This window comes from Chelonoidis abingdonii, chromosome 5, assembly GCF_003597395.2.
Source record: "Chelonoidis abingdonii isolate Lonesome George chromosome 5, CheloAbing_2.0, whole genome shotgun sequence".
Taxonomy (NCBI): domain Eukaryota; kingdom Metazoa; phylum Chordata; order Testudines; family Testudinidae; genus Chelonoidis; species Chelonoidis abingdonii.
In genome coordinates this window covers 46,921,988-47,066,166 of record NC_133773.1, presented here as the reverse complement: position 1 = coordinate 47,066,166, position 144,179 = coordinate 46,921,988, and the positions used below count along the sequence as shown (strand labels likewise).

The 144,179-nt window shown below is 41.8% G+C and overlaps 2 protein-coding genes across 7 annotated transcripts in view; one reads left to right on the top strand and one right to left on the bottom strand.

The window, feature by feature from the left end:
• SCLT1 (sodium channel and clathrin linker 1) overlaps positions 1-21,639 on the top strand; it is a 109,157-nt gene extending 87,518 nt beyond the window's left edge. For 3 of the 4 annotated variants that reach the window (XM_032776478.2, XM_075066275.1, XM_032776483.2), the window contains 3 exons: positions 9,201-9,279; positions 16,304-16,399; positions 21,122-21,639. In XM_032776478.2, coding sequence (XP_032632369.1) covers positions 9,201-9,279; positions 16,304-16,399; positions 21,122-21,184 — 238 coding nt within the window. In that variant the 3' untranslated portion in view covers positions 21,185-21,639. Of the gene's footprint in view, positions 1-9,200; positions 9,280-16,303; positions 16,400-16,576; positions 16,676-21,121 lie in introns of those variants that run through there. The other variant, XM_032776479.2, reaches the window with a different exon arrangement.
• Positions 21,640-28,382: 6,743 nt separating this feature from the next.
• JADE1 (jade family PHD finger 1) lies at positions 28,383-98,788 on the bottom strand. 3 transcript variants are annotated; one of them, XM_032776473.2, is made up of 12 exons: positions 98,567-98,788; positions 86,296-86,373; positions 70,383-70,465; positions 70,191-70,265; positions 66,752-66,909; positions 60,279-60,466; positions 55,079-55,290; positions 53,071-53,238; positions 51,864-51,980; positions 41,002-41,532; positions 34,937-35,054; positions 28,383-32,183 (listed from the first exon to the last, which is right to left on the bottom strand). In XM_032776473.2, the coding sequence occupies exons 2-12, from the start codon at positions 86,345-86,347 to the stop codon at positions 31,288-31,290; spliced, it is 2,598 nt and encodes an 865-aa protein (XP_032632364.1). In that variant the 5' UTR covers positions 86,348-86,373; positions 98,567-98,788; the 3' UTR covers positions 28,383-31,287. The 3 variants fall into 3 exon arrangements, with proteins under 3 accessions (XP_032632364.1, XP_032632365.1, XP_032632366.1); XM_032776474.2 differs by lacking the exon at positions 98,567-98,788 and adding an exon at positions 95,717-95,938; XM_032776475.2 differs by lacking the exon at positions 70,191-70,265 and having other exon boundaries at positions 98,567-98,780.
• Between the last annotated feature and the right edge of the window lie 45,391 nt (positions 98,789-144,179).

The window sequence follows — 144,179 nt, the reverse complement described above, 5'->3', positions numbered from 1 at the left end:
CTTATTTTCCAAAAAAAATTGTTTTATCAGTATGTGTGTAGTTTAATATTAGCTGTATTTAAATACAGACACAGCCCATACAGTTAGTAATAGTTCATGCATAAGTAGCTTCCATAAGATACCCACTCAATGATGATGTACATCCCAAGCTTCTGCATCCAACCATCTTCTGACTTCTCTCCTCTCCTCCTCAGGTTATTTCTGTTTCTGCCTCAGTAGCTATTGTTGTCTTCTCTTTCTAGACCCTATTCCTAAAAAAAAAAAAAAAAAAAAAATAAAGAAACTAGGAGATATGAGGAGAAGGCTGGGAGAGACTTCTAATATCTCCATGTCTGGCTTCAGTACACAGGAGCAGGAAAATCAGCTAAATTAAGACATAATACGGGATGATGGAACAACACAAGCTAGAAAATTGGGTTGAGGTATTAGAGGAACAATTGAAATAATTGTGCATGAATCCAAGGAGTCTGGGCAATAAAATGGAGGAACCGGAATTACTTTTGCAGGAGGTCAAACCAGATATATAGGGATTACATAAAAATAGTGGAATAGCACCCATGACTGGAATAGTAGAAATGAAAGGTATTTTCTGTTTAGGAGAGATAAGAATAAAGGTAAAGGTGGTAGGGTAGTGCTGTACATCAACAAAGTGATAAACTGTAAAGAAGTAAAAAGTGATAGCATGGACAAAACAGAATCTGTTTGGGTCAAAAATCTCTTTGGTGAAGGACTGTAAAAGAGGTTCTGTAACGCTAATTTTAAGGATCTGCCATAGACCCTAGCGCCAGATTCAGGTATGGATAGTGGTCTCTCTCATATTAGAGTGATAAATACTACTGAGTATTGTCATAATCAGGGGACTTTATCTTCCTGGGTATAGATTATATATTCTAATGCTGCTAATACTGGTAGAGCCTACTTATTCCTAGATGTGAAAGATGACAGTTTTCTTCAACAAATCATCCTGAACCAAAAAGAGGTGATGACCATTTTTGTCTTGGTAAGTACTGAGGACATCAAAGAAGATCTGATTATAGGAAATAACCTTGGATCAAGTGATCATGAGTTGATTACATGATTTCAGTGAAATAGCAGGATAATCAAAACCAGAGAATCAACTCAGTTTTGATTTCAAAAGGGCAGACTTTGTGAAATTTAAGGGAATTGCTGCAGTTAAAGTCAGATAGATCAAAGAGCTCAAGGATTTAAATCCCAAGGAAAAAGGAAAAAAAACTTGTAGAGAAAGCTTCCAGACCCAGATGGATGAACAGCTACCTCAAAAAGCTTATTAGGAGTAAGCAAAGAAAACTACATTGTGGAGGTTAGAAAATGTAAGAATGACGTAAAGTTACTAAAAGTCAAACTGAATTAGCTCTTGCCAAGGAAATTAAAATAAATAATAAGAGATGTTTTACAGTGTTGTAGTCATGTTGGTCCCAGGTTATTAGAGAGACAAGATGGCTGAAGTAACAGCTTTTATTGGACCAACTTCTGTTGGTGAAAGAGACAAGTTTTTGAGCTACATACTTTGGGCTGCTATGCAGTGTGGATGGTAAGGAAATTAAAGATAATCTAGGTATGGCCCAAAAATAAATGAATACTTTGCCCCAGTTTTAAGTAACAATTGTGATATTGAATGTGTGTATAAAGACGGTATGGCTGATAGAAATCAGTGTCTAGAAATGGAAATTACTACATATGAGGTGGAAGAAAAACTTAGAGTTTTAATGAGCGCAAATCAGGGAGAACCAGATAATTTGTATCCAGAATACTGAAAGAACTGGGCAAGAGATTGCTAGTCTGGTACGTATTGGGTTTCTGGGAACTAGGCGGGTGGAAGCCCACCCAATGCTAAAGGATCCCCCCCAGCCTAAGAGGAGGATCTACTGGACCTCAAAAACCCAACTGATTTCGGAAGACAACTAATAAAAGAACAGGAACAGGAGTGCGGTCAGAGGGTCATAAGAAAGGAGCCTGGCGGGGACACCGAGCAGAGAACCCCAGACAGCACCCACTGCTCCTCGAAGGCATCAAGGGAACCAGTAGACGCCGTCCAGAGGAACTCTGCGAGGATGTGTGAACGGACAGAGGATCAGAAACAAGCCACATTGGCCAACCTCCTCTCCCTGGTTGTGTAGATGGCCATTTTAGCCAGGGCAAGGAGGAGGTTGACCAGGAAGTCCCGCGACTTTGTGGGACCATGGATAGGGAGTGTATAAAGGAGGTGGTGAGGGGAAAAGTGCAGCCAGAAACGTAACAGTATATTGGTGAGGAGCCGGTATAGAGGCTGCAACCTGGCACACTCTAAGTAAACGTGCACCAGGGACTCCCTCACAGCGCAGAAGGGGCAGGTCTAGGGCAATGGTAAACTGTGCCAAACACCCCCTAGTGCTCACAGCCCTATGAAGGAGCTGCCAGCAGAAATCCCCGGCGGGCCCTGGGTCCAGGGTAGAGTATAGGCTGGCCCACCGGGGCTCCTCACCCTCAAGAGGTGGCAAGAGGTCCCGCCACTTTGTGTCAGGGCAGAACACAAGGGTGAGGAAGTGAAAGGTGTGGCGCACGAGCGTGTAGAGATGTTTCCTTGGCGCGGTTTGGAAGCGAACCGGCTGCAGATTGTGCAGCCGGCTTGTGGAGAAGGGGTGGGGGGAGCCGGTCGGGTCCATGAGGCAGGGGCCCAATGAAAAGATCCGCAGGGCCCGGGGTGGAGGGTGGGTGGGGCGTACCCTCGAGCAGGACCTGGTCAAGGTAGGCCCAAGCAGCAGGCGGCAAAGTGGCCTTCACCTCCTGTATTATGTATCAGAGGGGTAGCCGTGTTAGTCTGGATCTGTAAAAGCAGCAGAGAATCCTGTGGCACCTTATAGACTAACAGACGTTTTGGAGCGGTAGTGGGTGACATACCATTCGTCAGACACAAGTAGTGGAAATGTTCAGGGGGTAGGTATATATATGCCTAGCAGGCAAGCTAGAGACTAACGAGGTAGTTCATCAGGAGATGGGGCCCTGGTCTAGCAGTTAGAGATGTGAAAACCAAGGGAGGAGAAACTGGTTTCTGTAATTTGCAAGCCATTCCACAGTCTTTGTTTAGTCCAGGAGCTGATGGTGTCAAATTTGGCAAATGAACTCAGACTCAGGCAGTTTTCTCCTTCTGAAGCTGCGTCCTGAAGTTTTTTTTGCTGCAGGGATGCCACCTTAGGGTCTGCTATGAGTGTGGCAGGGAGGTTGAAGTAGCTCTTCCTACAGGTTTTTGTATATTGCGCATTCCCTGATATGTCGTTTAGTGTCCATTTAATTTTTACGTAGTGACTGTCCATTTGGCCGACTGTACATAGCAGAGGGTGCATGCTGCATATGATGGCGTATACTTAACATTGGTGGACGTGCAGAGTGAATGAATACCAGTGATGGCTCGTGGCTGATCTGTTAGGTGTCCTGCGATGGCTCGCGGTGGTGGTAGACATATGTGGGCAAGTTGGCATCGAGTTGGTTTGCATGGATTGGTTCCTGAGGTGAGTTACTATGGTACGCCGTGTGGCTCAAAGTTCTGGTGAGAATACGTTTCAGGTTGGGCAGGGTTTGTCTGTTGGGGGCAAGATTGGCCTGCCACCCAGACCTGTTGAAGTTGGGATCCGTTGTCAGGATGGGTTGTAGATCCCTGATGATGCGTTGAGGGGTTTTTAGCTGGGGCTGTATGTGATGGCCAAGTGGAGTCTGTTGGTTTCTTTTTGGTTGTCTTGCTAGTAAGCAGGCTTTGGTACACGCTGGCTCTGTTGATCTGTTCCTAATTTCCTCGAGCGCGGGTAATTGTAGTTTGAACTAAGTGCGAACGCAATCATCAACAGCCTCAGAAACCACACACTGAAATCATCACAAGAGCTGATAAAGAAGGTGCAGTTTGTCATCATGAACAGGTCTGACTACCAAAAGGAAGGCCGCCAGACAACTCTCCAATACCAATTCTACATCCAACTTCCCCTCAGAATCACACGAGGAATACAATAAAGGAACTGCACCATCGTACTCGAACTTCCCCTACACTAACACCGATGGAACAATCAGCTCCTAGAGCCGCCCCCGACAGGGTTATTCTATCACGCCACAAATTCCACCAACGCCGGCAAATCCTGCGGACGCCCATCATCTCGGGCATTGGCATACTCCACTGAAGGACTGTCTGATATGTGACTCTCTTTCTCTATCTCAACTAGTCCACGCACTTGGAAGGATTTCAGCTATCTCCGTGACATACTCTGAATCTTTCTTGAGCGAAACTAACAGGCATTGGTCACCATCTCCCAGAAAACACCATCGCCCCAGATGTAGAGGCTCTGTACACAAACATCCCACACAAACACAGTGGATATAACACAGCTGTAGGAACAGTATCGCCTGATGATCCACAGCACAGATGGCTGCTGAGCTCTGTTTTACTCCCGACTGGACAATTAACGAAGAATCACAACTATTTCAAGTTTGGATAGACAATATATATCGCCAGATCAGGCTCGCTAACCTAGAGGCCGGCGCTGGCCCGAATAACGGCCATTTTAACTGCTGACCTGTTACAATGAGAGCTTCTCAGTTCTTGTCACGATCAGTGCCTTCGCTCTAACCTACGCTACACTTGATGGAACCAATCTTCATCATTTGGACCATGGAAGGAGACTCGGTGGAAAGAAAGAATTCCACACACATTTCAAATACGTCCACCCCACCATCAACCCAGCCTGAGACCAATCTACACAGGAGGTATTTCTAGACACCAAGTGAAATAAGTGATGGTCACATTAACACACCCTATATTCGAAACCTCGACCGCACGTTGATGGCCTATTATCTCAGCTCATCCCAGCACATCAACGATCCATTTCTACAGCAAGCACTGAGTACAACCGCATCTGCACAACCCGTCAACAGAGACCAACACCTACAAAATCTCGCACCAAGCATTCGTCAAACTACAAATACCGACAGGAAATTAGGAACAGATCAACAAGCCAGACGTAGACCAGAAGCCCCTACTACAAGGAAAACCCAAGAAAGAAAACACCAAGGACTCCACTGCCATAATATGATCAGCCCCAGCTAAAACCCTGCCACGCATCATCAGGGGATCTATACTAACACCTCCTGCACAACGATCCCAAACTTTCCACAGGTCTTGGTGCAGCCAATCCATTGCCACAGACAACCCGCCAACCTGAAGCGTATTTCACCAGCAACTGCACACCGACCATAAGTAACTCTACTCAGGAACCAATCCATGCAACAAACCTGCGAGACAACTCCTGCCCACATCATACATGCGACGCAATCGGCAGGACCCTAACCAGATCAAGCCACACTATCGTACTGTTTCATTCACCTGGCAACCGTCCACACAATGTAATAATACGCCATCATAATTGCCAAGCAATGCCCTCGCTAGTACATCGCCAAACTTGGACAGTCACTCGGAAAAGGATAAATGGGACACAAGAATTTCAAAGATATCAGGAATGGCAATATAACAAAAACCTGTAGGAGAGCACTTCAACCTCGCTCGGCCATACTATAAGCAGACCTTAAGGTGGCCATCCTGCAGCAAAAAAACTCAGGACCAGACTTCAAAGAGAAAACAAAATTGCTGAGCTTCAGGTTCATTTGCCAAATTTGCACCATCAGCTCGGACTAAACAAAGACTGACTTGGAATGGCTTGCCAATTACAGAACCAGGTTTCTCCTCCCTTGGTTTCACACTCTACTGCTAGAACGGCCCATCCTCCTGATTGAACCTAACCTCGTTATCTCTAGCTTGCTTGTAACATATATATACTACCCACTGAAAATTTCCACTACTGCGTGAACGAAGTGACGAAGTGGGTATTCACCCACGAAAGCTCACGCTCCAAAACGTCTGTTAGTCTATAAGGTGCCACAGGATTCTCTGCTGCTCCTGTATTATGCGTCGGGGAGTACAAAGCCTTGAGAGCCCCATGTGCCGAGCGAGCATCCCCGGTCGTAGTCCAGGAGGTCTCCGACCCTGATGACTTCCGCCAAGACCACCCTCTGGCACACCGCGAGGGACTCTGCCATCTGCATACGGAGCTGGGGATTGTGTAGCAGGGTCTCTGCGAGGAGATCTGGCCCCTCCGTGGCCGCGACGGACCTGGTCACAGAGAATAGCTTCCAGATCCGGAGGAGGTCCTGGTAGAAGACCGGCAGCCCGGAGAGGTCTTGTGGAAGACCCCTCAGATCGAGATAAAGGAGCTGCCAGTCATATCGGAGCCCTCGGAAGCGGCGCAGGAAGGCGTGCGCCAGTACTCTCCATGCTGGACTACCCGCACCGTAAAGAAGCCGCTGCAGGGCCTGGAGGCGAAAGACATGGGTAGCAAGGATTTTTAATTAAACTATCTATTCGGTGTTATAGTACCATATAATTTAAGAATAGCTAAACATCATGCTTATATTAGCAAGTGGTAAAGAGTGATGCAGTCAATTACAGACTTGTTAGTCTGACCTCAGTTGTGTTCTTGGTTTTAGAACAATTCTGAAGGAAAGAATAATTAAATTCATACAGGTAAATGTTAAAGGGGATGTACTACAACATGGATTTACCAAACGTGGACCATGCTGGGCTAACCTGATTTTCTCCTTTGAGAAAATAACCGATTTTTAAGATAAGAGAAGTGCAGTAGATTTAATATATGTGAACTTCAGTAAAGCATTTGACATGAAATCATTAGTTAAATTAGAGAAAATGTGGATCAGTATGAACATTCTAAGGTAGATAAGGAGTTGGCTAAATGGGGGAAGGCTACCGACTGTGCTGAAAGATGTATTGTTAGACTAGAGGGAGGTTACTAGTGGAGTTCCTGAAGGATCCGTCTTGGGACCAAACTTGTTCAATATTTTTATTAATGACCTTGGCACAAAAAGTAGGTAGTGTGCTAATGAAATTTGCTGCTGACATAAAGTTGAGAGGCATCATCAATACAGAGGAGGATTGGAATATTGTACAGAAAAGATATGGAAGACTGAAGTGACAAAAATTGGATGAAATTCAATAGTACAAAGTGCAAGGTCATGCACTTAGAGTCTAATAATAAGAATTTCTGCTACAAGCTGGCAGCTTGTGATGGAGGAAGAGAGAGACCTCAGTGTGTGGACCGATCACAGGAAGACCATGAGCCATCAATGTTATGTGGCTGTGGGGGGAAAAGGGCAAATGTGATCCTAAGATGTATTAGAGGAGCCATTTCCAATAGTGATAATGATATATTAATGCCATTGTATAAGGCACTGATAAGATCTCATTTGGAACACTGTGTACAATTGTAGTCACCCTTGTTCAAGAAAGATGAATTTAAACTACAACAGCTGCAGAGAAAAGCTATTAGGCTCTCCATTCCCCTGATCATCCTATCTTATGGGAGGACACTGGAAGAGCTTGGCTTGTTTAGTCTAGCAAAAAGAAGGCTGAGGGAAGATATGATTGTTCTCTGTAAACACATTGGGATCACATATGTACCAGGTAAGGTGAAGAGCTATTTAAACTAAAGGACAATGCTGGCACAAGAACAAATGGATATAAACTGGACCATGAACAAATTCAGGCTGGAACTTAGAAGAAAGTTTGTAACCATCAGAAGGGTGAGATTCTGGAACAGACTCCCTAAAAAAGTTGTGGGGAGCTGTAAGAGGGAGCTGTACAAATTTGTGAATACAGTTGTGTGACAAGGCTGTTTGTGATGGTAGGTGCCAGGGCTCAACAGTGCTGGCACTCGCTTCCAATTTATGTCTTATGTTCCTGAAGCTCATGCTTCAGGGTTTCAGCCACTCACCATTGGGGGTCAGGAAGGTATTTCCCTCCCCCACCAATGTATTCTGGGAAGGGTTTTTTATATCTTTCCTCTGAAGCCTCAGAGATTTCCCTGGCTGGAGACAGGACATTGGGCAGAGGGGGCTAGGGCTCTGAAATGCACCAAGCATTCTCTCTCTCAGTTGCTTGGCTAGCTAGTTCTTATTCACATGCCCAGGATCTAACTGATCACCATATGTGGGGTTAGGGAGGAATTTTCTCTCAGGTCAGATGGGCAGTGATGTTGTGGGGAGGGAGGGAGTTGGCCTTCCTCTGCAGCACATTGGTGTGGGTCACTTGCCAGGATTCTGGGTATATTTCACTTAATTCCCTGCCATTAACCTCGAGCACTGGTGCATCTCAGTCCCTCCTATTCTCTGCCTGTGGCTCATAATATTCTAATCTTCTGTAGATCTCATTTACTTCAATTTCATCTTTTTAGTGTTCTAGTGCTGGGTGGTGGTGGTGGCCTGTGGTATACAGGTGGTCAGAGTAGATTATCTAGTGGTCCCTTCTGGCCTTAAACTCTATGATTCTTAGACAATCTTTTTGAGATCATTGAAGGCCCGTTATAATACAACAGAATGTGGGTTTTAGAAGCACTTTTCATACTGAACAAGCTGTTCCAAAATGCTCTGAAGTTTAACTTATAAACTAACTACTAATTACAGACAGGAGGAGAGGCTGTTTTCCAGCTGATTAGTTTCTGTTTGAAAGTTACGTTTCTCTCTCTTTTCTCCATTTGAGTGAATGGCTGTTGTCCTTTTCCTGTATCCTTTTCCACCTTACAATTTACATAATTCCTTCTACTCTTAAGTAATGTCTTACCTAAACACTTGTTGTTATAATATGCTACTGTACCTTTCTCTCTACAAGTTGTATTGCCATATCTCTGCCTACATTTTTCAAGATTAAAATGAGCAATTATATTTTATGTATTTTAGACTGTGCATCAGAGAAGTACTTCCCTGAATTGATCAATATGCTTGTTTTTTAGGTTAATCATATGACATTAATTTAGTTGACATTAGTTTATTAACATGTAAGCAGAGAACACTGCAAATAAAATTTGTATGTGTACTCAGTGTGTTTAATGCTACATTTGTATAATGTGAGTATTTATGTTGAAGACAACTCCAAGGGCTATTGGTCTTAACAAAAAATACGCCATGTCTTTGCCATCACCCTTTTTAAGAGAAGCTAGAGTTGGGATATTTTCCAACTGAGTTGTTGTGACCAATAGTCTAGTTAAAAATGGACTAAACCAGGAAAACTTCCTCAAGAAAGGATCTATTAAATGTTAGTTATTTGTTTAACAGATGCATTACTGTACATTAATCAGCTTCTTTGGTCTGATTGATAGAAGTGAGCTGAGTCGACAGAAACTTCATACACAAGAGCTGATTTCTCAGCTGGAAATGGCAAATGAAAAGATAGCTGAGGTAAGATAATGACCCTCATGGGAACCACATATTGTAGAATCTTACTGAACCTTATCCAGATGAGTTACATAGTTAGTTTATAAGTGCCTCTGAAGATTTTAGAATCTTTCTTAACTTTGCTCCCGAATCATAAAACATGAGAAGGAGAGATCCTCTTTCATGGTTACTAATATATAAATTGTGTTGTGATTCATAAAATATTATTTAAAGATCATTTAATCTTATTCATGCATGCCTTTTAAAGGTGGGCCCATTATATTCATTATGCAGTAGCATAGTAAAAAAAGGTAGTGTTCTTACCATACTATATGAGTGGTTGAGTTAACAGAATATCTGTAGGAATGAATAAACGAATGTCCCTTCCATTATACATTAAAAGTAAAGGAAGGTTTGTTTGAAGAGTATGCCTTATTAAATAATTAATGAACATTTTTGAACACCGATATGCCTTTGTCACACTTGTAGTACACCTGGGATAGCACTCTCTAAAACAGTGGTGGGCAATCTGCGGCCCATCAGGGTAATCCGCTGGCAGGCCACGAGATAGTTTGTTTACATTGACTGTCCACAGGCATGGCCACCTGCAGCTCCCAGTGGCCACAGTTTGCTGTTCCCAGTAAATGGGAGCTGCAGAATGTGGCAACCAGCACGTCCCTGCAACCCACGCCACTGTAGAGCACTTCTGGTGAAGACACCCTAAGCCGATAGGACAGAGCTCTCCCATCAGCTTAACGCTTGCCTCCATGAGAGGCAGTAGCTGTGTCCGTGGGAGAGCTTGTCCCACTGACACAGCACTGTCTACACCAGTGTTTAGGTTGGTACAACTTACATTACTATGAGTGGGGATTATTCATAGCCCTAAGTAATTTGTAGTGTAGACATACCCTTAGAGTATCTACTTACCCCGAAGTCTTCAAGTCTCACCCTCAGTTCTGTGCAAGTGCATTTAGCAATATTCAGCACTTTCCCTCCTTTGGTGAATAACCATATGATCTTCATTCATCCTGTCACAGCTAGACTTCTGAGAGTGCGTCTCAGATCCTTTTCACCATTGGTAAAGTTGGCACCTCAGTGGGACCTCAATTTTGTCCTGTCGTCATTCACTAAACCTCCCTTTGAGCCTCTAGTCACATGCTCAGTGGGCCATCTGTCTATGAAGGTGGCCTTTCAAATAGCTGTGACATCACCCAGAAGAGTCAATGAGCTGGGAGCGCTCATGGCAGACCTGCCATATGCGATCTTCTATAAGGAAAAGGTCTCGTTACTCCCTCAACCCAGATTCATCCCTAAAGTAGTTTCTGAATTTCATGAGAATCAGGTAATCCACTTACCAGTATTTTGTCTGAAATCACATGCCTTGGGGAAGAGAGAAGGTTCTCTGGATATGCAAAGTGTTTTGGCCTTTTATTACAAAGGACATTAGAAAGAAACCTAAACTATTTGTTTTCACAGAAGAGCAATCAAGGGGTCAAGCTATATTAGCACAGCTAACTGGATTTTGGGTGCGCGCGCACGCACACAATTTGAGGGCTCATTCCACCAGAGGGCAAATGATGTACCCATACTATGAGATATGTAGGTCAGTTACTTGGAGCTCTTTGCATATCTTCATGAAGCATTATGTTCTGGTCCCAGTCATCCAAGGATTCAGCTGTGTGGACAGCAGTACTACAGTCTGCTATCACTTTTGTGTCCTGGCCTCCACCTCCTGTTTGACTACTACTTGTTAATCTCTCACACGTGGAATATGCACTGGGACCATCACTCAAAGAAGATAAGAAGGTTACTTAACCTGTAACTGGAGATTCTTTGAGAAGTGTGGTTCCCATCTGTATTCCACTGCACTCCTTCCGTCCCCTTTGCTGTGAATTATTTGGACTGTGTTGAAAATGGGAAACTGGAGAGGAATCTGCCTGCATCACCTTTCATTCCCTCAGTTCAGAGTACACATGTGGACGAAAAGACACTACTTATTAAAAAAAAAAAAAAAATCCAGATTCAGGAACATGGTGCACATGCATACCCACTTATGAAATACAGATTGGGACCATCCATCTCCAAAGCACCTCCAGTTACAGGTAAGTAACCTCCATTTTATGCAGTCCCGCATCTCCCACATTTCTCATATGTATGAACTATACCCCTCCTGTCTGCAGTTTCTGGAGGCAGCTCAAAGCTGCATCACAACCTGTGCTAACCAGACACCCTTCTGCTTGCTGCCAGATCTTCTGTCTCCACATTAGTAGTTTTCCTCAGCCCCATCTTTTTCTTTTAGATTTGTTATTTTAGCGGTTTTCTGAGAAGCTAAAATATGTTTGTTTTCAAGCCTCCTGGCCTCCTCCTGGTAAGTCGTGGGGCAACAAAGGACTGCAAATATAAGACAAGACCCTTTCTAAAACAAAAAGAAGGGTTAGTGGGTTACAGATTGTTGTAATTAACCCATTAACGTCCCTTCCCCCTTTTTGTCCTATGACTCAAGAGGTGTTAATGGGCCACTCTTCCCTGAATGGTGCCTTAGAATGTGTGCTAACTACTTATGATAAACAACCTGTTCCATCTTGCATTTTTCTGTGATGCTCGGAATATCTTTCCCAGACCTGAAGAAGAGCTCTCTCTGGCTAGAAAATTTCTCTCTTACTAACAGAAGTCAGTCCAATAAAAAAATATTACCTCATCCACCTTGTCTGTCCATGACAGGATGTCAGTCATTGGCCTGCCAGAAACTTAATAATAAAACATATTTCCCTTTGAGCATTATTATGATATGTGTTTTCCCACTGGTGCCTCTTTTGAGGGCATCATAAGATCCAAATGAGGATGTTTCACCTTCAGAAAGTGTTGCAAGACCCCATAAACCATAAGAGCAATGAAACATTGTACAGCAATTTCAAAACCTCAGTTATAGCTGTTCAGACCAAAGGTTTTTCATCTATTTAATAGATAAGCCTACTTTGTGATAAACAAATGGTTCATCCTCTAGGGTATGATCCTTGACTGGAGTGAAATGTCTTGGGTCCTGTCTTGGTCAAACCTTTGATGTGGTTTGTGATGTGTAATGGCTTCTAACTTGGTAGCTACAAAGATGTCATGTTACATCTATGAATAGTCATCACTCATTCTAAATATATATTCTGTGCATCTAGATTTACCAGTGAGGATCTGTTAGGGAAAACATTGGAGAATTTAGTAGCTGAGACGGCAGAGAGATCTCTGTCCTCTGTCTCAAAGCCAGCACGGGAATCTGTTAGTTGCTACCAACGCCAAGGTTATCTAAGAAGAGACTGTTACTCTGGCAGGAAGAGAAACTCTGGAGCAGACGTTTCCAAGGAAACCTAAATGAATTTTCCTCCAAACCAACAAAGTCCTTAGCATGACAAAGCCTTTTCCTTATGATTCACCTCTGTACCCAGAGTCTTTAGTTAGCGGGTAGTCGTAATCACAGCAAGGCATAGCTCACAGGCCGTGCACCATGCAGTGCCACAATCCAGACACTGGACTGCCTCCAAGCGCATGGCTTTGCAATGACATGAGGAAAAGTTCTATGATTCTCTTGACAAATACAATTTACCTTGGAGTGGAGATAGACACTGTGGTGTCTAAGATCTACCCATCATTTAGACAGATTTCTGATGAGCCAGGATCTGGTATCCATGCTGGACAAATGCATGAGGCCAGCCATAGCTCAGTGTCTCTAGCTGCTGGGCATTCGGGTCCCATGCGTATGGGTCTCCACATGGGCAGGGTCACATTGTGTTTCCAGGCTGTCATAAACAGATAGCTAAGGGTTAATGTTTCTTTTACCTGTAAAGGGTTAACAAAGGGAACCAAACACCTGACAAGAGGACCAATCAGGAAACCGGATTTTTCAAACGCTCTAAAGGAGGAATTTGGTGGCGTTTCCCCTTGTCTTGGGTCTTTGTCTGTTTCGGTGCTCTCTCAGCTACTGAGAGGATCTATTTCCAGTCCTTCAATCTTCTGTTCCCAGTTGTAACTACAAAAGGTAGCAAAGTATAGTCTTTAAATTGTTTTGCTGTATTTGCATCTGTGTATTGAGCTGGTGGAGTCTTCATGTGTATTGCTATAAGTACTTTAATGTATTGTTTGATAAGGCTGTTTATCCCTTTTCTATTGTTTATTTATTTTCTATAAGTTGAAAACCCTGTATTTACCACTAGATTACAAGAACTGTTATTCTAGGTTTCTTTCTTATTTCTTTTTATTAAAAGTTTTGCTTTTTAAGACTGTTGATTTTTTGCTTCTAGTTGACCCACAGGACATGTGGAGAACAAAAGACAGGGGAGGGAAGAAACTACTCTCTATGTTTAACTCTCCTAGTGTCCAGGGCGGGGAAAAAGTAAGGGGGACAGAGAGCAGATCTTTTTCTGTTTCCTGCCTTTGGTTTGCCTCTTTTGGAAGAGAGGAAATGCTTCTTGGTATGTGACGTAAAGGTCATCAATAACTCTCACGGTTAGCCCAGAAGAAAATTCTGGTGGAGAGAGTGGGGGGAATGGTTGTATTTCCCTTGTTAGGAGACTTCAGGCATCTGGAGTCCTTGGGGTCCCACAGGGAAGTTTGGGACCCAAGTGTACCAGGCACTGATTCCTGGGTGGTGGCAGCCTATCAGATCTAAGCTGGTAATTAAGCTTAGAGGGTTCATGCTAGCTTCTCAGGTTATGAACGCTAAGGTTCAAATCTGAGTAGGAAGCTATGACGCAGGCCTCTTTTCTGAGAGTATGGAACCATTTTCTGGAGTGAATGTAAGACAGGGTAATGATTCCCAACCAGATGTTGGATTCCCTAAAATGATGGATGGTCCCAGAGAACATCTGCAGGAGTCTTTCAATTTGCCTTCCAGGCCTGCAGGTTCTCACAACAGATGCCAGTCTGAAGGGATCGGGAACACTTCTGGGACCCGGAAAAATGTAGGGTAGCTGGAGCCCGGCAAAAGGAATCTCATCATCAACTCTTGGACCTCACAGCTGACAAACTAACTTTACTGAGATTCCAGACGTACCTAGAGAGCAACCACATCCTGGTCTAGCCAGACAACCACAACTGCGTGCATAAGCAATGGAGACAATGGAACATGCAGACGTGACTTGCACTTCCTTAAAGGCCATACACACAAAAGAAGAACAGAACCTAAAGGCAGACTGGCTCAACAGACACAAAGTCAGCTGCTCAGGGTGATGCCTGAACCAGGAAGTCTTCACTCTGATCTCACAGACATTCGGTCTCCCCTCAGTCGACCTGTTTTGACAATCGCAAGAATTCAAACTAGCTAAAACTCTTCACCCGGGAAGCAAAACTCAGGTCTCACACATGGTCTCAAGGCCTGCTATACATATTCCCACCCTTCTCTCTCCTAGAAAAGATGAACCAAAACATAAGGCAAGAAGGATAACAGAACTCTGAACTGACCAAGGAGATACTGGTTCACTGATCTGATAACAACTGTTGCAGCTTCCAAAAAGACCTGATATCTTTTTTCCGCCTAGACCCAGATAATCATCAACTGACAGCCTGCTGTTGAAAGGGAAATGTTAACGACACTCAGCCTATCTTCCAAAATGATCCAGGCCTCTGCTATCATCCAGAACAGTTTCAACACTGAAAATCTACTCATGTGGACCAAGTTCAGTGTCTGATGCCAAGAGTGCAACAAATATGCAAATTCACAGGATCCTCAGGGTCCTTGGCAGAAGCTTCAGGTATCCAGATTGCTTAGGGCTGTCAGAACAGTCTTCCCTTAGTGGGTCCTACCACTGGTGTTGAAAGCCCTGACCACCCATCTCTTTGAGCTAGTGACTTCTTTCATTCTCTCCATGGCCACAGCACCTGACTGAGAAGCAGTGGCACACCTTAAATGTCAGACAAGCACTGAAACCTGACATCAAGTGTGTACAATCCATGAGGAGATCAGGCTTCCTATTCAGTTCCTTTCATCCCAAAGTGCCAAGGGTTTAGATTATCCAAACTATCCCATACTATCAGAGTATGCATCACTGAGGCATACAAGCCATCCAGTACACCTCTTCCAGAAGGAATCAAGGCATCTTCTACAAGATGCGTGGCAACCTTATGGGCCAAAAGAGTGTGTACTTCCACTGCAGAGCAACCCACATGATCATTGGCTAACACCTCTATCAAACACTATAAGGTGGACGTTCTGTCTCCATAGAGGCCTCCTTTGGCAGGAAGGTACTGCAGGTAGTGGTCCAGACATAACCTGGCTATTTGAGCAGTTCAGAAAAAGGGTCTTTCCTATTTCTTATGTTCACTTTTCTGACTGTTCTACTCCTGTTCTCTGCTTGCTACTTCCCATGTGTATCAGAATTGTGAGAGACGCTAGGCTGAAGAATGGAAAATTTCTTATACAGTAATTTCCTTTCTGATAGCAGCAGCATCTACCACAATTCTACCCATCCTGGTTACCTTCACAGTCAAGGGTCAGTATTTTATTTGGATAGGTACCACAGTGGCCTACCGTACATAAATAATTAGTTGGCACTGAAGTTATCGTTACTAAACATTGGTTGAGTGTTTTTCACAGCTTTGGAATGAATCATCTGGCACAAAGCAGAAGGGACTGTGGCTAGCACAGGTTGTACTGCAGCTTTGAACCTCCTCTGGAAACTGCAGATGTGGGGGAATAGCCCATACATACCAGAATTGTGATAGATGCTGTGAGCAGCAAGGAAATTATCAAGTAAGAAATTTTCCAATATTCCAGAAATGCCAACTTTTATGAGATGTCTAATGAAAATATTGACATTAATGTAACTTGATTTGAAGTCTACTTTGTTTAGAAAATTTGTGCAATCAAAAATGTAAAACAGGATTTGTGCTTTTATATAATGTTTATGAGCTGGAAATTATTCAGAATCACAAGCGTATATAATTTCCTGTCTTGTAGATGGTAAATAGTTCCAATATTTGGCATTGACCAAATTCCTTTTGCTCAGTTTTCTTACTGCAATATATATGAAACTTACAGTTGTAATAAGATCTTTCACTTATACAGAATGAAAAATTAATGATGGAGCATCAAGAAAAAGTCAACAGACTTCAAAGGCGACTACCGCAGGCAGAACAGAAAGCAGCTACAGCATCTCAACAGGTACAAAACTGTAATCAGAAAGGAACTTATTACAGCTGCATAAAAAGAGGTCTTTGAATGTTACAAGAAAAAAAATGTTATTTTGGAATCTCCCTAGGGTAGAGGTAATTGTTTATTTATTTATTTATTATACCGAGTAAAGTAGCATATCTAACTTCGCAAAATATGTCATTTCAGAACTAGAATATATTTAACCTTACTCCAAGCTTTCTTCTGATCCTTATGAGTGAGTGGAATACTTCACTTGGCCACATCAGTGAAAATCCAGTGCTTTCATGTAATATGTTTTTGGAAATAAATTAGATGTGAACTCTGTTTATGTGGTTCTCATCATATTAATGAAAGCATGTGAGTTTTTAGTAATCTTTTGCAACAAAGGAAGGAGCCCACTTATTAAGTCAGTGTAAAACTGAATCAAGACCAGAATGAGGGAATAAACTATAAAATTTAAATACCTATCACCACTGATTACACAGAACAGCTGATCCAGCCCCCTTGCAAATTGACCAGTAAGGCTGTATTCATTAGAAATAATAGCTTCATAGTAATAAAATGCAAATGTTGTGCTAGCTCCCACAGACTGGCACCTGTAGAATCTCATTTTGATTCAGAAGACAAATATGTCTTCATTTCATAGCTATAGAACTCTTTCTAGGCTTTTTTAGGCAGTGAAAGCTAGTTTAAGACAGAGACAGTTATGGGTCGGGAATTTCTAGGGCCCAACTAGATGACAGGTGTCTTAGCCTCATACTGGAAAGAGAGACAAGTTGGAATGGCAACGGAGGGGACATTTTTAATCGTGTTCTGTGTCTACTCAGTTCTGTCATATACCCTCCTACTTTTAGCTTACAATTTTCAGTCTCCCTCCACAAAAGTAAATAACTTAAAAAAGGAAACTGTGTTGCTATGTGAGGAGGAGAATGATTCTCTCTCAGACAGTTCATAATTTTGGGGAGAAAACATAAGAACAGCCACATTGGGTTAAGCCAATGGTCTGTGTAGCCCAGTATCCTTTCTCTGACAGTGACCACTGCCAGAAGCCTCAGAGTGAATGTACAGAACAGGGCAATTATTGAGTAATCTATTCCATCATCCAGTCCCAGCTTCTGTCAGTTGGAGGTTAAGGGATACATGGTCAGGGCATGGGGTAGTGTCCCTGACCATCTTGACTACTAGCCATTGATGGACTTATCTCTATGAACTTACCTAATTCCTTTTTAAACCCAATTATACTTTTAGTCTTTACAACATCCCATGGCAACAAGTTCAACAAGTGTTGTGTGAAGAAATATTTTCCTTTTTTTCTTTCAAACCTACTGCCTTTTAATATCATTGGGTGATCCCCTAGTTCTTGTGTTATGTGAAGGTATAAATAACACTTCCTTATTTACTTTCGCCATACCGATCATGATTTTTTAGATCTCTATCATATTCTCCCCCCTTAGTCATCTGTTTTCCAAGATGAACAGTCCCAGTCATTCTAATCTCTCCTCATATAGAAGCTGTTCCATACCCCTAATCTTTTTTTTCTCTTCTCTGTACTTTTACCCATACTAATTTATCTTTTTTGAGATGGGGCAGCCAGAACTGCATGAATGCAGTATTTAAGATATGGGGTGTACCATGGATTTATGTAGTGGCATAATATTTTCAGTCTTATTTATCTCTTTCCTAATGGTTCCTAACCTTGTTAGCTTTTTTGACTGCTGCTGCACGTTGAGCAGCTGTTTATAGAGAACTATCCACAATGACTCACAAGATCTTTGTCTTGAGTGGTAACAGCTAGTTTAGACCCTATAATTTTGTATGTATAGTTGGGATTATGTTTTCCAATATGCATTACTTCCCATTTATCAACATTGGATTTCATCTGCCATTTTGTTGCCAGGTTACCCAGTTTTGTGAGAACTCTTTGTAACTCTTCACAGTAAGCTTGGACATAACTATCTTGAGTAATTTTGTATCATCTGCAAATTTTGGCACCTCACTGTTCACTCCCTTTTCCACCTCATTTATGAATATGTTGAACAATACAGGTCCCAGTAACGATCTTTGAGGGGCCCTGTTATTTACTTCTCTCCATTGCGAAAACTGACCACTTATTCCTATACTTTCTTTTGTGTCTTTTACCCATTTACTGATCGATGAGAGGGCCTTCCCTCTTATCTTATAACTGCTTACTTTGCTTAAGAGCCTTTAGTGAGGGACCTCATCAAAGGCTTTCTGAAAGTCCAAGTATACTATAACAACTGGCTTACCCTTGTCCACATGATTATTGATCCCTCTCAAAGAGTTGTACTAGATTGGTGAGGCATGATTTCTTTTTACAAAAGCCTTGTTGACTCTTCCCCAACATATTTATCTATATGTCTGATGATTTGTTTTTTACATAGTTTCAACCCATTTGCCTGTTACTGAGGTTAGGCTTAGTGGCCTATAATTGCCAGGATCACCTCTGGAACTTTTTTAAAAATCAATGTTATATTAGCTATTAGCTATCATCCAGTCTTCTGGCAGAGAGGCTGATTTAAGTGATAGGTTACATACCATTGAAAGCTCATGCTCCAAAACGTCTGTTAGTCTATAAGGTGCCACAGGATTCTTTGCTGCTTATACCATTGTTAGTCATTTTGTAATTTCACATTTGAGTTCCTTTAGAACTCTTGGCAGAATACCATCTTGTCCTGGTGACTTATTACTGTTTAATTTATTAGCTTGTTCCAAAACCACCTCTACCAACAGACGCCTCAGTCTGGGTCAATGCCTCAGATTTGCCACCTACACATGAACCATTCTTTTTAGGTATCTCCCCTCTATCCTCTGCAACGAAGACTAATGTAAAAAATTCATTGTTTCTCCGCAACAGCCTCGTCATCCTTGACTGCTTCTTTAGCACTTCAATTGTCCAGTGATTGATTGGCAGACTTCCTTCTTCTGATGTACTTTAAAAAAAATTTGGCTATTAGTTTTTGTGTCTTTTGCTAGTTGCTTTTCAAATTCTTTCTTTGCCTGCCCTATTATATTTATACACTTGAATTGCCAGAGTTTATGCTCCTATTTTCCTCACCAGAATTTGACTTCCAATTTGTAAAAGATGATGTCTTTTTGTCTCTAACTGCATCTTTTACTCTGCTGTTTGGCCATGGTGGCTTCTTTTTTTTTTATCCACTTACTGTTTTTTGTGTGGTTTTTTATAATTTGGAGTATACATTTCGTTTGAGTCTCTATTATGGTGGTCTTAAATAGTCTCCATGCAGTTTTCAGGCATTTCACCCTTGTGACCGTTCCTTTTAACTTCTATTTAACTAGCATCCCCTTTTTTGTGTAATCCCCTTTTTGAAGTTAAATACTACTGTGGTGGGTTTCTTTGGCATTTTCCCCCTGCAAGGATGTTAATTTCAATTACATTATGGTCGCTATTACTGAGCATTTTAGCTACATTCACCTCTTGGACTAGATTCTATGCTCCACTTAAGACCAAATCAAGAATTGCCTCTGTCCTTGTTGGGTCCAGGACAAGTTGCTCCAAGAAGCAATCATGATACATTTTGGACATAAATTACAAAGTCAGGAGGGCAGTTTTACAGCTTAAGAATTTGATGTTTATCCAGCACCAGAATACCCTCCATACACACACCTGCCTTCCAGTAATAACATTAACTATGTTAGAATCACAAGGCAAAAATTACGGAGCTGTAAACAGTTAGCAGGAAAACTATCCTGCACATGGAACAGGTATACCATCCCTTCCTCATTAGCGTTGTGCTCTCAGATTGAACTGTTTACTACACTTCAGTAGTCTTGAATGTTACTTCCTCTAAGATTATCTGTAGTGCAACCCTCTGGAGTGCATTAGTGCTTATTAGTGGGAAAGCAGTGGATGGAAAATAGCTAGATTTGTTAGGTCCAAGGATATTAGGAGAACTGCCGTCTGACAGACAGGGGTAATAAGCAGAAATGAACAACATGGAAAATACATACAGTAGTTTTGCTTTTTTCACCTTTGCAGTAAGTGTCAGGAAGAAAGAAAACTCAAAGCTTGAAACTCAAACAGCCCCACTGCAAATTATGTCCTGAATACAAATGTTGCATATGTTTAATATGTCCTATCTACTCTGTTTCAACATTAAAGATCCCACATACCTTTTCTTAAGGTAGGAGTTTGGAGTAGGTGTTTGCCTGTGTAACTGTGACCCATATTTCATCTATCTACAATTGTGCAGTTTGCTATGTGCCACTTGTTCTCTTAGCTATTGCCCTCTACCACAAAGGTTTGCATTTCAGTGATGCAGTTTGTATAAAAAGTAGAATGTGTAGCAGTTTTGGAATGAAAGACACTATCTATAAAATATAGTATTTCTATTAAATAGCTAGTGATTGGTTTTTACTTAATAGTCTAATACCCATAAAAGACGGGTGCAACACTGAAAAATCACCACTAAAATGCAGTCCTTTAGACATACATTGCATTATTTTAAAATAATTTGAATTCTACATTTCATACATTTTATTTTAGTACAGCACAACCCCTATTACCCAATCCTCAGTCATTCAAAACTCCTTTGTATGTGAAACAGGGTCACAGCCATGGGTATATATTGAGAATTCTTTCAAGTAGGAAAATCTCAGTTATCTGTGTTTATTCCGTCTCCTCCATGGCATTTTGCTTATTGAGATTTCCATGGAAAAGTGAAACTATTGACTGTTTGTTTTTAATTGCAGCTCAGTGTGATTACTGTGCAGAGAAAAAAAGCTGCCTCCATGGTGGATCTGGAAAATATTTAAAAAATATACTTTGTTCATTGACACCACTTAAGAATTGGAAAATCTGTCAGAGGAACATGGTATTGGAGCATTAAAGCCTATAGCACATAGCTAGACTTGTGTAATTTGCACAAACATTTTCCATTCTATTTGCACAAGAGGGAATAAAAGCTGAATTGTGGCTCCTTTACAGTAAGTATAGTGAGAGTCTGCAAAATAATATAATGATTTCAAATGTAGAATGAAGCCTACCTTCATCAATGTAAAATTACACAAATGTACTGTGCATAGTATGGTGTTGCTGTTTGGTTTTTTTTTACTTCATGGCAATCATGACAAAGTAGTATTAAAGAAATATGCTGGCAGGTATAAACACCTTTACTCTATATGTACAAATGATTTGTTTAATTACATTTTGTATGACATTTTCTTACTATACAAGTGCAATGTAATAAATTATGTACTTTCTAAACAGATTGTGTGAATGGGAAAGAATGGACTGCATCCTCTTTGATGAATGAAACTGAGAAACTAGTTATGTCCTAAGTTTCAAATAGTGAGTGTGTGTGGTAATTTTGCACATGGCTGCCCTGCCTTTCACTGTTTTGAGTACACTATTTGTGGTTTTTTTCAGTTTGTTTCCTCTGTGGTGTCCATTGAAAAGAGTAAAATGTAGATACTAAACTGGTCTCTGGTACACTCAGGCTCTTCCCAATTGTACTCTTACTCTAATTGCTACTTCACAGTTGTGCCTTACCTCTGTGATCAGCTCCTTTCTCTGGGATGCACATGTATGGGAACCTGTGGCAACTGTTATTCCTAGCAGCACACTATACAACGGCCTAGGTGAAGTCATACAGAGGACTCTATAGTGATTATGCACTCCCTTGACTTTCAGATCAAAATATTCATTTTAATTCCAAAAAGTAAGAGTTCAAGGACTCTCCTGAGATTATATTTTGCCTTTTTCGCTTTGAGGATGGCAAATTCTATGCAATTATTATAAAAAGGGCATTTGAAGCAAAATTAGCATATTAGACTCTAAAAACTGTTTTCTCTTTAAGCATATATAACATTTGAAAATTCATCTGACAGACCTTGAAAGTCCATCATTGCCTGAAGTAAGTGATTTTAATTTCTTGTGTGTTTATTTGAAGGTTTTCACAATACTGTATATTTCCTCCTTCCTGGCAACATGCTTACAATATAAAGTACAATGCAACTTAAATTTATTTGGACTGATAATTCACCCATGGTTACCTGAAATTTTCCTTCCTTTGAATAAGATGCATAGATGTATCTTCAGCCGGTTTGCATCTTTAGGGGCAGAACCAGACAGTCAGTCACTGGCAGGTACGGGTCTCTCCTGCCCACGAAGAGTCTGTCAGTTAAGACAACTTCCATAGGCAAGGATAAATCTCCTCATTTAATTATCTAAGAAAAAAACTGTACTTAAGAAAGAATAACTACTGCTGTCTCCTACTACGGAGTATACTCTTAAACAATCACTTCCTCAGTTTGATGTATCCCAGTGCCAAGCCCGATTTATAACAGAACACTCTGCCAAGGGCAAGCTGGCTCTGTGAACCTGTTACTCAAAGTTGGTTTTCAAATAAGCATGGATCCACTTTCCTGTTTCTCCTTATACCTTGTAGCCACCACATACTCCAATTAATCTTTGTTCCCAGAAAACAGGCAGCATGCCAGAAACATCACTAAAAACCTAGACACTAAGCCAAAAGAGAGAGCGCATTTGAAAACCTGTGGTCTCTCACTCAGAGCACCTCACTTGCTGTCCGTCTCTTTGCATTTAAACAGGGAGCCTGAGCACCTCAGCTGATCTCATACAGAGCTAGTTTTTACTAAACATGCAAATTTTACAGTATCTGCTCTTAGTCTTTTAACATTTCTACTCTTGTCACATCACAGTGCTGCAATTCATATATTGAATTCCTAAAAGCCCATCTTCATAAAAGAGAAAAGCTGCCTGTTTTCTCATATTTTATTTCCTCTCTGATTTTATTGATACCATCAGCAATAGATGGAAGTATAATTGAAAGAATGTCCTAAAATCAAAGGAATAATTTATTTAATCAGGAACAAGCACTCTCTGGTTCTAGTAAATTAAAGATGGCTTATTGAAATGTTTACAGTTTCCACAGATGATGACCAATAAATCCAAGCTAGAGAATAACTCAGCACTATTTGAGCCATTTCTCATCAGAGCAATGGCTGGCATGGGTCAAGAAGGGGTGATTTCTAACACACACACTACAGGCTGTACATCATGAATCAGAGGTAAAATTGCCCCTTCTGTGCACATTTTGCGTGAGGTTGTGTACTGGTGATATATTGGAACTTGTAAAATAGCTTGTATTTAGGGAATATGCAGTTGAGGTATGAAGCTATAAAATAATAGATGCAACTAATACAAACCAAAAAAGGTCTGGGTTGATAGTGCTGTTCAAACTGCAAGTATCCCCAGCTTTCAGTTCAAAATGGTGTGTTGATTACAGATCTTTTATTACTGAAGGAAATTAACACATATATTGACATCATAATTATAGGCTGTACTGCCTTATAAAGCTTGTTGACAATTCCCTTTATAAGACCCTATTTTCAGTTGCTTTAGAACCCTGCTAAACTTCTTGGAAAAGTTCAGCCAAAACAATTCTGCCATTTCCAAAAACTGGGCCAGGGCAGAGTACATTTTGCTGCTATTAAGATTGTCAGGATTTGTTGTCTTTCAGAAGCTCTAGCACCCCCATGCAGGAAGTTGAAATTTAGGAGAGGGTAGCCTTTTTGTCCAAATTTGACCAAGACATAAGACTGAAAAAAACCTCAATTCATACATGCTCAGTCGAGACTTGCTAAAACAGTTCAATTTTCTGAAGCTTTCATCTTCCCTGAGCCTGATTTTCTCTGCAATTGAAATTTCTGGATGCCTTGGGCTGTGGTGGGTCCAGGCATTGGAGTTGAGAGCAGGCTCTAAATACACAGAATGGACCTGCTCTAGCGATTAAATGGTTGTGTTCTAGAGGATGCTGTTGAACAGTCAGAAGGTATATAGACTCAGACTTGTGGGGCTCTAAAATTGTAGTTAAACATTCAGGCTTGGGCTGGAGCCCAGAGCTGTGGGACCCTGCAAATGTCTGCATCACAATTTTACAGCCCCACAGCCTGAGCCCCAGCCAACTGTTTCCGGCCAGCCATGGCTGTTTAACTGCTATGGAGACATACCCTAATTGTGTGCCCCTTGTTTTCTGGATGCCTGACTGTAAAAAAATCAGACCTCAGGAGCTTGTTAGTGCTGAGCACTACAGTTGGTACTGAAGTCAATGGGAGCTTCTTCTTTGAACATATAAAGTGCTGTATAACAACACTAAGTACTCTGAAAAATGAGGTCTCATATTAGGTACCCAAAATTAATGGATCCTTTTTACCTTAATTTCTCTCTGCCTTAGTTCTCCATTTACGAAATGGAGATAATACCTTCATCTCACAGGGATGCTGTGAAAATAATAAATCATAGACTATCAGGGCTGGAAGGGACCTCAGGAGGTCATCTACTCCAACCCTCTGCTCAAAACAGGACCAATCCCCAACTAAATCATCCTAGCCAGGGCTTTGTCAAGCCTGATCTTAAAAATCTCTAAGGAAGGAGATTCCACCACCTCCCTAGTAACCCATTCCAGCGCTTCACCAGCCTCCTAGTGAAAAAGTTTTTCCTTACATCTAACCTAAACCTCCCCCACTGTAAGTTGAGACCATTACTCCTTGTTCTGTCATCTGGTACCACTGAGAACAGTCTAGATCCATCTTCTTTGGAGCCCCCTTTCAGGCAGTCGAAAGCATCAAATCCCCCGATTCTTCTCTTCTGCAGACTAAACAATCCCAGTTCCCTCAGCCTCTCCTCATAAGTCATGTGCTCCAGACCCCTAATCATTTTTGTTGCCTCCGCTGGACTCTTTCCAATTTTTCCACATCCTCCTTGTAGTGTGGGGCCCAAAACTGGACACAGTACTCCAGATGAGGCCTCACCAATGCCAAATAGAGGCGAATAATCAAGTCCTTCGATCTTCTTGCAGTGCTCCTACTTATACAGCCCAAAATGCCATTAGTCTTCTTGGCAACAAGGGTACACTGTTGACACATATCCAGCGTCTCGTCCACTGTAACCCCTAGGTTCTTTTCTGCAGAAGTGCTGCCTAGCCATTCGGTCCCTAGTCTGTAGCAGTGCATGGGATTCTTCCGTCCTAAGTGCAGGACTCTGCACTTATCCTTGTTAAATCTCATCCGATTTCTTTTGGCCCAATCCTCTAATTTGTCTAGGTCCCTCTGTATCCTATCCCTATCCTCCAGCATACCTGACACTAAAATGGGAGGAGTGGTATCTGCAAACTTGCTGAGGGTGCAGTCCACGCCATCCTCCAGATCATTAATGAAGATATTGAACAAAACCGGCCTCAGGACTGACCCTTGATACCGGCTGCCAACTAGACATGGAGCCATTGAGCACTACCCATTGAGCCCAACGATCTAGCCAGCTTTCTGTCCACCTTATAGTCCATTCATCCAGCCCATACTTCTTTAACTTGCCGACAAGAATACTGTGGGAGACCGTATCAAAAGCTTTGTTACAGTCAACATCCACTGCTTTCCCCTCATCCACAGAGCCAGTTAGCTCATCATAGAAGGCAATTAGGTTAGTCAGGCATGTATTCCTCAGTGTACGTGAAACACAGATACCGTTTGCAATGAGCACCATGGGAAGGCCCATGAGGAAATTAAGAGTTTGAATAGTGTGCAGTAAATAAGGCATGGGGACACACATTGAACAATGAATAGAATAAAATATTGAATAGCTGCTCATAAGTAAACACCATCCAGTCTGTGCACTGAATGAGGCACAGGTTCTGGGAGGGGGAAAATAGTATGTCACCCTGTAATTAAAGACTGATTCTTAATGAAATTACAGAAGGAGGGTGAATTAAGGTTATACAGGCAACCTGCTCTGGGGATTAAACAGTTGTGTTCTAGAGGAGGCTGTAGAACAGGGTTTCTCAAACAGGGGTCGCCGCTTGTGTAGGGAAAGCCCCTGGCAGGCCGGGCCAGTGTGTTTACCTGCCCCGTCTGCAGGCCCAGCCAATCGCGGCTCCTGCAATCCACGGCCATTGGATGGAGAACAATCAGGTATATAGTGAATTGGGCAGTGCATTGCAGGAAGAGAAAGGATAGTCTCATAGTTGTGTTGAAAGCTGCACTGGGGAACTTAAGTCCTATGCCTGCCTGTGCCATAGAATTCTTGCGTGGTGCTGGGCAAATCACTTAAACCAGACTTCACAGATGGTTACAAAGGGTGTGTCTACTCTGCAATTAAACACCCATGGCTGGCCTGTCTCAGCTGACTCAGACCTGTGGGGCTCTGAAATTGCACAGGCAACCTTAATTCTGGCATTTCTTAACCTCTGAATGCTTGACTTTGCAACCTTAATGTCCTTTTAACATCATTTTATATATAATAAAGAGCTAGTGCCACCTACTCTTTTTTAATGTCTTTTTGCAGACACTGAGCCAAATGAATATTTTGAAGTGCAGACCTAGTATCTCTAATATAGCAGCCCTCATCTCCATTAGAGTGCAAACAAGCGTTATTGTAACCATTAAGGTGGTACTATGAAACATTTCAGTTGGGGATGCAAAGTAAAGGTGAATGTGTAATTTTCTTTATCCTATGAACACGTCTTAAAATACAGCCTTTATTTATGTGACCACTTACTATCTCCCAAATAATGCAATAGAATAAAAATGAGTTTCCCTATAATCGTAGTCTGTTTTGTGAATCTTTGATTCCTGTAATGTTATCCAAATTGAAACCATTTTTTACAATGCATACACATAGGCAGGTAGAGTTAAGGTTGCACAGTATTAAACATCCACTCTGACTGGCCTTGTATAAGACAATGATGAAGTCCCTGAGCTTACAATCTACTAAGATTCAAATTTAATGTTGCCTTAATGTGTTAGGACATAAGGGTTTTCCTGCACATCCATCCTTGAAATTTTTTTGTTAAAGTGGTGCCTCACCTACAGCTCGGAGACTATGTAGTTCCTTTTAAACTGCTGCACTTGTTTAAACGATATAGACTGTTGTGGCATCATAAGGCCTTGTCTTACCCTTGGCTGGTGGGCAGTTACGATTGCAATGAATTACCTGTAACAAACCTGAAATGTGGAAGCCCATTTCAACATACAGTAAGTATAATGCTGTTGGGTTGCATAAATGATTTGGTGAACTTCCTCCTGTACCAGTAAGAGATTGTGGATATGTAACATTCCACATACAGAAACATTCAGAGGTACACTTGTAAAATATAAAGAACTAGGCCTCTTTCTGTTTATAACAAACCTACATTTCTGCATTCTGTCGATTTTCGGCTATTTTAACCAAGCTGCCAAACTTCTATTTGCTTTTCACTTTTTCCGTAAGACAAACTAAGATGATTAAAAGTTCACAGTGCAGTTTTGGACAGCAAGGATAACAAAGAGACTAAAAAAAAAGTACTTACTAGATTCTCTTCTAAGTTTTTACTTCTTCTGTAGGGCAGTATGTGAGCCCTGTAGGGCAGTATGTGAACCCTTTATTAACACTGCTGAACAAATAATCACAGGTAGTCCACTGATTTCAGTAAGATTACTTATTCAAGAAATTGTTCACCAATATGAATAAAGGAGGGGTCATACTCTGACCTTTAATGATTAAAATAATGTTTTACTACTGTTGGCACTCCAGAACCAATACAGGGAAGAATGAACTATTTCTTGGTTTTGTGTGCACCTCAGCTGCCTTCCAGTTTCAAAAACTTTGACTACTAATGCTACGCGTAAGAAAGAAAATATGGCAAGCACTAAGTAAGTATTACAGTCATATCACTCTAGACATATGTAATCGCGTTTTGTTAGTGGTAAGCTATATCTGTGACTAGGCACCAAACGTGACAATTGTTGGTCACAGTGGTCCCAAGTCCTGCAAACACATGATGCTTACCTTAAAGCACATGATGAGCTTACTGCAATAAGACAGCCTATATACTTAAAGTTAAGCATATGTGCATGATGTTTATTTTAACTTTGCTTAGATATCTTGGCAATGAATGTGGTATATAAACCTGAAAAGAATGGACAGAAGTGGAGATTTTAAAATTGAACACTGCCAGTCTACTGCAAAATGTACAGCATTTATTCACATACAGACAAAGGCACAATTCTACTAAATATTTTAACAAAAAAATACAGCTGTCTTCAACTAGATCTTTATAAATACGTCAGAAAAGGGGTAAAATAAATACAGGATTGGGCCAAGTAATATAAAATAGTCATCTCTACATATACTTTTTATCTCTGATTCTATCTGTTTCTCTTCATGCACCTTTTTTTTTTTAATTTTAGCTGAATGGACACCAAAGCTAGGCACATAGTGAAAAATCTTCTGTACAAGATTTTACAAATGTAATGACAATTTTTTTTCAAATTTTTAAAATAATTAAGACTTGCACACATGACACGAATAAACCCTTCATTTAGATTTGTGTGTGTTTATACCCTAACAAATGACATTCCAGGCAACTTTACAAAAGTTTAACTAGCCTACATTTTGACATAATACACCAATCATAATCAAAGAGATTGCTTGGTCAATCTGCACAAGGAAAGGTAAAGCTTAAAAAAAAAAAAAAATGAATGATTCCATACCAATAAAACACAAGGGGTGGGTTTGGGTTGTTACTGCTATACTTATGACTCCTCTGTTGGTGAGCGCTAAGCTTGGCATGAAACTAACTTTTACAGCTGGTCATACTGCAATTAGCTTGCCTTGTAGCTTATTTGTAATTAAAGGTTTGGGGAAAGCATTTTATTTGGTTCAGCATAACGTGGAACATTAGAAAGCTTATTAACCTAAATGTGTGGGGAGTAAAACAGATAAGGCAATATTTCTGCACAATGCTAGCATTCATAATAGTGCAAATGAATCAGGTACCTCTTTCAAACTGATGTGAGGTTAAATGTTTGCTTAGAATCAAATTTATTTTTTTTTCCTTTTATGGCTTGACAAACAATTCCCTATATCACAACCTCCTTACAGTAATAAACTTAGCCCTCATCTAGAAATGTTGCTAAAGTTAAAAGTGAAATCAACCGTACTTCCCTCTTCTCCCATAGCCAATAAAAAAATTATTTTTAATCAAATAAGAATTTTAATATTTTAAGTCATGTCAAGAATGAATCTCTGTGTGACTCAGATCCACCATTCCTCCTTTGTTATGTGCAACAAGTTAATCTGACCAGCAAAGTCATGAGATAAATCTGCTTTCTCAGGAGCAGCAAGGTTTAACAAAGTATCGTTTCAATACAAACATTTCCCCTTCCCAAGATTATTCCATTAAGTGTCAAAAGGTTATGTCTCAATTTAGTTTAAAAAGTAGAACTAATGATAGGGAAGCATTTGTTTGAAGTTTTTAATTATTTGATAACTTGCATAGCAAGATGGAATGTCAATAAGCCTATTTTGTGAACTGAATTCTCTGGAAGACTTAAAGTTAACAGCAAAGTTCTAATGTTTCTTTATTCTTTCCCTGCCCCAGTGAGAAGGGGTTAAATGTTAAAATGTATTATGTAACTGAATACTGATAGCAGTAGGTTGAGAGAAAGAAAAAGGGATTCTTCCATCTGCCCATATTTCTAAACTAATTTCTGCTTAAACTTTCTTTCAACTATTTTGTGCCTGCCTTACATTGATGCAGCATTCCAAACATTTCAGGCTCTTATAACTTCCATTGTTATGATACATGTGCACTCAATTCACTGCACAAACAAAACAGTCTCTCTATGTACTGTTAATGTTATTGCTGATAGCTTACTCACTAGTTATTGCCATTGGCAGTTATTTTAAAAAGTTATGTAATCAGACTGTGAGCTCCCTCTCTCATCAATTCTAGTCCAGAACAGAATGAAATCACTTTATCTTGGTCTGAATGTAAAGAGCTAATCACAACTTATTGCCTTTCCTTTTTATTCTATTTAAAAATATATATGTATGTGTGTATATATATATATATTTGTCCTTCTTTAAAGTAATGCTTTAGTGTCAGATGCTTGGATTTCCCAGTACATACCATTAGTGCATAAGTGGCTGGCGTTGGGAAATCATGCTGACTAGTGCCTTCAAGTTAGTCATACCCACTTGAATTGTCATCATATTCCTGGAGGGTAGGTGACTGGATAATGCTAAAGCTGCTCTGTGGATTGTTCCACAGAATGCAGTAGACCCTAAATTTGTCCCTTTGGATAGTGGACGAACTATCTTCTTTCCCCAGAACTGAAGAGCTTAGGACTATGGCTCTGTGCTCAGACTGGGTCTGTTCATGTTGTTACTATTGTATCACTAAGCAGCTGCAGCTCTAACCTGTCCCCTTCATTTTTCTCCAATAATTGTGGTTAAAACTGACTATCTGTTGGACGTATTTACATGTAAACTCTCTGGAGTTATGGAATATTTAGAGCTGCCATGTATACTGAACTCTAATACAACAAAAACATTCTGCAGGCAAATATGACTTAAAGACATGTCACAGTCCAAGGAAAGCGAGTATTTGTAATGGATTTAGTAATGCTGGATAGTTTGATAACCATATTTGATATAGAACACACTAGTTAAATTAACAGTTTGTGCTTTTGGGGAGAGGGAAAAAATTCTTGTCAGTGCTGTTTTGCTAAAGGGAGACAGATGCAACCTCCCCTACCCCCCACGTGTTTAATGAATTCTTTTAGTGTTCCACCAAAGATTCCATTGTAATAGTGATGTCATCTTATTTCCTCAAGAAAGTTGCAAATAAAAAAGGTTTAAACTTCTCACAGAAACAGATTATAAGGACTCAGGTACAAGGGCAAAATCATAGTCTTAAGTGTACGTAAAGGTTTATACAGCTCAGGGGTAACTGGTTATCTCTTTGTCAATCTGTAGGCATGTCTAAAACCCCCTCCTCACACCAATAAATAATACAGAGTGCGTTTGCAGGCAGTGCCTCTGTTGACCATGGTGCTTGAAGATGTGTCTTACTGTCCAGTCAGGAAGCAAGGATACTTCTTCTAATAATGTCTGTCCTCCTGTTGATCGTGCTGTTTGGACTAAGCCTTTGCTGTCTGCATTTTTTCTCAGTCACTTCAGTTTCTGAGTCACTCATTTCAGCATCAGGAGCATACCCATCATTCTCCCTGTCTGTCTTTAGTTTGCTTTTTGCCCTGTCTTTAGGCAAAACTCTGTCCATGCCCAAGTATGGATAGTTAGAGTTCTGGTGGCAGGTCTCCTCCTGGATCTCTCCCTGGTGTTGTCTCTCCCCCTTCTTTGGAATTCGGAATCCGCCCCAGTTTTTCACTGGGCTTGTGGGTGTAGTAGGCACTTTAACCGCAGGCCGGTTATAGTTTATTTTGATGAGGGATCCATTGCATTTAGGCACTATATCCCTCCGTGGGCCAGGTACTGACCTACCACCTGGATGGTTCGCAGACTTTTTGTTTTCTGATTGCCTTTGAGACACTTCTGTGGATGTCAGTGGCTTGTGGCTGTGCTTGGAAGGCTTTTCCTTCAGTTCTGCCTTGATTACCTCATAAGAGGAACGATTGTCTCTTCTTTTCCTGTGGTCTGGCATAACTATCCCATTTCTCTGTTGTGCTGATACAATGCGTGCTTCTGCAAAGGCCTTTTCAAAATTTAAAAAGCTACCTGGAGTCACACCTTCCCTTCGGCTGGGCTGCTTGAGCAGGGATTTTCTGTCACTTCCAGAGCTGTTCCTTACTCTGTCTCCCTTGTGTGATTTTTTCAATGTGTGTGTCAGAGAAGTGCCCATTTGCTTCCTGAAGAAAGCAGAATGCCACTTCAAATCCTCTATTTTGGGAGCATCAGGACCCAAAGGTGGACTGTTGAACAACACCATGTTTTCTGCTGAGGAGGAGGAAGGCACACCTAAACGCAACACAGAGAATTACTTCACAGTTCAGGCAAAGCAAATCACTTCCCTGATATAACAACTGCTGCTTTTTACCTCCTACATTTCCTCTTTTGGATTTTTCTTTCCTGCCTCCAACTTGTTTTAAATTATGCTGGAGCATGACCAGCATTTAATGGCTTTCATAACATCTGACACTGATCAGCCTTCAGTAACTCTTATTTACTGTAGTTCTAATTATATTTAGATGCAATTTCCATATCGCTATAGATATTATAGCTAATGTGTATCTCAGATTTTGGGGCCATTGTGATTGTCTAGTCTGATCTCCTGCATAACACATGAAGTCCAATAGCTGTGTTTGCACTAGAACACATCTTCTAGACAAATATCCAATCTTGATTAAACTCTTTGGAAAAAAGCATCTTCACTTAAATGGACAAAACTACCACATATGTCATCATGCATTATTCTACTAGCTGATTGTACAGCTGACTAAATCCTTAAGGATAATCTAGTTAACCTTTTCAATGTTGCATTTTCCTGCTGGAGAAGCAAATATTTTCAGTGAGCAGTAAATCGGTGGGAATGATTTTTTAACATCAGTTTACTGCCCCCATCAGAATTCATGCCTTTAAAACCACTGTCTCAGAGACTCATTCAGAAGGACTGTTAGTCAAAAACTGAATTGAGTCTCTCTCTATAAGTCACTTTTGGAGTAGTAGAAATGTGCCTTTCATTTGACAGGTCACAGCAACTTGCTTGGTTTTAAGCAGAATGTGCTGAAATGTAGACCTTCCAACTGATTTTAATAGAAAACAACAGATTCACAATGGTTCCAGCTGGGGTCCAAAAGATGAGTTCATCTTGATGGTGTTTTAGAAAGGGTTTAATCTGGGAAGGACAGAAAGTCAAATATTTGACAGGCAAATGAAGAGGGATGTGATTTTTCTCGTATTTATGCTTTTTTGTTGTTGTTGAAGAAGGAATACAAATACATTTGGAAAACACCATGACAAGCAGAGTTATAACGGTCCTTTCTTAATCTGAACTTGGCAATGCAGAAAATAATCCATAATATCCAAGGAAAAGCAACATTAAATCAAATGAAAATGTGTTTAAAGATGTTACAGAGTTATTGGTAAAAATCAGTTCTTAAAGGGACTCTGTCAACCTGAAGTTTAATCGATTTAAAAAACTGACTACAGCTACTGCTGGATCCATATTGCCAATATTTGTGGTTTTATCCACACACTTTCCTTCTGCTTTTAAAAATGTTCTCTCCCCTGTTGTTTGAGACTAGTATAAACAACATGAGAAAATACTAAAGCTACAAATGGAGTGGGGAGAAAAGTGAAGCTGACTCCACACAAAGTGTTGTCAAAAACACAAAGAAAACAAACTGGGACAAAAACATAGATCCAGGTTACAGAGATCTTATTTGTAGCTATAATCGGTCAAACATTTTCAGAGAAGTGTGATTTCCGCATAAACTATAACAGCATAAAGGTTCTGCACGCACCCAAGCCAATGGGCTTCAACCATGACCTGAAAAGAACACCTCTAGGAACAAGGGGAGTTCTTTCTTCACGCCCATTCAGTGCTGGGCCTTTCTGATGAGAGTGCCTGTCAGCTCTGGGGACACCCATCCACTATGAAATGGACTGAGACTACCAACCAGCTATTATTACTATTAAATGTTTTTAAGGCAGTAGCTCCTAAATGCCACAGCCAGGTTGGGCCTCGTGCTGGGTGCTAAACAAACATATAATAGGTGACAGTCCCTGCCCACAAAACTACCAGTATTAGGAAAAAATTGGTTATAGTAATTTAGGAAGGTTTTGAAGCAGTGAGCTAAAGCGCAAGTCTCTTCATCCCATTTCCAATCCCTTGAGCCACTCAGTCCCACAGAGTTGGCTGGTTAATTCAGGCCCACTTATCTATTTCTATGGCTTCTCATGTGACCATCTTTAATATGTTGTAGCTGAAAATTTAGAATATACTGGCTCTTGTTTGTTAGGGGTTTCTTCCTCCAACTTCCTGGTGCAAAGTGAACTAAATAAGACTATAAAGAAGAGTGAGCTTCAAAACAGTAAGTAGACCTTAGCCCAGGGGTCTCAAAGTCCTGGCCCATGAGCCATTTGCAGCCTGAGAACCTCCCCACTGTGACCCACAGAGGAGAGACCCATGCAGCCACGTGGCCGGCTCTGTCTGCTGCAGGCGCCGCCCCCCACAACTCCCATTGACTTGGGGGGGCGGGGGGGGGCCAAGATACCATCACTAGTTGCCAAGCAGAGTCAGCCATGGAGGCAGCATCATTAGTTGCCGGACAGAGTCAGCCATGAAGGCACCATCACTTTTTTCCCCACAATGAATATAAAAAAGTCAAAATACCGGACACGACTATCTGATGCACACATTGCTGCAGTCCTGAAGGTTTCAACTACTCAGTCACTGAGGCCAAACAGACAGAACTGAAGCACTGCCAGATGTCTGGCCAACACTAAAAACTCTCTGGCAGGCGAAGAACTGTATAACGTTGTATGACAGTTTTATTATTTCTAAGAAATTCAAAATAAAAAATACAATATAAACATTTTCTTTTCTGAACGCCATTTTCAGTGACATTATTGGCCCACTGGAAGGATTTGAGGACTGGCACTGGCCCTAAAGTAAATTTGAGTTTGAGACCCTTGCCTTAGTCAAACCATTCTGTTCCACTGCTTGCCATCCTCTGCTTGGATGTGAAAACAAAATCTGTGAAACATACCTGGAACTCTTTCTTGATCCATAAGTTTTGTGTAGAGATTGAATATCTGTTCCTGGACTTTGCAAACAGATCTCTTAATCTTCTCCCTTCGGGTCACCATGTAAGTCAGATTCCGAACCTAGAAAATGCAAATAATATTGTCACTGAGTTTCATGATAGTAAAGCTATAAACTGTACCAGGCTGGCCTGATCAGAATCCAGAACCCAGTTTGTCTTTTGCTCCTTAGCAAACCGGTTGTAGAGGCAATGTATCACTCTTAAGTGTCCTCCTCTACCATATCTGATGCTCAGAGAATTATTGAACGCTGGCTGCATAAAGAGAAGGTAGCCACAACATGAGGTCTTTGAAGTTGGAGATGGAAGTAAAAGGAGAAATGAGGGATCTTTGAGGACCACAACACATCTCTCTGCTATTAGATACATATACATACACACACTTTTTTAATTATGCTTAATAGCTTATAGGGTCAAAATCTGGGTTGTTGTAAGAGTGTCCTTCATGAACCTTCCATTTTAGTCTCATTTGGGTCAATTAATACATACAGTAGGGCTCCTATGTATGCCACTGTATGACAGACAGCATGACTATTGAAAGAACTGGAAGTGAAACCAAATTATTAATTGTTCACTAGGCACTGTATAGAACAGTTACTTACCCTACAGTAACTGATTCTTCAAGATGTTATGGTTAGTGTGGATCCCACTATAAGAGCACATGTACTTCATGCACATGACAGTGATTTTTTTTCCCCACTGTACTATCCATCAGGGCTGTGCATGCGCTCTGTACTTCCTTGTGTGTTTGTCCATGCACGAACATAAAATGAGGTTGCCTATGACCCGCCCTCATTTCCCTCACAATTCAAAGCCTGTGGTAGCTGGGGACTCAGAAAAGTGAGGATGGAGGACAGAGTGTAGGATCCACACTGACTACAACAGCTCAGAGAACCACAATTACAGTAGAGTAAATAGCTATTGTTCTTTGAGCTGTTGTAGTCAGTGTGAATCCCACTATAGATTACTGACAAGCAGTATCCTCCAAGGATGGTGTGAGTGAGGAACTTCAGCTGCGGTCAATCAGAGACTGTAGTACTGCTCTCCTGAACTTGGCATTCTGATTTGGCTGCCATGTCCAGTGCAATGTTTTACAAGACAGTAGATCACTCTATATAGCTGCCTAGCAGATCTGAGATTGAAGCAGATGATACAGCCTGTGACCTAGTGAAATTTTCACTGATTTTCGGAGGGAGACACTAACCAGCCATCTGACAGCAGGTGGAAATGCACTGTGATAGCCACTTAGTGAGTCTCTGTGATGAGATGGCTTGCCCCAGATATTGAGAGGGGGAGACAATCTAAAAGGCTTTGTCCTGTTGAGCTAACAGTGCAAGGCTTTGGAGACTTCCAAAGTATGCAGTTGCTTTTCTTAGTGTTGAGTGCAGTTTTGAGAAGATAATTGGTAAGGTGTTAGATTAATTCAGGCGGAATTCCAAGACCACTGAGGGGATGAAATTGAGGTGTAGTTTTCATCACCACTTTGTCCCCTTGGAAAGAAGTATAAGATGGCTGATGTAATGGCCACAGGACTGACTGATAGTAAGGTGGTATATTGAGCACTCAGACAGTGGTTCAAAAGGAAATCTTTGAAAGGGAGTCTTGACAAGTTGAGGCCTGTAGGATTAGCCCATATGTCTCTCAGCACTATCAACTGCAAATCTTAGAGGGGAAGGTTCCCTGCTCAATGACAGGGAGAATGTATGCTCCAGTGATGGTGAAGAGGAGTAGATTTCCTGTAGGGGCAGCACCAGTGTGTAAGGTGCTTTCAGTATCAGAATCTGTGTTGGTGCTAGTGTATGTCTTGGCATGGACCTGGTTCTGCCTGAGCTTCATCCCAAGTTGGGGGTCAATGTTAGTGCTGGCAGAATCTTTTGCATCACAGTCTGTTCATCATCATCCTTGATGCTGTAAGGAACTGAAAGACTTTCTCTGGTGGGTTTGCTGTATTTGTCCTTATCAGAGGACACTATGCTTCTTCTTGAGCTTCTGCCTGAGTGTTCAGAGCATTCCCTTTCAGTGCTCAACTTCTGAGATGGTGATACCAGCTTCCATATTAAAGCAGATAAGTTTTGGTGCCAATGTCAGTGCCAGGTTTTTTCTTGGCACTGTGTTCTCCACAGTGGTCTTAAGCATTGCTTGTCTACTGAATGGGGTAGATGATGATGGCTTGTCCAGTAATTAGATACTGGAGCTTTTCTCCCTTGGGTTTGATTAGATATTCCATGGACTGTTACAGAAGGTGGAGTTTCAGCCTTCCAGCTTGTGACTTTTGAGTCCTCACAGAGAAAGGAATAAACATATTGTCATGTGCTTGAAATGTATGATTTCTCCAGACAGAAGGCATGCCTATTGTATCTTTCCTTCGGGGGAATAGTCTATCACAGAATGGACAAGACTTGAAGCTCCCAGGTCTTGAGTCTGCCATTAGGGAAACCCTGGACAAAAGGGTCTGACCAGAGAAGTTCAGTCCAGAAAATTGGTGGTCAGTTCATGTTGGTCAAAACAGAAGATCAGATGTGGTTCTAATGATTCGCAGAAGGTTTTGCAGAAGTTTAGTCCGAGCTAAGTACTAGTGGATCAGACACTTGCTAGGTTTGATCTCATTGCCATGGACAGTAAAAGGGATCTGAGGGAGGCTGAAAGAGCATGAGGTGGCACACACGGCACCAAAAGACACTGGTAGTCAAAAGAAAATTTGATCACACATGCATGAGTGCCTACAGTGGGATCCACAGATACATATTTGAAGGTTTGTTTTCTAAAATATATATATATATATATATTTTTATTTCTGTGGTAGAGGGTTTTTTCTTGATTTTGTTGCTGATTCGGACAGTCACACAAAAACATCACAATGGAAAAACTCCCCATTAGGCTCTGGCCTAATTTTTAGGCCTGACATAGACCCAAACCCACATGACCCCGAACCTGAGTCTGCGCCATTGTCACCAAAGTGTGGGATTGGCTCTCCTCTTCCTGCCATGAGGTTGGCATGGTAGCAGCTGCATGCCCTGTGCCTGCTGTCCACCACCCCCTGCTGCAAAACAAGAGGCACATATTCCACAGTGCACAGCACAAAGAGATGGTTTCAGCCAGCAGAAGCAGGCATGTTACTGCCACTATGCTGATCCCACAGGAAGGTAAATGTGAGGCAAAGCAACACAATCTGAGCCCAAGAGGAGCTAGTAGTTTTCCTATCTCACCCAAGCTGGGCCCAACACTCGTAGTCAGGTCCCAGCAGGTTGCAGAGCTATATGCCCCATCATCACAGTTGAGTTATCTTTCTGTGGAACGCAAACTCCTCTGAGATTACACATTTAGTTGATGAAGTAGATATAGATTTCTCTCAGGCTTTTGACTCACTACAGCATGACATGCTGACTAAAAGGTTAACACTGAACAAACTCAATATGGCATGTTAAATAAATTAAAAACTGGCTAACTGATCTCAAAACGTAATTGTTAATGGGGAATCATCCATGAGTAGTTGTTTCTTGTAGGGTTCTACAGAGACAGGTTCTCGGCTCAGTGCTAATCATACTTTATCAATATCCTCCAAGAAAATTTAAAATCATGTTAATAGATTTTAAGACCAGAAAGGACTACTGTTAGTTCATGTAGTTTGCCCTCCTGTATAACAAAGGCCACAGAATTTCATCCAGTTACCCCTGTATTGAGTCCCATTTGCAGATGACAGAGAAACTGGCAGAGATGTAAATAATGATGAAGACAAGTCACCTATGTAGAGCTAGTTTGCTTGGTAAGCTGGGTGAGCAAGTTAAGCAAGGTCACACATCTAGAAACAAAGAGCACAGATCACATGTACAGTATGAGAGACCATATCCTGAAAAGTGCTAATTCTGAAAAGGACTTTGGAGTCAGACTAGAAGATAATCAACTGAACATGAGCTACCAATCCAAGCTGTGGTTAAAAGGACTAATGTAACCTTTGGATGTATAAACAGGAGTGTGAAGTTGGAGGCAAGAGGCGTTATTACTTGCGTGACCAGTGCTGGAATAATATGCCCAGACTTTTAAAAGAATATTGTAAATCTGGAGAGGATACAAAATATGACACAAGAATAACTTGCGGCATCTGGAGAACACACAGACTTAAGAAGTTCAACTTATTTAGCTCTTCAAAGAGAAGGTTAAGAGGAGACTTGAACACCTTTAAGTGCCTGTGGAGACAGAAGATTTCTGATACTACAAAATGCATAAGAGACATTGACTGGAAATTGAAGCTAGAAAAATTCTAACTGAAATAAGGTATAAATGTTTACTAAAAAGAGTAGCCTTGAAACAGTTTTATGAATGGATGGGATAGATTTCATCACCTGAACTCTTTAAATCAAGACTGGATGTCTTTCTAAAATGTATGCTCCAGTTCAACCACAAGGTTTTTTTGACCTGATAAAGGAACTGCTGGGTCAGGTTGTATGGCCTGTGTTATGCAGGAGGCCATACTATGTAAGAGGTGGGCAAACTACGGCCCGCGGGCCTGTTCTCTGCAGCCCCTGAGCTCCTGGCCCAGGAGGCTAGCCCTCGGCCCCTCCCCTACTGTTCCCCCTCCCTCGCAGACTCAGCTCACTGCGCCGCCGGCAGAAGGGGTAGTTGGATAGGGCAGGGGTCCTTGGGGGAGCAGTCAGGAAAGAGAGGGGAGGTTGGATGAGGTGGCAGGGAAGCAGTTAGGGGCGAGGAGGTCCAGGAGCAGTCAGGGAGCAGGTTGGGGGAGTGGATGGGGCAGGGGCTTGGGGGGGCTGTCAGGGAACGGGAGGGTTGATGAGGCAGGCGTCCTGGGGTCCATCAGGGGCAAGAAGCGGGGGGGGACTGGATGCAGGCGGGGGCTGGGCCATGCCTGCCTGTTTAGGGAGGCACAGCCTCCCCTAACCAGCCCTCCATACAATTTTTGAAACCCCATGTGGCCTTCAGGCCAAAAAGTTTGCCCACCCCTACTATATAATCATAATGGTCCCTTCTGGCCTTAAAAAAAAAAAAAACTCTCTCTTTGCCAGTTAATCTAAGAGCAAAGGTTCCATTTCAGATCCTGTTAAAGCAGATGTACTAAGGATAAAACACCAAGCTGATACCATTCAATTATACTTTTTTAACATTCAAAACCCAACCCAATGGCATGCCACTGTCTCCTCAAAATATTATGCACATACTTCTGGTGAAATGCTGACATCACATTGTTCTATTAGCAAAGTAAAAATAAGCCAGCTCCACATCAAAGACACAAGGAAATACTGTGATTTGGTGTTGTTTGTTTGAAAAAATGTGCATCAGCAGCTGGTGTCACCAAAGAAAGTATGACAAACTAACTACTTGTGATACTGAAAACATATTACCCAGAGGTGGCTGCAATAGAGCCCACAACGTCACCAAAACTGACGTTCGGTCTACAAAGCGTTACATCTAAGTAGCAGCTGGGAGCAAGCCTCCCAGCCCAAGCAGATAGACTTGTGAGGTAGTGTGCTAAAAAGAGCAGTGTGGATGTTGTGATACTAGTGGAGACAAGGGCTAGCCATCTGAGCTCAGACCCAGAGAGTCAGATGGGCTTGAAAGCCTGAGCTGACACCCAAGCCACAACATCCACGCTGCTATTTTTTAGCATGCTACATCAAGCTGAGCTAGTGAGAGTCTACCTACCTGTGCTCTGAGGCTCACTCCCAGCTATAGTGCAAACATGGAATTTTAGGATTAGAAGGGATTGCAAGGGTCATCTAGTCTAACATATCCAAAACTGTTCAGATTGAGACTGGGAACTAACTGCCAGGACCTGTCACCTCTGCAGGCTGACACACTCTGTTCAAAAGATAGCTGCAACTTTTTGTGCTCTATACAAATTCAATGCAATCTTCACAGCCCTGTGTTGGAACAAAATTTGGTTGCCCACATTCTATGGCAATAACCAAGGGAATATATTATCATTGATTTTAGGCTGTGAACTCAGCTAAGCAAACACAGCACTTTCGCCTCACAAGCATAAACTTGCATTGGTTTACCCTCTCCAAATCCTGCCGGAGGTGCGTGAAGAGCTGCAATCTCCTGAACAAAACATCCTGCTCCCGCTTGGCCAGATTGTCCTCTTCATCTTTCTTTGGGGTGATCAAGGGTTTGTTGAAATTGCCTTTCCTCTTGAGCTTCCAGTACTGGTACAGGAACTCCACCAGCTCTTCAGGCAGCCGCAGGGCCTTGGTCACTTCCAAGACATTGACAAACATATAGAACTCGTCTTCCAGCTGCTGGAGCTTCTGCTTGCGGACACTGACCCTGTGGGCCTCCTCCTGGTTTTGATCAAGGCTGTGGAAGGGCTCTATATGGGCACAAGGGGAGCTGTCCTGTGTCCCATTCTCATTCTCCTGGCTGGTGTTTTCACAGAGGTTTTCGTCATCCAGTTTTTTGGTGGAGCTGTGCTTGGGGCAGTATGACTTGAACTTGACCTCATCGTTCTCCGCCAGGATGGTCTTCATCTCCAAGCCACGGTCAAATGCACATGTGACATGAAAAGCTGTTCGGCAGTTTTTCACCGAGCACTGCAGAAAAAAATTTAAAAAACAAACGTTTTAAATAAAAAGTCTCACACTATGCACAAAATACCTGCACAGCCATGACTCCTTTGAGATCAATGCTTACACCAGTGCAACTGCGGTACAATACACCACAGTACTGGATTTTGCATCTAAGCTAAGTACTTTCTCACTATTAGGTTTGCAATTTAATGCTGTCAGGTCAAGCAACAATGTAGTGGTCTAGCAGACATGAGCGATTAACTTCTCCATAGGCTTATCATACAATTCAATATGAGCAACTCCACAAAAGGAGGTTTCTTATGGTCACTGGAGCCAGTCACTTAAAGCAATATCATGACAGGCAAAATGATCCCCTTTGTCTGTGCTAGCACTCCAGAGAGGAAATACTCTGTGGCTCCCAGGCAGTCTGATACTTCAATTAAAATCTCTCACGGCACCTGGAACTGGCCACTTTTGCAAATTAATGAGAAAATGAACAAGTGCTACTTAAAAAGCAAGAGCCGGGTGGGATTTTTTTCTTTTATCATCAATTTAGCGTGTGTCATCTCCCAAGCTCTCTCCTATCTCCCACTGAATGCAGCCACCAAGGAGCTAAACTGCTTTAACCACTTGATTTTAACTGTAACTAACTTTCTTTTGCAAAGTGAAAAATAAAGATTTTTAAAATCCCCCCTTGACTTGGACCCTTGCCCCCAACACAGAGAAATAAAAGTGGAAAGGACTGTCACAGACTAACTATGACAGGACTAAACTATACTTAACTCAAGTGATCTAACCTTAAAGAGAAATACACTGCAGCAGGATATTTATACAGTGCTTTGTAACAAAGCCAAGTATCTGTCTCCTCTGGGTTTTCCTCCTCAGGTTGACTCAGCAGCCAGATGTCAGATAAATGTATACTACAGAGTTTAAACTGCAGAGGTTTCAGATAAATGTTCTTTAATAAAATCAATACTTAGAAGGGATAGGAAAAATGGTGAAACCCTCTTTGCCCTTTCGCCTCCTCCAAATAAATGCTTTGTGGACAAACAGAGCAACAGCAGCACAGTTGGATATTAAACAACATAAAAGAAGTGCTTTTTGCAGCAAATTCCATGCTACTATGATTTCTTAATAATTTGCTTGTATCAAAAGTAAAGTTCTGTTGAGTAGAGAGGAAAGCTTGTCTCATCTGAAGGAAATCTGAACTGGGAAGAAAATGCAGTCTTGCTTTTCCCAGCTTGCAGCAACTGCTTTCTGCGCATCCCTATGCACACATCAAGCAGCTTGCTTTTTAAATTACTGTGAACAGCTCATAATATAAAACATATCTGGAGAAACTGCCTCTTCTCCCTCCACTCATTCAGTTGATTATTACCTTTTTTATTACACACTTCATAAATTCTGTGTTTTTCCTGCTATCTACAAGTTTCACAGCACAAATTTTAAGTTTTTGTAGGCCATGAGAATACTCTCGCATTCATGTTTCTTGTATCACAAAGCCCCCCTAATACTCTTTGATGATATCACAGAAAAATGGAACCAAAAGTATTTCTCCAAATGATTTTTTAAATGTGTGACTGTCTTAAGTGGCAACTATAAAGCATACATATCATCCCATTCTGTTATTTAAGAAGACAGAGGTTTTCAGAGCAAGAACATAAAAAAACCACACCAAAAAAAAAAAATCTGTATTCAGTATGAAACTGCAGAGTTACCTCAAACAAGTATTGGGGGACAAAATAATCTGATCTCTCCATTATGTACAAGTTTCCAAGAGGTAGAGGACAGGACTGTTTTATTTATTAAACTACAGTGGACAGATTAACTTTCTTTACTTTGTATGTATATTATTTCATACCTTAATTGAAGTGGAAACAGCAAACAAGGCTTCTGACAAACAGATTGAAAGGTTTCACTGGAACGTCTGCTGAACTACTATTTTATAAATCTTCCCAGTATATGCCATCAATGGCTCAACGACAGAAGAACAAGGGAGAGAGTGGGATGATCCAGTGATCTCAACTCAAAACTCTGAGCTTTACTTTTCATTTTCAAAGCACTTTGCTATGTACTTTTTTTTTTTTTATTACTAGATAGCACAACTCTGCCTACAATTAGGTCATCTAGTCTTACTTTCCCCAGCAAAAGCAGGACACTACACACTCTAAAATGCATTCAAACACACCTGTGGTCATTCTCACAGTGATACCAATAGAACTAAGATTCAGATCTAAGCAATATGTAATGTAGATCTCTACATATTCTAACACTACTGTCAGAGGTATCACCCCTTAACATAACATCTACATATTGTCTTGTATCCTGAAGGATCCCAAAGTGCTTTATAAATTTCACAAGCAGATGTAATCTATACACAAAGAACCTTTTCACTCACTTCTGAAATGCAGATAACTGTGCGGCAGATCGATCCTGTTTATCATCATAGTGCAACACCACAGAACATTTTACAATAAGTGAAGAATCCATATCCCATTGAAATTTTAAAGAGAAATGAATTAGAAAATATATGACCCATATTGGAATTTTGCCAAAAATGCGAATTCGTGATAGGAAGCAGGATATTGGTGTTCTTGCTTTAGTGCTGGATACACAGCAAAAGATTAATTCTTTACTGTACACAGAGAGAGTTATTTCCTTGAACTTGCTGGGCCTGATTCTCCCATTGCCTTGCACCTTGTGCAGTCATTTACACCTGTGCTAAGTGAGAATAAACATCAAAATGTTAGTATTTGACAGCTACGTTACAGATGTGTAAATGATTCTGTAAGGTGCAAGGCAATGGGAAAATCAGGGCCAGAAGCTTTGATTCTAGAGAATACAAAATATCTACAAAGTCAGCCACCCCCTAAACCTGCTAGATTTGTGGCTGTTCACCACCAGCTGAAGAAGGGCCTTGTATTTCCTCTGCTTGTGGCTCATGGTTCATTTGCATTTTGTAGCAGATTCTAAGCATACAAACTGCTCCTTTCCTACGTATTCTGGAGCTCAATGGCAGAAATTCTCATAACTGAACTAAAAAGACCAACAAATGAGAAAAGAGGGTTACTCACCTTTGTAACTGTTGTTCTTTGAGATGTGTTGCTCATATCCATTCCAGTTAGGTGTGTGCGCACCGCGTGCACGTTCGTCGGAGAAACTTTTACCCTAGCAACACTCGGCGGGTCGGCTGGGCACCCCCTGGAGTGGCGCCGCATATATACCCCAGCCGACCCACCCAGCCACCCTCAGTGTCCTTCTTGCCGGCTACTCCGACAGTGGGGAAGAGGGTGGGTTGTGAGACATGGTATGAAGCAACACAATTCGGAAGAACAACAGTTACAAAGGTAGGTGGTAACCGTCTTTTCTTCTTCGAGTGATTGCTCAATCCCAGTCCAGTTAGGTGATTTTCTCAAGCCTTACCTAGGCGGAGGATGTTCGAGTGAGATGTGAGTCGTAGTTTGGAGCACCGCTCCACCAAAGGCGTGCATCAATCTCTAGATTGCGGAGCCAACAGCATTAGTAGTGCGGAGGGCGTAAGGTGGTGGATCCGTGATCGAACCAGGGTCGCAGCAACGGCATATCCTCTTGTGGGCACGTGCGCCAGGAAGGCTGGCTGAGGAAGCTTGAGCTCGGTAGAAGTCCGTGAACATGGATACATGTCGCCAGGTCACAGCACGTGCGAATGCTGTGCTGTCACCTCCAAGAGGAAATCCTCGGAGAGACGGCAGGCCTTTCATGCGCTCCGCAACCGCCACATAACAATTGAGGAGATTGCGAAGGGCTTTGGTTTATCAAATAGAAAAGCAAGCAGCTTCTACCACATCTAAGGTGTGTAGGTTCTGCTGCCGCCGAGAAAGATGTGGGGCTTTGAAAGAGACTGCGGGAGGATAGGATTCCTGGCTGGTATGGAATGGCAGACACTCTTAGGGAGGAACGCCTATGATGTAGTTCGCTCTGCAACCTGTCCTTAGGAAGACAGTATTCGGAGTGGTGTTGTTTTAGGGGGTTTGTGAGTGGTTTTGCGTTAAATAAAAGAATAACTAAGGCGTGTGTTATTGTTTTTTATTATTTTTGGAGGGGTTTTAATATAGCTAAACATGAAGTGGATCTAAAGTAGAGGGGATCTAAAAAATAAATCTATAGTAAAGCATGTTGTTTAAATTATATAGCGAATGGTAGTGAGGGCATTGTAAGAGAGACGTGTAGGTCTTAAAAAAAATGTGGGGAAAAGTAAAAAATAATAACTAGATTATGTGAGTTTTAATCGGGTAACGAGTGTTAGTTTGTTATAAACTAAGAATAGATAAGTGTCAGATAGGGGGGTCACCGGTGAGGGCTGCTGAGCTCAGAAGAACCCCTGGGGCGAGGTATGGCCACCAGGAAGGACTGCTTCCCATGACAGATACACGGAATGAGGCAAGTCCCGAAGTGCTGAAAGGGCGGTTGCATCAGCCTGCTTAGGACACTGAGGCCAGTGGGGGCAGGGCGACGTCGGGAGGAGTAGATGCGCTCCGAGGCCCTTATGAAGCCGAGAGACACTGGGTGAGAAAAAGACAGAATGACACCGTCGCCTGGTGGAAAGTGATAGTAGCGGCGAGGTGAACCTTCAAGGGAGGATGTCGCCCGAGCCCTGCTGCTAAGGTCCAGAGTAGCTAAAGACCGTGGCAATCGAGGCCTCTTAAGGGTGGTATATGCCTGAGTCTGCACCAGCATGCGAAGGGCTTCACGTAGCCAAATACATGGAAGCGGGTGAAGCTTCCTGGCTACTGAGGAGAATATGCTGTAAACCGAGCGGACACACAACTCCCGCACGTTTAGCCATGCAGGAGCCACGCCGTGGAAAGGTGGGGCGACGCAGGTTGGATGGGAAGCCTGCTGGGTCGCTTGTGAGCAGGCTGGGAAGAGAGAAGGGAACCGGCAGTGGCCACCCCGACCGCAAGGTGGGCACCAGGGCTGCTGGGCCACACAGGCGCGATCAAGAATCAGATGCGCTTTGTCCTGCGATGCTTCGAGCAGGACCTGTGGTACAGAAGGAAGATTACGGAGGAAGTGTCAGGTACAGTAGGCGGTGTCCAGGCAGGAGGAACGCGTCCGTGATCGATCACGGGGAGAGACCTGTGGAAGTGTAGCAGGGAACTCCTGGCACTTCCTGTTTTCTGTATGCGGGGAGGCGAATCAGTGTCGTAAAGAGGGGAACCCCCACTCGGAAGAATGATTGTAATGATGTTCGTGCCTATATATTGACCCACTGTGGCGAGGAGGATCCGGCTCAAGGCTTGATCCGCCAGGGCTTGTTGCGGACTCCCGGGAGAAAGGCACGCCACGGTTCGCACCTGTGGGTTCACACAAAAGTCCCAGACGTAACCTGGTGGGCTACACAGAAGTCCCAGAGTCGAATGGCCTCCTGACATAGGGGAGACGAGCGGGTCCCCCCCGTCTGTTGATGTAGTACATGGCCGTTGTGTTGTCCGTAAACACAGAAACACAACGGCCACGAAGAACTCGCTGGAATGCCTGACAGGCTAGGCGGACGGCTCTTAACTCCCGGACGTTTATATGGAGCGTGAACTCCTGGGCGGACCAAAGGCCCTGGGTCCGCAGGCGACCTAGATGGGCCCCCCAACCGAGGGATGACGCGTCCGTCGTCAAGGTCAGCGACGGCTGCTGGAGTTGAAACGGCATCCCCGCGCATACCAGGGATGGATTCAGCCACCAATCGAGGGAGCGGAGGGGGCTCAGAGGAACCGTGACCAGGACGTCCATAGGGTCCCTGCTCGGGCGGAAGACCAAATGGAGCCACGTTTGAAAGGGCCGCATGCGGAGCCTGGCGTACTTGGTGACATAAGTGCATGCGGCCATGTGCCCCAGCAGGCCCAGGCAGGTGCGAGCCGAGATGAGTGGAGAGGCCTGCAGGCCCCGGATGATCGAGACGATCGCTTGGAAGTGGGCCTGGGGCAAGTAAGCCCTGGCGAGCGTGGAGTCCAGGCTTGCTCCTATGAAGTCCAGCCTTTGAGTAGGGACCAGTGTGGATTTCTCCATGTTGAGGAGCGGACCCAACTGGGAGAAGAGGGTCGTGATTACGCTGACGTGCTGATGGACCTGAGTCGGAGAGTTTCCTTTGATGAGCCAGTCGTCCAGATACGGAAACACATGTATCTGCTGCCTGCGGAGGTGTGCGGCGACGACTGCCATGCACTTTGTAAACATCCTTGGGGCCGTGGAGAGGCCAAAGGGGAGGACTGCGAACTGGAAGTGCCGGTGGTTGATCGTAAACCGAATGTACTTTCTGTGCGGTGGAAAGATGGCAATATGGAAGTACGCGTCCTTCATGTCGAGGGCGGCGTACCAGTCTCCAGGATCCAAAGACGGGATAATAGTTCCCAGGGAGACCATGTGGAACTTCAACTTGAGCTGCCACTTGTTGAGCCCTCGCAGGTCTAGAACAGGCTGGAAGCCTCCCTTGGACTTGGGAATTAGAAAATAGTGGGAGTAAAACCCCTTTCCTCTCTCGGCTATCGGGATCTCCTCTACGGCTCCTGCGGCGAGGAGAGACTGCACCTCTTGCAAGAGGATTTGCTCGTGAGAGGGGTCCCTGAAGAGGGACCGCGATGGGAGGCAGGAAGGCGGGGATGAAGCAAATTGGAGGTGGTATCCTTGCTTCACCGTGCGCAGCACCCAAAGGTCCGAGGTAAGCTGGGACCATGCCTGGAGGAAGTGGGAAAGGCGGTCGGAGAAGGGGGGAGAAGGATCCTGTTTTGAGGCTGGTACGCCGTCCCTGGGCGCACCTTCAAAAGTTGGCCTTAGGCCCTGGTGGAGCCTTAGAGGGCCCTTGGCTCTGCTCCCCTTGGGGGCCGGATTGGCGCCTCCACGCACCCCACCCGCGCCTCCTACTGAGGTCCTGCCTGTTCCGTGGTGGAAAATACAGGCGGCGGGGTTGGGGCCTAAAGGGCCTATGCTGGGTCACGGGGGTATGCATGCCCAACGACCTCATGATGACCCTATTGTCCTTCAGGGTCTGCAACCGAGGATCAGTTTTCTCTGAGAACAAACCCTTGCTCTCAAAGGGTAAGTCCTGAATAGTGTATTGAAGCTCCGGAGGTAGGTTAGAGACCTGGAGCCAGGAGATACGCCTCATGGTGATGCCAGAGGCCAAAGTCCTGGCAGCCGAGTCGGCTGCATCCAGGGAGGCCTGAAGAGAGGTCCTGGCCACTTTTTTGCCTTCCTCTATGAACGCCGTAAATTCTTGGCGTGAGTCAGGGGGTAGCAGCTCTGTGAACCTACCCACCTCCGCCCAGGTGTTATAATTATATCGGTTCAACAGAGCCTGCTGGTTGGCCACCCGGAGCTGTAGGGGCACCCGCCGAATGCTACTTTGCGCCCCAGGAGGTCCATTCGCCTAGCCTCCTTAGACTTCGGGCAGGCGCCTGCTGGCCATGGCGCTCCCTCTCGTTGACCGACTGGACAACTAATGGAGGGAGAGGGGGGATTCATAACAGGGTACCATGTACTCCTCTCGACTCCCTTCGCCGTCGGTGGAATGGAGGCTGGAGACTGCCAGAGAGTGTCGGCAGTGGCCTGGATGGTTTTAATGAACGGCAGTGCCACCTGGGTCGGGGCATCTGCGGCCAGGATGCTCACAACAGGATCCTCGACCTCCGGGACTTCCTCCACCGGGAGGTTGATATTAAGAGCCACCCTTCGAAGGAGTCCTGATGGGCCCTAAGGTCTATCAGCGGAGGCCCTGAAGAAGAGGTCCCCGCCACAGCCTCATCCGGGGAAGAGGAGGAAGATACCCCGGGAATGAGGGGGTCCTGGATAGCCCCATGCTCCTGGGGTGGTTCCTACTCCAGCTGACCCGGAGAGTCCAGGGGAAGTGGGACGTGCTCCTCCGATTCTTCCGTGGGAGGGCGGGAGATGGTGGCCTCTGGTGCCCGATGTTCTGAGGTAGCAGAGTGGGCCTGGACTAGGGGAGCACCCTGGGCTTGATGGTACGCGCAGGGTGTCCAAAAGGACCACTGTTGAGGCCTGGCGTCCTGAGGACGTGTGTCCTGAAAGACCCCCGTGGGCACCTCCATGTCCCGGTCCCAGTCGTAGTAGCTGTCTGCCTGCGAGGAGACGGACGTCTGCCTGGACGGCCACGGAGGAGCAGAAAACCCCGGCACTGAAGTGCCAACTGATCTTGCACCCCGGGACCATGGAGACCGGTGCCGGTACGCAGAGCGATACCGAGAGCGAGACCGGGACCTGCAACCAGCCCAGTGCCGGGAGGTCAACCGGGATCTCGAGCCCCTATGGCGAGATCTGCTCCGGGAGGAACGGTGTCCGTGATGGTGCCGGGAGCTGGAGCGGTACCATGAGTAGCGGGATGGGGAGCGAGAGACCGAGCGGCGCCTTGAGATCGACCAGTGCCTAGAGGTTGATCGGCGCCGCGAGCTCGACCAGTGCCGTGGGGAGCGGCGCCGGGACTGGGAGCGGTGCCGGGAGCGGGAGCGACGTCTCAATCTGGAGCGCCCCCGGGATTGCGACCTTATGCGGTGCTGGTCCGCCACGCTGACAGACGACGGTCTGGCCAGGGACGGCTTGCCCATGGATGGTGGTACCCGCACCAGCGGTGCCAGGGGTAAGGGCGGTGCTGGCTCAGTCATGGCGATCAAGTCCCTCACCGCCGAGAATGTCTCCGGAGTCGACGGCAAAGTGAGCTCTACCACGGCGGGTGCCGGGGAGCTGCCAGGCGCCGGATTCGACGGCCCTCGCGGGGCTGGAGTCGACGGTGCCAGTTTAGGCAGTGCCACGGCAGGTGTTGGTGCCGGGCGGGCCGACTTGGGCGCTGTGTCTGGCTGCGACGCGGGTGTTGTCGAGCCTGAGGTTTCGCCGACTTCGACCTCGGGGAGAGGGAGCGGCGCAGAGTTGACTTTGGTGCTGGCTGCGGCCGGTGCCGGGAAGCCTTAGGCATACCGACGGTGCCCGGAACCGTAGGGGCAGTGTCGCTCACCTGCTGGCTCGTGCTCGGTGCCGAAGGTGAGGGTGCTAGCGCCGCTTCCATTAGGAGCTGCCTTAACCTAATGTCCCGCTCCTTTTTGGTCCGTGGCTTAAAAGCCTTGCAAATTGGGCACTTAGAGGACAAGTGCGATTCCCCGAGGCACTTCAGACAGGAGTCGTGGGGATCTCCTGTCGGCATCGGCCTATGGCAGGCCGCACATTGCTTGAAGCCCGGTGAGCCAGGCATGAGCTCCGGCACTGGGTGCGGGGCAGGGGTTACCCCCCAAGCCTCGCTGATTCACTTATAACTAACAACTACAACTGTAACTATAACTAATCTAACTAATTATATAAGAACAAACAACCAAAATTATGGTTAGAAAAACGAGAACTAGAACTACGAGTAGCTAGGGAAGGTGGAGGTCAGCTAAGCCGCACTCCACTGTTCCAACGACCGACACGGGCGGTAAGAAGGAACTGAGGGGTGGCCGGGTCGGCTGGGGTATATATGCGGCGCCACTCCAGGGGGCACCCAGCCGACCCGCCGAGAGTTGCTAGGGTAAAAGTTTCTCCGACGAACGTGCACACGGCGCGCACACACCTAACTGGAATGGATATGAGCAATCACTCGAAGAACAACATCTGATTATTTATCAAATCAAAAAGACTACGGTAGTATAACTCCTTCCTTACCAACAACAGCAGACATGACCAATTCACTTTAATCCCTGGTACACATATAGGCCAAAATGTTTAAAGTTGGGTGGTATTTAAAGTTAGGGGCCTAAATCCATACTTAGTCACCTGATTCACTGCCTTATCATGAAGAGTGCTGAGCATTCACATTCTGATTGACTTCAGTGTTAGCTGCAAGTGTTCACCATCTCTGAAAATCAAGCAGCTCATCAGAGGGAAGATGTTCAAGAGGAACTGGGAGTCTAACTTCTCTCTGAGCCTTTGACAATCATCTTGAACGTACATGCAAGTAAATTTTAGCACACTGTTTTTGGCATCCAAGTTTAAATATTTTGGCCACAGAAAATTACTCACTTTTGCAAAATAACAAGCAAATGAACAAGTGCTATTTAAAAAGCAAGGAGAATGCACCACAAAATGTATTTTGTTCATTTAATAAGTATAGTCATTCAGGTTTCATTATTTATATTTCGGTGTTCTGATAAACACACCTAAGTATATTTTGTAAAAGTTAGGAATCCTTAAACTATAATCTCCCTACATTACCTGCTATTAAAACTGCTGAGATGTGGGAAGAGACCAACATTTTTCTGTGCAAACTATGGGAAGGGAATCAGGGAGGTTCTATAGAATGCACATTTACATCTATAACAAACACACTCATGTTAGTTTATTACCTGTATGGATGCCCCAATCTTCTCATTGCAAAGGCTGCACACTAATGCCCATCTACTGCTGGGAATGTGAGAGACCTTGGTTATGGGCTCCATCTTTTCTGGGCTGCCAATACTCACCTAAGCATCAGAATGAAAAACATACAGTGAAAGATAAGCAGGAGTGGGAACCATGAACGTATTTAGGTGCCTAAACCCCAGACTTAGGCACCTAAGTCCCAGCTTTGGCTCCACTGCAATCCACAGAACTGCCCCTGAACCATGCAGCACCTAAACTCACTCAGCACCCAAGTTTTACAGGGTAAGAGTTCCCTGTATTTATGCCTCTGAGCATGCAGAGTGCTGCCTTGCTCTAGGCGTCTGGATGCCTATCTCACGCCGAAGCCACAAAGTGATCCACGAACCAGAGGAAGAGAGGCATTTGCATGTAGGGCTCAATCCAGTAAGCATGCTTAGCATACACTCCTCTGATCAGCATCTCCCACTGGCTAGCTTAGGTGTCTTCCCACCTAGCATGTTGGCTTCTGTGGATCCCCATTCATTGTAAAGGGAGACTAGGCACCTATGGTCACGCTTTGTGGATCACATTGTAATACTTATGTCCCTTTGTAGGTCCCACCCCGAGCATGAGGAATCTGTTTCATTGCTTGGTAATGTGCCAATTTAATATGTTCCAAGTTTTTCAGTTACAAAGAGAAAAAAATCTAGTTTCAAAACCACTTCTTCCCTGTTAAAAATGAAACAGCTCTGATGCAAATCCCATCAATTTAAGTGATTTTAAAGGATGAATATTCTGAATGCCAGAACTCTCAAGAATTACCACTGTTTATCCAAATACTCGCTTACCCAGATTCTGAGTTTCCATCTACAAACAGTGCTTACTTTGTGTTCTCACTAAATTAGCTTTCCCAGCAGTTGTCTTTTTTTTAGACCTATGAGCCATTTGTATTGTAGTTCACTGAGCTAATGTAATTACCTTTTTCTTATAGATCATGTATTATCCTGTCAGACTCTATGTCCTCTATGATTAATTGAAAATGAATGTTTCCCTGTTTTTATGTTTTTATTTTTTTCCACTCCCTAACAACAAATGCTGCATGGATGTTAAAATCTGATGTTTGTTGCTATAATGGTTGTTATGAGCAGATTTGTCCTTTGCCAAGATTGCTTTGAATCTGAATATAGGTATATCAGTTGGATCAACACCCACCTCTGGAATCCAGAGTGCACAGCTAACATGGACCCACTTCGTCCCACTACGAGTTGGCTTCATAGCTCCACCTTTCTTGGGACACAATAAACACTTTGGCTGAACACCAAGCGCACAGGTCCGGCAAAGCCAACTGCCTTCTGGCACCTTTAAAATTCCATAACATGCCTGTACTCGTGTTTATAAAGGAGGGGAAGAAAAAGGAAACAACAACAGCATGTTCCTGTTAGTATTAACTGATTTACATTTAGCTTTTTGCTAACCTCAAAACCCTTTATGGGACTGCATGCTATATAATAATATTAGCTTACGTTTACGTAGCCAATGTTGTTCTGAAGGATCACAAGGTACTTTTACAAACGTAGCAACTCCATATACACCTTATACACAGATACTTTTCCCCACCACTGAAAGGGAGCCACCTCCAGCTGTTTAACAATGCAAACAACACTACACAACAGTTTAGGACAGGAAGTGAAAAATATATTAACCAACTTAAACAGAAAGGGAAATTTAGATAGCTGTGTGAGTGGTTAGATATCTGAGCTGGACGTTGGCCAGCACACTGGAGCTATTAAGTCCCATGAGATCTTTAAAGACCACAAATGATAGGACAATAGTTTTGCATCTCACCTGAAAAATGACATGATGACATGAAAGATGTCCCCAAGGCACAGTTCAATTCTTACTCATTGGGTAAAGTGACATCTATTGAATAATTAACATCATATCCTATAGTAGACTGGCAGTGTCTATGGAGACCTACAACCATACTATTGCCAGTTCTGACCCTTTCTACCTTGTAAGATTTGATGTGATCACAGTTCAAGACAGAATGGCTACAGATTTATCAATGTGCCAATTTTAAACTCTTAGACCATAGTGCCACACTCAAAGATACATTTCCCCACCGTACATGCAAATACATTTATGTAACTTTAGCCCGAGGAGCAAGAAAAAAAAATGTTCCTTGCTTATCAAACATCACAGCTGCCCCACTGCTTAATGACAAAGCAAACATTTTAAGGGATGGAGAGAAAGAAGACCCACAGCAAGGTCTCTTTCACAATGGAGCAGTCAAGGAAACAGATGTGTTACAAACATATCTGTTCCTTCTTCCATACAAAGAAAGGCTTGTTTAATTTCCACAGAAAGACATGTCATGCTGTCTTGTCCCCAGAATAATCTAGTTGTTCGGGCACTCCTCTAGCATGTGAGAGGTGCAGGTTCAAATCCCTGGTCTGCTTCATTCAGAGTCACCCCAACATAGAACAAACCAACTGTTAATAAGAAGCTTGATGACAAATTAAGTTTAAACTACTATAAATCCTCCCTGGTTTCCTACTGGTTGGATGGAGGTCATCATTTTTCAGACTTCCTCTTCCTTTCAGTCAAATTTATTGGTATTGCAAATATATTGCCAAAGAAGAGGACTTCGGTGCATCACGTGGCTTGTGTGTGGAAAGTGAGGGACCAAACCAAAAAATTGCAGACAAATCTGTAGAACAAAACCAACTGGACCAAATTCATTGGGAATGCAGATGGTAGTGTTAGTGTAAACTAGTGTAATGAACAAACTTAGTAGCAAAACGGGCATGATTATAGCAACAAAAGCAACCAGCTAGAGGGTACAAGATGCTGTTAGATAAAGCAACACCACCCCCATTTTAATCTTATATCTTCTTACAACCTACAATTGGTTGTTTTTTCCTGCTACACTCCCCCCTTTTGCCCTCTCAACATGTAATGTAGTAAATGTACACATTTACTAATGTATAATCTATATTTACATCACTTGTGAGCTTGTCCCATGGATCAATTTCACTACTGGTGTAACTCAGTTAAACTCAATGAGTTACACTAGAGAGGAATCTGGCCTGTTATGTTTAAACCTGTCTTTAACAGTAATAGTTCTGAGATATTTCTGTAACCACCCATCGCCTGCCTTTAGCACCAGCATATAAGCTTCCCAAAAGGCCACTCCCACCTCTACATCTGGATGCTATACCTGGTGTACACAGATATTGCATTTGTCACAGAACACCATTTCGTTGCCATCCTCCCCATCTGGGGACTGGCAAACATCGCAGACAACGTCCTCATCATACTCGATCCCCAGCCCTTCTTCAGTCTCAATAGCATGGTTCATACTGTCATAGCATCGCTGTTCAAATTCCTCCATGACTCTCTCCATCGTGTACTCATCCAGTTCAGGCATTCCTGGGAAATTAATCCAACACAATGGATTGTTTTTAAAATGGTAACATCATCTGGAGCCCCAGTTCCTTCCAGCAATGTATCAAAGGCTGAGCTTTTACTCCCAGGTTGAGCCATAAGCTGCAAATGGCACAATATGCCAGCCCACCTCCAGTGTAGAGGATTAATTTATGGCTGTAGGGTTGCCATGGCAAACATTAGAGAGTAAGTGTAGCGTAGTTATGGCAAAAATGTCAAAAACCCTAGATCTGTGTTGAAATAATGGACATTTACTCATTTCAATCAGTATTTGAAACCCTCAAAGTTTTCACAAGCAAGTCCCACCTCTCTGGGTTGTGTCTGTTGATCTCACTCTCCTTCCTTCTCATACAACACTATCTACAGTTGCTTGTTTCAACTTTGTGACCTCAATTGTTTTAGGAAAAGGTGACTCTTTTGAGAGTGATTCTAGGATCAAAGCACTCCTCAACTGAGCAACAAACTGTCCATCAAAATGATGATAATACAATCCAATGGAAAATCTATCAGGTACATTTTGATATGTTTCAATCAGCAACCCAGATAAGGCAATCATTTATTTGATGTAGTGCATTTTCACAGCACCTGGTACAATCAGGTCCTGATCTTGGCTAGGACTTTATTGTAGTACCTAGAAATAAATAAATATTCAAATATATGGGGAACCCAGCTGTACGAGATACAATATCTAATTGTGGGACTTACCCATTTTAATCACAGTGCTTGGAGGGTAGGGATAGGATACAGAGGGACCTAGACAAATTAGAGGATTGGGTCAAAAGAAAAATGATGAGGTTCAACAAGGACAACTGCAGAGTCCTGCACTTAGGACGGAAGAATCCCATGCACTGCTACAGACTAGGGACCGGATGGCTAGGCAGCAGTTCTGCAGAAAAGGACCTAGGGGTTTCAGTGGACGAGAAGCTGGATATGAGTCGACAGTGTGCCCTTGTTGCCAAGAAGACTAAGGGCATTTTGGGCTTTATAAGTAGGAGCATTGCCAGCAGACTGAGGGCCGTTCTGTACCATCTGCCGGGAATAACCGGGAGTCATTCCTATTTTTACCCAGGCGCCCCCGGCCGACCTCACCTGAGGCCAGCCAGGAGCACATGGGATGATGACAAGGATGGCTACCACTCCTACTGCACTGTACCGTCTGCCACCGGAGAGAGGGAGGGGAGAGGAGTAGCGCTTTCAGCCCAGCACCGTGTCTATGAGCAAGCATGCAGATAAGACATACAGAGACGTTGAAAGACAGAAGGTCAAGAAACGATGTTTCTTCCTTTCTTGTCACCGGGGGTAGGACAGAGAAGTAATTGACGAGATATACCCTGAAACCACCTCGAATCGTGTTTGACCCTAGGCATCGGAGGAGCTCAGCCCTCAAGAATACAAGCTTTATGGAGAACGCGGGGCGCGGTGGGTAATTAGTCCGTCTCAGTCCCCGCTCCTTCCTCTAGAGCGACAATTCACGATTCGCTGGCCTCGCGTACGATCGTTTGGCAACAACAACATGATGCTTGTGGACTCTGTATCATAGCCTGGAGATTTTTTTCAAATGCTTTGGCATTTCGTCTTCTGTAACGGAGCTCTGATAGAACAGATTTGTCTCCCCATACAGCGATCAGATCCAGTATCGCCCGTACGGTCTATGTTGGAGCTCATTTTGGATTTGGGACTACATCGCCACCTGTGCTGATCAGAGCTCCATGCTGGGCAAACAGGAAATGCAATTAAAAGTTCACGGGGCTTTTCCTATCTACCTGGCATCCAAGTTCAGATTGCTTTCCAGAGTAGTCACAGTGGTGCACTGTGGGATACCGCCTGGAGGCCAATACCGTTGATTTGCGGCCACACTAAACCTAATCCGATATGGTAATACTGATTTCAGCGCTACTCCTCTCGTCGGGGAGGAGTACAGAAACCAGTTTAAAGAGCCCTTTATATCGATATAAAGGGCCTCGTTGTGTGGACGGGTGCAGCGTTAAATTGGTTTAACGCTGCTAAAATCAGTATAAACACATAATGTAGACCAGGCCACAGTCACCTGTATGTCTGAAAAAGAAGTATTACTTCAAAGCAAGCTCTCTCCTCCACCAAGGCCAATTTTCCTCCGGCACTTCCAAGATGAGAGCCTTATGGAAGTTTGCAAAAGGGCACAGGCTTTGAAAAACAAAGATCCTTTGGTTTTAATCCTGCTCCCAATAATTACTGTTTACTATGCCATACTGAAGACAGAAAACTCTTGACATGTGTATTATAAGGGCAAATCCTCTCCTTCACTCTCAGAGCAACTAATTCACATGGGTTCTGAGGAATTCCACAGGAAGATGGAGAAGGAATCCCTTGCTCCCTCAAATCACAGAGCTAGAGAAGAAACTTTCTAATGAGTCTGCCAACTTAAAGGTACCTCCTTCATCATGGGGAAATGGTCTGGAGAATCTGCAGTGCAGTGAATACTCTGCTTTGCTCCAGCCCAGCCCTCACCCTTTTGGCCCCATGGCTGCAGGGCAGCTGAACAAGCAGCATACAAAATTCTGCCCTCCTGTAGTACTTCCACAGTGGAAGAGAACAGAATTTGTCCCTAATGGCAGAGAAGTATGATTCTGGAAAACGAGTGATGAGGGATTGAAAGCTGATGAGTTAGTACAGTAGGTAGTTTGAAAGTAGTTTACAACAGCAGTAAGTGCCAATCCAGTACCCTCTACCACCTTATAGATTTAGTTAGCTGGAATTTGCCTCACAATTGTACTTCACTGTAATTTAATGGCTATAAATTTAGAAATGATAATGAGAGTTTTTATCAAAAAGTTTAATATTTTTATATCTGGTCTTCTGGAAAAATAATACACATTTTAAACATCAAAAAGAGCACTGCAGAGTGTGTCAGGTCAACCTCTGGAATTCACTGCCACAGCAGATCAGGCAAATGCTACAGCTGGAGATTAATAAGTAATTACTCATTTTAATGACCATTAATAATATCTTTTGCTATGCATAATTTTATAAGAGTAATTCAAATGTCATGTTTCAGGCCTTGCATGCACTGCCTGCTGGGGCCAAGAAGGAATTTCTTCCCCACTTTTTACAGAATAACTACATGTGTAAAGGATTATAGCAAACAAACTACTGTGCACTGGCATATCATTCACAAAAATCTACCGCAAGAGCATGTTAAGCTAGTAAAACCTGTCAAATCATGGCTTTCCCTAGACTATATTGCTGTAGCTCACAGGAGATAACCTGAATTTCACCAGCATAAATCAACGCCACTAAAGTTACAATGGTATAACCAAGAGCTAAATCTGTCCCAGAATGTTTAAAGAAATCAGGAGAAGCTGGGAATAATGGGGCGCCAGGCTTCTAAAGACACAGTTCTCCCAACACAGGGAATTATTTTCTCCTAGCATCTGACATGGTCTCCCACAAGTAGGAATTTTCAGTTTACTCTGTTCTGAACTTTCTTCTCCCCTGCCTTCTGATCAGTTCATACAATGGAATGAGCCTGCAGAGGATTACTCTGTGGTCACTGTATCTGCCACTGGCTGCAGGGTAAACCCCATGCCTCCTTCCTCCTTCCCTACAGAGACACCCTATATCACTTTCATGTACATCTGTCCTGTAATTGGTGCTGTGCTAGCCTTCCCTCTGGTTCCCTTCAGGCTCAACAGCCCCCTTCTCTCCAGGAAGAGAAGGGGAAAGAGAGAGCTGAAGAGAATGAATGAGTATCTCAGACTGCTCACTTTTAGTGCTTGTTTAAATAAAGCTGAATATTTTAAAAGCAGCCAGAAGTGTAACCTAAGGCTGACATCATGTAGTGCACCTTGTGTATGTAAATACGCCTGACCTGAGATTTGGGTAAAAAAGCCTGAACATGAGACCAGGTCAGAGTTGGTAGTTTTGTTTGTTCTGTGTGGGTTTTCTTCAGGATAATTTCTTTTCAAGTTTATAACCAGATGACCCTGGCTTGCCAGGTGCTGTAACTGTTTAGTCAATGGTAAAGCCATAAAACTGTAACCATAACCCAAATTAGGGACTTGCCACAGCATGAAACTCAATAGGATTATCTGTGCTCACCAAAATATCCAAAACCCTTCTAGCTGGCACAATATATTCTCACGTATCTAGACATTTTGGTCAAAATTCTGCGTTGACTTACATCCTGTGTAATCCTAGTAAAATCCATAGTGTGCTCCCACTTTTGGAGCACACATCATAATAAAGAAGTGGTTTGTTCTCTTCCCTTCCCCCACACGCAATCTCTTCTTGGGGGGAACCCTCAGCCCCACCAGGACAAATCCCTTTTCCTGTTTGAAAAGCAGGGACACAGTAATAGAGTTTGGGACATTTTCAAAAGGAATCACTGAGCCAATTCTTTGCTGTCTCACTCCCCAAACAGTCTGGCTTCTGTTTTTAAACCTCCCAAACACTTCTGTCTGCTACTCTGCTTCTGTCCAAATAGAAAAAAATAACGAGCCATAGCTATAGAGGGGCTGAGAGTTTTCTCATTCCATTTTAGGAAAGGGAGGCATGGAAAAGCAAGCAAGCAAAAAAGGATGGATGGACAGATAGTCATATTATTTAAATTGTCTATTTTGATATTATCTCTAAGGAAGTAAACAACGGCAAAAAAAGGGTTATTTGAGGGAATTCTTGTGAGTGGGGAGGAAAGGGGCAAATTCTGATCTGGTGTAAACAAGCACAACTCTACTGACATTAATGAAGCTATGCATAGGGCTGATATTCTCCACAGATCTAGCCCATAGTAGCAATGCCGCCCTTCACTGAGGGCTTCTGGGGATAAGAGTTTAAAGGCTAGTGGTTTTTAAAAATAAGATCACAAATAAACTACATCCTAATTTACATGATTTACACCCCCTCTCTTCCTTTCCAGTTTTCTCACCCACAAACCCTGCACAAAACTGCCAGCCTACTTCAGCAGCGTGCATAATTTTACCAGAGGCTTCTCTCACCCATCTCTTTCAGTTCTTCGTTGGCCAGTTCTAACCATGCTGCATCCACATCATTGAGGTCATAGCGACACACACTGTCTGCCAAAGTTCGAATGTCAACATATCCCAGCTCAGGAGGCTCAGAACCTGAAGAAAGGATGTACTTCCTGGGTCTTGTAAATGTGACTGCTTTTGTCTCAGACACAACCCTGAAGAAATAGTAAATACAGATGTTACTTATACCAGGTTTTAAATCCCTTAGCACAGACTGGGAAATGCTTAATTCTGCTGTGTGATTAGTGCCTGGGAGTTAAATTGCACTTCCTTTTTCTACGCAATTAAAAATCCCCAGCAATCTTGTAGCATCAAAGTCCCACAGTGCTGCAGGAAGTAAGGATGGGTACATAAAACAGAGAAGGAGTCATTCAGATATCATTTTAAAGTGACCGGCAATACTACATAAAATAATTCACATTTTTTAAATCCCAGTTCATTAAAAGACTTACAGGTGGATCTAAGAGAAGAGAGATTACAAATCATCTCCAGCAAGAGGACATGGTACTTGCTACTTTTAAATGGAATTGTTACTGACATGCTTTAAAGCCACATAGGCCATACTGTTAACATGATGATAGGTACTATGTGCATGGGAATTAAATTTAAAATAATAGCTGTAAACCAACTTACTGAACACTACTCAATTAAATTCTATAGGATGGTTTAAAAATTCCATACACAGGCTAACATTCTCTATTAAATTATATTGTTTTTACAGTAATTTGTATAGATAGCTGTAATTTTCATTTCTGTGACGTCCTAAATACCTTTCCACAAGGAAATAATCATGACAATTCATAAAATTGTTTATAATCAGTCCCTCCATCACTTACCTGCTCAGATTTAAGTCCAGGCTCTCAGGGATTTGCATTCCCCCCTGCGAAATCACTAAAACTGGACTTAGCCAGACTTTAGAACAAAATCCATCCACTGTTTTTAAATTCAGCTGCAGCTGTCGTATGACCTTATATGGTTTAGTGGGGTCACCACAGTGGCAAGCCAAACCTAATTAAAGCATATTTTGGTTGCAACCACGTTCAAACTGTGCATAAGCACAGTTGTTAAAAGTTAATTGTAAGGAATTTGGAAACAGAGCAAAACACTTAAAACAGTGTAACTTGCTCTACATTTGAGTTGCCTGGATTTCTGTGACTATACAAATCCAGTAACTAAGAAAGAATGCATATGCAGTGCACAGGGGCAAAGGTGTATTCCAGTGCATAGGCTGGAATAGTAGCCATGGAGCAGCTGCGCTGCTAACACCTTGCCTTCAGGTAGCAGGTTCCATATGCCTTATCCACATCACTGTTCTCTGGAAGTTCACAAAGGAGATTCCACAGTCTCTCCTTTATTATTTAACTCTAAGCATTCTGAGATTTGATTTGTATGAAAGATGCTACAGAAAAAATAGAACTTATATCTGGATCAAGTTCAGGCAATGCACCCAACCTCCAGCTGAGTCCCCAGATCACGGCAGCCTTACTAGTGCTAGTGTGAGGGTTATTGCAGCCATGTTCCAGTGCCTCATGGTGTGGAGAATGAACTACTTCATGAGAGAGCTCCATGGGGGAAGTAGCATGTCCTTCACTGTACTGTGACCTAGCTGGCACATAGCGCATGTTCTCTCCTGTTCAACAAGAACCCTTGATCCACTATCCCTATAGCTATACAAATCCAGTTCTGGACACATTTATCTAGTCCAGCCTCCATCATGGTACCAAACCAGTTCTGGTACATCATAGGAATCTGAAGCAGAATTCATGGAGAAGTCATACACTGGATCTTGGGCTTTTCAGCAGGGGAGGTATCAGTCAGTATATGAATGGCCCCTGGTATCTTGAGCCAGTCCTGGCTGTACTATACTGAACTGCAATATTATATACTACACCTTACAGGGAAACTGTTTTAGCCTGACCACTGCTCTCCAAATCTTCTACACACTAAATCCCCTACTGTGGGGAAATTATAGCTATCTAGGCAGCATCCTGCCCATGCTGCCCAAAATAGTGCCATGCTTGGATAACATGGTGATGGCACAGCACAAGAACCAGAACTGAATGAACAGACTAGAACAGGTAGTTTGGCTTTCAACAGGTCATTCTCATAGGACCTGCAAAAGGCAATTTTTTTATCTTCATGATGTAGAGTAATAAAATAATAATTACTGTGTACACAAAAACATTTAATTGAGTAATCAGTATGAGCACATGCTAGCAGTGAGTTACCACATGGACATACTGCTGTAACCCTGGTTCTTTCTCACCCCATCCCATCCCTACTGTTTGTTACCCTAATTGGTTGCATCAGTGCAGTGACTCTGTCTCTTGGTTTCCTCCTACAAAGCACCTTGCTCACTTCTGAGCACCGTAATAACAAGAATAATTTCTCTGTGAAATGTATTTCCTCCTACTCCACATCAACTGCCAGTGAATGTCATTAGTTCACTTTACAGTCATGCTTCCCTCTTCCTAAAATTATGCCCAAAATCATTGCAGCATTTTGGTATTAACTATGGGATGGATTAATGAGCAATAATGACCATTTTGCTCCCTTCCTCTAACCCCAACCAACCCTAGTCTGTCCCCTACACACGTGAAAAGCAGCAGGAAGAGGGGAAAAAAAGATGCTTCCACAATCCTCATGACGAGCAGGGGTGGAGAGAATCAAATTACTCCACTCCTTCCTGTAAGAGGAAGAGGTGAGGGAAGGTAGGCAGGGCAGAGGGCTCTTTACACAGCGTTAGTATTTTCCACCTCTTGTGAGGTTATACAGTATTTTGATCTGAAAAATATGAAAACAGGGCATAGCAACACACAGCAGGGAAATCAAATTCTGTAGCAAAACATCACCTTCCCCACAGAAAGGAAAAGATGGGCAGAGGGGCTGGTACAATGAAACAGTGGATTTTTTAACTGACCCGTATCCCTTTCTCCTAGAAGCCCAGCTGTGCTTTAAGCAGTAACTGCCAAGTCTCACTTCCTATTATAAAAACTAAAGAGGGAGCTATCCACTATTTCCTATTTAGTTTTTATAACAGAAACTGAGCTGGGCCACAACTTGCTACTGAAAGGGAAGCCGGGCTCCTGGGAAGTAAGAAGAGTGAGAAACAACCCAAAGAGTCAGAAGAGCGGCAACTCAGATCAATGGCCCAGTATCCTGTCTCCAACGGTGGCCAGCATCAGATGTTAGTATAAAAACCCAGTGCATATAGACAATTATGCACTAACCTACCTAGGGGGAAAGTTTCTTCCTGACTCAGGCAGTTAGTGGTTAGTTCATGTCCTGAAACATAAGGGTTTACGACCCTTATAAAAACTGTATCCTATCTAAAGTAACTGTGGATATTCTTGTTGTTCATATAAATATCTACCGGTAAGTTCGCCAATTCTTTTACTATCAACTACTTTCCACAGTGGAAGGATACATTACATAAGCCCTCACAAAAAAAATTTTTTTTTTCTTTACAGTAAGCAGCCAGGCTCTAACTGCAATAAGCCCTTCATTAGTAAGCTATTGGTGCATTTTTTACATGGTTACAGACACGTGGCCTACAGCCTCATAGCACACCCAAGGCATGACAAACAGACTGCTAATGCACACTCCAATGTGAGTTATTACAATAGGCTAATGAAAGTGACCCGAGTAACTATAGGCCTGTTAGTTTGACATCTGTAGTATGCAAGGTCTTGGAAAAAATTTTGAAGGAGAAACCTAGTTGATGGCAATCATTGAGCGTCCAATGTTAATCTGGGGTCAAAATCTACACATGTTTCTACAGACAGGTATGATGTGCCATAACCTAACCTGACTCTCCTTCTTTTGAGAAGGTAACAGCTTTTTAGACAAGGAAAACACAGTGGATCTAGATTTACCTTGGCTTCAGTAAGGCATTGATAAGGTCCCTCATGGGGAATTATAGTTTACCAATTGGAAAGATGGGGATCAATATGAAATTGAAAGGTTAAGAATTGTTAAGGGGAGACACAAGGGTCGACTGGAAGGTGCAACTGTCAGGCTGGAAGGTAGATTACGAGTGAGTTCCTCAGGATCAGTTTTGGGACCATTTTATCATTTTTTATTACTGACGCTTGAACAACAAAATGGAATGTGCATAATACAAGTTGCGGATGACACAAAGCTGCGGAGGTATTGGCTAACACAGAGAAGGACGCGGAATCCTACAGGAAGATCTGGATGACTTTTAACTGGAGTCAGTAGTAACAGGATGAAATTTAATAGTGACAAAGTGCAAGGTCCATCGTATTGTAGGGATTAATAACAAGAATTTTAGGTTATAAATTGGGGGACAAATCCAGCTGGAAGTAACGGAAGGAGGAAAGAAGGACTTCAGAGTTATTGGTTTGATCACAGCATAATATGAGCCGCCAAGGGAAGATGTATATGGCCGTTAAAAAGCTATGCAGTTTTGATGTATCGAGCGACGACGGCCTATTTCCCAGCATTTCACTTCAACTCTCGATGCGACTAAGGAAAGGTGTTTAGTACCATATGTACTATAGTGTCATGTGAGACCTCATTGGTTTACTTGTGAGCCACGTTGGTTCTCCCATTTTGATTATAAAGAAGGCAATGAATTCAACTGCAACAGGTTTACAAGAGAGGGCTACTAGGATGATTAGCCGAGGATGGAAACTACCGTTAATGAATAGGTAGACTGTTAAAGAATGGAGGCTTGGGGCACTTGATTAGCCCTAACGCATGGAAAGGAGGTGAGAGGGGATATGATTGCTCTTACATAATCTATCAAAGGATAAATATCAGTAGGAGCCGGAAGAGGAATAGATTTATAAGCTTCAGAAGCTTATCAATTGTGGACCAGAACACATGGATATAAACTGGACACTAGGAAGGTTTAGGACTTGATAATATAGTATGAAGGTTTCTAACCATTAGGAGTGAGTTTGAACAGCTTCCAAGGGAGTAGTGGGGGCAGATTCTGGCTTTAACGACTAACAGCTTGATAAAGTTTATGAGAGGGCGATGGTATGATAGGGATATGCCTGAATTTATGGCCATAATTTGGCAATTGGATCTTTGATTTCGTCAACGGATATATGACTCCTGACGGTGGCTCTCGTGATGGCTATTGTGGATAGAGAATGGGATCTGTAACAGGGTTCTTGCACTCCGCAGAGTGCTGGCTGGTGAGTCCTTGCGGCCACATGCTCCAGGGTTTAATACCCCTTTATGCATCGTTCGCCATATTTGGGGTCAGGAAGGAATTTTCCTCCAGGGCAGATTGGCAGAGGCCCTGGAGGTTTTTTGCCTTCCTCTGCAGCATGGGGCACAGGTCATTTGCTGGAGGATTCTCTGCAGCTTGAGGTCTTCAAACCACAATTTGAGGACTTCACTAACTCAGACATAGGTTAGGGGTTTGTTACTGAAGTGGATGGGTGAGATTCTGTGGCCTGCATTGTGCAGGAGGTCAGACTAGATGATCATAATGGTCCTTCTGACCTTAAAGTCTATGAGTCTATGAACAGGTTTGCATAGCGTGCTACTCCAGAAGGCACATGTATCAACTCTGATTACTAAATAAATGTATATACATACATAGTCCATGACCAAAACTTCTGCAATTTTGAGTTTGGTTCAGAATGTATTCTCCTTAAAAAAAACAATGATCTGTGACAGTTCTTGCTTTTTCCCACCCCATTTTATCTTGTCGCAGAATTCAGCCAATTAAGCTATTGAACAGTGAAAGCTCTTCTGGGTAAAGATCATCTTTTTGTTGTGAGTGTGTACCAAGCCTAGCACAATGGCTCCCGTTCCATGATTGGGGCCTGTAGGCACTGCCACAATACAAACAACAACAAGAACAGTTACATGCATTAATGAATCATTATAACTGAGTACAATGAAGTTACCTTACAGAATAAAAATGTTTGCAACAGGTCCCTGCCCCAAGGAGCATACAGTCTCATTTGAAACAAGACACAACATGCAAGTGTAACAAAGAGAGGGAAGATTACGGTAATTACAGTAACAAATGTGAATGCTCACATTTATGTAGCTTAACTATGTACCCAACCTGATGGCTCTGAATAATTTGAAAGTTTTTTAATCTAGCTGCAATGTTGTACAGCAAGGTAATTTAAGTTACAAGTAAACAGAAAAAGGTTAGAAAACTTCATAAAACCAAAATTAAAACCAGCAATTTTCTCCAAGGTCTGTAATTTAAATTTGGCTCCTACATTCATATTCAGCTATCTAAAAAGAAGTGGCAAGATTTTCAGTAATGCTGAGCACCTGAAATGCCCACTGATTTCAATAGGAGGCAAAGGATTTGTCACAACCTCTGAAAATCAGGCCATTTCTAACTAGATGCTTAAATATTAATTTAGAGCCTAGGCATCCAGATGTATAACTGATGGCCTAAGCGTATATATGTTTATTTATATTTCTCCAAACTATACCTCGCTACTGGTTCAGGGATGGCCTCCGGGCTAACTGGCACCTGAACTCCCTTTTCCCATTCCTGCCTCCAGGGGTCTGCCAGCACATAGTACTCTTCAGGGTTCAGTTGGTAGGAGTCGGGTAGCTTCATGGCAGTGATCAAGTCCGTTCTGAACACCTGCAAAGAAACCAAGCAAGAGAAAGAACAGAGATACTGACATTTGATATTTACACTCTATGATTCACAGCTCCAGGGTAACCATGGAGCAGTGCATAACAAGGTCACTGTACCAACACAAAAGCCTATTACAGGACAGCCATTTAACTTCACATCAGGGGGCAGAGAGAAGGGGACACAGATATAACGGACATAAGGCTGACAGCTCTATGACTCCTAATGTTCACACTGTGAAAGAGGCATAAGCCTGAGTGGTGCCCCATGTCTGTAACTCCCTCTAAATTTAATGAGAATTGCAGGTGCTCAAAGCTTCTCACTATCACGCACCAAAACTGTAGCATTACCTATCGATAACAATGGACCCAATCCGGTTCCATCTGAGCACTGTACCAACATTCCCACTGACTTAAACAGGACCAGGACTGAGCCCTGTGCTTTTCAAGTTACGAGATCCCTGACTAATCCAAAAGAATTCTAAAAATTCTCTGTGGTAGAAAACAAGGTATGACTGTAACGTGACCAACTGCAATAGCAAATTCTAAGCAATGCAGCTTGTCTTGATTTTTTTTTAAAAAATTACCTTTAAGATCAACTAAAACAAGCTTCAGACTAGATCTCTTGGGGCATCTCCACATTCAGCACTAATGTTCGCTCACCTACCATCTGCACTATAACACATACAATTCCATTTTGCCTTTTTAAGGCATCAGCCTCTAAAACCTGCAGGATGTCTGGCGAGTTTGGGGTTATCAGCCATAAACAAGCAGGGATGCGGTCTTTAACAAGCCATAGAAGGAAATAAACATGGATTCACCCTTGTGAGGAGTATGCTGTGCTGCTGCTGTGGCAGCTCCATTCTGCCTACTTTGCCACTGTCTCTCAGTGAAGCAGAAACTGAAGGGTGATATCACAGGCATGAGAATAGCAAGACAGCACTTGCCTTCACATCTTCCAGCACTCCCTGCCCCCTTTGCCCCCAACCAAAACTGCTACGTAACAGTAATAACTAATTTTTCACCCTTTTCATCTCAATAGCGTTTTACATACATTAACTAATTAATGCCACATGCAAAGGAATGGATGTGCAACAGGTTTTAAAGCAAACAAGCAATGAAAACAAGAATGTAAGATTGTAAACCAAGCCCTTTGCCAAACAAAACAAGGGAATCAGCCCATCCAGCACCAGCCAGGAAAACCACAAGAAAAGTCCATATGCAAACTCATCAGTTTATGGCAGGTATAGTCAGCAAGACACATATCCAGCTTCATACTGTATAGTTATGAAGTTTCAGGCAGATTTTCAGGAAGGCAAGACATTGTTCCTAGATTCTCCAAACAGTGCTAATGATGCAAATTTACTTCACACTTGCTACTCTTGTGCTGAATCCCTAATCCAACTTCCATATTGGCTGTTTTGTGTTAGTATCTGACAACAGTTGTGTTTGGCTGTGGATAAAGCACAAATCTGTAAGGTATGTGCGTCCACTGTGGTTACACAAATCATAAGGCTGCCTTCCCTGGGGATAGTGGCTTCTTTCATATGCCATTAAAACACTTCAAATTACAGTAACTCATCTATGATTTTTTTACCTGTTTTAGGGAACTGATCATTAGTCTGATCATTAGGGGAAAAAAATCTCTACAGTGAAATACAGTATAAAAAGTCTAGCCACATGATACGCCCGAATGTTTTTTTCCCCACTCTCTCATTCTCTCTGTTATGCCCTGGATTTCAAACTGGGGAACATCCAAGCGTTATTTATTTTTATTTTTAAAACTGTTTACACCCAGTGATGACATTTTTTTAATTTCAGGTGCACGTCTGCATTTTTGTAAGAATAAATCCCACTACAATTAAGTATTAATTTGTAAGTTTCTCAAGAAAAGGATGAATATAGATAATGTAATACAATAAAATGTTTTTTTAAAAATCTAAACCATCAGTCCTGTGAGGCTGCAATCAAGAAATGAAACAGAATCCACAAAACAAACTCGCTCTCCCAGTAAACTAGCAGAGCCAGACATAGGATTTTGTACTTCTAGTGATTTGAGTAAAAAACAAGATATGAACATTTTTCAGTTTGATAGTTTGTGGCTAGTTATTTGGTTACCACACGAGAAGTTGTTAATGGAATACTTGACCATCAAGAAAATCCTTTCCAAGACTCTCTGCCTTGTGTCACTGTCCTTGCTGCTCTGCTAATTTCTGATGCAATCAATGTGCCTGGAGCCAAAAGAAGTTTACAAAATCATTATCGCTGAAGAACTGGCACATAGCACTTCAGAGATAGAGAGAGGGTGAAATCCTGGCCTTGCTGAAGTCAATGGGAGTTCTGCCAGTGACTTCAAATGAGGCAAGGATTTCACCCTGGGAGTTTAGTGAGTGTCACTTATCTGCTGGCACACTGGAATCAGCACAACATGCTGTCACAGACAGAGACAATACAAGAAATAAGAACAAACAGGAGCTTGGGGGAAGCAAAAGAAAGACCTCTCAGACTGGGAAGAAAGGCAAAGGGAGGGAAAAACAGAATATTGGAAGAGCCACAGGTTAGTATGTGTGCGTGAGGGGAGAAAGAAACAGCATAAAAATAGGACTGGGCCAAGAAAGACAAGATCAGGGTTTGAAAAGTTATCTCTGATCATTTACTTGATGGTCAAGTGGCTCTCTTGTTGTGTTTTTAATACATTGAACAGCGTACATAATTCCCCCATGAAAAACTGATTATCCCTAGGGAGAAGGAAGTACACTGTCATCATGAAATCTAGCTAAATATGCCTCTCCCCCAACATCAGCCACTGAAGCATTTAAAGTACTTTGACACAGTGAAAATGACTTAACCCAAGAAATTTCACCTTTTGAAGCAAATACCCTGTTTTCAGCCACAATGCAGTCTGAGGTCTAATGATTGTCTCAGACCAGTTCAGGCAAGGGCATCTGCAAACTTTTATGCAGTGGGTCATATGCATTTGGTGCCTACAAATGACCCACCCAAAAAGTTCAAATTGATTTACATTTTCTTCCTTGATTTGAATTCCTCAAAGCACTGCATATGAAGCTTAAGAGAGACAGATGTCTGGTTTGACAAGTCTGTTAACAAATAAAAACTATTAATTAAGGCCAAATAAAGGCTATGAAACGATTTAAAATAAACTTTTACTGTTCACCATAAATCAAGAACAAATAACCCAAACCACTAAAAGAAAGAAAGAAAGAAAGAGTTTCAGAGCTATGTTGGGCTGGTACCAAACTAGCCCAGTATTCATGGCTAAAAACTAACTTGGTGCTGGCAGTGACTGTGGTAGCAGCTGAACTCCCTGATCTCCTGGCCAGAGGAAAGGTTGCTGGGTGCCAGCTGAGATGGAGCAGAAAAGGAAAGAAAATATGTTAGGAAGAAATCTATTCTTTAACAAGGCATGTGTGTGTTTTACTAGACAGAGGTAGCAATATGCAAGTATAATTCCAGAAATACCTCAGAAGGTTTTCGGTCTTCATGTCTGGAGCATGAATTCCTCCGGTGTCGAGATCTGGAATGCTGGGACCAGGTGGACAAGCCTACGGTTTAAAAATGATCAACTGAAAAGAGTGCCTTCATCAGTCAGAAAAGGACTTTGCTCAAACTGTTCACACAAGTAGGACAGTTGACTTCAATGATACTACTTGAGTAAGTAGAGCAAGATTCAGCCTTTTATCACACACCTCAAAAAGACTGTTTCATAATGAACAAGCAGGGGAAAACTGCTGGCTCAGTCTAGCACTTCTGTGCTCACTTCCATGTAGTTTTTTTTATCCCGACAGCTATATTTATTGGCTTCACAAAAATGACACTTTTATAGGCATCATATTAGAAAACCTATGGCACAACAGTTCTTTATTTGAACAATACTGATCCAAACACAAATCACTTCCTTAGGATTAAAAACTAGCTGGGATGTCTGGGGATAGCCTGAGATGAAATCTTGAAAGCTAATGTACTGATGTCCCAGCACATCCATGCAGAACATACTCTGTCCCCACAATTTCTCTTAGGATGGAGTTCTTTTCAAGGTGGAACAGAAAGCCATTCCACACCCAGGAACTGTAAGACTATATGATGTCTGTCTGTCTTCTGGCATGAGGAGATTACTGAGCAGCGTCACGAGGTTTTTATATGTAGAATTCTTCAATCAATACACTCAGGACCAACTATTTCCCCTGGTCCCAGGATTCTTCAATACAGAGTGGATGCCTTTATCTGCTTTTAGGAAGATTATTCCATCTGAAGTCAAGGAGAGCAGGGAAAATGTATCCCACTAGAAATGCTATGACACCATATGACCAGCACAAAACCTGTGACCAAAACCTGTGACCAAACATGCTTATGGTGAGCCACTGCTGATCAATTTAATTTAATCAAATGACACTTTATTGGCATGGCAAGGTACACAAATGTTACTCAAGTCAAACTATATGACAACGGTGAAAGGAAGAGACAATAGATTAGCATGATAGTGGTTAACAAAGGAGGAAGGAGGACAGGAAAATGAAACACAGATGTTGACAGAAAGGATGTAATGGGGAGATCAGAGTGTCCACATAACCAGAGACAGCACTACAAAGATTCCACAGCTCTGAGCCTTAACCATTAACAAACAAACAAAGCGGGGTTGGCACAATGGCCTTAAGGTTAATACTCAGTTCTTTGCTGTCTCAGCCAGAAAGTGCTAGGAGCAACGTGTAGGCTTCAACTGCGGCCCATGAGAGCAGTATTGCCTCACATCACTCAACAGAAACCTGCAGTAGTATGCAAGTAATATGGCAATGAACGCAGAATAAGAACAGGTCTTCAATGCTCCCTCTACTGGGAACACAAAAAATTATTTTTCAATGTAAACTGACTTCACAGGACTGTCAATCGAAAGAGATAATACATAGTTGCTGGACAGAAGCATCCACTAAGCTATAATTTTACAACAACATTTGGCCTTCCACAGTCTTCAGGTAGTAACACATTTGTAAATCTGGTTTAAAAAATGCTCTGTTACAGAGTGGTAAACAATGGATGGTACATGGAAAGTTCACAGTGGCACAAGTTAAGTCAATGTGTGCAGCAACTGGATAGAAATCATATCCTTTGGATAATCCCATCAGAAAATAGTGATATAAAGGGACACATTCAATGTAAAAGCTAATAATTTTGAGGTCTGCAACTCTTTATATGCTCTCACTTGGGAGCATGGGCACAGCTTTGCACAGACATGGAACTGTAAACGCTGCTATTTATAATTTCCGGTCAAGAAAGCACAAGTGCATACACTCATACAGTGGAGCACCCACAAAGATATATACTTGAAGTTGTTGCAGGTACTTCACATGACCCTGAGTCCTCCTTGCCATTGTTGTTTAGTTTTGTCTTATAATCTCACTTTGATACAGTATAATGTTTTTCTCTTCTTTGTGCTGCATGAAAGATCCACACAAAATAGAGGAAAGTAACTAAGGGTGATTCATTTACATGAAGAAAGTCAACACAAGGTTTATGTACCACTTAAGTCTCCTTTAAAACCTAAAGTGGTGCACTGGTCTTCTGCTGGACCTTAGCACAGGGGAGAATTTCACTCTGACTGGCTATCCAAGGTAAACAGTGAAACCAACCATATAGAACTGACAAATGCACATAGCAAATGAATGGAAAAAAAACACATTAAACTATTTTTTTCTTTAGTCCCTTTCAGTTATAGTATTTAGATGTTATTGTTAAAAATATAAGTAAAAATAATCCAGAGAAGTATGCTTTTCCAATTGACTGTGCCCCTGTAAAGTACACAGCCACACACACTTTTGTACCTAGTTGTCCAGATCCTAATAATTTTTCCAATCTCAAAACATTAATGTCTGATCAACTACAGTAAGAGCTATTGAAATATTTGACTAATTAGGTTGTTGCAGCAGCAATCTAGCAGAATTGAGATTTCTAATCCATAGGTGGGTATGATTGCTTGTTTTGCTTCCATATTGGGGTTTTTTTTGTTGTTTTTTTTTGCATTCAGGGTACTGAATGACAAACTCCATTACCAAGATGATGTTTTATTCTGTAGCTTCTGCCAGTAACATGCTAATAACTCTGGAAGTTTGTTACAGTTGTTCACGAGTGATGCATGCATCTGGCAAAATCAGAACAGCAGCAATGTGATATACTTCTGAATTTTTAACTGTATGCTTTAATTCAACTCTAGTGATAAGTGTACTTCAATTGGCGATTGACAGTAACCAAGCATATGGCTTTTTCTAAACAAGCTACTAATGGATAGTTTTTTCAGATCGTGTGTGTGTCCGTGGGAAGCTACTGGAGGTGGGTAGCAAAAATAATTATTGGCATATCTTCTGTCTCTATTTGTTTCATTAATATCCTTTTGGTTAATTCAAAATATTTCTCAGCTCTGTTACTAGCAGATGCTACAAAACAAAACATCATCCTAAATGTAATTCTGTTAATCTCAATAGTGCAGAACATTACAGCTAGGTCATTGATCTGACCTTAGTGCTGCATGGAGACTCAAATCCTATCACCATTTCCTAAATCTTAATACTACTTCCTAAATTGCTCTGACATGCTTATGTTAATATAGAAACTTTACACTAGATTCCCCATTGTGGGAGGAATAATTCAAATTAGACCAGACCACTACAGAGTATTTGTGGTTGATAGTTTCTCCCAAAAATCTTATCACTTCCTAAAATGAAGGACAGTACAACGTTTCTTACATAATTCAAGAATGACTGTTTCCTCCCAACCCTACATTTAAGCTGATAAATATATAGTGTAACCTTTTAATAACAGGTACCAGTGGGGCTTCTGATTTTTTTTTCTGGCCAACAGAACAGGCTGTTTATAATACCATGCAATATATGTGGGGGAACTTCTGGCTGAATTAAGATTTTAATGACTATTAGGACAGGCAACTGTAATTAACAAGTGACCACTGGCATGCATTTCATTTTAATAGGGAAAAACATCGAATTAATGAATAAACAAACACATAATAAATAATTATTAAGCATGCAGTATAACAGATGCAAACATCAACAGATTTAGATAACATCATTTAGAAACACAAATGCAACAAATGAAAGGAGCAAAAGAAGTGACACAACAGGACTAGATATAACTATTCCCCATAATATGTGAAAGGAAAGATCTTATTCTACTCCTAATGAAATCAATGGCAAGATATCATTGGATTCAATGGAACAAGGATCAAGCCACAGCATTTCAACAAAGGAGGTTTGACTAGTTAAATCTGTCCATTCCTTCGGTAACCCAGTAACAATAATATTGAAATGACCAAAAAAACCACAAAAGAAGGAAGCATGAAAGGCAAATCACTGAAAGAAAAAATTCACAGGCAATTACAGATATTTCACTGATAAATTACCTGATTTTTATGTCCAATTACGTGTACTGAAGGACATTCCTGGATTACAGGAAAGTGGTTACCTGTCATTGCTAAAATAAAAGTTGTGGAGCAGGTCTAGAAACAATGTGGTGCTTGTGTATCATATGCACTGTACATAAACTTAAGAACAAATGAATCTGTATTTTAGAGAGATTCTTGGTATTTTTCAGACAAAACAAACCCTCACTATTTAAGTCACACAACTTCTATGTAACCAATGTATTTTTAAAAAATAGTCTTCTCCCACCAGTAATTCACACGTTTCCCCAGTTTCAGAGAAAAAAGCACAAGACAGTGACCGAGACTGGCAAGCCATCAAAGATCAAGACAATGTTTTACAGTTAAACCCCAGTCTTTGTAAAAAAAAAAAAATCAATCAACCAAATCGAGATATCAAAAGTCTGCACCATTGGCGGTTTTACTCATAAAGCATTCCTAACTAAACAATTTACCTTGGGGAAAATCTTTCCTGTATACTACATGAATTAATTCTATAACAGATGGAAGATTAATGACAAATGGTAACTCCATCACAGTCGTTGTACATGCCAAAATCCACGTTCTATAGTGAATATGAAATACACAGTTCCAACACACAGAGTGCAGCAGCCATTGGAGCGCATCAACCGGAGTATAGAAACCATGGAGAAGTAACGAAAATTGGAATCCTTCATCCTAACATCTCTTTCCTTCTACAAGTGGGCCAAATTGTTCTGTGGGCAGCTTGACCCTAAAATACATCTTCATAAGCCTGGTTTACAAGTTAATGGGAAATCTTTTTAACTAATGGAGGACCATGACATTTTATTATGGGCAGTGAGAGTATGGTCTGATCAAAGTACTGTATTTAACCTACAAATAAAATCACAGTGATACACTAAGTCTTCGGAACTAACAAAGCATTACCCAAAATACACACTCCAATCAGCATTAGAAAATCAGATATAAATATATGCTTTCGATTAACAGGCAATGCATGTATTCAAGCAGCTAACATTAACACCTTCTCGGAGTTAAGCATACAAATCATCCAGGTATTACTGGGAAGAGAGACCTCTAGGAAACTCCTTTTTTAAACCAAAATAAATTTCTCGTGGGTGTCAGAGTGGGTTCTATCAGTCTGTTTGGGCCTGATCCAACAACTCCCACTGATGTCAGTGCAAAAATCCCATTGATTTTAATGAGAGGCGAATCAGCCCCTTACTTCAAGTCTGCATTTTGTTTTCCCTCCATCAGATAACTTATTTAACTAGGCATAATTAAAAATAAATGGACAGTCTCTCGTTAAGAGAAGCAAGGCATTGGCAGACCACAGCACTGGAGAGACAAGGAATGAGGCTGATAGGAAGACATAAGTAGAGTAACTTTCCTATTTATCTTCAGAGACTACGTGCCTGACATTAGCCAAAGTCATATCTTTTTTTTCGCTTGTACACTGTTAATGAAATTACAAAATACAGTATTAGAAGAAAACTGTGATCAAGAAATTAGAGAAGAGACATATGTTTCACACTTGTGAAAAAAACAGAATTTTTAAAAGAAAAAGAAAAAATGATTGTCTCTAACTATATCACTTTGTGAAATGACCACTCAAAAATATGTTTTGATTTTAGAAAGCCCACTAAAACAGAGAAGTCCTTAGCGCTACCAAAACACATCCAAAATCCTAGCAAATTCTCCCCATCATCCAATATTCCACTCAGCATGAAGATATTCAGTTATACTGTATATCAGGAGTCGGCAACCTTTCAGAAGTGGTGTGCCGAGTCTTCATTTATTCACTCTAATTTAAGGTTTCGCGTGCCGGTAATACATTTTAACATTTTTAGAAGGTCTCTTTCTGTAAGTCTATAATATAACTAAACTATTGTTGTATGTAAAGTAAATAAGGTTTTTAAAATGTTTAATAAGCTTCATTTAAAATTAAATAAAATGCAGAGCCCCCCGGACCGGAGGCCAGGACCCGGGCAGTGTGAGTGCCACTGAAAATCAGCTTGCGTGCCACCTTTGGCACCCGTGCCATAGGTTGCCTACCCCTGCTGTATATAATGCATAACACTGTTGTAAAACCACCTGTAAGGCATCCAGCAGTGTCCCAGGAGAGCTAAAGGCTGCTACAACCTCTGAACACTTCAAAGCTTGAGAACACTGGGAGTCCGAACACACTTTTCCTACCATAAATACAACTCTGCTACATCACTAAACCAAGCAAAACATTTCTGACATGGATGCTTGCCTGGCTGCTGTTTTTGCTAAGCGCTGGCATTTCCAGCTGCCTACACTTTTTCCAGACTCGCTTTGAGGTAGAGTAGACACTGCTGCCAACACCACACTCTGTCAGAAAGATCTGCAGCCTGAGAAGTAAAAGGAAATGCTTAGTCTCCCTGTCTGCTGCCTGAGCTGACACTCTTCACAGTAAAGCCTTGTTTCGAGCATACCTCAACTGGCCAATGGTCAAACTACAGGATAAAGATCCAACATGAGGAGCACAAAGTAAACAGCAGAAAAGTTTCTGAGGCTAATTTCCCCATTCTACTTAGTAAAGACATAGCTGCACATGTATAAGTCCTCGTATCATTTCCTATATATAGGGCCCTACCAAATTCACAGCCATGAAAAATGCATCACGGACTCTGAAATCTGGTTTCTCCCCATGAAATCTTGTCTTTTATGTGTTTTTACCTTATACTGTACAGAGTTCAGAGGGGGAGACCAGCGTTTCTCAAATTGGGTGTCCTGACCCCATAGGAAGTAGCACGGGGTCACAAGGTTATTTTAGGAGGTTGAGGTATTGCTACCCTTACTTCTGTGCTGCCTTCAGAGCTGGGTGGCTAGAGAGCAGCGGCTGTTGGCTGGGCACCCAGCTCTGAAGGCAGTGCCCTCTCAGCAACTGCGCAGAAATAAGGGTGGCGATACCATACCATGCCATCCTTACTTCTGTGCTGCCACCTTCAGAGCTGGGTAGCCGGAGAGTGGCAGCACTGACTGAAGGCCCAACTTTACAGGCAGCAGCGCAGAAGTAAGGGTGGCAACACCATACCATGCCATCCTTTCTCGCCTCTGCCTTCAAAGCTGGGCTCCCAGCCAGCAGCCACCACTCTTCAGCTGCCCAACACCGCCGCAGGCAACAGCAGTGCAGAAGAGTAAGGGTAGAAACGCTGCAATCCCCCTATAATAACTTTGCAAATGCCCCCACGACTCCTTTTTGGGTCAGGACCCCTACAATTACAACACTGTGAAATTTCAGATTTAAATAGCTGAAATCATGAAATTTATGATTTTTAAAATCCTATGACCGTGAAATTGACCAAAATGGACCTTGACCATTATCTGTGCCAGGGAAGATAATGGAACAAGTTATTAAGGAAATCATCTGCAAACACTTGGAAGGTGGTAAGGTGACAGGGAACAGCCAGCATGGATTTGTAAAAAACAAATCGTGTCAAACCAATCTGATAGCTTTCTCTGATAGGATAACGAGTCTTGTGGATAAGGGAGAAGCAGTGGATGTGGTATACCTAGACTTTAGTAAGGCATTTGATACGGTCTTCCATGATATTATTATCGATTAATAGGCAAATAAATTGGTAGAGGGGTGACTAGGAGGTGGGTGTCATAACTGCGGATAACGGTACTCTAGAGGAGTTATTAATGGTTCCCAATCCTGTTGGAAAAGGATAAACAAGTGAGGTTCACAGGGTCGTTTTGGGGACAGCTCGTGTTCAATATCTGTCATCAAGACTAGATATGGCGCACAGAAAGTAGCTTATTAGTTGCAGATGAGATGCAAAGCTGGGACGGAGATGCAACTGCTTTGGAGGAGACTGGTCTATTCAGAAATATGACTGGACAAATTGGAAATGAGCTGAGGTAAAGAGGATAGTTTAAAAGACAAATGCAAAGTGATGCCACTGGAAGGAACATCAGTTTCACACATAAAAATGGGAAGAGACGTCTGGGAAGGAGTACGGCAGAAAGAGATCTAGGGTATAGTGGACCACAAACTAAAGATGAGTCGGCAACAGTGTGGATTGCCCGTTGCAAAAAAAGCAAACAATATGATGCATAACAGGTGTGGTGAACAAGACATGAGAAGCATTTCTCCGCTCTACTCGCGCGGCTAGGCCCCAGCTGAGTATGTGTCCAGTTCTGGGCACTGCATGGTCAGAAAGATGTGGAGAAACTGGAGAGGGTCCAGAGAAGAAGCAACAAGAAGATTAAAGGTCTTTGAGAACATGACCTACGAAGAGCTGAAATTGAGTTTGTTTAGTTTGAAAAGAGGAAGGAGAGAGGGGACATGAGCAGTTTTTCAGGTATCTTAAAAAGTGTCATGCAGGAGAAGAGAGAAACTTGTCACCTTAGCCTCTAGGAATAACAAGAAGCAATTGGCTTAACTGCAGCAAGGGAGGTTTATAGTCGGCATGAGGAAAAAGTTCCTGTCAGGTTGTTAAACACTGGAATAAACTGCCTAGGGAGGTTGTGGAATCTCCATCTCTGAAGATATTTAAGAGTAGGTTAGATAAATGTCTATCAGGGATGGTCTAGACAGTATATTCGGTCCTGCCATGAGGGCAGGGACTGGACTCGATGACCTCTCGAGGTCCCTTCCAGTCCTAGAATCTATGAATCTATTAATGAATTTGGTAGGGCCCTCTCTATCTATGACTACTAAAGAAGTTAATATTCAGTCCAGTGGTCTAATTAAAAAAAAAAAAGACTGAAAATGAACAATATAAAAGGTATTTTACATGCAGTTTGAAGACAAGTGCCTCATTTTTCTCATCTTTCATCACCATTTGACTTAGTTCTCTCCAGAAGCTACTTTGCAGACTTTATTGTCCCAGAAAACATAGATCATCTTCTGTACTGCAAGTCACCTAAGCCAAAACTTTCAACTTTGAGAGCCTAAAATCAAACATCTAAATCCATATTTAAACACTAAACTAAAAAGACCTCATTTTTGAGGTGATGATCATGGGACGTCAATGGAAGTTGTGCACAGTTCTGAACATCAGGCCTTGGATGTCTCTGATTGTGCCCTCAGAAATTAAGTTATCTGTAATTATGGGTCAACTTGGGACATTGTATCCAAACAGTTTGGTTAGGTATAAAATGGCTGTAAGCACACCTTTAGAGCTGGAAATCTCTTCACTTTGCCAAAGTAATAGGCCCCCCATATAGAGGGAAAGGATTCTCTGCATCTCAAACAAAATCCCCTTTTGTCATCTGACAACATATTTGTTTTGGTTCCTTTCCAGACAATTTACTACGATGACCAAATATCCATTAGTACTAGCCACATTCTTCAGATGGATTCTTCATAGGGAAGTTAGGATACACATTGACTCCTTATCGGAACCTATATTAAGTAAATCAGTATTGTTTATCTTGGATTCTACTATGTCCTGGTTACCTATAGGGATGACCAGGACTTTGATATTAGAGTGCAATTCTGATTACATTGCATTTCAGCTTGCGTCTCCAAGCAAAAGAACTTCTCATTGAGATCAGGTCTGGTGTTAATTAGGTATTAGCTCTAAATCCTTTGAATCTTTTCTGTTTCTACCTTGCGGCTTTAATGGCCTTTCTGCAATGACAACCTGTGCTGAACGTGCCTCTGATTTTGCTTCCACGTTAGATAGTGTATATCAGTGGTCCCCAACCTTTTTGTCTGGCGGGTGCCAGACAAAGGACCGTGGTGGCGGTTGAGCATCCGCCGAAATTCAGCAGCATTTCGGTGGCGACACCTCTCATTGACGTCGCTTGTCAGTGGCAAGCTGCATCATTGAGAGGTGTCGCCGCCAAAATTCAGCGGCATTTCAGCAGATGCTCGACCACCAGCTAGGACGCGGGCACATTTAGATGCCCCCGCGGGTGCCATGGCACCCACAGGCACCGCGTTGGGGACCGCTGGTGTGTATTGTAGAGTGCTCACCATTAACAGCTTCAGTATGTACATCTTCCACAGAGTTTCACATCTTATCTGAAGATGTATAGGGTAGGGAACATGCATTCTTAGAAGTGCCTAATATGTTTTTGGGCACTGTAACATAATAAACAGTAATCTGAAAGACTGCACCTTCAAGAGCATACTGCCTTTACGTAGTGTGCTTGGACATCAGCTCAGTACTATTGAGAAGGACAAGCACCATATAATGGATCAGCCATCACTATGGATACAACTTTGTCATGGTAAAAATAAATAAAATTCATGGCACAATCATGGCAAAAAATAGATAATTCACATGGTGGTCACTGCAACCGTGTAGACAATGCCGGTTAGTTCACTTTGGTGTAATATTCCTCTTTGAAACAGGACTAGAACAAATTAAATGAACAAACTGTTAATGTGCAGTAGCTGATCAAAATGAAGGAACTTTTAATGCACGGTAGCTGATCAAAGCAAATGAATAAACTGTTACTGTGGACCCTGCTGCTGCACATTAACAGTTTGTTAGTTCACTTTGATCTAGTCCTGTTTCAAAGAGGACTAGATCACAGAAAATTAATGAATTGTTAATGCACCACAACTGATCCAAGCAAACAGACTGTTAATGCGTGGCAGCAGGGTCCGTATAAATGGCAACATTCATGGTTTCATGGCAATGGTAACTGCCGTGACATAATTGTATCCTTAATCATCAATGTGAGTTTTCCTTACAAGACTCCTATTCAAATACTGAGCATACCCAATTTTGTTTAGGCTGTAAGATCTGACAAGATCACATAGTGATATGAATGCAAATACAGACGGTACTCAGACACTGAAAATCTGCAATTAAATTAACAATAAAACTTCAGAAACACAAGGTAGGTAAGGTAGTATCTTTCACTGGACCAACTTATTTTGGTGGAAGGGACAAGCTTTTGAGCTTCACAGAGGTTGGTTCAATAAGATGTGTTACCTCACCTACCTTGTCTCCTCATATCCTGCAACCAGCATGTCTATAACAACATTGCAAATAAAGTGTCAGAAATTACTGCAGTGGAATTACATCACAATAGGAAAGAACTAAAGTGAGCCCTGTGAGTATGAAATGAGGAATGGCACAAAATGAGATATGTGCATATGCAAGGTCACGTGTGCATTGTCAAAGATAATAGAATATTCAGATGTATACTGCTGAGAGGAGAAAGAACAGGAGGGGACCTGCGTTAACTTACTGTAGATAGCGTACGTTCACCATTTTAGCGCCGCACGTAGTGTAACTGTGTGAAATTGCTGTAAAGACACCACAGGGATCATACGGTTCAAGAGCAGTAATTGGACAGTTATTGATGGCATTTTATTTTTGTGCAACATAAACATTGATTAGAGAGGGGAGGCTGTTGCTTTTTATGTTTTGATGTGTGTTTTTTCATCGCAAGGATTATCAGATCATAATATGCCACTACAATTATTATTATTGTAATGATGTGCCAATTGAGATGAGGTTGATGGATTAGCAAATCCTCCAGAAGAAAAAGCATGAGAAAGGGGACTTGGGTTTGTGGAAATGTGTCTCAGCTTGTATTTGTATCCAGACCTTTTATATAGGTAGAGCCCTGCCAAATTCATGGTCCATTTTGGTCAATTTTATGGACATGGGATTTTTTAAATTGTAAATTTCATTATTTCAACTATTTAAATCTGAAATTTCACAGTGTTGTAATTGTAGGGGTCCTGACCCAAAAAGGAGTTGTGAGGGGGTTGAAAAGTTACTGTAGGGGGAGGGTTGCAGTACTGCTACCCTTACTTCTGTGCTGCTAATGTTGCTGGCGGCGGTGCTGGGTAGCTAAAGGGCAGCAGGATGGTGTGCTACTCTTACTTCTGCACTGCTGCACTCTCCGGCCACCCAGCTGTGAAGGCAGCAGCACAGAAGTAAGGATGGCGTAGTACAGCATTGCCACCCTTATTTCTACACTGCTGCTGGCAGGACACTGCCTTTAGAGCTGGGCGACCAGCCAACAACCGCTGCTTCCCAGCCACCCAGCTCTGAAGGCAGCGCAGAAGGGTGGCAATACCTCAACCCCCTAAAATAACCTTGCGGCCCTCCTACAATTCCCTTTTGGGTCAGGATGCCCAGTTTGAGAAACACTGGTCTCCCCCATGAAATCTGTATAGGGTAAAAGCACACAAAAGACCAGATTTCACAGCCCGTGATGTATTTTTGATGGCTGTGAATTTGGCAGGGCCCTAGTCATAGGGTTATAGTTTCCCTGTCACTCAAACAGTATCTGGTATTATGTTTCCCATTCTCTGAGAATGCGTTTATACAAAATCTGAACTCATCGCCTTGCTTTTATGTATTAAGCTAAACGCAAATAATCACACCATAGTCTGTTGATTTTTAAAATACAAAAAATATTAAAACACAAACGCTACCTTCACATTTAAGTCTGAATGAGTGGCAAATCTTGTTTTTCATTAATTATTATTGCCTTGTGAATATGTAGGCTTCTGGACTCAGGAAAATAGAGCACCTATTCCCTTTAAGGTAAAAGCTATTAGCATGGGCATTAGTGGACAAATTAGGGTCAGCACTAAGGGGTCATCAGTGGACAGGTTAGCCCCAAATTATAAACACTCGGGCTCAAACTGAAGCCAAGATGCCTGGCCACCCTTTCCCATTGTGTTGTCTCTTGAAAATCCCAAAACCAAAGGTTGAATAGTCTAACAGCTGGGGGCCCGATCCTATCCATTAACCCCAATGGGAATTTTGCCAATTAGTTCAGTGACAGCAATGGCAAACTCTAAAGCTGTAGTACTGCACCATGCAATGTGGCATGAGTGCATGAAGCTCACTGGAGGTCAAGAGGCACTAGTGACTCTGATGAGCAGCAGATGTTAGGCAAGAGGATTCCAACTAAGTGTTGATTAAAATTTTAATTTTTCAATTAGAAGACAGCTGTTTGAAGTGCTTAGAATAGATTTAATTGTCTTGTGCTTCTGGAGTCTTTGAGGAGAAAAATGATTTGTAAAAAGCTTGAAATCTTTCAACAAAAAAGTAGAAGCCAAAAGTCTGACAATTCTCTATCTAGTGCTTTATCACACAGGGAGGTTCTAGCTTTTCGTAAGTACTACTAGCGAAGCGGATCAAAGAGATTGCTGATAAAATAATTGTGTGTCTGACTCTGGAAATTAAGATAACAAAAATAGACATTAATAATTTGACCAATGAGGTCAAAGCCTGAGGAGAAGTGAAGCAGAGAGAGTAAGATCTCTTATCACGCTCACTGGCAAATTTACAACTTGGAGAACAAGACCTAAAACTATGATTCTTCAAACAATTACTACTGCTTGTGATTATATTATTATATTAATTAAGAGAGTAGCCAATGGGGAAACAGTGGATGCATCAGTGGCAGAATGTCAATCATTGTGCTTAGTATGTGGTCCTAGTAACTCACTAGATCCTCTATTCCATGGCTTTCTGGTGGGTGGAGCTATTTGCAAGAATGTGTTGGAAATTAACTAGGTCCAGAGTTGGACCATTATGGTTGCTTCTTGCCTGGAAACCAGGAAGATCCTGACTTCGCTTAGGAGATGGGTATATGTCCAGAATAAAAGGATGTTTCTTACAGACAGCCAGAAAATGAAGCCGAGCTGTGTGTGTATACATACAGAGATTACCTACGAAAAAACAAATGTGGAAGGTGCAATGAGCTGGTTTGGGGCCACTACATCAGAGGGGATGTCCTCATGGATGCTGAAGCCTCTTAGGATGATAAGCCAGAGATTTTATCATTATGTCACACATCATCTCAGATTTTATGGGAAATTCTTGATTTGAGGTCTACAGATTAGCATAATGCCTATGTTGGATTTGGGTCTCAAACTACAAAGTAATTTTAGACAATAGTAAAGAAAAGCTAGAGTGAAGCCGAGTGAAGCCAAGTGAAGCCTGGAAAGAAAGTGCAACAAAAGCAAGAGAGAAGAAGGAAGTGGTATATACTTGAAATAATATTTGGAGAAAATATTAATAAAATCTGACAGGTATTTATCAAAAATTTTAACAAATACATTTTGAACTATTTGACAAGACCTATTACTAAGTTATACTTTATCAATTTGTTAGTTAACACTGCGTAATAAATAGTACATTACTACTTTTTTCCTTTAAATCGCAGTAAGCATAAAAATACAGGTATTTTTTATCCTAGCTAGCTGTCTTAGACCTGTGATTAGCATGTATCAGACTCATTTTCTGAAAAATTAGTATAATAATTAGAAAAACACAACTTCACTTTTGAAGAGATGGATATTCCAATATATAAAGTAGTGATATAGTTAGATAAATAACAACAACAGATGAATGAACTTGTTCCACTGAATTTCAGACCCAGTCAACTGTCACAGTTTGAAACTTCAACTCAAAGATTATCTAGTTCCGGTTCTGCTTTAAAAAGTCCATGATACAAAGAGCAGAAAGGGGTCAGAGTAAACAGTAGATTAAGATGTAAGGTGAAAATGGCACAAATAATGATCAAAGTAAAATACAAGGAGACTGTAAAAAAGGGAATTCAGGGATGGACGGAGAGAGAAGAAAAATTCTAATGAAAATACACTGTATACAGAATTTTGAGGGTTACTCTCTATTCTCTATAGAAAGACATGTTTGCTTCTTTTTCAACTAATCTTTTTTGGAAGGATTTAAATTGTTTTAACATAATACCAAAACATTTTGTTCCCGAATCCAAAAATAGCTTAACAGATTTTTCAAAATCTCCAACTCCATGAGGTTCTCCCAGCTTTATTCAGGGGCAAAATCCCAAAAGTCCTTACTGTTTTTTTTAAACTACTCCTTAATCAGGCAAACTCCTTGTAAAGTCAGTTTTTCTTTTTTCCCCTTCCCCACTCCTTTTTTCAGACACTAATTTCCATAGCAGTTTGCCTATGTAAGGGTTAAGTTGTAGGTCCTGATATTAGGTCTACATAGGCAGATCCCCACTATTGTCAGTGAGATTCCACATGGGTGCAGGAGTCCACCTACACAGCTCCTGCTGCAGGATCAGGGCCTAAAAGCCTGATTCAAAGTCCACTGAAGTCAGTGGAAAGTCTCCCAACAACTTTCTGTCGGGTTTTGGTTTAAGCTTAATTAAAGACCTCAGGATCTGGCCTAATAACACTTTGCACATATATAGCGCCCTTTGTCCCAGACGACATGTACCCATGTAGACCAGATTAGAACCAAGATAATGCCTTTGACAACCATATAAATTACAAAACTGGAAAATACAAGTAACTTGTTTGACTTGCCCAAACAAGTATCTTAGCACAATTCCCACCCCACCACTATATCACAATTTCTTTTAAAATGAAATAATACCAATTCTCCATTATCTGAACAAGTGAGATATTTTAAGTAGCTCATATTAATTATGCCAAGAGACAGCCATACTACTGAACAAATCAAACTCTTTTTTTCCTGAATGTATGTCATCCACTAATGTTAATAACACCAAAATAAACATAGGAAACCTCTATAATTCATTAAAAAAAAGATTGTCACAAATAATTATTCTTATAAAAGTCTGAGGCAGAAGAATTTTATATAAGGAGAGTATGAAAACGTCAAAAAAATTACAACTTTAGAGCAAACTTCTGTCCCTCTATTAAAAGTTAAGCAAGTCAACAATGTCAATAACTGTTGATGTGCTAATTCTGTTCTTGTAATGATAAGCTGTATTGCTAGCACCACAAAGGACCTTTAAAAAAATTCTTTGTTTCACCTTATTATCAAACACTTTATAATGAACAGCAAGTCTTGGGGCATCCTGTTATATACAGCTCATCTATTCTGAAAATATTTTATTTTAGAACAGTTTCCTAATATTTGTGTTGTCCCTCAACTTTCTGTGACCCAGCTGCTATGCAAAATACCTCCGTTATGTAAAATATTACATTAAAATATGGTTTCAACAAACTCATAACCTAGTGCTCTCCAAGCACAACAAAGGAGCACTTACTGCCATTGTCATCAGAATCCTCACTGCTGCTAGGAAGCCGACTTCTTTTCATGATCTCCACGGGAAACAGCTGGTGGCCTGTAAAGCAATGAGACAGCACTTAACCCAAGATAACACACAACCAGCAAGTTGTGTTCCAGATGGCATTCCAGGATTTACAGCACACAAATGAAAACAAACAGCTTTAAATAGCATTTAAAATATAAATAGTAAACATCCAAATGATGAGTAATTAGACATATATCATATGGGCAGGTGAAAATGTGGTTTAAGGAGATGAGATAACAGTCCTGTGGTCACAGTCACCTCAAGAAGCAAAAGCATATTTTTTGTGTTTTCAGAAGTCTACAGTAGGTGAAGACCTACAATAAAAGTACTCACACTGGTTAGATTTTCCTCCACCCCACTGTGGCTGTAGATTAGCAATAAAAATATAGTAGTATTGCCTCTGTAAATATGTAGATTGGCTGATACATTTTTAAAGCAATTTTAGTCCTGGTGGAAGGTGCCAGCCTAACAGCACTGGAGAAGCAGGGAGCTGGGAGCAGCAATGCAGGCTTCCCCTCTCTAACCAGCTAATGTGCATCAACCATGCTCTAGAAGTCAGGTTCTCAAACTATGGTCCGCGGACCCAAGCTCCATTCTGGTGGTCCATGGATAGTTCCCTCTAAGGTGTGCGCCTGGGCAGTTGCACGTGAGAGAATGAAGGGCCACCCACCTAATTAATGGGGGCTCAGGCGTGGCTCCACTAATTAACTGTCTGGCCCCTGGAGATGATGCACATGTAAGGTGAGGTGGTAGCCTTGGGGGAAATAGGGAGTAGGTGGGAGGGGACAGTGGGGTGAGAAAAGGGGGTGGGGGGGAATTTGAGATGTGCAGGACTAGGGCAGCCAGAGAAAAAAGTGACTTTCCCCAGCTCCAGGACTGCAGCTGCAGGGGAGAGATGGCCCTCCTTCCCAGTCTCAGTTCCGTGGCTGCTGCGGTGGGGGAGAAACCCCCCTCCTCCTTCCCAGCCCCAGCTCAGGGATTGCTGCAGCAGGGGAGAGAGGGAGAGATCAGCCAAAGCGCTTTCTAATAGTTAGCTAATGGTACAAACAACATTTGGGAAGATCATTAAGTGTTCCGCCGAGACACTCTGCCATTTTCAAGTGGTCCGTGAAAAAAAATTTTGAGAACCACTGCTCTAGAAGAAACCACCTTTGTGATGACAGAACAGTTCCCTCCTCCCAAGCATGCTTTTATATTACCCTCTCTGGCCTAATGCCAAATGTTACGCTGGCTTCTTTGATGCAGCATGCCTGTTCTGTAGGAGCTAAACAGACCCCTCACTCCTTATAAAGAGGATGCTAGGAAGCTGTCAGATGGCAATGACTTTCAGTAACTATCAAGCTGAGCTGCCCTGAACCCACTGACTTAAGATACACAACCTTTCACCTCTAACACCAACACCCCAAGCAGAGGTGATATGTTCTAATGCTTTATGATGTGGAATAATTCTAAATTTAATTTTCTTTAAAGTCTTCAATAGCTGGTCAACATCGACATGTAAAAGTCCATAAAAATTGAAGTTAAAAAGCGGAAACAACATGACATGACAAGTGTAACAAAGCATGTTCACTATGAGTTAAAGTGACAAGTACTCTAGGGTGTACAACAAATTCCAAGAGTCTTCATTTGCCATGTATCAACTGCAGTGACAATGAGAATTGGGTGATGCATTAGCAGCAAAATGCCAATGCACACCTCCCAGGGGCAGATTCAGAAATCAGCTGCCTAAGGTTTCTGATTCTTACTTGGTGCAAAAAATCTAAACCTGGTATTCTCATATACATTGGGATTTCCTAAGAACCTTTCAGCAAAACAGCTCCATGCTGTAGGGGCCAGTGGAAGAAATAGCTTCAATACATAACGAGGTTGAGAGAGACAAATATGTCTCATTGCAGTAAAACTGCTGTTAGTACTTTCAACTTTTGTTAAGAACAGTCCCCACTTGAAAAGAGGGAAGTCTTGACCAAAACCTGCTGATAGTCCCAATAAAACCATACAAATACCTTCTCAAACAAAATGATTCATATACAGAAAGGTGTATGGGTTTTTTTGCTTAATTAACTCCCTTTTTATCATCATTGAAAGATCTTGAGTAATGAAAGCCACAATTATCTTTTACTTCTCCAGGGAACCTGGTACAATAATAAGGGTTGATGCACTGGAGGATTTTCCTCCTTTGTGACACTATGTAAAATCAATAAGATTGATTTATCTAACCCAAAATGACTTACTGTATCAGAAATTAGAGTGAATATGGCTGTCTTTGAGATGCATGGTGGTTTTATGCTGCAAATGTTTGTCCACTAAAAGTTAATATGAAACCAAATAGCTAATTTCATCGTGACTTTTCATAACTATTTCAGAGTGCAACATATATTCAGAGGATAATGTGTAATTGATTATTATTCTATCTTCCCCCATGTAATTTCAGAGGTGAAAGAATAATAATCAGTTACACAATCTCCCACAATTATATTATTAAACTCTTTCTGAATCAACAATTTTAGAATAAACTAGAACTTTACGCATTTAATAGACCAATACAAATATCAAGCTCAAAATACACGAGTCAGGCAGCAGCCACCAAGTCTGGATATGGATTTGAATTAAGTTGAAAGGTTTCAGATCCAGGATTTGGTATGACCCATTATAAAGAAAGTTCATTTGCAAAATTCAGATTCAAAACCCCTAAAAAGTCTTAGGAAACATACCCCAGATCTATGAGCTTCAGGACTAAGCCTACTCACGAGGATGAAATACACCTGTGCCCCAATTTACACCTCCTCCCAAGCCACAAACTCTACCTGCAATTTAAAGAAATATTAACAATACCAATGTAAAATTTTCTTACAGTGAACATATTTCCTATGATTCAAGTAAAGAGGGCACTGAGAGAAACAGTGAAAAAATAAAACACATATCTAAGCTGCATACTTATAGCCCTAGACATCCCTGTTGGCCCATCTCTGACGTTTCTGCATTAGGTCCACAATTATCATATACACAGAAATTGCAAATACCATTTTATGTACGTTGTGATGCTCAGGTGCCAATCAGAGCCGATTCCAAGCACGCACAGTACAACTACTATTTAGATTTCTTTCAGACAAGAGATGAGAATAATATTTCTGTCCAGCTTGGACTGAAATACTAGACAACCTCTGGCCAAGAGCAAGGAGACTAAACAAGAACTTTGTATAAGGTAGCAAATATAATTTCAGTCTTACAACCATTTTACTCCTGCTTTTCCCAAGTTCTTGCCTATTTATGAATGAGCATTTGGCCACAAAGTATTCAACCCCAGCACGATCCCAGCTATTGAAAAACCAAAGCAAAAATCTACTTGGCAGTAATGGAATAAAGTCAGTAATCACTCTACAATATACGTTCCCTGTAAGACAAATTTGTCCTCAGTTATGCGAGTGTAAATAGCAGGAATTCCAGGGATAATAAAGTTACGCCAGATTTAGATTGGTGTTAATAAGAATAGAATTTGACTCAGAATAGTTGAATATTATATTTAAATTGTTGGTGCAGTTTACCTTTACAGTAACATAGAAATCTCATTTATTAAACCTCCAAAACAAAGTAATTCAGATTATAGTTCACACTTTGTCCTTTTTTTTTGTGACCTGATACTGCATAAGTCTTAGAATATTGTTACACATCATGCATGATAAATAAGCACAAAGGCTTGATCCATATGTCAGTCTAGAACTTCAGAACTGTCCTAACTTTTGTATGTTTAAGTCAAACCTTCAGCATTCTTTTAACAATGTAGGTTGTGGCTTAATTTCCAGTGACATACTTTTAACATTAAAGATCAACCATCTTCCCTGGTAGTGAGACAGACCTACCAATATATAGTATGCCAATACCTGTCTACTAATGGCTTTATTAGAGCTGCCCGTTCACAAGTATGGTGTAGAAGGAAGTGGAGATTGGGGAGCTCTAAAAGCAAAGTTTTACTGGAGGCAGCCATGACCCTGCTGCTTGTGCTCCTAGATCACAACGGGTGTTGGGCCAAACAGTGTTGCTCTAAGTGCTGCACACAGCAGTGAGGGCATGTCTGGATGGGGTGGAGGTCATGACCCTATGATTCCCCACCACGTACAAACTGACTATCCACATCAGGGCAGCACTGGGAGCTGGATGGCAGACACTATACTTGCACAGGGTGCAACAAATGCTGCTGCTCTTTGCTCTTCCCCAGAGCCCAAGAGTCATTAATCCAGACCAAGACATACCACCACCTGTCACATCTCTGGACTACTAAAGTTGCTCTGTTCTTCCTCTTTCACTGCACTGGCTCTACAAATTTTAATTCACTAGTTATGTACACTGCTTTGAAGATGTAAAGTACTGGGCAAGTGCTGAATACTATTCAGACCATTTTAAAATGAATAATATTTAATAGTCTGGGAGGCGACTTCTGAGCCATTAGTGTACATGACATAGTGACAATCCCTATTTACAAAAATATTTGTAAAATATGATGCAAATAAATGACTAATTGGTAATCAAATATACACTGTCCTACTTCAGAATTATTTCATACTTCCAAACCTTTGTGGGTGTCTGGTAATAATATCCATCCCCAGTACACAACTGGCTAGGTGCAGTAACGACATGGAATTTCTGGCCTGCCTCTGAGTGATCCATTGCCAGAGGCAAAATACTGGATCTGAACCTACAGTGAGATACAGTATCGCAAATCCTTTGTTCTGGCCTTTGCTTTTCTTAGTGCTGTAAGAGGCTAATTTAGAAAAGGAAAGAAGGGACATAAAAATTAAACTAAAGGCCGATATCACATTATTTCTTGTTACACTTGTTCATCCACACAGAAATCAGTAGGATTGCACAGACATAGAACTGAGGGTAAAATCTGACCCCCGTTTTTTTTTCAAGGAGGCAATCTAGTTTCCTCAGAACGGAAGCCCAAACAATGTCACGTAAACAATGGCACAAAATGTACACCCACTCTAAATAGAATTTTTCATGCTTCAATTGCCTGGTAACAAAACTCTATGAATTTTTTCTTTTTTGGTTGTTGAATCTGACCTGAAGTTCTTTCTAAGTGATGGAGTTCTTTCTAAGTAGGTTGGAGAAGAAGGTGTCATTTAAAAGTGGCAAACTGCTATTATTTTAATGACTAAACAGAAAGATTTTTATAATAATTATACAAAAATTAAATGTGCATCCTCAGGTCAAAGCTTTTATATATCATAATTCCCACCAGAGAATTTTTTAATGATTTTATGAACCTCTGCGTAAACAGAGTTTATAAGTCAAACTCTGACAGACCATTAACTATAACAGCGTTAATGTGTGTCACTATAATAAACTACACTGAACAGCTGCAGAGATAGTAAGGAAACAAAGCAGAATTATGACGGATGTACATCCTGAACACAGACTCAAAAATTAGCTTTTCTTGAAAGTAACAGACTAATTGCAATGATACTGACTACACTAAGACCTAATTATCATCAGCACACAAGAGATCACTTCAAACACTTTTGTACAAATGGGAAGCAAAGAATAATCTAGTCTTAATCAACCGAATGGTGGATGAAGACATTAGTCTCCAATTACTATATCCCTTAAACAGCTTTTCTAATTCCCTTCACCAACAGATACCACCCAGAAAACATTGTGCTTTATATATTACAGACAGATATGTGAAAAGAGGTTTAAACCCAAATCAAAACTAATATCCCAATAAAATCCATGCTGATACATTAGAACTCATCTTGAACAAGTTTGAAATACTCTGCTATCCCACTTTTTCATGCACACAAGAAATATAACTTGAGCCAGCATTCTGTCTTTAAAGGGATATTGGGCATTTCTGCAGTACAAAGGCCACAGAGACATGATATGTAGAGAACAAGCCCTCACAAACTTGCATGCGAAATATGTGGGCCAAATATGTTTTCCATTTGAATCTGGAGTATTTCCACTAACGTCAGTAGAGCTATTCAAAATCTACACCCGGATAAATTAAAGCAGAATTTGGCTCTATCAGGTCAATTTCATTGCCTTACCACTTGTGTACTCATTTACACTGCAAAGTAAGTGCAATATGCTACCATTCTGGTTTTGGTAGCATTTTACGTTGCCTTTGCACTGGTGTAAATGACTACTCAGGGTATAGACGAATCAGAAATTGGACCCTACCTATTAATTTAATCCACCCCTCATTCATTAGAGTTACTGACTGCTTCAGTCTAGAGTGAGCTGTCAACTGGGCCAATTCTAGCAGGTAGCAGCAGTTTTAAGAGGTAGCACTGAGCATATGGAAAAAGCATTGGGCAGATGATTTTTTTAAATATCATATTTCTGTGATCTAGAAATGAAACAAGAGAAGCTAAAAGGGAAACCTGCAGCTATGAGGGAAAGTGTTTTTTATTATTTCATTGTAAATGTATGTATGAACCATAGCTTAAAAAAGGAAGTGGGAGAAATCTGCCTCTGTAGAGAGAATCCTGTCACTAAAATGCACACCCCTTACTGTCTGAACAGAATATTCCACTGAGTGTGAGAATCTCTAGAAACAGAATCGTACCACACACATTTTAGTGTAATATTTATTAAGGTCTTAGGGCTTGCAAGCATGTTTATTTAAAAGAGAATGATTACGTGCAAAAGAGTTGAACCAAATCACAATTAAATCTCTTTCTTTAGGAATGGGTGTGATGCTAATCATCTATTATTTAAAATAAAAGTTAAACTTGAAAATAAAAGGAAAAACAACTGTTGGAAAGTTGCTATTCGATTACCATAACTTCTAATGTAACAACGATCCAAAGGGCAGATATCTATGTTTAAAACTTTCATGTAGCTACATAAACTAGTCATGTGTGTCAAGGCATGGCCCATTATTATTTGATGAGTGATAGGTCTGAAAATTCACCATAGTCTCTGCTTGCTGGCATCAGATTCATTTTATTAGAATAAAAATCATTACTTAAAAGGAAAGGGCCTGCAGCGGAAAATTAATCATAGGTATGTTAATTTCCATAAGAAAGGCCATATGAGGTCAGACCAATGGTCCAGTATACTGTCTTCTGAGAGTGGCCAATGCCAGATGCTTCAGAGAGAATGAACAAAACTGGGCAATTATCAATTAATCCATCCTGTCGTCCAGGCCCAGCTTCTGGCAGTCGGAAAATAAGGAACACCCAGAGCATGGGACTGCATCCCCGACCATCTTGGCTAATAAGCATTGATGGGCCTATCCTCCATGAACTTATTTAATTCCTTTTTGAACCCCATTACAGTTTTGGCCTTTACGCCATCACTCGGCAATGAGTTCCACAGGTTGATAGTGCATTGTGTGAAGAAGTACTTTCTTATGTTTCCTGTGGCACCTTATAGACTAACAGACGTTTTGGAGCATGAGCTTTCGTGGGTGAATACCCACTTCGTCGGATGCATGGGTATTCACCCACGAAAGCTCATGCTCCAAAACGTCTGTTAGTCTATAAGGTGCCACAGGATTCTCTGCCACTTTTACAGATCCAGACTAACACGGCTACCCCTCTGATACTTTCTTATGTTTGTTTTACACTTGCAACCTATTTATGTCATCGGGTGACCACTGGTTTGTGTGTTATGTGAAGGGGTAAAGAACACTTTCTCCACACCATTCATATTCCTCCCTCAGTCATCTCTTTTCTAAGATGAACAGTCTCAGACCTTATTCATATCTCCTCGTATGAAAGCTGTTTCAATCCCCCTAACCATTTTTGTCGCTCTTCTCTGTATCTTTACCATTTCCAATAAACCTCTTTTGAGAAGGGGTGACCAGAACATCACACAGTAGTCAATGTGTGAGTGTACTATGGATTTATACAGTGGCATTACAATGTTTTCTGTTTTATCATCTACCCCTTTCCTAATGAGTCCTAACATTTTTGTGTGGTTTTGGCAGCTGCTGCACACTGATCGGATGTTTTCAGAAAGCTATCCATGACTCCAAGATCTTGAGTGTTACCATCCAATCATTTTGTATCTCTCATCGGAATTATTTTTTCCAGTGTCTATTACTTTGCATTTATCAACAGTGAATTTCATCTGCAATTTTACAAGAGACAAGGCAGGTGAGGTAAAAAATTTTATTGGACCTTCTGTTGGTGAGAGATACAAGCATTCAAGCTACTCAGAGCTGCATATAAATCTACCATTTTATTGCCCAGTCACCCAGTTTAGTGAAATCCCTTTGCAACTCTTCGCAGTTAGCTTTGAACTTAACTATCTTGAGTAATTTTGTATCATCTGCACATTTTGACACCTTGCTATTCATCCCCCTTTTTCCAAATCATTAATGAATATGTTTAACAGCACAGCTCCAAATACAAACCTTTGAGGGACCCCACTATTTACCTCTATCTATTGTGAAAACTGACTATTAATATTCCCACCCTTTTTTGTTTCCTAGTTTTTAAACCAGACACTGATCCATGAGAAGACCTTCCCTCTTATCCCATAACTACTTAGTTTGCATAAGAACCTTTGGCGCAATGGTGTGTGACCTTGTCAGTATTTCTAAAAGTCCAGGTACATCAACTGGCTCACCCTTGTCCACATAATGCTTGTTCATATCCTCAAAAATATCTAACAGATGAGAAATCATGCCTCATCATTTACAAAAGCCGTGCTGACTCCTAACCAATATACTGTGTTCATCGAAGTATCTCATAATTCTATTCTTTACTATAATTTCAACCAATTTGCCTGGTAAGGAAGTTAGGCTTACAGGACTGTAATTGCCAGGATCACTTCTGGAATCTTTAAAAAAAAAAAAAATCAACAATACACAAGCTGATTTAAGCAATTGGTTATGTCCCACAGTTAATAGCTCTGCAACTCCATATTCAAGTTCTTCAGAACTCTTGGGTGGATACTATCTGCTCTGGTGAGTTATTACTGGTTTATCAATTTGTTCCAAAACCTCCTATACTGACACCTTAGTTCCCAAGAACAGAGCTCTTGAAAGTTAAATAATTGTCAAAAAATCATTTAGTAACATTAATAATTTGCATATGTGATCAAAACAAATATTCACAGCTGGGATAGTGGACTGAAAATCTAGAACTGCCTTGGTTACAGGAAGGCTTCCTTATTTGGGAGGCTCATTTTAAGGCCATGTTTAAAGTCTGTTTTTCTGGTAATGAAGCAATTCTTCTGCATGTTTTCTTAAAACACCACCCTTTACTTTTGTCAGCGCTTTCTGGTTCAAATATAGGTTCCCACCCGGAGCGCCTAGCATGCTGGGGCGGCAGCTGCTAAGAGGTAGAGTCATGCTTCCTAAACCCACTCAGCTTTCCCGATCCACACAACACAGAGCTCATTTATCGCCAGCCAATACCGGTGCCCTGGGCTCGCAGCGCCGCCGTGGAGGCTGTTCGTACTGTGAGGTCCGGACGGAGGCATCAGACACAAACAAAGACCGGGAAGGGAGGTGGAAAAGCCGGGAAGAAAGTATTACAACCCACCCCCCGCCCAGCAGCGCTGCTGTCGCCGGACTAAACCCTTCTAGCGATGACAGCACCTTCGTGTACAGCAGGCAAAAATCCCATATCATCTGCAACTCCCCTGTTCGTTTCCATAAGAAACTGACCAGATCTCCCCCGCCTCCTCTTGTCTCTCTTCCTCTGCTCCTCCCCTCCGACCAGATGCACCAATCCGCTCAGCCTCAGCTGCAAATCAAACTTGATGCCTCCAGCTCACCTCCCTGTTTCCCAAATCCGTATCATTGCTACGGCCATGCAACCCTCCCCATCTCCACCCCCCGCTCTCCATGTTGCAATGTCTGGGGAGGGGGAGGTGGAGAACGGTTTAGACTACGATTGACTCGCAGCAGCACTGAGACTTGAGCTCGTTTTCTGTCGGTCTCTCCTCCCACTGCCAGACAGTTCTGGAAACTGTGTATCACCTCTTGTCGTAGGAAACCAGCCACCAGGCGGTGCAAACAAATACACACCACCCTCTACCACCACTCGCCCCAAAATAATAAAATCCGCACCATAAACTGCTAATGAATACCGAAGGGGAAAAAATCAAGATCCAAAGCTTGAAAATCTGCTAAATCTGAGCATGCAACGAACGGAGTCCAGGGATACGAGGAGTAGCAGCAGGGCGGCTTTGTCTAATTTCAGCAACTGGAATAATCGCCTGCGCTGCACTCTGGGGACGCCAAGGATGGCCCGTTAGATTGAAATGATGCGGTTATTTGAAAACACCATAACCTACATCCATTTTCCTTGTCAAGGCCTTGGTAAAGGAAGAGGGAGAGCTATTAAGAGCCAAAGTCTTCACTTACACGTGTAAAATCTTAGACATTTTGCACCACCTCTTGATTTCATTAGTATATCCTTATGACAACATATGCATTCCAATATCATCTGAGAAATTTAAGAGACTCATCGGCAAAGCCATTGCAATTCACTGTATTTATTATAATTATACTAATGATTATGAATTGTACTATTTATTGTAATGCATAATTGTCCCCATCACCGTACTACTGGGGAAATTAATGTGCCACCCCAATGATTAATAGGATCGGGGTTATTAAAGTGCCACCCCCACTACACGCAAATTGCACCCGTCTGAATGCGACTGCAGGGGGTAGTTGTGGGCCGAATCTAGTCCCCGATCTCTCCCTGAATGAACGAAAATGGCTTGCAGAAGTTTACATCAACCACCCGCACGTGTTTGCTTGTGCAGTGGAAACCCGCGTGGATTTGAACTCGCCAGCCCCCCGGCGGGAGTGGGGTGGTGGAACTGGGAAGGATCGCATTGAACGGAGAAGTTCAGCAGCCTCTTGGCCGCTCTCACAGCCGCCGTGCACCTGCTTGCAGTGGCCCTAACCCCCTTCCAGACCCAGCACAGAGGAGCCCGATGAGGCAAACCCCGCCCCCTTCCTGCCGGGGGAGGCTAGGGGGGTGTCGAATCGCTGCAGCAAACGAGACCGTTCCGACGGGATTGAATCGCGGGTCAGCATTCCAGCCTTGCCCGCAGCCATCATTTAGCAGCAGCAGCGCTGGGCACCAAGAGAATCTGCTGCCACCCAGCAGAGCCGGAGCAGCCAAACCACCACCCCCACCTCCTCCCTACTCAGACACACACACACACACACCCCTTCCCTCCATACACTCACACTCTCCCAACACGTGCACTCAAGGCTGTTACAACTTGCTCTCCACCAGGAGCTACTGTACACTCGGACTCGGCTGAAAATAAATAGATGTGGCAATATGCTAAATCCCTACACCTCCTCCATAAATGCCCATTAGTGCCTACAATCACAAGCGCAATAAGTTCACGACTAATGGCCAACGCTCTCCTGCTCCAAAAGGAAACTTCTGCCTAATTTCACCGGTCAACGGTTTTTATACTTTCCAAGCATTTTTTAAAAACTGCTGCAAGTAAAATCCAAACACGATTTGGGTGAATGTAATTGCAAAGCTGCCTGCACACAAACTAACACCCTCGCCGCCCTTGAATTGATGCAATGGATATTTTGGACATGTGGGTGACACAACGACAGATACTGGCCATGGCCACCTCTTCCCGTCTATATGTCTATATCTAAAAGGACCTGCGCTCTGCCATTGCCATCTGTCTACCAAGTTGATACAATGCTCTTTACTTTTCGACCAGGCTGATGCAGCATTAATTCAGGATACTCCCCTTTCCACTCTCATTTTAAAAAAAAACAAACCTACAGCAAAGTCAAATACATACAAAATAAAAAAACCTAAGTGCAGAAGTGTGTTAATTTAGCTGGTGCACCTTGAAAGCTGCAAGAGCTTTATTTGCCATTGCAAAGTCTGCAGCAAAATCAAAACCAGCTAGCGCAACACTCCCCACATCACATCGTTTCTCAAAGCTGCAAAATAATCATCTATTTTCCTCCTCCCACCGCTCCCCCCCACCCCCGGCAATGCACAAGTTGCTTGTGGGATAGTGAAGCTGCAACTCAACTGCCTCCCCTCGCTCCATATCAAGAAGCAAATCTTTTGGCGCCATATTAATGACGTACTATATTATTTCCACTAGGCAGCGACCTTCGGCATTAAATTGCTCTCTAGCTGCTTCTGGAGAACTCCAAAGCAAAGCAACAAAACCCCATCAAATATGGCTGTGCTGGGTGCTCCCCCGGCTCACTCTGCGGCGGCGGCGAGGAGGAGAGTCAGAATCTGGACACAGTTACCTGCTGCTGCTGCCGCGATGGTTGCCAGTGAGGTTGGAGTTTCTCTGCGCGAAAGGGTCTCTGCTGCCTCATGAGTTCAGACAAGCACTGGAGAGTGGGAGCAGATTGTGGGCTCCCTTCACACACACACACATACACTCACACACACACTGACTGACGTTTTTACTTGTTATGGAGGAAGGACTCTGTGAATCAAACTCATTTCTGGGTCACTGCTGCCACAGGGGGGAGCTACTTTAATCCCCTGCCAAAACTAGAAGGAGAGAGAGAGAGAGAGAGAACAGAGAGGGGGAAAACGGTGGAGAAGGGGAGAGACTACAACACTTAGGAACTGTCTGATTTAACTCTTCACAGCCCTCACTGGAGAGGTCGGGCTCCATTTACAATTGCAGGGAGGCGCCTTCATTTCTGAATGGATTTTACTGAAGTATCTCCCTCTTGTGATGAAGAATATTTTGCACTGAGACGTTTCCAGTCGAACTCACCCCTTCGTTGAAGTCTTACTCATTCAAAATTGTTACTCACTGCTTGAGAGCAGCCTTGTATTCCACTCCTACTGTCATATATATTAAAAACAATAGAAGATTTGCATCTGGAAATTATTTATACATGTTTGCACAAGGTATTGCTACTGTTATTTTTAATATGTACTAATGAACACTTTTTTCCAAATATCTCAAAATATTTCACAACTGTTAATTTATTAATGCCTCACACCATCCCAGCCCCATGGCCAGGGCTCTGTTTTTTTAAAGGGAAACTGAGGCACAGAGAGATTAAATAACTTGCCCAAGTTCATACAATAAGTAATAGTCACAGCAAGGATTAGAACTGACTTCTGATTCTCAGTTCCCCACTCTAACCCTTCTGCTTCTCAAACTTTGCCATAGGAGACAGGGAGAGAAGGGTGAAAATTAGGCCAAAATGAAGCTCAAATTTAGTTCTTTTAAAATACAATTTAGAAAAAATTTATTATGAATCAGTATCAAATTATTTGCCAAAGTTTTCATTATGAAAAGAGGGCATTTAAATGCAGAACTGAGAATAATTTTTAGTATAAAATGCTTTTCCTCAGTCCGATAATTCATTTTCCCTGGGAAAACAGTGGAATCTCTTCATTTACACAGAGGTCCTGGGTATAGCCAGGAAAGAATAATAATAGAGAGAACCGGTATTATAACAGGGATCAGCAACCTTTCAGAAGTGGTCTGCTGAGTCGTCATTTATTCACTCTAATTTAAGGTTTTGCGTGCCAGTACTACATTTTAGTGTTTAGAAGGTCTCTTTCTATAAGTCTATAATATATAACTAAACTATTGTTTTATGTAAAGTAAATAAGGTTTTTAAAATGTTTAAGAAGCTTCATTTAAAATTAAATTAAAATACAGAGCCTGAGTGCCACTGAAAATCAGCTCACATGCCGCCTTCGGCACGCGTGCCATAGGTTGCCTACTCCTGTGTTATAATCTCAAATATAGAAATAAAGCTGTCTGTGGAAAATAATTCCAAAGACAGTAAATACATAATTACACATTAATGCAGCTCCCCAGGCAGTACTTTTACCCTGTGTGCCAGAAAGTCACACCTTAGTTCAGCAAAGGAATTGCTATTCATCAACAATTTATCCAGGCACATCATACATCTACCCACCTATCCACCTGCAGAACTGGACTCATTGTTACACTTTCTGAAATATACAAAACAGAACTGCAAAAATATCCTCTTTTTTGTTAATTGTTTTCACTGTGAAAACAAAACAAAAAAAATAATTTTTTTATTTGTATATTTATTTCCTCCTCAGAAAAGCAGCATTCTTCAGGTTTGGGAGCCTAGAATGGGGCTCTCTTCCCCCAGCTTTTTATTTACATGTGGTGTTTACCTTTATTCACATACCATTGTAAAGCTATTATCTAATTGTATTATCCCAGGGCCTTAAGTCCCAATTCGGCCAACGTTTACTCAGGAGAATAATGTCATAACTGCACCAGTATTCCATTGATATAATTTAGGCTACCTGCATGCATAAAGTTACTCTCCTGAGTGTTTTCCAGGATCAGTGCCTGAAAATACTCATGTGGCACCCTCACACAAGGATGATTGCCTGTAGGAAATGTACTTTCCTGTTTGATAAACTCTTCCGCCATTACCACATCAACCACTCTCTCTGCCCCAAAACAAACACATAAACAGAAACCATACAACATAGCTTTTCATAACCCAATAAGAAAGAACTCATTAAGTTCACTAGGGACTTTGTTACTGCCAATCTATATTATATGAAAGGTGCTCAGATACTATGGTGATGGGCAGTAGTATAAAATCCTACAATTGATGAATCAATAGACAAACTATAACAACATTATTTTAAAATCATTTAATTCTATCATAACTTTCAGCCACCAGTTCCCATCTTCCTGACCTCTTTCAAAAAAGGAGTAGAAAATTTGACTTTGTGATAACTCTGAGCAAGTATTCTCCCTTCTGTTGATGAAGACTAGAACCATCCTGCCTCATTCTCCTTGCATTTCTGGTTGCTTTGTCCCGTCTTTCTTAGTTCATTGCCTTTTTATGTAAAACAAAAATATAACAATGAATGTCTAAATTCTGACTTGCATATTAGGAGTCATTAGCACTTACCTTGGTGTTGTACAAGGTCATATGTCTAGGAACAAAGAATGTAGGCAGTGCTCACAAGATCATGGACTATATCCTGGAAAGCAGTGACTGAAAAGAACTTAGAAGTCATTGTAGAAACCCAACTGAACATGAGCTCCCAGTATGATGCCGTGGCAAAAAGGATTAACACAATCCTTGGATATATAAACAGGGGAATAGTAAGTAGAAATATATGGCCTTGGTGAGACTGTACTAGTGTCCACACTTTAAGAAGTATGTTGAAAAATTAGAGAAAGAATTTTAAGAAGTTACAAGCATGACTTGTGGTGTGGAAAACACATTACAGTGATGGATTTAGGACTTGTCTATACACAAGCTGTACCACTTCAACTATCCCGGTGTAAAGGTGTTTTATAACCCAGTACAGCTATTCTCCTACAGGAAGGTAAATAAGCTATGCCAGTGTAAGCCACACTTGGGGTTGTACCAGTATAACTATTTTTGGTAAAAAAAAATAATTAAAAAAAAATCACACCCTAGCCAAAATAATTACGCTGCTACAAAATCTACTTATCAAAGAAAAGTTAAGAAGTGACAAAATAAGAGACAGATCTAATAGAGCCCTCTATTATCTTTTACCCCACTCTTGAGCAGTTCTCCAGGTTATTGGTAAAATCCTACTCCTACTGAAATCAATAGGAATGTTGTCATTGACTTCAATGGGAACAGGATTTCACCCTCTCTCTTTTATAGGACATATCCCCAATCAGGAGATTACTTAATATTTTGTTTTAATAAAATTTCTCAGGCACCACAACACTCAAGGCCTCTCTCTTCCTTCTGTGAAATAATAATGTATCATTACTATGATTTATTTCTATCCAAGTAATACCCAGAGAATACAGTTAGCATCGGGGCTCCATTTTGCTAGGCTCTTTACAAACAAGTAAGAAGACATGGCCCCTGCCCCCAAAGTGCACATCGAGTGTATTCAATACTTATTAAAATTGCATCTAAACTATTCAAATTTATGAGTATTTTATATAGTTGCTTCATTCATACCACATACTGAGGAAGAAATATGGCTTTCCACTATATCTCTGTTACAATTTTAAGGGGAGATGTAATGCTGCAGCAGCATCTGCTAAAACCTTTTCACTGTCTATTCCTCCTATTGTGTTTCATTCTTTATTTGATAACACCAGTTACTCCTTCTATGCTTGACATCCTTCATGTTAGTCCCTGCAGAAGTCTTGTCCTATGAAAGTGAAAGCAGAGCTAATGAACTTGAGTTCCCCTCACCACTGTTTAACTCAGTCACAGTACCACTTACAACTCTGATCTATCCTTTTGCTCTTTTAGCCCCAATTTATAAAAACCATTTCCCCCTTCCCATTCCTTTCTCACTAAGATTAGAAACCTGAAGGCAAGAACAAAATGCTGACCCAGAATCTGATCTTCAGGAGTAAGAATTCCAGCAGAGCTCTTGCATCTGCTGTGTAAGAGATGGGATATGTATAGGGTATATAGATAAGATATACAATTGGGCCAAAGCCTGTTTGCCTAACATGAACTTTCCTTTTGACTTCAATTCAACTACTATGTAAGCACGATGAATAAGATTTTGCCGTATATAGATATAAATATATTGTACTTATAAACTGTATATTGTTATATTTTAATACTTCTAAATATGGCAAAGCACATTTTCTCATCTGTTCTCTTGCCCTGCACCAAAAAAGAGAGCAGAGCTTCTTTACCGCCTCTCATGCAACTTCACAGATACTTCTGCAAATGGGTAGTAAATCTCCTGCTGCAGTATTTGTTTCCCTGGAGCCCATGGAAGAATTCTGGATGATTCAGCTAGAATTGTTCTGGATCTCCTTCAGCCATGTGGCTCCTTCACACACTTCTAAAATATGTATGGATCTTAAAGGCACCATCTAGCCATAATTCTGTCTAATCCTATCTATCTGTCTGGTTTCTTTTACTGAACACAGTGTGGTATCTGAACATCTCACAAAATTATAAAGAGTGCACATATGGTTTCCTCTCCTCCTCCATCCCTGTGTTTAGGAGCTCAATTTCAGGCGAGGTGTGGGATGTTGTCATGAGAAGACTGGATTGAAGAAGTGGGGTTTTGCATTTTGTTCTGCAGCTGAGGTCTTCTGAGAGTGAGTCCCAGATTCATGGGTCAATCTCAGAGAAAGCTCTTTCTGTTGCACTCAGGAGTCTCATTCTTGTGGTTAACAGTTCCTTTATTCTACTGGAATGTAGCTGTCATGGGAGCAGGGTGACCACCTGTCCCAAATTGGGCAGGACAGTCCTGAAATGCAGCATTCAAGTCCCCGTCGCAGGCTAAATGTCTCCAGAACAGCATTTTTCCCAGATTCCCTGGTGCGCCACTTGAGGCTCAGGGGCGGTGCCAGCCTCTTCCCAGTGGAGCAGGGCTGAAGTGGGTGCTTCGGGGGAGTGGGGACACACCCCAGCACCTTGCCCACAGCAGCTGGAGGATCTGGGACTTCCCACAGAGGCCTACGCTTCCTTGGCGGCTCTTATCACAGCCCATCTCCAGCTTCCAGCCTGGCCAAGGGGCAAGGCCTTGTGGGGAATGAGGAGCAGCAGGGGGCAGGGGATCAGGGGAAGAGGAGGGGCAAGAGATAGGGCCACAGGGGAGCCTCCTGCATGTGCCCCCACTTTTGCTTTTTGAAAAGGTGATCACCCTACATGGGAGGTCATTATCTCACAGCGCATGACAGAATAGAAGACTGAGGTAGTTTGCTCTCAGTGGCCTATACTGTGGAGCAGACACATGTATCATGACAGCCCTGTGAGGTAGGGATTATAATATTAATTTTATATACTGGTAAGCAGGATCATATAGAAGTGAAGTCACTTGCACAAGTCACACAGTAAATCGTACAATATCACGGCTGGAAGGGACCTGAGAAGGTCATTTAGTCCAACCTCCTGCTCAAAGCAGGACCAATCCCCAGATAGATTTTAGCCCCAGATTCTTAAGTGGCCCCCTAAAGGATTGAACTCATAACCCTAGGTTTAGCAGGCCAATGCTCAAACCACTGAGCTATTGGTAAAACCAGAAGTCATGCCTAGCAGTCCATAGCTCTAACCACTCAACTACACTCCCTGTCTTATGCTGTTATATACTACACAATATAATACAATTTATGCCTCTATGGCACCTTTCATGCAAACATCTTAAGCTGCTTTTACAAATAAAATTTAGTCTCTAAGGAAAATGGATATATATTCATCTTAATTTTAAGTTGACAGGGAAAAGGCTAGGCAAATATCCAAAGGTAATGAATTCCAAAATCTAGAATCACAGCTACTAAAAACACAAATTGTCAAATGATTTCAATTTAAAAGTAGGAGCTGACAGGAAACGAGCAGAACAAGAACCTCAAGGGAGCTACTAAGCAGGGAGTTAAATTGTAGGTCTCTGAGGTAGGCAGGATGAAATTGATGTGTGAGGTTCTTGTAGCCCATCCTACCTATGCTTGGGGCACTACCTTACTTGCCAGATGAAAGATTTGACTGGCAAGTAAGGTAGTGCCCCAAGCATAGGTAGGATGGGCTACAAGAACCTCACACAAATAAGAATTCTTCAGCCACAAGATTCAGTCCTAGTCAAAGTAAATACATGCTCCTATCTGGAAGCTCATAAAGCAACACATTAAGCTATCTAATCTAGCTTAACTTCAACTGCAGTATTAAACTGTGTTCATGCAGATGGCAATCTTGCAGTGAAAGATGTGTTACAACAAGATCAATATAATGGTTCAAAAGAATCTAAAGCCACTCTTCCAATTACAGATGACAGCAAAAATGGGTTATCATGATAACCTTGCTAAATATAGTACAGTAGTGGTACCAATCAGAGAGGAAGGAATCGAGTCAATAAAAATCCAGTGTTGAAGTCATTTAACTTTACAAGTCTATCAGTTTCAACTTGGGATGTTTAAGACTAAGAGTTAGAAAGATCAAACTGAAGAAGTAAGACTGGCTCCTAGGCTGCTCCAGCAATTTTGGGAATTTTTCTGGAAAGAGCAGAAATCTTGGAAGGAGCATCCCATGTTGTCCTTCTTTAAGTTCCACTTGGTGTTTTATAGAACTGTCCTTGAGCTAGTCCTACTTGTGATCTCTCCTTACAGCCTCTTCCAAATCCCATGATTCACTCAATGTTCAGTAAAGTTTAAGCTGAGCCAGATCAGGAAAAGTGATGTCTCCGACAGTGTCCAAAAGATCACAAGTCTTTCATTTTGAGTTAGAAAATTATAGGGAGTTCATGCTATTAAAGCTGAGTAAATAGAGAAAAGAACTTAAGTTAAGCAAGTGCTTCACGCAGGAGCTTCCAAAGTGTGGGGTTTCCCAATGGGGCTGAGTCCAGCTGTCCTTTCTGCACTTGGGCCAGCACTGCCCATGTCACAGAAAGGTGCAGAGGAAATAATCTGCATTAGCCAAATAGTACAGATGTGGTAAGAGTCCTGAGTATACAGACCCACAGCCAATTCTTACTGTGTGTTACCACAACTCCAGCAAGGATTGTGCATGACAGGTAAAGCCCATTCATGATACTAGTGATAACTAACACTTGAAACCAGATGATAATTGGAAAAAAGATACAGTACATAGCATCCCAGGGGAACAATTAGGCAGTAAATAGAGAGAAGGACAAAGGAGAAATTTCACTCCCAAAAGAAATACTCCCACTTCAGCTTGTATATCAGCAGCTATCAATACTCTAATCCTCTTGTGGGGCTGTTAATGATTTGTTAATAAAGGGGGGGAATCTGCCTGAATATTCAAAAGGTCCTCTCTTGCTCCCATAGAAAACAATAACAAATGCCTATTAATTTCAATAAGTCTACAGTTTAGCAGCTGTTCTAGATCAAATATTCATAAATTCCAGCTCCCCTTACCCAGATGCTAGGTAAATGGGGTCAGAAGAAGCTCTCTCTTTACAGAGGAGTAAGTGTTGGTGTATAAACAAAAAATAGCTGTCTGCTACACAATTATTTTCAGTTGTTGACTGTTTACACAAAGCAGAAATGGCTGAGGAAACAAATCTCGAGCTCCAAATAATGCAACAAGAACATTGGTTCATTCTAGAACATGCAAATTATCCAATTAAGACGTTTTAATCAGCCTCATAAAAAGTAAAAGGGTAATCAAACTGTCCTATGAACTTAAATCTTGCTATTTAGTAAGGCATTCAGAGGGTTATCATTTCAGCCAGGCCTCTACCTGGCCTGAACTCGTGCTCCCACAAAATCATGTTCATATACTTATGCCTACACTTTGCTAACAGTCCTAACACACACATGCACTCTTTAAGTAGTCTAACACCTGCACCTGTACAAATGTCTGATTAAAACAAACTGGCTCCAGTTTTGTGCGTGCAAGTTCTAACACTTGTGCTTAGGTGTTGGACTGTTTAAGACATAAGGACAAGTATCAACATATGTAATGTAGTCACCAATCCATTCCATTGCTTAATCTGGCCAGGACTAAGACCAAATACTGCAAAAATTTATGACCACATTTAACTCCAAGATTGGGACCTTACACAGCCCCTCTGTGGTAACACCTTGAAGCAGAAGTTGTCCTCTCAATCTGCAAGCCAGTGAGCCCAGGAACAACAAGTTGTGTGTGTGCCCAGCAGCTCAAGAATAAATCACCTCTGTGTTTGAAACACCTATTATCCTGTCTTTTCTCTTTTGTTGCAGATATTTGGTCCTGCAAAGTGCAGGCACAAGTATATGTGTGTGTAAAAGTTTGTACTAGCAGAAGTGAAATCCAAAGCATGAAAATTCAGCCCTCAAAAAAAGAAAAGTAAAATGCTATTAAAAAAGAAGCTTAATTAGACTGTGTAACTGAACACAACCATTTGATGTTACAATTCAGGTCAATGGTATTTTACTAACATTTTGCCAAGTCCTGAAGACCGTATTCAGTTCTTTCTCAGGCAAAAATCCAGTGTGACTGAGGTCTGAATGAGAATTTTAGGATTTGACCCAATGGTTGTATGTAATAACCAGAATAATTAGCCATATGTGTCAAATATGTGATGTTTTGTTGATGTTTGGAATAATACAGTATGTGTTTTTGAATGTTTTTTGTCCTTTATGAAGGAGAGAATACATATTTTTAAAAGAAAAGTGCTTAAGGATTTTCATGCAACAGCAACTAATAATGTCCACTTATATAGCACTTTTCATCTGAATATCTTAAATCAATTTACAGACATTAAGTAAGCAAGCCTCTCAATATCCTTGTCAGATTGGAGACCAGTATTCTACCCCTTTCACAAATGGAGAAATTGAGGCACCAATAGTAAGGGATTTAATAAGGCAAAGATGAAACCCCAGATACCTTAATTCCCAGTCTTAATCTCTAGCCACAAAATTGTATATCCTTTTCCTTCTATGCTATTAAAACAACAGCAACAACAAACTATGCATGCAGTTACCAAACTGTTGTTAACAATGTAATTCTGTACTGCATGTCTAAAATGGAATCTGTGTTGCAGGTTCAGGAAAATGAGAGCCTTTCATAAACCGATGGTCACCTGCACTCAAGCAGACCTTGGGATGGTTTCTTCAAATGTTTCACTTAAGACAGTATTATAGTGACAGTTTCAGAGGTGACATGGTCTTTGCATTTAAATCTATTCAAAGGAAGAAACTCAAACAGCTGCCTCGTAAATTCTCAGTGCAGGTGAAGGAAATGTTTAAGATGTAGATGGCCTTGGAGTCATTTAATACCATTCATAAAATTAATTCTGAAATTATATCACAAAAACATCAAACAAAGGAGCTGATTACTTATTAGAAGGTGCATCTTCTGTGCTGTTATTCCAAACCCAGGGCTTCAAAAGATACATTTAATAACGTACATAAGGAATATAAAGACTTGGAAATTAAATTGTTACTCTGGCTCCTGTGAACTTTGATTCAAGTAAGCAAAAAATGAAAAATCTGCTCTGCTTGTGCTGACAGATTTTGGCACTGGGTAAACATCTGTTTCTTCAGCTGAAATGCCTAAAGCCTCACAATTACAAAAGTATCTACCTTTTGCTTCCTATGGTGAACGTCTTTAAACCCTGGATATTTTCCTTCTGAAGTAGTTACATTTTCTGGGGTTTCTGAGGCAGGCCCTATTCTAAGTGTAGGAGATATTACAAGTGCCACAATAAAGGTGAGCACTGGTGTATGGTAATTGATTTTTAAATGTGCCAACTATATTGGTATTTAGTACCAGAGGGGTAGCTGTGTTAGTCTGGATCTGTAAAAAGCGACAGAGTCCTGTGGCACCTTATAGACTAACAGACATATTGGAGCATGAGCTTTCATGGGTGAATACCCACTTCGTCGGATGCATGTAGTGGAAAGTTATGCTCCAAAAGCTTATGCTCCAATACGTCTGTTAGTCTATAAGGTGCCACAGGACTCTTTGTCGCTTTATATTGGTATTTGTAACTCTCCTCAATGTCTCCAATGGGGAAATTTTGCTACTGCTTCAAAGAAATGCAAAGAGGAGGCCAGGAGTAGAACAAATTCTACAGTGAGGATGTGTGTCCTTCAGTAAATATCCAGGGACAGTTCAATGCTGCTATGCTTCTAAAATATTCAGCCCCACCAGAAGCAGCACCAGCAGGGAGCTAGGCATAAGTACAGAGTCTGCCAGCTCTTCCCCATTGGACTATACTCCAGCTTTCTCAGGGCAGTAGGCCCCAGTGGCTCTCATCCTGATCATACTCACTCCACCTGTAGAGGAGGAGCTTCCAGGAGGTGCTTTCAGGGCATCCTTTAAAAGCCCAGACCTCCCAGAAGGCATGCATGCATGCATGCACTACAACTAACAGGAGCATCAGCAGGTTGTTTTGAACCCAGTGTCGACTCTTCCTGGATTCTGGCATCTATACATAAATTATCCTGACTGAATGGCTATTCAGCCATTCCATGGCCCGAGGGGAAGTATTCTTCAACCCCACTTCCTGTACATCTCCTGAAGGTGTACCTTGAGCCAGCGATTTGGCTCTGTCTATATATAATTTAATTTTATTCCATACATTTCAAAGACCATGTATTTCAAAGTGCTTTACAAAGTAATACCGGTATTTTGAATTACTGTCTTGAAAAATACTGCAATTTGCTTGTGTTCAGCAATAGCTGACACACACACAGTCTTGACCACCAGGCATTAGATTGCCAGCAGGCATCCCTGATTTCGGCCATAGAAGTCAGCGGGAATTGAGGTCACCCAAACTTTTGCAGGAGGCAGTTAGCAACTTGCACAATGAGGCCCAGAAACCAAATTCGCAATTGCACACTTCCTAAGTCATTCTGTGTGAACAAATGTTGGTTTCTGGAGTATGCAGACAGATGCACCCAGAAATACTGTCCCACTAAAGAATCCCAATAACCAATCACATTAATTCCATAATGTGATCATTTAACTTGTCTGCTCTGCTACATAGCTAGTTAACATTTTAAATTCTTTTTATGGTTGTTGGAGACATGTTCGTATAAAGCATTTTACATTTTGTCTGGAAAGCTCGTGCAATTGTTCAAGGAAGAAAGCCATAAATCAATACTAAACAACAAATAATTGAAATAAACGCACTCCAGCTACAAAATGATGGTTAGGAAATGCACAAGCCTATTAAGAGAAATAATGGTTGTTTTCAAGGTAAAAGGCATCAATATGTGCCCTGTTTTTAAAGTTCCCTAGATTCAACTACACCTTGTAAGTGTCCATTAAAATAAAAACAGGGACCGAAATCCTATCCTTTTTGAAGTCAATGAGAATTTTGGCACTGATTCCAGCAGGGCCCAGATTTCACTCATTTTATAACCCAGAGCTAGTAACATACTGCTATTGCCCTTCAAATTACATGCTATTTGCATTTTTTAATAAGTAGATGTAACAGCTCCAACATATTGTACTCTCTCTCTCTTTAAATATCATAGACTACTTCAGCCTGAAAGAGCAAACAAGGAATGAGTAAAGCAGAGGGCTTAAAAAGATGTGTCATCTTTAGCATGTACAGCAGTAACAATTTAAATTATACTTTACAAAGTATATACTACACTACACCACACCAGTTATATTCTCATAACAGAAACTAAACTCACACTTATTTAACTTCTGTTCAAATTTAAGTCCATATCCTGCAGACATTGAAAGGAGCAAATTTACTTGTATGTATTTAGCAGACTGGGCTTTTATTCTACTGCCTCCTTTCCTGTATTGCTATCGATTAAAAGGTACCGCTGAGGCCCCAGTTTAGCATGGCACAGTCTTCAGCATATGTATCTCTTTCAGCACATATACTCTCATTGAGAAGCAGTTGAACAACATTTTTTTAAAAAACTTGTTTTAAAAACTATTAATGAAAAGACGGTCCCTTTTAACACTCTGGTTAGCGATGAAACTTTATTGTCCTGGTTGTGTATTGACTGGAGGTTGTTACACCTCACCCTGTTTAATCACTCAGAATATAGCTTTCATAAAAGCCTTTGTATAAACATATGTGTAAACTAATCATAAATGTGTTTTTTTATATTTTTCTATTACAATTAACCATGTATTTTCTATTCTTTTATCACAGAAAGACACTAGCAAAGTAAAAAAAAAAGTCAAAGTATGACAGAAAATAAAGAGGAGGACTGTCATCTTATGCAAACATCCTGGAATCAGCAGCCCAAGGTGCATTGCGTGGCAACACAAAAGAAGAAAAACAACCTTCTGCAAAGCAGTTCGTTTTTATGTATCAAGATAAATCATATGACCTTGTGATCTTGCCTTTGGGAAAGCAATAGGAACTGGCTTGAGTCTACCAGCAAGCCCTAAGAAGCCTAATTAGCAATAGCACCTTGATTTAAAAGCCTTTGCTTTTCATCCCATGTGTTTTAAATATTTACTTCCAAGTATGAATACAGGAGGAATGTTTGCCCTGGGATATTCTTTTTTCCTACACTAGATTGTATTTTTTGAAGGAATTTGTAAAAATGTTCCTTTACCTTTTTAGGAGGGGAAATTAAAGATGACTACAGAACACATTAGGCTAACACCTAAGCAGCTGAAACAACTCTGCATGCATGAGAAGAAAATGAAGAAAACATTTTGCAGTGAAATTCCTTGTATTGAATTACTAAAGAGTAACATAGCCTTCTACACCTAGCCTTTACAACAGTTTGAGTGCTAGCTGACTGGCAAGCTAGGATGCTAGAAGTTTCCTTGTCAAAACCACTAATTTATTTAATGAATTCCACTTATTGATTTTTCCCCTCATTATTCACCTAGCTCTGTAACACTCACTCACACTGGGAGAATAATTTGCAGGTACATACACATTTTCCAAATTTTTCCTGGTCGAATATTTATAAAGAATTTAGTTAATTTTCCCAGCTCTGAACTAGACCATTATAGATCACCATATTTACACGAAAAGCAAAGCCTTGCCATTTTGTGTACATCTCACCTTTTTAAAAGGGCAAAAATAAAGAACAGGGAAGAAACATGTTCAGTGCAACTTTGTGCTTCATTCCCTTTTCTGGGAACAGCACTGGCATTTCATGGAAGGATAAGCACAAGCCATTTCCAAGTCAATTCTTCACTTTTTATTTTTTAAACCCTGGTGAGTGGTGCCAATGTGTTTGACTTACATTTTCCCAGCATTCAGTCATTTTGCAGTGTTGCATATACAGGGATTATTTTGCTTTTGGATAGGGTTCAAAATATTGCAGGCATTAGTAGAAACAGATAATATATTTTCTTAAAGGTGAAATGTACAGGCATATTACCCTGTTTGACAGAGACAGCAAACCACAAGAATTTCCTCAGGAAGAAAATTTGCACAAGCAGCTAGTAAGGTTACTCATTTTTTCTTGACTTAAGTCACAGCACTGTTATCACTCTAGTACAGATGTCACTAATAACCCTTTTGCCTGTTCTTCAGAGAAATTGACTCTAAAATAGTTCGAGGAAAACCAGCTAGGAAGCTGCACAGCAATGCCTTCTCAGTCTTTAGGCCTAATTTTCAAAGTGGCCTCAACCCATTTAAATTTGCACTTAAGTTATGTATCAAAAATCCAGCCTTTACATGTGCAAATTGGGTAGCTGGACATCTAGCTACTCAAGCTGCAAACACAAAATTGGGGCACATACTGGCCCTGCATCTGCAAAATTCTTAGACATGTGTTTAACTGTTCTCAGGTGAATAGTCCCATGACCTTCAATGAGACCACTCATATAAGTAAAGTTATATGAGTGGTCCTGGAGCACCCACGGAAAAAAAATTAGCAGATGCAAAGCATCCTCTGGCAGCCAACTGCCCTTCTGCCCCATTTCCTCCAGCACCTCCTTCCTTCCAGTGGCCCCATTGATCAATTCCTCCTCCTCTCCCCCAGCTATTTCTGACTTTCTGCTTTTGCCAACAGCCATTAGTTTTCCACAGTGCTTAGCTTTCAGACGTGTCCATGATTTTGTTTTCTAAGGGTGACAATGCAGAGCTACACCTTTATCAGTGTTTTCACTGACTATTGTAAAAGTTATTTCTAAAGTCCCCATGGAGTTTTCTGCAGACGAAAGGATGTGAGTCATGTTTCCACAATACTATCTGAGAGGCCATGTTGCCACATGGGAAGAAACATTAATTTACTGGCTTTATTTCTAATTTTAGGCATTACTTTAGTGTTACTTTAACACTTTGATATTGTTTATAAGCTTAGAATTCTTCTTCTATAAGAATTCTTCACTTAATAAAGTCAGCCCAGAGTTTATCACAGTTGGAACCAGCATGTTCAGGTGCTGTCCCCACTCCCCAAGAGACACATTTTCAAAATTCACTTCTCTGGATTGCTGAATCCAGATTACAGCTTGGGTTTCTCCTCATCTCTCATTATTACCCAAATAGTAATCTGGCCAGAACAACAATGCTACTGCTCCTCTACTTACAGAAGTTGTCTGGGTATCTTTAACTACCACGGCTGGTCAGAGTCTGACATCTGGAAGCACTCTCAAATAGGAGAGTGCCTCATAACATATACTGGGCCACTGATTGAATACCAACTCATAAGGAAGAGCACTGTTTAGCAAATCACTAAACAACATTTCTGCAGAACCTGTGTTTTTCCTATGATGTTTTCCACCCAAGTAGTGATCATGCACAATCCTGATTAGTTTACAGAGATTAACAAGATCACAGTCTTAGGGAATATTGCTGTAGGCTTACCATTAAGGTTAAGATTTTTTCCCGGTTATTTTTAGGAAAAGTCATGGACAGGTCATGGGCAATAAACAAAATTCACGGAAACCCATGCCCTGTCCCTGACTTTTAACTAAAATAACTGTGACAAAATGGGGATGGATTAGTGTCCAGCATCTACCACTGCTGCAGCTCCGGGGCCCTCATCACCCGCAGCAGCTCAGAGCTATGGGGTCTGCGGCTAGGAACTCTGGGATCCACCCGTGGCAGCTGGAAGCTGCAGGGGGCCCATAGTGGCTGGGAGATCCAGCCTTGCCACACTGGGGCCGAAGCGGAAAAGGTCACAGAGGTCTCTGGAAGTCAGGGATTCCGTGACCTCCATAACATAATATTAGCCTTACTTATCATGAATGATACAAACAATGCTGGATGTAGTGTGGCATAGTAGTACCTGCAAGTGCTAAACCAGGAGAAAGAAATAAAACCCAGCTCCACTTGTAACTCTGAAAAGTAAACTATACTGAATACAAATGACATCCCAACAGCTGTGCAGTTGCTGCATTATGAAAACAACCATAAAGAGTGACATAAAATTCTTACAAAAAATGACACAGCTCACACAAGTAATAACAATTCCCTTCTGTGAATATTTAACTATGGCACAAGAGAAAGGCACTTTTTGCAAACAAAATTAATCTAGAAGAAAAGATTGGATGGTTTAAAGGATTGAAAATGGGCTCCTGATCTTTTAGCCTTCAGGTCACTGATGTGAATCTAGACCAGGTTGAGTGTGTCCTTATTCGGTGGACAAACAGAGGGTTTATATTTCCGAAGTCAATCTGCCACATTTTGGAAAAAAACTACACTCAATTTTGTTTTGTTTTTTTAAAGATACATCATGAAAAACAATCGTTTCAAATCCTCAAGACTATGAAACCTACTCTAGATTACCAGTAATGTAGTGCTAGGCAAGGTGAATACTCCCTTTTCTTTTGGAAGCCACAAGTCCTCATGTTCTATGCATGACTTACACAATTACACCAGATACACATTTATGTAACTCTACAAACGCCTTCAAAGAACACAAGGCTCTCTAATAAGAGCAATGAGAGGGCATCCCCAAAGAATTTCCCTGCAAAGTACAAATCTTTCCAAGACCAAATTATTCATTCTTGCTCTTGTGTATGGCTCATCAGAGAAAGCCTTTAATTTAATTGCAAAAGCACTTGCTGATCCAATCATAGATTTGAGAAACTTGGAAAAATAACGCACTGAGCTGCAATTCAGCAACTCAGGACACAGAATTGTTTTTTTATACTGATCTGAGAGGTGCACTTTAATTTCAGTTTCTTTACCATTTATAACTATATCCATGGTCATTTCCCTCCGGCATTTACAGTTCTCTTGGGAGTTTCTTCATTAATTAATGCTTCTTTAATTAATCATGCTCCTTTAATTAATGCTGCTTAGTATTTCAAGGGCTAAAACCCTTTTTACAAAAAGTTTATTGTATTCTTGCATCTATTCAGTAGTAGCTGTAATCAGGAACTCCCTATCTTTACTGTCATATGGGCATCTAAGATGCTTTAGTTGACCACTGTGGATAGGGACAAAACAGGTTAGAATAATCATGTTTTAGTCTAGGACAATGTCTACTCTAAAGAACAATTTTTAAACATTGCCCTAACGCAACAACTGAATTTAAACCTATAAAACTTTATGGAAAAGCAAGTATAGATTAGCCATATGGTTAGTGTCCCTCTCTCACGGCTTATTTAATTATGTCTTTTCAATTGAGCTGAATGAGACCACCAAGTCTCAAACTTCTGGGTTCTCCAGACACTGCCTGCATTTCATTCCATTCCATTCTGCATCTGATTTCATCTCCACCCATTCTTCTGCAGACTGGACTTCCTCCTTATCTCTTCTGATAGATTTCCTACAGCACAGTTGAAGGTCTTTAAAAAACAAAAACAAGGAAACCTGGGTTGGCCCATTTATCTGGAACACTTTCCCCACTCTTTTTGTACTATTGAGTCACTTCCCCTTTTTAACGGCCAAATTCTGACCTCTAGGTGGTTCATGTATGTCAATGACTTCATATGCAGGTAGAATATGGTTTAAATCTTTCCTTAAGACCTTCCACTTCTGTTTGATGCTCTCTGTAAAGCATTTTGTATTACCTGTATGAATTATACTACATGAAAATAGGCATTGTATTCAGATACAGTGAGGCAATATTTAGCAACATATAGTGAAGGTCACCAGAAAGTGTTATCTTCTCATGGTAAATTCAACACAAGGCCACAGTATCACTAGAATTATCTATTTTGCAGCCTAACGATATATTTACCGTGAGACCATTACACCTGTTGGCAATTCACGTATGGTTGTTTAAATTTTCTTTTTATGTTCAAAAACAATGAACTTTGTTCACTGGTTTTAAGATTTCAGGAGAACTGGATAAAAGTTTTATAAGCACATGGATCTCTCCTGGCTATGGAAGCACTGTATCTATTTCATACTGGGCATATAGTAAGTAACTGTCCTGCACAGATTTCAGCTACTATAACTAACTGTAATCCTGTGGCTTTGCCGTTACTGCCAAAAAAGGTAGGGGTGTTGTTTGTTTTTTTACAGTGAGATAACAAATGCATATTAGCTATTCTGTTGTAGTGGAGACAAGGCACTGCAGTTTTAGACTGGGTTGTTATTAGTGAATGCATAAGTGGTACAATAAAGGTGGAAGAAAAGTTTGAAATCCACTATAGAAAGTAGGGAGATAAAACAGAGATGTATAAAGCAATAATAAAAATGTCAAAGAGTATATCAAAAGAGCTTTGGTAGGTATCACATGTCTAAGCCATTCAACAGCCTCAGGGTCAGCAGTGTGCAGTTAGTAAAATCCTCCTGATAGACCATCACAAAATGAGCAGCCATTCAGTAGGTATGCAGCATCCTCAACCACATACCCATTATGCAGAGGCTGTTCCAGAGGCATGGTCATTTGCCTCACCACCCCACATCTGAAATGGTTGAGCTTGTACTAGACGTAGCTTGGCAACTCAAAACCAGGCAGTCTCTCATCAGGCTCAGTGACGTAGAAGAAATTATTTACAGACGGAGCAGCTTGTTCCCATTCTGCTCACCACGGTGAGGCAGTGTCTGCCATAGAGATGGTCATAGCATAGGCCTGACTGGTCTAGCCCAAGGTAAACTAAGTGAGGTCAAAGTGGGTATAAGGACTGGCCTAGCCTTCCTACCTCACAGTAAAAACTATAGGTGCCTTGACTCCACTAGGATTTTACAGCAGGATAGCTAATGTATGTTCATTATCCTGCACTAAAAACTCACCATTTTTAGTAGTGAAGACAAAGACTGCAACGTCAACGTGTTACAGCTGGTTTTTCTCATGCCATTCCCCTGCAAAGATCTCATGCCTACTGCCAAAGAGCCTGTTTTCCTTTGACAGAGACATTGTGTAATCTCTCTCTCCTGGGAAAATGTGCAGAATCAAATATAGGGTAACAAGAATGGGATGTCCTGATGCCAGTATCTGAATGTACAAATGTGCATATGGTGTAACTTCAGCCATACGTGAGGTCTTCTCCCTCAGCGCTCTTATGAACCGGACATACTAAATTGCACAAAAATGGACTGAAGAATGAAAATTATGATCTCTCTTCTGATTTGTGTCCCGTGTGTTTGTGTGTGTGTGTCTTCTCTCTTTTTATTCATGAGTTAAATCTCAAAATGTAGTAAACAAAGGAAACATTTTCCATCACAATTTTTTCTCCATATTTGCATTCTAAAATTAGAATGAAAGTATCAAGTATCATCTATTAGTCAAGGGTATAAAAACCATAAAGAGAAGGGAACTCTTTCAGGTCCCTTTGCCAGTTGTAAAATGGAGCTCCTTAAGTTTACTGACTAAATTGACCTCTGCTTGACTGAAACAAGTCTGTCATGCACCAGTGTAATGCTCACACTCAATGTAAACTGCAGCTAACATCAATGGCAGACAAGATCTGATAACTGATTAGGCCCAGAGCAAATCCACCTGGGCACTAGAAAAAAAATCATGCCATTTTAAAAGCAGATGCAAGTTCTTATTGTTTGCTTGTAAAGCAATAAAATGACTTGCTCTTTCCCAGTCTATCTCAACTGTTAAGAGTAAATACACTTACTGTAGACATGGCGTTTACAATAGAACTGTTTATTTTAGCACCTGCTTATTTTAGCGCATAAAAAGCTGGCCACATATTCAATTAGAATTATTTTCACACTGCTGGCCAGCCTTTGCTGGGGAAAAGTACTATTTGCCTGTTGTGAGAAATAATCACGGTAAATTAATTTCCACTGATTTTTCAAATCCCTGAATTTAGACAAATTTAAATTGCAAGAAATATCTCCGCCACTGGACTGCATCACAGCTCTTTGTACTAGTAGCTTGTGTAACAGAGACTGAAACTTATTTGCAAATAGGCATTTTGTTTTCTCACATATGGTATAAGATTAGAACCCAGCATATGTCTCTATAGTTATAAAAGCAATTGTTTTTACAGAACAGATACTGTATAAAGAATATTTATATTATTTTCAGTATGCATCTTCTTTTTGGTAAGGCTACAGGTCAAAACTTCAGTACCTAAAATTAGGCATCTAATATGGACATAAATGAGAGCTAGATGTCTTAGATTCAGTCCAAAGAAGAGAGAGATGATGATAGCTGGGGCTAACAACCAGAAGAAATTGCAAAAATATTACCACTCCCTCTCATTAAAGGGAATCGGGTAAGCAGAAGCCTGATTGGATTCCCACCTGCTACTTGGAGAACAGGCACCAGCAATGGGCAGATGAGCTTTCTCTCCATTTCTTGATAGCCAGGAGGTGCAACTGTTTCTTTCAGATGAGGAACTGGCAATTGTCATGCATGGCTTTGTTACCTCAGACAAGACTTCTACAATGTGCTCTGCATGAGGCTCAATCCTAAATCTATTAGCATTTCATTACCCAGAAACTGAAACTGTGGCAGAATTAGCTGCTCACTTGTCAGACGCATCATGAAATAAAATTATACCAGCTTAGTGTATTAGTGTATATGCCCTTAACATGAACATATTTCTCTCACATGTTATATATAGCAATGTATTAACTAATAGCGCCTTGCCTTTTGGGAGGATGTGATGATTGGTACACTCCCTCTCTTTCAGGCACTTCTGACTTTTAAATAACATTATTTAGTTATTATTTCACTCAAAGAGAACATCCTGTGGTCAAATAAAAGGATGCTTTTATCTTAATCATCACCCCCACATTTTAAAATACACAGATTTTCAACCTTCTATTCACCTGTTTCCAATTTTTTATGTATGAGAAAAACAGAAAAGTACTTTTACCAGATTTCAAAACACAGTTAAATTGGCAGACACGGTATATTGGCATCATAAGAGCATATTGTTGCTTGAGCCTGTGTGTAAGTTGCAAAAGTGCCCTACTGGAAGTGCATGGAATGAGGTCACTTTCCTTATTCCAATTTCTTCCCAATAAAACACACTTCTCAGTCATGATCAAACATGCCCAAGGATAGCGTACCGCTGGTCTGCAATTAATGTACATTTTCTAACCTTCTAGGTGAGCAATATTTTTATGGAAGTTTTCTTAAATAAAATGCAATTAAAAGAACAGGTCACTTCAGATGATCTTCACTCCTCCAAACTGGGTGTCTGCTTTTCAGCATGACTTGCACTTGGAAGACATTACATTTCTTTTTGGATAAGCAAAAAAAGGCTTTATTCTCAACACAACAGCATTTCTCTATTTGTGCCTCTCTGTGTGTAACACAGTAGCTTTGGTATAGAGCTTCCAATCAATTCCAAACTTTCAGGGAACATTCTAGCCATCAATGGGCAGAATCCTATTGATTTTGGTGGAAACTGGAAAATGAGAAGAGGGAAATGAGGGAGACATGGAGCTCTTTGCATCTAGTTTGCAGACCCAACAGCTCTTCAAACACATCTTTAATAGTCTATAGATCAAAGAATTGATTGATGGCAGCCATTAACATCTTCCAGCCTAATATGTCAGCTTTGAGCATCCTCCCAATACAGTTTTAAAATGTTGAATCCTGAATGACTTCCCTTCCAGACAGAAAGAAAGAATTTGGGGGAGGGGAAGAGGCAATGGAAACACAAACAGGTATGTCTACACTGCAGTGTAAGCCCAGACTCACACTTGAACCCAAACCCCCTTCCGACTACACACAAATCTCTCAGGCTCAGAACCACAGTCCTAGGACCGTATGGGGGTGGAGGGTTCGAGCACAAGCAAAGCTGGGACCCCAGGTTTGAGACCTATTACTTTGCCATGCAGATGCAATCTTCCCAAAGTGGGTCCTGGGAGCCTGCCGAATGTATCCTACAATCTCATGGGCCAACTTCCTTTGTCCTCTCTATCTCAAGAGTCCCCAATCAACTCCATGGAAGCAACTCTCCTTGGGGTGGTGCAGAAGCTCAGTGTGTTAGCATTAGCCATTCCATTGTCTTTTGACTGCTGAGCTACAAACAAACTATCAGAGACCCTTCTGTGTTGGCAAAGGAGACTGAACATAGAAGTCTTTTGCAAAGCATGCTGCTTCTTGGCCACAGGAACACAGACAGATTTTGGTAAATCTCTGGTGCGAGCAAAATAGTGGACTTTAGTAAGAGTACCAGAAATGATCATGTCTACCAGCAAATAGAGAAGAAGTTGGCAACATTGCAAATATGCCAGACCCGTGACCAGTGCAGGGAGCAGATTAGGTGGCTCAGGACTGAGTACAGGAAAACCAATGATCAGATCTGCACCTCAGGCAACTCACTGCCATCATGCCTGTTTTATGAGAAGTTTGACCAGTTGCTAGGCATTGTGTCTAGCACAGAGCTAACAATGAGACATGGTGACCTGGTCAGCTGGGATGACAAGCTCCAGCATGAGAACAAATGGAAACCAGCAGCAGGTGCTGAGTGAAGCCAGTAAAGTGACTCTGTTGTTGAAACCAGTCCTAAAGGAGACTTGCTGCAGAAGCAGCTGCAGTATATCCTGGGGCCATAAATGGAGGAGCTTTTTGATGCCCCCTGAGGAACAGCCCTTCACAGAGCCTGCTAAGTTTCTGGCTCCATTTTAATGTTTATTAATATAGAAATGGGAGGGATTTCTGATCTATGAATGAATGCAAGAAGCCCCAGCTAGCAGCATGTATCTGCTAGTAACAGATTGTATGCCAATGGCTTGGCTTCCCCCCACTACGTGGAATTCAAAATGGCAACCAGGAAATGCAAACAGTAAAAATGCCTTGAAAATGATTTTTTACTGAAATGGTGCAGATTTTAGCTAGGGCATTCCTGTTTCTTAAAAATAACAATCCTACATTGCCATGCCTGTAAATACACTTGTCACAAACAGATAGCTAAGGGTTAATGTTTTTTGTACCTGTAAAGGGTTAACGAAGGGAACCAAACACCTGACCAGAGGACCAATCAGGAAACCGGATTTTTAAAAGCTCAGGGAGGGAATGTTTGGGTGTGTGTCCCTTTGTGTGTGTCTTTTGTCTGTCTCTCGGCTATGAGAGGGACTTTTCTATCTTCAAGCTTCTAATCTTCAGTTTCCAAGTTGTAAGTACAAAGGTAGAAAAACAGTAGGCTTCTATTGGTTTTTTTTGTATTTACATGTGTGTAGTTGCTGGGATGTTTAAATTGTATTTCTTTTTGAATAAGGCTGTTTATTCATATTTTTCTTTTAAGGAATTGACCCTGTATATTGTTATCTTGATACAGAGAGCATTTTTATGTCTTTTCTTTCTTTTTATATAAAGCTTTTCTTTTTAAAACCTGTTGGATTTTCTTTTCTAAGTGAGGCTCTAGGGGATAGAAATCCCTGTGCCAGGATTACGGTCTCTCTCAGGGAAAGACTGGGAGGGGGGAAAAGAAGGGGGGGGGAAGGTGAATTGTCCTCTCTGTTTTGTAATTCAAGGAGTTTAAGTACAGTAATCTTTCAGGATAAGCCACAGAGAGGAAGCCTGGGGAGGAAGTAAAGAGAAGACAAGGGGCGGGGGGTTATTTCCCTTTGTGGTAAGACTCAGGGCTTCTGAGTCTTGGGGTCCCCCAGAGAAGGTTTTGGGAGACCAGAGGGAGCCAAGCCCTGAAATGCTTGGCTGGTGGCAGCGATATCAGATCTAAGCTGGTAATTAAGCTTAGAGGGTTCATGCTAGCTTCTCAGTTTATGAACGCTAAGGTTCAAATCTGAGTAGGAAGCTACGACAACACTGCTCTGTAATCCCATAACAGTGTAACAAACCACATGGAAACAGTGAGCAGAGGGGGCAGGTGGAAATGTTTTCCATTTACAAATCTAGTCCATTTTAGTTTCATGCAGTACATAGGTGACAAAATCATCTGTCCCAAACTCAACTGGGGTTTGAATTTTTGTCCAGACATGTACTGGTGAGGAAGGAGAGTAAACAGGATGATTGTGGAGTTCTGTGTGTTTGCATGAAGTCAGAATACTCTAAGCCAGGTAAAAGATAACACAGCATCTTCTTGACTCCCTCATAAATTCTGACCCAATCCTGTGACAGCTGCAAAATCTTGTCCAAGCAGGAACTCATCACATCACTTGATGGCAGACAGCTAAAAATGACAAATTTTATAAGTGCTGTATACAGGCATCACGGCACTTTGGTGGAATGTTAATCAATGGAATTCCATAATACCAGGATACAAAAGATTTATGAATGACAGAGTAGGTTGTGCTGGTAGGGGAGCGTCACTATATGTAGCAGGAAGAGAGCCTGAGACATAAACCCTTGTATCAGAGGCCTAGTAGGAGGTAGGACCTTCTCACAGAATCTGGCAAGAAAAGGGCTAATATTGCAGAAATATGCATTTCTAAGAAGTGCGAAGTACAAAGTGTGACGTTTCATTCCAATGCTTTATGAAAATATGCTTGTAAATGTGAATATGATGTAACTGGAATATGCTTTATGCAAAAGGTCTATTGTAAGGTATAAATACAAAGCTTATAATTCGCTGAGTGTGTTCATCCTATTTGTGTGCATATATTATTTCTATGTCTGAAGTTAGGAGGATAAGATATAAACTTGTATTACTGATGTAGACACATTAAATGGAAGCCATTAAGGGTACTTCAGAATCAATGAACTGTAAATGGCTCTTTTTACTTGCAAACCTTCCTGCGTACCTGTGGGCCAGCCCAGGAAGAATGGAGGCTGGGGTCTCAAAGGACATGTGACCATGTCACATGATGCTGCAATCCATCTTAAACCTGGTGCTTTTCCATTTAGGAGGAGGGGTGGGGACCCAGAGAGACAAAAGATTCCCGCCTTGTGCCAAAGCTATAAAAGGGAGTGGAGCAGGACAAAGGCTGCCAGTCATGAGAAGACCTCTAGTTACCACCTGAGATGTCTGCTGAAGCTAATAAGGACTATACCAGGAGAAAGGATTGGGCCCAGACTAGGAAGGAGTCTAGTCTGTAAAAGAAGCTTATTGGAACATCTCTGATGGTGAGATATTACCTGCAATCAGTTTCTTAATGTATTAGGCTTAGACTTGCATGTTTTGTTTTATTTTGCTTTGTGACTTACTTTGTTCCATCTGTTATTACTTGAAATCACTTAAATCCTACTTTTTACACTTAATAAAATCACTTTCGTTTATTAATAAACCCAGAGTAAGTGATTAATACCTGGAGGAGCAAACAGCTGTGCATATCTCTCTATCAGTGTTATAGAGGGCAGATAATTTATGAGTTTACCCTGTTTAAGCTTTATGCAGAGCAAAATAGATTTATTTGGGGTATGGATCCCATTGGGAGTTGGGTGTCTGGGTACTGGAGATGGGTGGCCTGCTGATCCATTTTTGGTTGAGCCTGCAGCTTTGGGGGCATGGACCAGATCCTGGGTCTCTGTTGCAGCAGGATAACTTGTCTGGCTCAACAAGGCAGGGTTCTGGAGTCCAAGCTGGCAGGGAAAATGGGTCAGAGATAATCTCAGCACATCAGGTGACAGTCCCAAGGGGGTCTCTGTGACCAAACCCATCAGACAGAGTACTCATGCAAACATATTCTGATATCAAGTGAAACTAGAACATCCCGATATCAAGGATGGTACAAAAACATTCCCAAAGGATAACAGAAACATACTGACCCCTCCTAAAAGATAAGGTCACGATGACAGTACATAAACTTGTTTATATCAGGGTATAAAGTTGTATCTCAGAGGGAGTATCTTGGCCAGCCTAGGGGGCAGTGGAAAGTCCCGCCACTGGCTGAGCTGCATTCATTGTCACGGGCATACATGTCTTAGTATCCTCATAGAGTCTGCTATGTGCTATTCCCATGCTTCATCGACAATAAATTTGGCTGGGTGCCTTCATACCTTGGGTGTTCTTTACTGAGTCTAGGTTAAGTTCCAGATCTTTAACCTATGTATTTCATAGTCTACTTATCTAACTCCTCCTCCCTACAGCTGTCCCTTGATTTTCCATCCATCTGCTGCAAAGTATTAGATCTTCAAATGAGAAGGGGAAGGGGAAAATAGAAATCTGAAATTGAAAAAAAAAGGTACAAAACAAGAAGAGAAAACATTTCTAACTCACTTTACTTTCATAGCCCAGAAGTTATATCAGCTTTATGAAGGATATACAGTATAGCCATTTGCAGTGTATGTAGAACACAGAGAGGAGATGGGTGAGGTAATAGCTTTTATTGGATTGACTTCTGTTGGTGAAAGAGACAAGCTTTTGAACTACTCAGAAGAACTTCTCTCCAATATCCTGGGATCAACATGGCTGCAACAACACTACAAACACTGTATTATATCATTTAAACCTAAATATATAACATGTTGCTATACTATGCTCATTTCTGCAAAATGACTGAATGTGGACAGATCCCACAGCCTGTGTAGAGCTGCATTGCTCCATTTGTGTACATGTGTTTTCCTGAGAATACCTCAGTGTAAGATCTGTTTTCTTCCATAGGATCTGTTTGTATGTTACAGTCAAATTAACCATTTGGACAAAGAAATTAAATTGATAATTAATTGGCTAAATGACCATTTCAGCTGGGTATTTGACAAAGTGGCAAAAACTTCAAGCATTTGATCAAATGACTGAGAATTTGACCTAATTTTGCTTACTGAACTAAACCACCAAAAGAAAAGATGTTACACTTCACTGCATAATGTTAACCATAAAAAAAATGTCAGCCACTAACTGCAGATGAATTTAGTCCTGTAGCATTCTGTGCCTTCTTATTGGAGTAACCGAGCTTCAGGTGACAGACATTTCAGCATTTTTTTTTAAACTTTATATCTATTGGATTTGGTTTTGGATCCTATGCAGTTACATTACGGAGGCCTCTTGCAGCTCCATAGTTAAGGCTGTGTTGGGATTTCCACTTAAGGTACAGACTGAATAATTAAAAAAAAAACAAAACAAAAAAAGCTAAAACTAGTCAGTCACACAATAGCAGTAGAAATACAGCAAGAACACAGCCCTCACATATTTCCCAGATGCCATAATGTTGAGTAGGAAACTGCCACTCCCAAAGGTTCTGGACCATTCTAAAAGAAGCAATAACAGCTGGACATAAAGATTACGGCTAGGCCGCAGGCCTGGTTGTTGGTAGCGGTGGCAACAGAGGGAGAGAGAGAGAGTGTGTGTGTGTGTTGGGGGGATGGTCAGGGAATAAGAGATGTAGAAGGGAACCCTAGGAAGCATCTACATTTCTTAATATTTGTTTTCCTGTACTTACATCAGCACCTGAAAAAAATATTATGTACATACATTTGTATATGCATACAAATTCTGTATTTGTACACACAAATTTGATAACTGCACACACAAGGGTCAGATTTGTGAGTATAAGTGACTGCACTTGCAAACGTCAGGTTTGTATGCTCATATTTTGCAGCTGCATCTCAGACTCCTATAACTGGACAATTTAGTCCATTATATTAACTTTTACATAGTTTACCAATAATATACTCTGCGTGAAGGGTTTGGAATGTTTTGTTTGAGGGTGGTGAAAAAAGATGCTTGATATTTATCTATAGCTACATCAACCAGTTTTGGATCTTGAATTACTCCTAATTGAAAGATCAGACCACATCCCCTCTAACTTCCCCACAAAAAAGTATTTTCAGTTATCCTTTAATGCACTGATTATTCATATGACAATTCTGTTCAAAGACCTGGCATCAACCAGAAGAGATCTGAGTTATCCAAGTTCTTTTTTGGGGGGGTGGGGTGCAAATACATTATATCTCCCCCCCTGCAAGAAAATCTCAGGAAAGGCAGAGAGCAGGTTTATATAAAGTCCTAAGCCAGCACCATGTAGCTCTATGTTATGACAAGATCATGCAACATGAGATTCATATGAAAATTTAATGCATTGACAATGTATTGACAAACTTTTTTCAGCACCAAAAGGTTTCCTCCTTTCTACAATTCATCTAAAGCTCCTGCTCAAGGAGTTTGAAGTGGCCCATTGGCAATCCTGCAGTGATTTACTTTAAAAAAAAAATAAAAAAATTGGAGCCTCAAAAAGGCACTGCTTAATGATAATGATTTCGTTATGTGAGTCACCTCCTCTAAAACCACATTTCGGATTCTAATGCAGATGAACACTGGAGTCAAGGTTTAAGAATAGCATGAAAGCAAGGTCATCCCCTGTCCGGGGGTTCCAAAATATCTTAGGCCAAAGTACTTTCTTGCTAGAAAATAACATTGTGCTGTGAGCATTTATCCTACAATTTCAAATTAAGCATGGATATATAATTCCTCGCTGCCAGCACTGTGAAGTACTGCCCAAACAAAAACACTCCAGGTGACACAAATCTACAGTCTTCACACACAACGCAGAACAGCAGTAGGAGATAAGGGAGCTGTCTGTAGCTAAGCTGACAGTGACAAACTTCAGGTTATACAGAAGATTTTGCAAGCCATGCCAACCAATATTACAAGCAAAGCCAGCAAGCTGAACCAGCAGCACTCCAGTTCTCACTGCCTGCAGTATATTCCCACCTTCAGCAAAAAATCCTTCAGGGCAGCAAGAACAGCAGTAAACCTGTCATTAGCAGCCACAGTACTGTCACATCAGCGACTCTCATGTGTCAGCGACAATCTTTAACTCAGCTGTTTGTTTCATTGGGGAAAGTTTTCTTTGATTGCCAGGAAATAGAACATGTACAATGGTTTTCATAAATACAAACAAGCTCTCCAGAGTACAAACAAACAAAAACAATCGTGTACGTTGGTAAATGTGTTGCAATTTTTAACCAAAGCAGATGAAGCCTATGTGAATAGACCTGCATATAAACTAGTGTGGGATGACTTGCTTGTAATCTGTCATGTACAATACAGCAATTGCCACTCATTTCACTTACTCTGTTCCAACACTGGAAACTAGATTATTTTTAGACATGCTTGATACACAACTGTTTTCAAAGCCCACTGCTAAATTCCTTGAATGGCAGCCAAGGAGTTGGGTGAAAACCTACAAACCTACCTCACCCAGATCAGTACACTGGGCACTGGTAACTCTAAGCAAAAAAAGAGCTCTTCCTTCGTAACACATCATCTTTGTGCCAGAGTCAACAGCAAATTAAAAACACCTCCACCAGCAGAAATGAAGTTCTGTAATTCAATGCACTATTTTGTTCCTGTTCAAGTGCTTGCACATGTCCATTCCAATGTAGGTGTATGCTTGCCCCACACAGTTGCTGGAATTTTTTTCCCTTAGTGATATGCTAACACGCCCTGGTGCCGCATGCGAGTGCTGGTATAAAGGTCCCTGCCGAATCTGCACCTTTTCAGTTCCTTCTTACTGCTTCTGACAGTTGGTGGAACTTCCCTCATTGCTCAGGCAATCTTTTCTGGTGGTTTCCTTCTTTATTTTTGTATATATAGTTCTCATCATTTGGAAGAAGTTTTGGTAAATATTGTAGTGAGTGTATTTTAGACATCTCTATAGTTATTGGAGAGACTTGTCTGCTCCCTGATGGGGGTATGCTTTGGTCATTGGGCTTTAAGCTCTGCTCTTCCTGTGGCAAGTCAATACCATTAAGCAACTCACATTCAAGCTGTCTCAAGTAGGGGAATCTCACAGGAAGGATCGTTGTCAGATTTACAGGGAATTCAAGCCCACAGCAAGGCTGAAGATCCTCCTGATGAAGGCGGCCCTGAGACCAGCAAAGGAGCCGTGATCAGACTTGGCACCGAGCATCTCGGCTTCAGTACAGAGCGTGCCTCCCGCCAGTAGAGACCCTCATCACTGCTCCTCCTTCCTGTTAGCATGGATGACTTACCTCTTCTATGCTTTTTCCTCCACCCCATTAATTCACCAGGTTCTGTTGAAGATCAAGCAGGACCATGCCCGGATCATACTTACACCCCCAGTGTCTCCCAGACAGCACTGGTTCACCACTCTTATAAACCTTTTGGTGGAGCTCCCAGTCGGGCTCTCACTGCACACGGACCCAATCACATAGGACCATGGCCATCTCTTCACATGATGGTGTGGAACCTTCATGGCTGAACCCTGCAGAGCAAGCTTGCTCAGACCAGGTTTGTAGAGTCCTACTGGGCAATAGAAAACCCTCTTCTAGGGCAACAAACCTGGTGAAGCGGAAATAATTCTCCGTCTGGTCTTCTGAATATGGAGTTCCACACATGCAGTCCTCATTGCATCTTGTTTTGAAATATCTCCTACTCTTGAAACAGACAGGCTCGGCTCTTTCTTCAATCAAGGTCCATCTGGCAGCCATTTTAGCCTTTCATACCAAGGTTGACAATAAGTCGCTTTTCTCACAAGAGGTGATAATTCATTTTCTCAAAGGGTTGGAGAGGGTATTCCCTCAGATAAAGAAATCAATTCCCCGCCCCTTCCCCCCGGACCTAAACCTTGTCCTGTTGAAACTGACAAGTCCACCCTTTGAGCCACTAGAAACATGCTCACTATTGCACCTCTCCAGGAAGGTGGCCTTTTTGGTGGCCATTACATCAGTGAGAAGAGTTTTAGAGATTCGGGCACTTACCTCAGAACCCCCCTATACAATTTCTTCAAAGGTAAAGCGCAGCTACGCCTGCATCCAAAGTTCCTCCCAAAAGTGGCTTCTCAATTCCACTGCAACCAATTGAGTTTTTTATCAGTATTCTATCCCAAGCCACAGACAGGAGTGAACGAAGATGACTACCCTCCTTGGATGTCAGATGGACCCTGGCATTTTACATTCAGAGGACCAACCTGTTCTGCAGATCACTGCAGCTGTTCAGTGCGATTGTTGAGAAAATGAAAGGGCTCCCCATATCCACTCTGAGGATTTCGTCTTGGATCCCATCGTATATCTGGGTGTGTTATAACCTCACAAGGGTCCCCCCTCCACCGAACCTGACTGCCCATTCCACAAGGTCTCAGGCCTCTTCAGCAGTTTTCCTAGCTCAAGTTTCTATTCAAGATATCTGCAGAGCAGCAACTTTGTCCTCGGTACACATGCCCTCAGTGCACATGCCATCACCCTACAAGCTAGGGATGATGTCTACTTTGGCCACACAAAAGTCGCAGTCAGCTTGTCCTTAAACTACAAGCCCACCTCCTGTGCAACTGTTTGCAAGTCACCTCCATTAGAATGGACACGTGCAAGCACTTGAAGAAGAAAAAATGGTTACTGACCTTTTGTAATTGTTGTTCTTGGAGATGTGTTACACATGTCCATTTTAAGACCTGCCTGCGATCCCCTCTCTCGGAGTGATTGGTAAGAAGAAACTCAGACGGTGCAGGGTCAGCAGGGTCCCTTATGCCAGCAGTATGAGTGTGCAGCACCAGGAGGAGCTAGAACCGACCCGACGAATATCACTAAGGGAAAAAATTCCAGCAACTGTGCTTGGGGCATGCACACACCTACATTGCAATGGACATGTACAGCACATCTCAAAGAACAGCACATCTCCAGGCCAATGGAGCTGGCGGGAATCCACGGCCTGCACCTCTTCCCGCAGCCCCCATTGGCCTGGGACGGCAAACTGCCGCAATCGGCCAAACCTGCAGATGCGGCAGGTAAACAAACTGGCTCGGCCTGCCAGGGTGCTTAGCTGCATGCCAAAGGTTGCCTACCCCTGAGCTAGAGGATTAAAAACTCTAGGGCTGTCACTTCTGCACGTTACATAAGCATTAACATTAAATTCCCTTAACTTGTTAAAAGATAGATAGATCTCACAGAAAATTGAATTAGTCTATCCACTTTTTTGTGGACTTTGGGAAATTTGCTCCTCGTGCATAATGGAACTTTTTACAGTAAGTCCTAACAAACTTATCTATACTTATCTATATGGGAGACTGAACTTTCTGTAGGGCTGCTCCAAGTCTATGGAATGAACTCCTACAGGAACTAAGGATGATCACAAACCTCACCATTTTCTACTTTAAGTCCTTAGACTTTGCCTTCACTAACATATATATAAAAAAATTCCCCTCTCACCCCTATGGGTGGTATGTGTCTTCCTCAACCTTGGGTCCTCTACCAGAGGCCTGGGAGTTTGAGGGTTCTGCGCAGTATCTTAGCTGTTCCTAGCACTGCACTCTTCTGGACAGAGAGCTCTGATGTTGTTCCTGGGATCTGTTGGAGCCACTCACCCAGCTTAGGAGTCACAGCCCCGAGTGCTCCTACCACCACTGGGACCACTTTGGCCTTCACTTTCCACATCCTCTCTAGTTCCTCTTTCAGGCCCTGGTACTTCTCCAGCTTCTCATATTCCTTCTTCCTGATGTTGCTGTCACTTGGCACTGCTATATCTATCACCACTGCTGTCTTCTGCACCTTGTCTATTACCACGATGTCTGGTTGATTGGCCAGTACCTGCCTGTCCGTCTGGATCTGGAAGTCCCACAGAATCTTAGCCCTGCTATTCTCCACAACCTTCTGTGGAATCTCCCATCTGGTCTTGGGAGGGTCTAGCCCATACGCTGTGCAGATGTTCCTGTACACAATGCCAGCCACTTGGTTGTGCCGTTCAGTGTATGCTGTTCCTGCCTGCATCTTACATCCTGCCACTATGTGTTGGACTGTCTCTGAGGCCTCTCTGCACAGTCTGCACCTTGGGTCCTCTCTAGTGTGGTAGACCCCTGCTTCAATGGATCTGGTGCTCAGTGCCTGTTCCTGTGCTGCTATGATCAGTGCCTCAGTGCTGTCTTTTAGTCCAGCCCTTTCCAGCCACTGGTAGGATTTCCCAATGTCAGCCACCTCAGCTATCTGTCGATGGTACATCCCATGAAGGGTCTTGTCTTGCCATGGCACTTCTTCTGCTTGGTCTTCCTCCCATGTCTGCTGCTGCCTCAGGCATTCTCTCAGCAGCTCATCTTTGGGGGCCATCTTACTGATGTACTCCTGGATGTTCCGGGTTTCATCCAGGATAGTGGCCTTGACGCTCACCAAGCCCAGCCCGCCTTCTTTCCGGCTGGTATACAGTCTCTGGGTGTTGGACTTGGGGTGGAAACCTCCGTGCATTGTGAGGAGCTTCCGGGTTTTCACATCGGCAGCCTCCATGTCCTCCTTTGGCCAGCTCACTATACCGGCAGGGTATCTGATGACCGGCAGGGCGTATCCGTTGATGGCGTGGATCTTGTTCTTCCCACTGAGCTGGCTCTTCAGGACCTGTCTTATCCTTTGGTGATACTTGGATGTTGCTGTCTTCCTTGCCTCCTCATCGTGGTTTCCATGTGACTGTGGGATGCCAAGGTACTTGTAGCTGGTCTGTATGTCTGCTATGTGGCCCGCTGGTAGTTCCACCCCATCAGTCTTGACTACCTTCCCTCTCTTCACTACCATCCGGCCACACTTCTCCAGTCCGAATGACATCCCGATATCCTCACTGTAGATCCGCGTCAGGTGGGTTAGCGAGTCGATGTCTCGTTCATTCTTAGCATACAGCTTGATGTCATCCATGTAGAGGAGGTGGCTGATGGTAGTTCCACTCCTGAACCTGTACCCGTATCCAGTCCTTGTGATTATCTGGCTGAGGGGGTTTAAGCCTATGCAGAACAGCAGCGGGGACAGTGCATCACCTTGGTATATGCCGCACTTGATGGCCACTTGTGCAAGCTGCCTTGAGTTGACTTCCAGTGTTGTCTTCCATAGTCCCATTGAGTTCTTGAGGAAGGTCCTTAGTGTCCTGTTGACTTTGTATAGCGCCAGACATTCACAGATCCACGTGTGCGGCATTGAGTCGTAGGCTTTCCTGTAGTCAATCCAGGCTGTGCTCAGATTGGTCTGTCTAGACCTTGAGTCTTGGGCGACTGCTCTATCTATGAGCAACTGGTGTTTTGAGCCTCTGGTGTTGTTCCCAATGCCCTTCTGAGCTGTGCTCATGTACTGGCCCATGTGGTCCTGTAGCTTGGCAGCTATGATGCCTGATAGGACTTTCCATGTTGTGGGGAGGCAGGTTATTGGCCGGTTGTGTTCCCTTGCAGGGGTCTTTCATGATCAGCACTGTCCTTCCTTGTGTTAGCCAGTTTGGGTGGGAGCCTGCTGCTAGCAGCTGGTTCATCTGTGCTGCTAGGCGTTCATGCACTGCTGTTAGTTTCTTTAGCCAGTAGGTGTGGATCATGTCTGGTCCAGGTGCTGTCCAGCTCTTCATGTTCTTGACCCGCTGCTGGATGTCTTCTACTGTGATGGTGACTGGTTTCTGTTCTGGGAGATTGCTGTGCTCTGTTCTCAGGTCCTGCAGCCACTTTGCACTGGTGTTATGAGTCTTCTCTCTCTCCCATATGTTCTTCCAGTACTGTTCAGTTTCTGCTGCTGGTGGCTCTGCTGTTATTGTGTTGTTGCACTGCAGTTGGGAGTACACCTTGGATGGTTCTTTGGAGAACAGGGCATTTACTTTTTTGGCCTCTGCTTCTCTAGTGTATCTCCTTAGCCTGGTAGCCAGTGCTGTGAGCCTTTGTTTAGCAGTCTCTAGGGCTTCAGATGGAGTCAGGCCCTTGTATTTTTTCAGTAGCCGAGTCTTATCCTTAATCTCTACACCCTTCTGTAGTTCCACCAGCTGACTAACTTCTCTCCGAGTCGCCTTGATCTTATCCTCCAACCTCATTTTCCAGGGTGGGTACATACTGTTGTTCTTCTTGATCATGTAGCCAAGCATCTCCAGGATTACAGAGGCTGTAGCGTATACCAGTTCATTGGTTTGAGTTATGGTGGTAGTAGGGATTGTCATGAGGGCTCTATTGGCATCTTCTAACATACTATCTGATGGTACTTCTCCACTGAGCCTTGGTAATCGGTCTCGAGGATTGACTGTAGCTAGTTTCTCCATGATCTTATGCCTCATATCAGCTGCTGTGCTCTGCAATGGAGGGGGTGGCAGTGAAGTTTCAGCTTCAGGTGTGGGCTGCACATCCACTTGTTCTTCCAGGTCTTCTTGAGTCTGGGATGTAATGTGGAGTTGGTCTATCTCAAGCTGTGAGAGCAGCTTCCTCTTTACTATGTTGAAGCGTTGGGTAACTAGCTGTTTCTCAGTAAGTGTGGATGTAGGTCTTTTGTCCATCCATAGTCCCCTCATACGTTTCACATATTCCTTCTCATTAGGTCTGCTGTTGTAGTAGCATTCCATCAATTCCAGGTTCTCTTGTCTCGTCCATGAATGGTTTGTTCCAGTAGCCCACTTATCCTCTCTCTATATATAGCAACGTGTATAATATATTAAAAAAATCCAAAACAAAAAACATTACACTGCACACATCTTCTCCTGGGTGGGGAGGATAAGAGAATAAACACGTGACAGATGTTAGTCATGTCACTTAATGTACTATAGGAAGGTACTCAGATACTATGGTGATGAGTGAAGTATAAGAACCTCTATAGAATAGAATTGATAATTTGAAAATGCTTTTTTCAATATAGCCTTTATTAGCTGGCCAATTTCTTGTAGGTGTCATAGGAAAAGAGAGTAATATAATAAGAGACAAGAGCAGTCAAGTAGGTAGGGGCAGAGTTATGGAAAGGAAAACTTGAGAAACCTTAATTTGATCTAGTAGAAAGCAGGGAGCCAGAAGAGGGATCTAAGGAAGAAAGTGACATGATCTGAGATGGCCAAACAGTTTCTGCACATCCTGGGATTTACAAAAATAAAGTTTGTCTTCAGAATGAACTGGATTGTTCCAAATACAGTAGCAGATATTTTGAAAAATTTTTTCCAGAAGATCCTCTGCTGCCCCTCCCTCTCCCAAGGTCTTCACTACAACCCCTAAATTCAATTACAAAAGCTAGAGACTGGGCTGTGTTATCAATATACTTTTTGTATGTTTCAAGAATAAAATATAATCATTTCTAGGAGTAGGCAACTTAAAAAAAGTTTATTTGCCAAATTTTCTTGCCTTCTCACTTGGCTACAGTCAGAACAAAGGGTTTTTGTTTATATGGAAACTCAAATGTAAAGATTCCCCACTCTCTCCCAGGGAAACAATTATTCAGAGAGTCCTTTGTTAAAACATTGGCAGCACATCACTATTCCAGGTGCAACCATGCAGTTAGATGCCTAAGTGCTATAAAATACACCCACAATTATTTCCGGCACAAAATTGCAGACACAGCATTAGAGGTAACTTTTCAAAATCTAGTAGATTGTCTCCTTTTACTGCATCCACACGATTTCCTGTAAAGCTACACATACTGATTTTTTTTAAAAAAGACAATGAACCGACATTGCAATTAGCAAATTAAGCAGGCACTACAGCACACTTTGATACTGTATTATTATTTCCCTTTTCAGTAGCTCAAGGCATTCCAGAATTCAGTGGACTGGTGACATCAGAATCATCTTTGATTCACACTGTTTGTGAAGAGCAGGTAACTCTGTTTCTTCAGCCTTGACCTGATTACTAAACTATATCTTATAAATATTTTTATTCCATCATAATATATGGACTAGAATTGAAAAAAGCATGCTTACCTTATCTTCACCGACAGAAACACACATATCCTTACAGCGATGATTAGTGGTGTCACAAGCCAAGTGCATTGAACCATAGGTCAGTGTCTTGAGAGCAGGAACTGTTAAGGAAAGAGAATTAATTATCTTTATCAAGACAATGAAGGAGGGACATTGTTACTGCAAAAGTCCCTCAATGCCAACTGGCAAAGGGTTCACTGTACTAACTCTTATCAGGCCAGACAAACTCACTACGCCAAATATACTGCTTTCATGGTATTTATCCAAAAAGAGTCGTGGCATCCTTAATATAGGTTTATGTGATTCTGATCCTCATAATCATTGTGAGATGTATGTACAGATGAGATTTAAGGAGTTGTGTACACATACTGAAAATGTGTTTTTGGGGCTGTGTCCCAGCACGGTCGACAAGCCGGTTTTGCCAGACAGAGGAATGTATAGTCACCTGTCTGCCTTGGTTCACATGTGAAATAAGCCTTGTAAGCCAACACAATAGAAACTCATTTGCATATAAAGTCAACATGAAGCCAGCACACCAGAGGATACACCACAGGGATCATCCTGACTCCTACGCTAAAACAGTGACTTTGGGGAATATAAAGGCAAAAAGACATCCCTTCATCCTTCACTGAGGAAGCAAAAAAGACAGTGATTTTTGCATTCATGAAAGGGGATCCCAGCTACTTTGTTTGGAGATGCTGGAAGATTGCTTTAGGTAAAATAAACTGTTTAAGACAAGGATTTTAGCCTGTTAAAGTTTAGACATCAGGAAGGGTGATATACTGTGTTTCATGGATGGTGGGTGAACCATGGCTCAGGGAGGCTAGACCGGTCTGGCCCTTCTGTCTGAGGCCCCATCTCACCCCTTCCCCTGCTGGAGCCTAGAAGCCCCCAACATCACAGCCACCAGCCCTCCCCCATCCCCGGAGCGCCAGGTGGGTGGCAAGGCTTCCAGAGCCCTCAGCCCTGGAGCGCCAGAAGTGGGCAACGCAGCCCCCAATGCCTCCAGCGTCCTTATTGAATTCTGGAACACAGGTGGGTGGCATGAACACCAGCTCCAGCCACCTGGAGTCCCTGCCGCAGACAACGCCCACTAGACCCAGCCACGGGAGAACCGCAGCGCCCTGGCAGGAACAGGAGGGGAGCTCGGGGCAGAGCATGGGCAGGGCCACCCAGGGCTGTTTGGGGAGGCCCAGATTCCTCTGGCCTTTGATACATGCTATGCTTTGTTTTATATGTAAACATTTGTTTCCATCATTATCCTTATTCACTCTCTCAAAATTTATTCTTTGATAATAAACTTGTAATTGTTTTCATTATAAATTTATCTCTGTGCTGTGCTGTTATGTTGGAGCTGATCCTCAGCGTAACCAAACAAGTTGGTATGTGTACTGTTCCTTAAGGGACAGCTTACCTGATAATTTCTGTGAGTGTCCAATGGTTAAGGGCTGGACACTGCAGGGGACCGCTATAACAGGGCTTGAGTGCACAGCAAAGTAAAGGCTGGCATAGCCCAGAGGAGATTATTTGAGTGGCTAACAGACTTGTGGTGTCAGGGTGCTGACACTCAGTTAAGCACAAGCAAGTGTCCCTCTTGCTAGAGGGTAACAAGGTGACTCTCAGTCCTGGATGGCAAATAAAGCATCCCAGAGGTAGCTGACATAAGGCCAGATTGTGACCTGGTCTTGTGCAGCCACACAGGAGACTAAGACCTCCACACATACACATATTGTTGTGCCCCGCATCCCTGCATCTCTGTTGCATGCACACAGCAATGAGGGGAGAACAAGGACTATGCACTTGGTATTTCTCCTCTAACCACCATGCAGGTGAGTCAAGATAGCCAGGAAATGGGTGAAATCTTCATTCCAACCCCCAATGCATCAGCACAGCTGAGCCAGACTTGAGATAGTAGCAATGTGCTTCTGGTCAGGCCAGTAATATATTACTACCTCCCCGAGAGCAAGGGGGTGAGACACTTACTTCCAAGGATTGCCTGTGTGGAGACACAGTTGTGCAGTGCCTCTGACACAGGATGAGATATACAACATAATGTAGCCCATTATTAGGGATTTCCCAATCATGCAGTGGAGCGTGGGGTGTAAGTGCTTTATAAACTAGGAAGGGTCAGGGGGTTGGGAGCACAGAGAGGAATTACTGGATACTGTTGCTCCCAAACAGGGGAGTGGGCTGGCCAGTTGCATCAAAAAATTAAATGAACTAAAAATCCAAATGCTCTTTGGAACTGGCCTCTCACCCAGCCCCCTTCTCATGTAAGACTGCTTGGAATATTTAGCTAGGTTCTAATAGAGTCCCCATTACTACAGTATCTGAGCACTTCCCAAGTATTTAAGAATAAAAATAGTAATCATAGTATTTCTCTCTTTTTCATTCACTGCCTGTGGGAGAAAGAGCTTGATTTGTGCTTTGTGCATGTGTTTGTGTGTGAGAGCATGAAAGCACGAACTGAATAAATTAGAGGAGTTTTGCATTTAGTTCTATAGTAAGTCCAGGATGATTCCTTCCATCTCTGCAGCATCTTGGAGGTGGGAAAGGAATATTCAAAGATCAGCTATACCAAGTACCTCAGAGAGGCCCAGCAGCATTCACAGACTTTAAAGCTAGAAAGGACCACTACAATCATAGCACAGCCATTAGAATTTCATCACATGATTCACGCATCAAGTCAGTAACTTCTGGTTGAGCTAAAGCATATCTTTTAGAAATACAACCAATCTTGATTAAAAGACTTCAAGTGAAGGAGAATCCACCACATCCCTAGGTGAACTGTTCCAATCATTAATTGCTCTCACTTTAAAATGTGCATTTATTTCTAGCCCAAATTTGTCTAGCTTCAACTTCCAGGCACTGGCTGTTTTTATGCCTTTGTCTGCTAGATTAAAGAGCCCTCTAAGATCAGAAATCTCTTCACCATGAAAGTATGCTTGGGTATGGATGTACTTCCCTTGCGCACAGACAGGTAGTGGTCCTCTAGGGTGACCAGATGTCCCAATAAAATTGGGACTGTCCCGATTTTGAGGAGTTTGTCCCGCATCACGACCAGACTACGGTCAGGATGCCATTTGTCATGATATTTTGTTTCCTGGTCTTCAGCAGCAATTCTGCGGAGAGCCCTTCAGTTGTGGACGGTCTTCAGCAGTATTTCGGCGGCAGATGCTTCTGTCTTTGGCAGCAAGGTTTATCACCCACCGCCGAAATACTGCTGAAGACCATCCGTAACTAAAGGGCTCTCCGACAAACTGCCGCCGAACTCCCGGATGTGTAAGTGTAAAAAAAAATTAATAAATAAACGCCTCCTCTGTGGTGATCCCAATATTTTCCCCTTAACATCTGGTTACCCTGTAGTCATCCAAAGCAACATATGCCAAGGCCTGAAGCCTGTTTTATGAGGATCTACTTGTAAACTGACAAGTAGTGCTGGACACCATTATTTTGCTACCTTCTTTATTAGCTTGCTCAGAAAAAAAAGGAGATTGGACACCAGACAGTAGTTCAGAAGGCTCCATCAAACAATGGTGGCTTCATTGGTCGGACTACTGCTTGCTTTAGGGTGTGTGGTAGGTGCTCCAGTCAAAAGAAGGTGTTAATCTGTTAGTCTATGTGTGCTCTACTCTTCTAGCATCTAGAAAGAGCAAAGTCACAGACAGTGGTCTCAACTGCAATCAATGCTTCCATGGCTTTCTTCCGTGAATGAGCCAAAGTCTTGCAAAGAAGGCATTGCGTGTCCTCCCTTGTGTTTGTTTTATTATTCTTGGTTCCATATCAGGGCATCATATGTGGGTGATCTTCTCTGTAAAATAAGCGGATAAATCCTCACAGCAAATGGTACTGGTTTTTGAGGTAGAGCAGAGGCACTTAGGGTTTAGGAAGCAATCAACAGTCTGTGGGGCATGGCCAAAGAGAAATAGGATCTCTTTACCACTCTCATTGCAGTAGCATAGCTTTACAGCAACTCCTTGTGTCTGTTTATAAGAGACCATATTTTCCACCAACACTATGTTCGTTTTCTCACTTTTTCTATCACAGGTCATTTGAAAAGCATGGTGGACCTGTGTGGGTAGAAGAGGGTGACTTAGGGCTAGACAGCTTGCAGCATTAGTAAAATCAAGGAATGATTTTAGAGCTTGACTAACTCTTCTGTTCATTAATATCTTGGCCAAGCAGTCAGCTCCCAAAGAGGAGACTAACACAGCAGGGTCTAATGAACCACTGTGCCTCCCCCAAGAAAGCAACATCTCAGAATGGTGCCTATATACCACAGTGATGACATAATTAGAAATGGAGATAGAGGAGTAGTAGGAATAGCTAAGGGCAGCTTGGAGGGTATTGATTACACGGGGAGGGAGCTTTGCATACACTGTTATGTGGAGGCCAACTGACTATATGAACTGTCTAATACCTATATGAACCTGAACTCATAGAAATTCTTCCATTAAAGAAATTCACCCATTTCAAAGATCTGGATCTGGAGTTTGTCAAATGCTGAATGAAAATCAGCACGTTAAAAATGCAAAGAATATAGTATGGATTCTCTAAGTCAAAATCTCTGTTACCTACTGCCAGAACTGTCAGCTGCTTTTAAACTCCATTAAAAGTTTTGGAAAGCTGACAAAATAGAGTATTCAATCAAAGCAGATTAGAAACATGATTAGAATTTGCCAGCAAATTAGCTTTAAAGATAAAAGTAGAATTATTTTTCCTTAAATTGTGATGTACAGAGCTCTAGCTTTTAAGAATAAACCATTTTCGGTATGAAAAAATTCAGATGGGCATTGGCAACTCCATGTACACCAAGCTTTGGCCTGTTATAATACAGGGCAACCAAGATGATCAAATCCAGAGTGTAGCCTTGTTAGTCTGTATCAGCAAAAACAACGAGGAGTCCTTGTGGCACCTTAGAGACTAACAAATTTATTTAGGCATAAGCTTTTGTGAGCTAAAACCCACTTCATCAGATGCATGGAGTGGAAAATACAGTAGGGTATAAATACACGGCATATGAAAAGATGGGAGTTGCCTTACCAAGTGGGGGAGTCAGTGCTAACAAGCCAATTCAATTAAGGTGGAAGTAGGCAAATCTCAACAGTTGACATGAAGGGAGGAAAAATCACTTTTGTAGTGCTAATGAGTTCAATGTAATCAAGGTGGCCCATTTCAAACAGTTGACAAGAAGATGAGAGTATCAGCAGGTGGAAATTAGTTTCTGTAGTGACCCATCCACTCCCAGTCTTTATTCGGGCCTAATTTGATGGTGTCCAGTTTGCAAATTAATTCCAGTTCTTCAAAAACAGACTTCAATGAGAAAGTGCAGGTTTTTTTGTTGAAGAATTGCCATTTTTAAGTCTGTTATTGAGTGTCCAGGGAGATTGAAGTGTTCTCCTAAAGGCTTTTGAATGTTATAATTTTTTATGTCAGATTTGTGTCCTTATTCTTTTGTCCAGTTTGGCTGATGTACATGGCAGAGGGGCATTGCTGGCACATGATGGCATATTGGTAGATGTGCAAGTGAACGAGCCCCTGATTGGTGTCGCTGATGTGGTTAGGTCCTATAATGGTGTCCCTCGAAAGCTTATGCCCAAATCCTGAAAAGTGAGTTTTGGGAAACATAGAAATATAGGGCTGGAAGGGACCTCAAAAGACAGACAATCTAGTCCATCCCACTGGGTTGAGGCAGGACCACATATACCCAGATTATCCCTGATAGATGTTTGTCTAACCTGTTCTTATAAACCTCCTATGATGGGGATTCCACAGCCTCTCTTGGAAGCCTATTCCAGTGATCAACTATCCTTATAGCTTAAAAGTTTTTCCTAATATCTAACCTAGATCTCCCTTGCTGCAGGTTTAGAAGATTACTTCTTGTCCTACCTTCAGTGGACATGAAGAAAAATTGATCACCATCTTCTTTGTAACAGCCCTTAACATATTTGAAGACTTGCCATGTTCCCACCCCCATTCTGCTTTTCTCAAGACTAAACATGCCCAGTTTTTATAACCTTTTCCTCATAGGTCATATCTTCTGAACCTTTTGTATCACTGAAATTCTCCAGAGTCAAATGAAAATCAAGATGTTGAAAATAACAGCAGTGATAAACCACTTTAGATTCAGTCATAAGTACTCCTTTTGTCTGTTCAAACTGCATCATAAAATTTGGAGAATTATGCTGAAATTGACAGGATTCAAAGAATGTGACAAGAACCTAAGGAAACTGCCCTGAAAAAAAAAAAGTTTCAACTTGATACAATGTGTAATGGCTGAAATATCAAACCTGAAAAATTAATTATTTTAATAATAAAATATTTTAAGGCAATACTGTATTGTCATAAACCATTATTAAAAATGAGCATTATGTCCTGAATATGCTCATATTCTGAGATGCTTTTTTAAAGTTTTGTTTGATCTTGTCATTTGTATTTGCTGTGTGTTCATCAGCAACACATTTAAAAATTGTTAATGCATTTAATGTTTGTGAAATGTGCTGAACTGACAGCTCTGGAGAACTAACTCTGTTTGTCCACAGAACAGGTACAGCCTGAATACATTTAATGTAAGCTCCCTCTAACAGTGGGCCTGAGAGAGAGCTTATAGAATAAAAGGATAGTTTCAGTTCACATGTTCATTCAGTATTTGTCCTTTCTGCTGAGACATCCAGCAAGAGCATCCACTAAGATGTTTTATGTTGTGAATAACTGTCTCTCAAGACCTGGACTGAGAACACAACTCATTTTACATATGTAGCCAGATAGGCTTAGTCAACTCTACAATAAAATGTTGATTGGATAGTCTCTGTCTTTAAAATTATCTGGCCAGAATTTGAAACAGTGAAGAAAGCAAGCAATAGGAGGGTTTACTTCAAGTGCTGTACTGAACAAAGTATACAACAGTTACCTTCCCTGCCACAACAAACATTTTCAGCTCAAGACACCTCACTAAGAATTTTTCATTGGAATCCTTGCCTAAGAAGATACCTTGAGAAACACTGTCCTCCATTCAGTGGAACTAGAAGAATTTGGCTGCACAGACAAACAACTTGGAGGAATAAAAAGCAGGGAGCTTATAAGAGGAATTGGTTGGGGAGGTAAGGAGATGGTACTGTATGGGAGACTGGAACTTTCACAAGCATCTTCACTATATGTTTTATTTTGCTAAGAAACCAAAATGGAGATAGCCTGCAAACCATTAATGGATAAAAATGTGAGGGCATGGGAGAATTGTCTACTGTAATGTGCTCATCTTTGTAGTATCAAGAAAATGCCAGTGGGGGAAAGCCTGCAGCCCCATTAACTACATGACAAACAGGTCCTGATCTGCTTGCACTAGATATTGAAGAAAAATTCACCACTAATAATAAATTTCCAAACCTGAGAGTAATAACCTCAACTTTAACTTTTTGCATGGATTTATTTCTAGTATTCGTTCATTTGATCAATAATCATTGGAAAAACTATCCCAAGTCTTCCTACTGTATTTTCCACTGCATGCATTAAGTGAAGTGGGTTTTAGCCTATGAAAGCATATGCTCAAATAAATTTGTTAGTCTCTAAGGTGCCACAAGTACTCCTCGTTCTATTTCCACGTGTTTGATGATATGGTGCGAACCAAGAGTGTGATTCTGCTCCCAGTAAGAGAGAATGAGAGAATTTTCCCATTGTCTTTAATGGGAAAAGGCCTGTGCCCTAAGCGGGTACGCAGATTACCAAGGACATCCAAATCCTGCTAGTCTTAGTCAGGAAGACTCCCTATGAAGTCAATGGGAGTTTTGAATAAGGGAAATAAGAAAGGTTGTTGGAGTGTTCATGTAGTATCAGTCTCAAGATGGAACACAGTGCTTTTGCCATGCTTAACATGTAATGTCTGATGACTTTCTAAGACTGCAGAACAGACTCTTGCTCTCCCTAATACTGTCCGTTTTCTTCCATAGAAAATACCAGGTGCTCCTGAAGAAGCCTTCAGGGGCTCCGTATGGGACGTGAAAAGCTTGGTTGCAATCTAGTTTACAGCAATGGGCAAATGTGATGGGAAAAATATCTAAAACAGAACAACATAGTTTGGGCTTGAGGCAGGAGGAATTGTCCAGTGCAGAAGAAATTGAGAGGCGAAGCATAAGTGATAGAAGCCCTATTATTAAGGAATTAACGGAGTTACCTGAAGACAAAGAATGGAAATATGAGGAAAGTGAGAGAATCATCCAGTTTTCCTGGCAGTGTAAAGGAGAGTGAGGATAAAGAAGAACGTGGCTCATGTGAAAAGGAGAATAATGACAAAGAAAAATCTGGTTTACATGAAAAGGAAAGAAACAATAAAAAAGAATCAGACTCACATGATAACAGTGAGAAAATTTGCACACCACAAATTGATACATCAGATCCTGGCTGGTGATCCTAAATTCTGTCGATACTGATAGGACAATTTTGAACAGTCCAGGGAAAACCAAGGATGTGACATTTCCAGGAAAGAGCAGAAGCGACATTTCTCAAAGTCACACTGCGAAAGTGTGCTCGAGATGGTAAGAAACTGAATCTGCATTGGCCTCAAAATTAACTGACAAAGTGTACTGTTTTTGTTGCAAAATATTTTACAAGAATGCAAAATCATTGCTTGCCCTTTCTGGGTACAATTACTGGCATAATTTAGCTGATGCTAAGAGAGAGGTTTTTTTGCTCAGTCGTTGACACTGCTCCAGTGTCCATCGAAGAAAGATTTGGGCAAATGAAGAAACATTAAAACCTGTTGTGGGTTTTTTGGTTGTTGTTGTTGTTTTTTTTGCATGATCTTAGTAAACTGCCAACAACAGGAACACACTCTTGAATAATTGTACAGACTTTCCCCATGTGTCAGCCTCTGGTGAATGTTCAGACATCAGTGATAAAGACCTCTATGTCAAATTGGACAACATTTGTCACATTTTGCAACACAGGACACACTCTCCACTCTATGTTCTCCCATTCATTCATGATGCAGAGCTAAAGGACACTTTTCCTAATGTGTGGATAGCTTTAAGAATTCTGCTCACACTGACAGTCACAGTCATGAGTGGTGAGTGCAGCTTTTTGAAGCTCGGGTTCATTAAAAGACATCTTCAGTTGATGGCCAATGAGAGACTGACATTGCTTGCTATTTTATTGCATGAAAATGCCATTGGCCAGTCTTTGATCCGACGGCCTGCTTCAATTTGCAACGGCAAAGGTGAGAAAAATGACCTTTTGAACTAAAGGACTAGGGTTAACATTTCAAGGCTATCACTTACTGTAACACTGTTTAATACTGATCCACACAACATTGGTGCACAGTTCAATTTCCTGATGCTAGTACATTTCAGTTATTCTTAAAATTAAAAAAGTTTCTAGAAGCTTAGAGGAAACTACTTTTTATTTGCTTATATATGGCATGAATAAATACATATTTACATATCCTAGTGTGCAAATTTATTTTCTTGTATGACAGGGATAAATCATGTATGCAAATAACACAAAGTTGTGAAATGGGCTACAAATGCAATAAAAAATAAGGAGTTCAAAAATTTAACAAATGGAGGAGGGGGCAACAAAGACACTTCTCACCTGAGACGCCATTTGATCTAGGGATGGCCCTGGCTATAGGTGCACAGTCTTATCAGGCTATCTGCACAGTACTCCCACTACTGCTGCCACTGGTAGAGATGAACTAGTGGTAGCAAGAGTCAGACTTTTTTAAGAAGTAAAAAGGTTAGTTTGGACAAGGCTTCTGAAGGGTTATCATCGT

Bases quoted from the DNA above. Each gene is read 5' to 3' on its own strand.
- JADE1 (XM_032776473.2), bottom strand. From the start codon at position 86,347: ATGAAAAGAAGTCGGCTTCCTAGCAGCAGTGAGGATTCTGATGACAAT. The intron at 60,467-66,751 runs GTATAGTTTGGA...CTATTTCTTCAG, and splicing joins ATCCCTGAACCAGTAGCGAG to GGTTGTGTCTGAGACAAAAG. The intron at 51,981-53,070 runs GTGGGTGTTGAT...TCTGATGCTTAG, and splicing joins GTGCACTCTGGATTCCAGAG to GTGAGTATTGGCAGCCCAGA.